Source organism: Telopea speciosissima, chromosome 3 (genome assembly GCF_018873765.1).
Source record: "Telopea speciosissima isolate NSW1024214 ecotype Mountain lineage chromosome 3, Tspe_v1, whole genome shotgun sequence".
In the NCBI taxonomy this organism is placed as follows: domain Eukaryota; kingdom Viridiplantae; phylum Streptophyta; class Magnoliopsida; order Proteales; family Proteaceae; genus Telopea; species Telopea speciosissima.
Window position 1 is genome coordinate 4,544,014 of NC_057918.1, and position 113,966 is coordinate 4,657,979.

Consider the following 113,966-nt stretch of genomic DNA (forward strand, 5'->3'; position numbering starts at 1 on the left):
TCCAAGTAGTTGGAATCCATTATAGCCACTATGATAAGGGTGGTGCCTTCCACGAGTGAAAGTTGTTCCATTGATGAAGATGCCAACACTTAATACAAACTAAGTTTAATAAATAAAATATTGAGAGAGAGAGATGAGGATTATTTATGTTTTCAATAATTCAGATTATAATTTTGCCCCGAAAACCAATTTGAATGGATATCGTGAAATAGCTACCCAGATTTTTATTCAGATTGATTTCAGTTTATAGTTGAAATTGGATGCAAAAATCATATACCGAAGTACTGAGCACTCTAGGAAATTAAAATACCTCACCTAAAATTGAATTTGAAATCAATACCAAAGAGAGCCTCAGTTCCAGGTGTGACTATTTAAAACATCTGAAAAATTCATAGGACAATGATTCATGCTTAATAGATACCCCCATCCATGACAAGTTAAACCATTTGCCAGAGCTATAGGAAGTTGGGGCTAAAGGATGCAACATCAATGTCATGAATCCAATCCCACCATACATTTTATAACTGAGAGAGAGCTGTAGAAATCCTGTTCCATTAATTTCTCTGAGCAATCAATGGATTGAACCTCGCCAGAACCTGGGGAAGCACTCAATGATGAAGAACAAGGGACCTCCATATTCATTGCAGAGCAATCAACGGATTGAAGATCGCTAGAACTCGGAGAAGCACTCAACAACGAAGAAGAAGGGACCTCTATCTCCATTGCTTTCATTGAGGATGAGCCTAGAGCACGCCGAGATCCTAGTCTTAGCTTCTCAAGCGTCGCCTCTGCAGTAAACGATGCTCAATAGTGTCAAATTAACATATAAAACTTGGTAAAGAGAAGGCAATATATATCAATACAGAATGAGCAAAGTAGGTTCACATCACTAGCTGAATTCACTGCAATTAACTAGAAATAAACCATACCATGAATAATCTAGACAAAGAGATTAACCAAATACTTCCAGATCAATTACATTTACCAATGTTTTTGGTTCTTTCTTTTGAATTATTATAATTTAAAGATAAAAAACCATTTCTGAAATTGCAATTAGATATCCTGTCTCTTCCTACAGAGAAATGATAGGTAGGAAACGAAGAAGTTGGTTTTGGGCAGACTAGGAGAGAGTTTCCTGTGAGTTAAATCTAAATGTGGAAGCTACTTTACCTAGCCATAATCTCTTGGGTAACAAATTAGTCGCCAATCTTTGTTAAACTATATCAAATTTCTATCCAACCTTATAGTTTGTCTGCAGTTTAGTTGTTTATCAGCTAAGATCATTTACGAATTGTGTCTGATTCATCACCGCACCATGTTGTCTGGACATTATCAAGCATTTCTGCTATAATTTAACTGTAGACAAACCGAACTATTCTCAGAATAAAGGGTATACAAGGGTTCGCAAAGCCAAAAAAAAATTGCCCAAGGATGAGGAAACGCTACTACTTCAAATCCAAAAGATAAGAAAATTTCTTTTATTAGGGTTTCCATCCGGCAACAATAATTTCAGCAGGACCGACAATATCTTTACACAGTCTAGTCAAATAACCATAGTAAAATCAAAATACCCAGCGACCACTCATATAATTTTGGTTTTGGGATGGAGGTTGCCGTTTATCCAAAAAAAAACCTATATTTACATAAACTTTTAGACTTGGAAATGAAAAGATTTCAAAGGAAACCATATCGCATTCAACATCTAATTAAACGGAACAAATCAAACAAAACAAAACCAGAAATATATACGGAGATAGAGAGGAAAAGAAGTCGGGGATTACACCGTAAATGGAGAGAGCGTCGTTCTTGGTAATCTTGGGAGAAGGCCTTTCCAAGTCCGAGCAGTCTACAGGAGAGGCTCTTACCCTTCCCAACATCTCCGATCTCTGATCTCTGATCTCTCTCTCGCTAGGTCACTCTTGATTCTTCTTGTTTGACGATTCCACAGAAAAACTAAGAGTTTAAAAGGGGCAAAAGTTTGAACAGTAGGAGTGCTCTTATGCCTCCATTTGCCAAAATCCAAAGGAGGCGCCTGCAGTCCGCGCGGCAACGAAAATACCCAAAATAGGAGAGAGAGCGGGAACCCAAAAAAAGAAGAAAGACTGGTTCAGTTCAAAGCGGTTAGACCGGTCTCATTGGTCTGACCGATTCCATATTAGTTCCAAACATTTGATCCTTCATATATAAGGTACATTCATTGGCCCAATATATGGGAAGATATATGATTGAACTTTGTTCCCAATTGCTGTGCCCATCAAAAGAACCTTTCACCAAAACAGGTTTGTATCTTTCTTTTTTTCTGATGAAAAAATCATGTTTGTATCTTATTGAAGTTGCAAGTAATGGTTGGCAATGGGCATTTGTTTACTAGTTTACCCACCTTAGCTGGCCCTAGTTTGGAGGGTAAGAGTAATGAACCAACAACCCACAGCCCCTAGCTTGAACACTTTCCAATCCACATGCCTATTAACTCACATTTATCAAGCCAATGCCAAGTTTATCATTGATGAAGCTTGGAAATTTTTAGGGTAAAGGCCTAGGGACCCCCTTCATCTCTTAGAGGGTTAGGGTAAGGCCAATACTTGACCCTACCCCACCCATTGCCACCACCCTTAATTTGGTTACATTTTTAGAAACTTCATGGATGCAATTTACGATTGTAATTTTAGGGCTGATTTTGGTATAATATCTATTTCAATTTTGGATTGATTTCATGAAATAGTCAAAAAAATTGAAATTGTTTTGATTTTATATTTCATATAACTAGAAATGCATTTGGTAAAAACCCATTTATATTATATGATGAAGTGGGTGAAGAGATACATGTTGCACCCACCTCTTCCTCCTTCAAAACTAACACGGAACAGAAGCATGTTACATCCTTTTTTTTTTTTTTTGTGTTTATTGCAGGTCCAAGAGGACCCACTGGAGAGGGCAGGACGGGGCAGTAATTCCACGTGCTACTGTGTTCCAAGGAACCACACAACCAGGCATTGTTCTTTTCTCCTTTTTTATAATATCAGCCAATTATCGTTTGCAAGAATTGAAACTTAGATTCTAATACAACAGTAAGATTGCTCCATTGTGATCAAGTGAACAAGGGTTTGAGTCTCGTGAAACAGCCTCTCCGCGACCCCGCAATAGTGAGAACCTCGTGCACTGGGTACACCCTTTCTTTACAACTGAGATTCTAGTCCAACATAATGTGTTCTCTCATATATATCAGATCTTCGCAATAGAAGCAATAATGAAAAATTAATCAATACTCTCATATATGTCAGATTTTCTCAATAGAAGCAATAATGAAAAATTAATCAATTTGGTTATCATTTCATGAACACAGCAGCAATTACAGTTTTTATTTGAGTCCACACAATCTTTTGGATCAGAAATGGAAAAAACGAACAAGCCAGATGCTCAATGAATGGAATTTGGGGAGAAAAGAGTGGGGTGGGGGGGAGGACTTTCTGGCTGCATAATGCAGGATTTAATACTGGCTACATGCCTGAAAGTACTGTTCCTCTGATATAGTTGATATTTGTAAAATAAATACATCAAATTACATGCACAGAAAAGACCTTTGTTTTTCTTTGCGCTGGAAAGGAGGTGGTTGGAAAAAGAAAGAAAATCAGAAAGCTTGATCAGTATATCTAGTCACCCTCTCCGAAATATTCTTTCAAAGAATCCACGCTTTTGTACTTTTCTCTCTAGATCTTCGTCTGAAATGTCAAAAGCAACTGTAATATATAACATCCACAGTTGGGGAGGGATATTGATGAACTAGAAAAGAAGAACAAACCTTTTAGTCTTCCAGCAGCATATAGTGCTTCTTCTGCAATAGGTCTCCATTGTTCTGCACAGGAGTAATTGATGCCAAGACCAGCACTGAGTCCTCTCAACAAATGCACTGTGCGGAGAACAGAAAATAGTTCCTCTGGAAAAGTCTAGCCAAAAATGGGGAAAAAAAAAAGAGAGAGCGAGAGAAAGAGTTCAGTTTCAACCACAACTAAGGAGGAAATGGCCTTCAGTTTGACTAGAATGAAGTGGTTTCCCAAGCTGCCACGTATTTGGATGTAGGCAAATTACTGTATACCTGAACAGCAATTTTTTTGATTGAAGATTCTTCTGAAAAGGGTTGCAACATTGTAACGCCAGGAGGCAGTTTTGTGTCAAACATTGTTTGAGCTAACTTCAGCATTTCTCTTTGCTCATCCTTACATGAGCTTAAGGTAATTATGCCAAGCTTCCTGCAGAGTGCCAAGATAAAATAATAAAAAAACATAAAGGGACGTGATAAATATTGAAGAATTAAGTAAACCTGATCTATCAGCAGAATATGGGTCGTGAATGTGGACTAGCAAAGGACAAAAAAGCAATCTGTCAGTCCTAATTAGAAAAATAAACACAGGCCTGATTGGATCATCCATATCATCTGATCTGTCAAACTCATGGATGCTCATAACAGATATAGTGTATTCCTTGGGGGGGGGGGGGGGTAAGAAGATTTAGCTATGGGTTTCTAGGAAAGGGAGACCAGAATATCCAATAGGACCAATCATTTAGGTCGCTTACTTCTCTTTCATCCCCAACATGGGATTCATTAACTCATGCAATGTTGATTAAATAAGCCCTGCATGTGCACCATGTCAATGCCGGCATACTGTCTCTTTTCACAACATTTTCTTTTATTGTTAATTTTTTTTGCAGCATAAAGATCCTGCTGTTTAATTGCAAGATTTAATACCTGTAACTTTGGGAGACCCTTAAAAGGTCGCTATCAGCAATTGCAAGAATGAGATTAGCATATCCAAGCCTCAAGTTTTCTGGGAGATCCTTCACTTGACCATAGTCTAGCAAAGCAACCTGAAAATGTTGGGAAAAATAATGAACTGGATGGACATAGATTTCCAGGGCAAATATTTACCATCAAAAGCTAGTTGCCAGAGAAATAAGGTGATTGTGTACCAGCACTAAATGTGGGTAGACAAGCCCCCCGCCCCCCCTCACACACACAACAGCCTACAGATTTTCTTGGGATGAATAATACACTGCATTAGCTTAGTAACGTAAACAATTAGTTCTGTTAGGGCTAAAATGGCCCTCTTACTCTTCATTACCTGAAAATATCTATGCCAATCGATCTGGATTTTCTTTTTCCTTTTAAATACTCAAGCAATCTGGATTTGAATTGGTATCATCCAGAACTAAGTGTGGAGAACAAGTGATCTTGCCAGCGGATCTGATGCTCCCTTGTATATTTTTACCTGGTAATCGGTCCTGGCTATCCAAGTCTGAAATGCAATGTCTGGCCTATAGTAAAAAACAGGGAAAATGAGAATTCAAGAGATCAAAGCACCTGTCTGGCTGTCCCACATACTTCCCCATCCCATGACCACTGTACCTTCCCTCCATCACCAGTGTATCAAGTATCAATACGTATCGTCTGTATCGAAAAATGTCCCTCCGATACGATACCAAACAAAACGGTATGGGTTGATACGACCAGAGACGAGCCAAGACGGTCAGCTGCAGCAGCGGCGATGGCAGTGGGCAACGACGACGGTGAGAGCAAACTAGGGCAGCAGCAGTGTCACAGTAACAGCGGAGGGATTCTCCACAGACTTTACTTCTCTCCCCACCCCTCTCTTTCCCCTTTTATAGCTAGGTAATCTTTACTGTAGTTTGCCACCCACAGAAGCTTCCATGCACTACCACCTAATGTGCCACATGGAAGGATGATTTGGCAAATCCAACTATTGAATAGGAAAGGCTTGGTCTAGATTGGTAACACAAATTTTCACAGCAAAACTCAATCATTTTATCACCATTGTATTGGCATCTTACCCTTGTGTTTTAAACATCCATTTGTTTTTTCTAAATGTAATGAATCTTCAAAGCTTTATAGTGCCACATGGACAATTCTGATTGAGTTCAAAATTGATAGTATCATGGGGCACACTTGTACATAAAATTTGGGCTTTCACTGATCTGCCACATGGTGGTCGGACCTAATCACTGCTTATTTGAGGTGTATCATGCTTGAAAACAGTATTTTGGATGTATCCTAAACATAACCATGCATTTCTTATGCATTTCTATGTGTATCTTTTGTCTCTTAACATCTCTTAAAATCAACCTCCAGATACTGATACTGTTACATCTTGTCCACTAACCCTCATCCTGCTCAATCTAAGTGATGCAGGGAGAAATTGGCTCCCAAGGTTCTTTTCTAGAACCTGGGCCAAATGCTGGTCAAAATGCCAGCACCAGCCCAAGCCGCAGGCAGGTCCTTGCTGAGTTTATTTTATTTGGTTCTTTTTTGGTCCACTTAGGTCCATTATTTTGGAACATTTGCTGGAGAAGACGTTTTGTATTTTTAATTTGTCTTTTCATGTTCCTAGGTAGTCTTAATTAGTCTTTTAGTTTTCTCAGCTTAGTAGTTATTATATTTTGTTTGTAGTTCTTATGTCTTGGGAACAGCTTTCTAGGTTTTGGGGGTAGTTTTCTATGTCTAAGATTTGTTATCTATGTATGGGGAATTCCAAAAGGGCTTTAGAATTCTAAGAGTCTACTTTAATGCTACTTGATGTACTCCAGGCTTTTAAAGCCTCCCCACCCCACCCACCCCCAAAATCTATTGCAAACCATGGGCTGCTCTGAAAGGCACCCAATGAATTTTTACAGCAAACAATGTGAATATTTTCTCTTAGGTGAGATTCCTACAACGGGCCTAGGTGGGACTCCTATGGCTAGGCAACTAGTGGGACTCTAGCTTGCCATAGTTATCCTACTATCTTCAACATTCATCATTTATCATCCATCACCATTTCCACCTTCACCATTCAAACACCAACACAGCAGGATCAGAACTAACCAAGTCTGACTTAGCAAACCAAAATCGCCGAGATATTGCACTTTTGAGACTCGCAGGCAGTCTCGTCTCGGCTTTTCCAAAAACCAAGAAACTCGGCGAGATCTCGCCGCGAGTTCTCGAACTATGCCTACCCCTACTCTCTTCCAGATTCGATCTTGGTTTGCTTACCCTCTCGGATTTGCTTCACTAAGTGATCCAAATAGCAATCAATTTCAAACTTTAGATTACATCTCATCAGTGAAGGGGGAACTCCCTTCTTTGTTTTGACTTTTTGGTAGTAGCTTAGTACACATGCACCTCTGAATGAAGTTTGTAAACGGAAAACCGAAGATTGCACTAAAAATTACACAGGAATTATTCTTTAGCAATCACTTACAAGTAATATTCTCTGACAAATAATAAAACCTCTTTCCACCTTCCTTACATCATAAAATAATATAGATTAGGAAGAGAAGGAGAGGATTTTATAATAGAAAAAGTTAATAGCCCACTTGCCTCTGAACCCTTACAGATGAGGATATTTCCAGGATGAGGGTCTGCATGGAAGAAACCACTCTTCAAGATCATTTGACCATATGCTAACGTCAAACTTCTAAGAATGTTCCTGTATTCATAGAAGTTTTGATAAAGGTGTTAATATCATTTTGACATTTGCAAAGAAGCTCAAGTGGGAAACATGAATTTTGACTTCCAAATCTCAAGCCCAATTTAAATTGATAAAAAGTAAGCATTCATCCACATATCAAAGAAACACTGAAACAGAGCAGAAAAGAGGCTATCACTGAGAAGTTATAACAAGATGAGAGCACATGTGGAAACAACTAAAGACATGGGGGTTTAGAGCATGGAGGATTTGATTGTTAAATATGGAAATCCATCGGACTTTCAAAGATCAATCAAACCACCAACTACACAGAAGACAAGATTAACAAAGAAAGCCATTTATTTTTAGGGTTTTTTACAATTACCACCCCAAAAACTTTGATTTCTACTATTACCCCCCTAAAAACTTTCAAACAACTATTACCCTCCCCTATTGCATACTAATAACTAACTGGCCCCCACCTTTACATACCCGTAACGGAGAGGGTTAGTCGTGAGAGTGTGCCGTTGTCACGAATTTTCTAGGACCAAAATGCCCTTTTGGGGTGGTAATTGTAAAAAAAAAACCCACCCCATCACCGTCCCTTCTCCTTCTTCTTCTCCTTCTTCTTCTTCCTCCTCTGCAACCCCAACCACCCCAATCTCTCTCTAGCTCTCTTTCCAAGACCTCCTTCTCTATACCCAAAAAACGAAAGAGAGGTTTCTGCTTTTCCCTGCGTCTTTACCTTTTAAAGTGACACCTAACGCGTATAGTCTTTAACCCACCCAATGCCCACCATCTCCACCTCTTTCACTCCTACACTCTCTTCTCCCCTGCTTCCATCATTCTCATTTTCCCTCCATTCTCTCTTTCTTGCTCTCTCTGCAACTGAAGAAAACGACTACTGAAGAGAGAACTAAACAGGAAAAGTGAAAAGCGAGGGAAAATATAGAAAGAAAACAAATACCTTAATTGCTCTGCTCCATTGATGGTTGAGTATCCGAGAGCTTTTCTTCCAATGCAAGCCTGAAATTCCACTTCTTTTGCTCTCCAGAACCACTCTGTTACTTTCCTGGTCTCTTTTAGCTTTAAGGTATGATCAATTCTTTACTCTTTACTTCTCCTTGAATTGCGTTTCCCTAATTTATTTCTCTGCATTTTCTTTTCATTTAAAAATTTCCTGGCTCGTCAATGGTGTCCGCCGTCCGGTGATTTTTGGTTTGGAAAGGGAGGTTAAAAAAAAGGAGGAAACCTTTTGTTCTTCGATTGCATGTTTGGTGATTTTTTTTCTCTTGAACTTCTCCGTTCCTCGTATTGGATACCTTTTTAAGCATTTCCGGTGGACTGGATTATGTTTTGGATTGCTCTAATTTTGTTCCGGTGAATGGAGGAGAAGGTTCAAGGTAAAGAACAGGCATGGAGTCATTTCTTTTCTAATCGGTTGCTGCTCACTGGATTAATGCAGAAACCTCTCTTTCGTTTTTTGGGTATAGAGAAGGAGGTCTTGGAAAGAGAGATAGAGAGAGATTGGGGCAGTTGGGGTTGTAGAGGAGGAAGAAAAAGAAGGAGAAGAAGAAGCAGGAGGAGGAGGAGGAGGGGGAGGGACGGTGATGGGGTGGGGTTTTTTTTTACAATTACCACCCCAAAAGGGCATTTTGGTCCTAGAAAATTCATGACAACGGCACACTCTCACGACTAACCCTCTCCGTTATGGGTATGTAACGGTGGGGGCCAGTTAGTTATTAGTATGCAACAGGGGAGGGTAATAGTTGTTTGAAAGTTTTTAGGGGGGTAATAGTACATATCAAAGTTTTTGGGGTGGTAATTGTAAAAATCCCTTTTTTTTATTGCTGGTACTAAATTGTCCAGTGAATGCACGACTCAGCCCCCTCTGCCGGTGGAAATAAAATAAAATAAAAATCTCAATGCAGTCACTGGATTGATCAGATAATGCACTTCTTCAAATAACTGGTTGAGATAAGACTTAGTTGAGTTGATTATGCACTTTTTCAACATCTACAGCTAAAATTTTTCACAACTTGGATTCGATCAACAGAAAATAAACATATGTTCCCCTGCAAGTATCTGTGGAGCCACAACATCAAAACAGTCATACCTAAGGAAATGAGACAAGTTCTGTAAACCACATTATGAAATCAACATTTGAAAATAAAAAAGGAAAATAACTCATTTCCATAAAACGGGATATATATGATCGAAACAAAGAACAGTCTTTTACAAATAAGGGGCCCTAATGAAATGCAAAATTCAAGATCATTATAGTAGAAGAGGCATGTAATAATAATTTGGAAATAGACAAATAAGAGCAAAGGAGATTTCATACTCTCTAGGATAATCTAAGGGGCTTACTGCTTTGCTACTGCTGCCATCTTACCACCAGGGTTGATTCCTCTTTTAGCCATTTCATCTCCAAGATTCAGGATTGGGATTCCATCTACAAACTCCATCACCAAAGCTCTCCTAACCAAGAAGAGAACACTTGATCAGATAAAAGTAAATAAAATAATATCCAAATTCAGTAAGCATCATAGATGTTTCTTCAATGGGCAATATAATTAAGCTTATGCCTTATGGGTTCACTTCAATCTATAGCATCACAAAACCATAAAATATGTACTAATAGAAATGGGTTGGTGGAAGGCACTAAGACTCGGAAGTGCCACCAAAGAAGAAGATGTAAATAATTTAGGTTCCTCATATTAATGAAACAAAAACCAGTAATCATCCATATTCCTAAAGAAAGGTAAACTGGCCAAAACTTAACCAGATAAACGACAGGCTAGGGGTGGCAAGACCTGATCTGATCCCCAACCACCCCACTGATTCTGGTTTTGTTGGTAGCAATTTTGTTAAAACACCTAGGGAGCCCCAAGCAATTGCCTATCTGCCTAGATTGTCACATGGTGTGGGCTCATTGTTTTCCCACAATCCCTAATACATGCATTTAAAGGGGGTGGGGGGGGGGGGGGAGAACATAATCATACATGTGGTAATGGTTCTAAAACAATTTATCAGGCTAATTGCCTAACCATAAACCATCCATCAGCTATTGCCTGGTTGCCTAGGTGATTGATGCCTTATCATACCTCACCTAGCTGGTATTGCCTAGACACCCTTACACTAACTGAACACCTAGGAGTGACTTGGACAATCTCTCCATATATGCGGTCTCTGATATTCAACATGAATAATAAGTGGGTTAATTTAGGCCCTTTTTGTTGGAAACAGCAAAAAATATTGTGCAATCCCGTTCCTACCTCTTTCCACTCACTGCCAAGTAAAACCGTTAAGGAAAGAGCTATTAGAGGAAATTACCATAGCAAATCAATAGGAATGGAACTCCAAAGTTCACTTTGAGGCTAATCAGTTTAAGCTCATGATAACAATGCATTGCTTCCTTGTTTTTGTAGATAGTCCATAGTCACCACAATGCTTTTCCTCCATTCATCTATCATTTTCTCAGGTTTAATAATTTTCTTAACCAAAAATCAACCTTTACGATATGATCTCATATTTATATTCTTTCTATATTTTATGTTCTTCTATAAATATAACGAATTCTAATTCTATATTCTATATAGAAACAATCCTCAATTCAGACACCATCATGTCCTAAAGATTTCCTATTTCATTTTTATCAAAGTTTCTTTATTTGATGCAATTTAATTCTACGGAAGCAACCTACAGCTTACAGTTTCTCTCTACTATTATGGTATTACCTTCTAAATTGTCTTTCTTTATGTAATTTTCATTTAATAATGGCTGATCATAACTCTTCATGACCAAGAATCATGGTTCTAGTTCGGTTTTCGACATTTTTCGAAATGAAAGCAATATTGAAGGAATACAAGATTTCAGTCGAAAGATTGGTGTTTCACCCAAAATTTCTACGATATGTACAGTTTTGGCCAAAATTTTGACCAAAACGACATTATATCTTATAATAAATACCATATTTGGTTTCGCTAGTTTCGACAGGAAACCTTGGGAAAAACTGTGATATTTGTGATTTTTGGCCAATAGTTTCGATCCATTTCGCTAGTTTCTATAGGAAACCTCGGGGAAACTGTGATATTAGTGAATTTTTCCAAATCACTCCCATAAAAACATGGAACATATTGTTGGAAGGTAAAGGAACGCATTGGAAGCAACAATTTGCTATGTTGTTGGAAGATGAATGCAAGATTCAAAGTTGAAGGTATATCACTTTTCCCAAAAATAAATTTTTGCAAAAAATAGGATAAATACTTGGTGGTTGGAAACAGTAACAACATTCTAGTGGTTTCGATCCTGCCTAGAACTCGATGTGGTACTAGGACTCTAGGATGGGCATAAGGGTCACTTGCTTGTATTCTTGACTCCCATATCTTTTTTTTTTTTAATTGTACGATGAATAATATTTTATAATTATGAAATGGCTTATAATTTTTTCTTTTCATTCGTAATGCATATTTAAGTTGTTTTAATTGAATTACATGAGTTCTAGTTGATGCAGATCCATGGCTGAACCGGCTTGACCCTTCTAACCATCAAGACCAAGATGAACTGGGTCCAATTGGTTTTTTGTGTCCAGTAGGATTTTAGGAATTTATTTTATTTAGGAGGTTAATATATTTTACTTTATTCTGCTTATTATAGAAAGTTGAATATGTAGGAAGAATTTAGCAAGTTTTAGAGTTGTTTTTGGTTAGGAATCTTAGTAGAGTTGTTTCCTTATTGGAGTCTTTTTTCCTTTTTCTTATTTATATGATTGTAATCCAAGGATTTAGACAGATTTAGAATATTGAATGAAATTTTGGTTTGGTACTGCTTCCAAGAGATGTGAGTGTGTGCTCTCTCCCTCCCCTCTCTCTCTTTTACTCTCTCCCTATTCCCTGCGATCTGGTTCCTTTCTCTTCTTGTGTATTTTCTTCTTCTTCTTTTCTTTCTTTCCTGTTCTATTTTATGCTCTGTTCTGGGCGTATCTAACAGCCTCACTCAGTTTGATCAAACTCCTTGAAAGTCATCTATTTGTTCTGAAATTTAGGGCGAAGGGTATACTCCCCTGGGCGATCAGAACCCCTAGGACTTTAGTTGCTGAATCGATCCTACTGAGAACACAACCTTTGACTCATGACATGGCTGGACCTGCAACTACCACGTCTTTCAATTTCAGAGATTTATTCTTAAGCTAATGTTTGCTGGTCAGTGTTTCCATGGTTTGGATTCGATAAAGTGAAAGAATTCAAACCTGTTTCTGAAGTTTCATACTATTTGGAGCCATGCTTGAATGGTTGGGTCGATTTTACGGAACTTCATTCCTGATGGTTCTGTTTTGATCCAAGGTTGAAGACAACCTCGTCTTCTTCCCTCCCTCACAATTTATCCCCATTTTAACCCCTATTTTCAATCATGCACCCACCTTTACCTTTTATTCCCCTTTAAGTTTTATTTCTTCTTTCAAGAATACCCCTCCCCCATCATACATGCTATTCTATTCACTTGTTTTTCCTATTGTCAGGTTGACTTCCATCAATTACAGATTTTCCATCCACTTTGATTATTTGAGTTGTGTAGTATCCGGGTGGGCCCATAGCAAACCCGAATCGGGTCTTCTGATCCAGGTTTGCATCACTAGTAATAAATTTTGTGTGGAATAGGCTACATATTAGAGAATGTATACAGCAGCGTACAGCGTATACTACCAAACTAGGGTCCGAAGTCAACCTAGTATTTTAAGTATTTTTTTTTTAAATCGAAGGGTTCCAATATGTTCAAAGGGCCTAAAATAGGGTTTCCTAAAAGTTTTGGGACCTAATTTGTCCATTTAGGCCTCAAAACCCTCCATCAAAACTTGCAGCCGAAACCTGGAAACCTTCCAGGTTTTGACCAAACTTTTGGTGGTTCACCAAATATCTAGGCTCGAAACTGAAATCTTGAACTATGCCAAGGATGCACCATTACTTTTGAAATGGTTAAAATTTTATGCATACATAAAATATATTATTATCCATAACTTTTTTAATTAAGTAATGAAATTGGGCGGCAAATGTTGCAGGCAGATAAAGACTTTTGGCCTACATAAAATCTGTTTAAAACACCAGTGAACACAGTAGCAATAGTCAATCACATGAGGGTTAAAGATCTTGGAGAAGCATGTGTAGAAGGGAAAATTTTTAACATGTAGATGGATCCTACACTATGTTACACCAGAGAGGGCTAAATTACATGAGGGGAGAGGAGGAGGGCACCTTTTGCACAAACTGCACACAGGAGAGATGATCCCTTGAGTTGACCTCCTGGGACCCTGCACCTACCTTCAAGAGTACCAACTGCACTAGCAGTGGTCTTCAAGAACTGACCATTGAAACATTTCATGCTCTACTATCTAGCATCTAAATAATACATTACACTGAAAAATTGATATCATGTACTCTCCTAAGACCAGAGAACTAGTTGCAAAAAAATTAACCTTAAGAAAGACTGAGTGTTGCTTGAATGAATGTCTCCTTTTTTATATTTTGTGTTCAAATGAATGTCTTTAATAACATACCTTGTCACCATGTCCCGCATCACCCGTGGCACCAAAACAGGAGCCTTTTTGTTGTTAACAGAAAGAAAACTTCGTATTTTCTCCATAGCTTGCGATTCCCTCAGAAAGTCAAATTCAAATCCGATCTTGAATGTTATGCAACCAACAGAGAAAAGGAACAGGATTGATAAGTAGCTTTACATGATCATAATAAGAACTACTAAAAAATAAAAAAGGAACATTCTAAAGAAAATACACATGAATATAGACTTCACTGATGGAAGAAACCAAACGTGAACTCATACAACATGAAGAAGCTTCCACAAAATTATTTGGATAAACATAGGGGACAAAATGCTCAAAGCAAATAATAAAACCAAAAAGACTGGAGCTTACCTAGAAACCACAAGACAGAAATCTGGTGGGATCCAAATATATTAATTGAATACATTAATCAACCTAAATATTGGACACCGCTTTTCCGTGAAAGGATTATAATCTATGAAATATTGGTCAAGTAATTAACAACCTCACTACATCCGTGCATTTCCAATCCAATCTAATATTTCAGTGCTACAGCAGCATTTAGGAATTCAACTAATACAATTAGTAGATAACTAAAACAAAATGAATGCAGAGAAAAGGAATGTTGAACTGCTTGAAAAAATAAATAAATAAGGGCTGAGGATTGCTGCAGCCAGCGCCAGAGCCCCAGCCAATGGGACAGCGTGCAGGGGCATCCAACAGGGGGGCCGCTTTGTCAAATTACAGCCCCTTGTGAGAGGGGTAGGGGGGGCAATGCCGGGAAGGGATCTTTGTCCCAATAAATAAAGCAAAAAGATTGCTGGTTGGACCAACCATGATTCCTTCTTGGTTGGCACACCTATTTGTGCCAAGTGGAAGGATAATGTGACAATTCCTTCCATTGGATGTCTACAGAATGGTCTGGATTAGCCATGGTTCAAATGTCAGCACTGAATTCAACCATTTACCCTTCCATGTAAGTCCATGCATCAAATTGGTAATCCATGCACCCTCTTGGTAGTCCAGAATTTTTTGGTGCTTCATATTGTTATATGGCAAACTCCGTTTGGGCTGAAACTTGGCATGTGAACAGGGAACCTTGGGATCTACTTGTCCACCAAATTTCAGCTCCATACAACTTGCCACCTAGCAGAAATAGACCTGCCAACCAGGAATTCCTTCCTGGTTGGGCCAATCAGAAATCCTACTCCCAAAAAAATAAAATAAGTCGAAATCATAAACTTATGGTTTATGATAGGGTTTAGATGTCATGATATCTATGTCACAGATTCAACCTGACCTACCCAACGAAAGGACATCAGAAACTTATGGTTCTCAATAAGCTGCATTTGCAGAAGTGTAGAGCTACTGCAGTTTATTACATAAACTAGAGTTTGACCCAGCCTCTATAAACATGAATCAGACTGACTCAGCAGATATTGGTAATTTTGTCAGGAGCAAGGTAATTTCTTTGAAGTTTGAAGTGTGTAACTCTTCAATTTTCAGGGCATTAACAATTTCTGAAGTAAACCTCTGACAAAGCTAAGCTCATGTACCATAAACATAGACGTCCAGCTAATCACACAATAGGCTACCCTGTGATTGGCATGGTGCAGAAACTAAGTGCTTATGCCTGGGGGTGTGGGAGGCTAGGTTTTCCCGATCATTAAGTTTGAATTGGAAGGTAAGATCACTATTCCAGTTCTTTACTATCCACTTGTAACATGTGGTTAAACAATTGAAACATTCAGAACATTTGTTTGGCACAGCATACTCAACCGTGTGGAGTTCCTTAATAATAGTGTACCATAAGATGATCGCACACATTTCCTGTCAAACCACTGATTTTGGCATGTGATTAGACTAGGGTAGTAAAAAGTGAACCAACATACAAGCCCATTTTCTAAATACATATACTCAGGGCAGTCATATCAACCAGGACAGTTTACCTGTCTCTCCATTTCCTTGGTCACAGAGAAAAGATCAAAATCAATATCCATCTTCTGCAAATAAAGAGCAAAAGCTTGCAGATTACGGATATCTGTCATCATCAGATCCTGAACTCCAGGATGTTGGACCTATCAATGTATAGAGAAGTTAAAAGCACCATAACTGTATTCAGGTTGTAAAGATTACATGCTTACTTTTTTAATTTAGGTTATATGTTTCCAATCCCCTCACCTTGACAGCAACATCACTTTTAGTACCCCTTAGTCTTGCTCTATGAACCTAAATCAAGCATAAAAGTCCAGGATTAAAGAGCCATAATAGTATCAATCCCCTTAGAAAACAGTGCACCAAACCAGGCTATGAAAAACACCTTTGAACCCCCACCCCCCAAAAGAAAAATTCTAAGAAAAAAGTAGACCCCTCCACCAGAAGCATTGTCAAGGGAGATCTATTCCCTATCCCGAAAGAGGCAGCACACATAAGAGTACTTGATGATGTAGTAATACCATCTCTTTCATTATATTCTTGAACATTGCTGCTAAAAGCAAAACTCCCCTGGATTCAGCAATTGCTTTTACAAGGAATTTATTGTTCTGCTAGCATCTACCTGATTCATTTGTGCAAAGTTTTGTTTTATCATTGGTGAACTAGTTTTCCATGTCTCCACATATGCATAAGGATCCAGAAGTGTGTAAACAATTAGAGTGTCTACATGTAAGGCATATGATTGATCTTCAAGATTCCCCACACATCTGCTTTACCAACTTCGCTGAGCAATAAACTCAGACTCTCAATGTCTCCTCATCAGAGACTTGTTCATAAAATTTTTAAGCTTCAAAGTTCTATCATTGATTCTAAAACTGTAGTTTGGAATAATTTGTTTCAAACATTCCCAAGCCTAATAAATAAAGTTGGCTGAGGGGTGAGCAAACCTGCGCAATCGAAGCAGAACCAAGAGGTTCTATGTCAAACCTTTCAAACATTTCAGCAACTGTTTGACCGAATTCCTTCTCTAGCACAATCTGGACCGTATCAAAAGGGGTAGCAGGGGCTCTATCACACAATGTAACAAGCCTTCTCACCCAAGCAGCGGGTGCCAAATCAGGCTTCCCTATAATCTGAGCAGCCTGATTCAAAATCTCATCAAGCAAACAATGAGAAAACAAGACAATGAAGAAATAAGAAATAACACCACAAGCTAAGAACTAAAATGCATAAAAAGTTTTCCTTTAGCTTCAAATAAGAGGTTGCAGACAACCCACAGTGCCTCCGCAGACCTCTACTTTAAAGAGAATAAAAATCAAAAAATTATTCTAAACTACGAATCAGCCCAAAACCCTGGTTTAACCCATTAACACGCTTGCCTCGAGAATGAGGTAAAAAGACCACAAAAGCAAAACCCATGACCTTAAATCCTTCTTCTCCTTAACAGTTTCAAAACAGAGAGCAAACCCAAAAAAAAAAAAAAAAACAAAGAAGAAGAAGAAAGGGGTAAAATTTCAACCGGAGCATCTAGCCACCCAAAACATGTAAACAAAAACACAATACGTAGATGGCAGAAATTGAATACCTTAAGGAAAAAACCACCGAGTTCAGAACACATGGAATATATCTTTTCGGCTGCAAGTTCATGTTGTGATTCCCACATTGCCTCCGTCTTCTTGACATCCTTCACTAAATTAACTCGAAATTGGAAGACCTGACAAAACCCAACACAAATAGTTCAAAAAATAGCAACTTTTTAAATCCAAACAACGTTCCGCGATCCAGAGAGAGAGAAAGAGAGAGACCTTGTAACCGGCATAGATATCTGCCGCCCGTATCCAAAACTGAAAGGAGCGGTTCCAAGGTCTAAGGTGGGCAGATAACTTGTCACGTAGATCTTCTAGTTGGAGAGAGGGCATTTTGATCTCCATAATAAGGATTCTCTAAGATAAAGAAAAATTTTAAAACAGTGACACAGTTGAGACCAGAACAAGAGATGTTTAAAAATTGATTCTGTACGTCAAACTGTTCAGGGACTTTACCTCTGAGTAGCTCTTGAATTCGATTTTTCATTCCTCAGAAGTCTTGGAAGTTAGAACTTCGAGGCAGAAGGATTGAGGCCTTATAGCAAAGAATGAGATTAATAAAGAGGAGAGCTTTTTTTTGTGGCCGTTTGGGAATTGTGACCCACCGGATGCGTGACCAACTTCCAAGTTCAGAAGCATCTTCAGTGTCGAGACTCTTTTTTCTCTCTTTTCCGTCTTTTGGGTATATAACTAAGATCGCACATACAGGGTGCGACTTTAACCAAAGGAAAATTTTGAAGGGAAAAAATGGTGTCGTATGATGGGAAGCTCTCAAGCTCAGTTTAGGGTGGTAAAATTTGGAAATCATACCCTTATACAATAATAATAAATTATCAAATTTGCATTGTTTGAAAAAAAAAATAAAAAATCTCCACATCACTAACAAAACGCATTCAACTCCACACTTTGGACATGAGCAAGGCCAAAACAAAATTATTTAAGTTACTCTACCAATGGAGTTGAGATCAATCACATTACTATATAAATTGCAAAGATAGGCATATGTTATATATTAATTTGCAGTGTGAGATGGATTAAGCATCTTTATTAATACAAAACACAAAACTCATTAGACATAGCATTTAATTTTAGTTGGGATCGAATTACTTTGAGCACACTACGTATGTATGGATTGCACATCCTTAGTGCATTATGTGGATAGGGAACATATTTAAGAAGGGAATCTTTTTTTTTTTTCGTGGAAGAGAAGGAATTCTTTGTGATTACAAAAGAAAATATGTTCCCTTTCTCTTGGACCACCTCTCTTCACGTACGATGAAGACATTTCTTGTATTTTATCACTATTGAATGTGACTACGAAAAATCCGTTGATTCTCTTCACCGACACTTTCTCTTTTTCTTTTTACTCGAAAAGTGGTTCTTCATGATGGGTGAAAAGAATCTAACCATTGGGGGTGTCATAATGCCCTTTGCCCCTTTCTGTACGAAAGGCCGAAATACACTTGACACTATTTAAAGAGTACCATCCAACCACCAAACCCTTGGATTCAGAGATTCTCTCTTCACTGTATATTAAGGAGAATTCAATCCTTCTTTTAATCAGAAAACAAGAGGAGAAAAACTTCCAAAAAAAATGACTACTTTTGGAGAGGAGAATAACACACTTTATAAAATGTTAAAAAAAAATAACATGTGAGGCAAATTTTATGATCAATAGAGCTCTATTTAATCAGAGATCCTATTCTAAAAGTATATTCCAAACTGCTCCATAGGAAACCTGCTTGAATCCATAATCAAAGAACAAGTTCTTCTTAGCAGCAACCTCCTTCCTCCATATTTCTTGTTGAAACTCCGTCGGTTTCTCATTCCATATAAGTCAAAATATAGCATAAGAGATCATGGAACTGAGTAATGTCGTTTTTTCATTCTTATTTCATGTGAAGTCCATCTCCACCCATCTTCCTTCGTCACATCAATGAGAACCTTACCAAAAATCTTCAAAAGACGAAATCATTTCCTCTAACTTCTGGTCCCCAAATCTTCACCTTTTATAAGTAGGATTCCTGCTCAATACCCCCATCCTTAATCGAAAAATACATTCCTCAAGAAAGAGAGTACCTTGGAAATGCAACACTTTCGAAGGTAAAGATTTTACTTCCTCAATAAGAGATGAGAGAACATTTTTTGCTTCAACAACACGAGCAGATGACATCTATAGATAGAAAGCATAATTCATTATAGCCCACACACCTATGCAGGGTCATGGTAGGGGTAAATTTTCCTAATCAAATTACAAACATAGCAGAATTACATAGGGATTAATAGATATTGAATCAAATCCAGGTGATTTGGTTCAATAGCTAACTTACAAATCATGAATTTGTTAGTTCTCCATCTTCATGACAGATCAAGCACAAGGTGAAAGAAAGAGTTCAGAGTGATACAAGGCATAAGAATTCAGTTAAACTATGGCAAAACTCAAGCCCTTGAAACTGTAGCTTGGCCTACATCGCCCGGTCTCTTATGCGAAAGTTGATGGCTGTGGTTGATGCCATGGCCCTGGAAGCCAGTGCTCTCAAATTTGCCCTTGCTGATGCTAAAGAGTTCCTTGGTTGCCCATGAGATGTATCCCTAAAGGCTTCCATGAACTCTTCCCTCTGCAACCTAAAAGCCAATGCAGCATCCTCTACCTGACTGGGCACTTCCCTTCTTCTTCTTGCAGTAACATCTACCTGACTGGGTACTTCCCTCCTTCTTCTTTCTGTAACATCTACCTGACTGGGCACTTCCCTTCTTCTTCTTGCTGTATCATCTCTGTCCCTCAACTCTCTTCTGCTAGAAACTGCGTTATACCGAGTGTCATAACTCCCTCGTTTAGGGCTTTGGCGTGCGATTTCACGGTTATTTAGGGCCCCTGCAGCCTTCCTTGCTTCAACCTCTTGTGGAAACAGAAGCTGTATTGTATTCCAAAGAACAGTGTTCACTGTGCATGATCGCCCATTGCTGCAATGATGCAGAGAATAAAATTAGATAATTATTCACCCCCCACCCAAAATTAGATTAACACTGTATTGGCTTGGCAAAGAGCCTAACGAAGAATTCCCCCCATTCTCAAGTATTTATAAACTCTAGTACCTGATTAGCTGTCTACATTTTGGGCATTTCTTCCCACATTTATCAGCAGCAGATTTCAGGCATTTCTTACAAAAGCTGCAACAGAAACACACTTCTCTCTCACAGATCATTCCAACAACCCACAAAAAACATGAAGGAGAAATAGGAGAACATTCATTTAATTCAATAGAAACCAAATGATAAACTATTCAGAATTAATTTCCATACCTGTGTCCACAAGTAGTGGTACTTGGTTCGAAGCAAATCTCAAGACAAATCTGCAGAAGGGATCAGCCCAAACTTATTAATCAAATGAGACCATATCTTTGTTTTGGCCCATTCAAAGTTAAAATCAAGATATTAACAAAGATTAAGCTCCTCACCGCGCAAGAAAGCTCCTCCCTCAGTCGGTCCATACAAGGAAGAGCCAAACCAGAACAAGAGGTATCGGAGGCCTCTACTGGCAAAACCACTTCACCTTCCTTTTCCTTCTTTTCCCCGATCACATCCTTTTTCAATACCATTGTCTTTGTTGCGGGTTCTGCAGATTAATTACGTCCAAGAAACACAAACAAAACAAAAATGAAAAGAAAAGAAAAGGAAATTGGAATGAACCAACAGCATTATTTCTGATTAGCAGGAAAAATCTAGATTGGCATTTCAATAAACCCTAAAAAAAATGGGGCAACAAGATTTACAAAGATTGAGAGAGACACCATACCTTCTCCAGCAGTCTCTTCATCATCAAGGTTAAGAACACCAATGGGAATTGAATCAGAGCTTCGTTTCTTAGATCTACGCTTTCTGAGTAGTATAACAATCAACCAACAATTTTAGAGAGAGAAGAAATTCATAGAGAAAGAAGAAACGAAAACAATGGCGAAAGGGTGGGTGTCGTTGTTTGCCTTCTTGAACTGGTTGGAGGGGTCTTGAACTGCATATGGACTCGTTTCTTCTCCTTCGATTCTCTGACGGGTGTATCTTCTACGACGAGACTGGCGAGAAGAATCGCTTCTTCGTCCCAACCGGCCATGGCGGCAACAGATCGGAATCCAGGGCTGAAAACGTTGTTAGCATCTCCCCCATTTTCCACCGTCGCCGACCGTTTTGTTGGGCCATTCCGAATTTGCGGACTATTCTTTTCTTCTCCAGCCATCTTTTTCTCTCTAGGGTTTGTCCGATGGAAGGTGGAAACGTTTCTCTTCTGCCCAGGGGACAGAGATTGGGGGAGTTTCTATGTTAACGGTCGATTTTTTGAATTTCACTTTGGTTCAAATCATTTTCAACCTCGCAACGGCTATAATCAATTCAAGGGCAATTTAACGATTCGACTTTCACGTAAATTCCGTTTTACGTTTTGTTTCTTTTTGTAATATTTTTCCAAACCATTTCATATGGAAATTTTATTGGAGGATAGTTATAGTTGTAATGTCAACAACTGGTCTGACCCTTGGTCCCTTGGATATCCCCACACATATTCAGGCTAATGGAATAAAATCCTCCATCGTGCAGGCATCCACGGGTGCATTGCAATGTGGCCCTGAGAACTCGATACATGGAAGAAGTTTTGTCTAACTGTGCAAGCTCAATGCAAGATAATTTTTTTTTCTTTCTTCTCAAGCTCGGCACCATTGAATACCGCATCTTTCACGTATCGAGCTCTCAAATTAGAATCTGAAATTCCCATTCAGAGTGTGATGATCAATGTTTTGCCCTTTTTCTAGATATGATGAGTTGAAACATCAAAACGGTTGCTTTCTATCTCAAATAGAACCTTAGATTAAAAGGGTCTTATCATTCTTGTAAAATGTAAAGTTACTCCAAAATTTCAAAAAATTTCTCTGGAAATGTATTAATACTGAATTGTTTACCAAAGACTTTGTCCAATGTTTCCTGTCAATTGACCCTTGGTGTCCATTATAGGATAGTCATAATGAGTCTTTTTGCATCTCCATTTCAGCTGTCTCGTTTCAAGAAAGATTTGAGTAACTAGTCCTTTGACATTGAGAAGATAAAGATTGATGTAATTTTATTTCGAATTAGATTATAGATTTGTTTAACCATAGCGAGTTTTCAAATCAGATTTGAGAACTATTTTAATCATGAGTTATGTAATTATATTTTTCATTTAGTTTGAAAAATAATTATGTCCTCTCTATATATAATCTCCATTTTCACATGTCAAAGTACAAAATAGTTGATTACATAGTAAAATAAAATTTAGAATACAAGAAAATGAAATAGGGTTATTTGACCAATCCTATTTATTTAAAAAAATAAAAGAGGCTTGGTTGAGTAAGGTTGTATTTGACTTTGACTGTGATTTTCTTTTCTTTTCTTGGACTAGGAAGACATTTATTTGTATATCCTCTGTAAAGATTTTTGCCTTTAACCTTTAAGATATGGGAAAGATAAATTATCCTCTTTGGCAATATGATTTTTGAGTGGCCCACCCTCATTGTGCCATGTGAACATATAATTTGACTACTTCGACTAATGGATAGAGTGGGCATGGTTTAAATTGGATCCGATTCTCCTCCAGGTGTGGTGGGAGATGGAGGATCCAGCCCAGCAAAAATATAAGGTGTTTTAATCATTTGATAGAGAGTCCTGCCTGTGAAATGACCCAAACACCCCTTGTTTTATTGGGTTGAATCCTCCAGCTCCTACCGCCACTCGAGGAGAGCCGAATTGGTTTAAATTAGGGTATAAAACTCACCACATAACTAAACCAAGCCATGTCTGTCTTCATCCATTGAAATAAAGAACGCTTCCTATGTGGTCCAAATAGGCAATCCAATAAGGTCGTCTTCCTACGTGGGCTGTGCAAGGAAACAAAGGCCTCTCTCCATGCTCCTATTGATTCATTCATTGCTAGCAGAACGTAAATACAAAAGGAAAATTGAAGCTGCTTCTTCTTCTTCTTCTTCTTCTGTGGTAATGTTTCATCTTTATCTACAAAAAAACAAATATTTGAGAAATAAATGAAATCCAAATGGAAAAAGAAAACAAAAAATGTGATTCTAATTCACGTCACTCCCTCGTCTTTGTTTCCTTCTACTATTCTTCTTTATCTTATCCTCTTCGATCAATACTAATCTATCTTCTCGCTCATCATTCTGGTGTTGCTGCCACGGAAGCAGGTGTGTATGAGGATCGGCCATCACTCCCAGAACCCAATCCCTCAGTCCCGTATCCGTGACCTCACAAAACCGGTTCGACCAATCATCCGGTTCAACTGCTCTTGTACCCAACCCAGGGGCTCGATCTTTGGACCCCACGTTCTCCTCTTCCTGCCAATCAGCCACGTACGTGGCAACCCTCCTATGAAACTTCTCCTTAAACACCTCCCATACCTGATACTTGTAGTGATTAATCACCATCACTCCTCTATCCACGTTCACGAACTCGAACCCATCCCTTAGGTGGAAATGGTGAACCACGTTGATCAGCGAAGGATTCAGTGCTTCTGGTCTCACTATACTCTTGTGCCTCTCCGGGACCATCATCCGACATGTGTACCCAACTGTGACCCCTTCTTCTGGAGCCTTTTTTAGCCCGGAGGGTCCGAAACTATGGCACCATACCCGTAATTCGGCAACCTGATGGGGTTGCTTGGTCAGCAGATCCTGGAACGACGACAAGGTTTGGTTGTTGGGGTCGGATTGTAACTGCAAGTGTACGAACTCATCCACGTCGATGAAACCAACCCACTCGCACGAGTCCCGTGCCCTCAATGCACAATGGGCGAAACCCGCTTCCTGTGTCTTGATCCACGGCCACAGATGCCGGGTGATGTTAAACCCGGATCCATCAAGTGAGTCGACCACGCGTTCGATGTCGTCGTCGCTGTTGTTGTCGTAGATGAACCAGCGGTTCACCCCAATTCGTGCGTGATACATGACCCACTCCCTTAAGAACCGGGCTTGGTTACGAATCATCGTGCACACGCACATATCGTTCTTGTTTCCGGCTTCTGCGTCATATTCCGGCGATGGAAGCGGTTTCGGCTGCGCCACCGAGTGTAGGATGATTTTCCTGCCCCTCACTGCATTCACCCTCACGGATACCTTGATGGAGTCGGAGGAACGGTCTAGATTCTTCTGAGAAAAGCTGCTTCTCAGCACAATCAAAGGAGTACTGCACCGTACGATTTCCTGGGCAACCGATATGACTTCAGACTTGAGAACCAACCTCGGATTCCTGAAATCCAAGCCGTAGACGCACTCGAATCTGGAGGGGTCGGAGAGTCTCTCGGGCCGTAGATTGAGGCCCTTCACGAAGACAACGGTGGTGTTGTCGCGGTCCACCAAGGCTTCGTACACCAGAGAATCCCAGCGGTAGGCTGGCCCCGCAGCGAGATGACCGTTGGATTTCCAGGCGAGGGAGACGGTTATGGTGGAACCGCCTTGATGGTTAGGGGGAGGGCACCGTACGATTTGGTTGTATGGATGGTCACCGTCGACCCATGCCGGCGGGAGCTTCAGTTGGGGATGTGATGAGTTCGCCGGGAAGTAGACGCAGTCAAGGAGATCCTTCGTAAATAAGGGGACGGACGGAGGGTATTTTAGGAATATCAGTACCTTGTCGGGGAAGATAACCGTTTCTCGAATCTCGATCGGCGGTGAGGCGGGATTCTCACCGGAGAGAGCTTCCATGGCCGGATTCTGCCACGCTGATAACAGAACTGGATGAAATGATTCTGTTGGAATTAAACAGAAAACGAAACAAACAGGAAAAGAAAACAATTATGCGACTATCGATCAATAGGAAGAGAAAAACTTTAATAACTGAACTGGAATTTTAGTGAAAAAAAAAATTTCAGAAAAAACATACTAGATTAGGTGATTACTTTTCGTTAAGCTATTAAAAGGGAAGAACTAATCTTTCGGATTTAAATGAAACCATTTGAATTTGAATTAAACACATCAAATACAGCACGAACCGGATATGATTGAGTGCTAAGATTTGGAGGAACATATGAAGGAAAACCAGATTCGAAGAAGTAAAATTACATTTGATCCAATCCAGAACAGTTAATTGAGTTTCAAAAAATAGGAATAGAAGAATAAGAATCAAAACAACAACTAAGAATAACAGAGAACCAAAAAGGCAATAAAGAAAACGGTGTGAAGTGTTTTAAGAAATTACCTCCGAAGAGGCGAAAGGTAGAGAACGTGAAGCCGGTGAAGAGGACGCACGCTAAGACGATGAAGACAGTGCACCAGAAAAACCTGCTCCATGACACCATCTCACGTCTCCTACGATCTTTCATTGTAGTTAGAGCAATCGAAGAGGAATAGAGATTTGCAGAAAACCGAACCTCCTCTGCAAATTCATGTGTTCTCTCTCTCTGCTACAGTTGCTACCGGTTCTGTTTGTTTTTTTCTTCTTTTTTTTTTTATTTCATTATTTCCTTTTTCTGGGGTTGAACCAATGTGTGCTTACGTCCGATCGAGATTCGAGAAAATAGAGAGAGACGAAAGCGGAGATGTTAGAGACATCATCGAAAGGGATAGAGAAAGAGGCGGCCTACCTGGTGCTTGCACCGGCATTGTCGGTTTATAAAGCGGTGTGTTAGTTAAGATTACAGTGTTCATCCATTTAAAATTTTTTTTATTTCAGGAGCCTTTTTTTTAAAATTTGCTTTATAATTATTTAATTCCAAATTAAATGAGGATTTAATACCGATACGAAGACGCTGTATCGGGACGAATCAGATGGTTTTACCCTAACTTTTGATTATTTGAATAAATTTACCCCTTATTACAACCGTTCCACCGATACAAGGTCAGATATCCGATACCGTTTTAAAAACATTTAGAAGTGCTTGTGGTTTTTGTTTTGGTTTTCAAATTTAAATAACTTAAAACCGATTAGTATTGAATTTATTGATAACGTTATTGTATTTTTTCATTTGAAAACCTTCACTCCTTTTTTTTTATTTTTAATTATTTTTTCGTGGTTTATTTAGGGGAGAGGAACCCTGGAATCTGGATGATGGATTTATTCGCTTTTCGATTTTTGAGTTCGAGGTTAGTTGACTTGGTCTTTTCTAAGAAAAAAAAACTGCTAGTTAGATCTCTGGAGCAACATCCAAGATTTCCCACGTGTTGATCTAAAAAGGGTGCATCTAGTTCAGGGTTGATCTCTACACAAGTGTCTGGGTGAGCACCCCTGGCGGTTATCTATCTAATGGGCAGAGGCGTCATCTCACGATGGTGCCCTTCAAGTGGGTATAAGAAATACCCTCTGTGTAGAGATCTTTTTCTCCTTTTTAATACGAACGTGAAAAGACAAGCTGTTACCATCATCGAAATAAGAAGATGTCTACTGCTCAAATGTTAAAGTTTTAATCAAAACACAATTTGTCATGTGTCAAAACAAATCATTGAAATCTAGGAATTTAGAAAGGAAAATTTCTTAGATCTATTAGATAAAAAAATTACTTACAAGATAAAATAGATCTAAAATTTATTTTACATCCATTAGTTTCTATTTTGAAAAGATTTACTTAATCCCCAAAGTAAGTTATTGCTTATGAAAAACAAAATTGTATTTTCTAAAATACCCCCACATCATTTCATCTTCTCTCCATGTATTTTTTTTTTTAATATTTTTATTCAATAATTTCATTTTTAATCATATTATGTGGGACCCATCACCTCCTCTCATCTTCCTCCTCAGAAGCCACATCATCCCTCGCCATAAATCCTCTTACATTGCCCTACACCGCCTCCCTTTCCCTTCCCCTGCAATCCCATCCCATCACGCTCTCATCAACTCCATCCCCATCCTTGGCTTCTTTGCCCTCCCCAACCCCACCCCATGTGTTCAATCCCTTTCCCCTCCATCCGAGTCCCGATTGCCCCCACCTCAACCACTCTTCTCTACCCTCCCCCGCTACTTGTCATCCCAACAATTGCTACAACCTTCTCATAATTTAGTTTATCTTTTTCATCTCGTTCTGGTCTATTGTACGCTCATATAACATAGAGAAGTGATAGAAACACTAAATTCTCTTTGACCTCCTCCTTCCTCTCTCTCTTTTCAGTTTTCATATTCTTTTGGTTGATGAAAATCATTTTTTGAACAAATTTCATCTTTGTTAACACTGGCAGATCACTTCCAGTAATGGGTCTCAGACGATATATAAATTTCTAAGCTCTTTCAATTTCGATACATTTAGTTGTTGTTCTTTTTCTCTTTGTCGCATTGGTTAGATAGATAGTCGCTTGTGTCTCACAGGTTTGTCTGATCAATGAAGATCCAATGAATGGCAATTCGATTCCTGTTGGTCGTCAGAGTCAAGATGAAATCCACAATGTTGAAATTGGTGTGGGTTTCAAAGTTTCAATTTTCTGTTGTTTTACTATTCTGATTCAATAAGTTGTGGTTTTAGGGTTTGATGGCACCAACTAATTAGAGATAGAGCAAATGGGAAGAACATGGATTGGTCCCTCCTTTATTTTCCTGCAGCTCAAGCTTTAGCTTGGTTCGTATTGAGCTTTTCAATTTTTTATTCTGTGTAAATTCAAGGCTTTGGAGAAATTCCCTTTCTTGCTGGGGATATGGTGATTTGCGTCCTTTTCATCTGCTGTTTGGAGGAAGAGGAGGAGGTGGTGCGTCTCATATAATGTAATAAAAAAATAAAAAAAAAGATGAGAGAAGAAGAAGTAATGTTGGGGTACTTTAGGAAATGCAATTTTATTTTGAAGGAGCAATAACTAACTTTGGGGATTATGTAAATCTTTTTAAAATGGAAACTAATGGATGTAAAATAAAATTTAAACCTACTTATCTTGTAATTAATTTTCTTATCTAGTGGATCTAGGAAATTTTCCCAATTTAAAATGGATGCATAGACATAGCCATGAATTCTTAGTCATGTCCTTTAGCTTGACAAAGCCATCCACAACCAATATTAAAAATGAGTGAAATTTGTAAGGAAGACGTTATCCATCAGCATATGGTGAAGGTTCACCGCCCACATCAATGTAGGCTTGTAAGCGGATCAGATTTGGCTCGGATACGAATAAGATGTGATCGGATCCGGATATTCCTTAATAGAATACGAATACTTCTAAATGGATGGATTCGGATGTAGATTGAATTCGGATTTTCGATCATCTATTTACATTTCTGTCTTGTGGAACCCGGACCTTCCTCCCCTTAGCCGATACAATTCGCTCTCAATTTATATCTCTTAGATCATGATTCTCTTTTCCTCATATTCTAGAACTTGTTGAATCTTCAAAAACCCTCAAGATCATTATTTGCTTAATTTTATTATTATTATTTATTCGAATTTTTTTCCAGATGGATTTTTATTGGAGTATACGGATTTTTTCCCCCAATATCTCTAAAACGAAGGATGTCTCTAAATGATTACAGATGCTGATCAAATTCGAATTTTCGATTATCCATTTACAGCCCTACATCAATGGCCATATGAAACTGCCTCTTCAATTATGAATGGTCGAACATATCCTCATGCTATGTGATCCTCCATGGACACTACTCAAAGGCCTCAGTCAATGGATTCCCCATTGATCGTGGCTAAAGGAAAACTTGGTCCAATTTTTAATGTGCAAATCATGAATTCCATGGTGGACTATACAGCTCAGACTCTAAAAAGAAACTCTGCAACCACACACAAGGTTTTAGTACATGGTATCAGTTGCCGTCAATATTGATGCTGATACAGATCAATCGTACTAATACGTATTGAGCCGATTAATAAAAAAAATATACATTTTTAACCAAAAAAAAAAACTTTTTGTATCAATTGATATATATATATCGGTATCAGTCATCACCGATACCTATACATATCGATCAATACAACCGATACGATACCGACACCTAAATCGATGACCCCACACCTGGGTTCTTTTATCAATACCTTCCTACTCCAACCGAACTGAACATGACTAGATCGGATCTCATTGGTGGATCGTGGCCCTAAAACAATTTTAAGGAAGCCGTTTCTTGCATGTGGGCTGTGAAGTCTTATAGAAAATGGTCCCACTTACAGCGTTCTTCAAAAGCTGCCAGCAGAGAATGTAGTTTGATGGCGTAATGCACTATATAGTATCATAGATTAAAAAAAAAACCATAAAAATGCAATATAGTATCAAACCATTAATTAACACTTTAACAGTCAATGGAAGTTCTACACAAGTCGTATAAGTAATCTTCTTATATAGAAAAAGATAAAGAATGTTGCTTTCTTTAAAAGAATTATTCTCTCTTTGCCCAACTTCACACTTATCTGTCTCCCATCCCTTTTGCTCATTTCTCTAAGCTTTTAATTAGGTAGAATACAAAGATAGGGACCTATAGCTTATTTTTATCCCCATCACTCTCATTGGGTGCATGAGATGATGTAACGTGGGTCCTTCCATTTCTAAGTTTGTTAATTGTTTATGGGTAAGGGTTTCCACGCTGCTGGTGTGGGGGGAATTTTTCAAGCTACACCAATCATAGTGTGGGAAATGGTTTTGTCAACAGAAGCCCCAATATTGTCTAAGGAAAAATAGTATCAGTGTAGGCTCATCAAGATCTTAGGTATCAGTATTGGTACCTGTATCAGTCTAGGCTAATATTGATATTGATACAGATCGATCGTATTGGGTTGGATCGGACTGTCTTTCCCCTCAAAATTATCGATATGTTGGTTTTTTGGATCAATTTACTCTCCCCTATATCGATACCACCAATACGGTATCGATATTGGATGCTGGCGATACCGATACGTATTTATGATGAGGTCCATATGGTTAGAATGTGAAAAAGAATACACACACCACTTGTGTGGGATCTTTGTCCTATTATTTATCATGGAAAAGATTCTCTGAGCCAACTGGGCAGGATACACTAATACGCTGCCTTCCTAAACATGAAATCGTTTTATCGCATCTCAATGGTACACTCCTCGCTCAATGCCGCTTGGTCAAAGAACCCTCTCCTTATTTATGAGATTGAGTTCTATGTCCAGCTGTGTAGCGTATGCTACTAGCGCCCCCTGTGTATATCTCTGTCCTCTAACAATAGAGGGTGGATATGTTATTTTATAGGAAAGAGGAGAGATATAGACAAAAAGACGCTAGCATACACTACGCAGCCTGCTAACGTTTTTCCACCCTTATTTATCATAGGAAAAATATCTCTAAGACATTTTGCAAGGTCTACACTATATCACCCTCTCTTTCTCTCTGCTCTTCATATGAAATATATAAAGCTAGGGATTCTTCTTCTGGTTGGATGACTTCCTGGAGGGGTTTTGGTGACTTTTGGTATGTAGTGCCAAGTGCCAACTAATGGCTCTTTCTCGTTTTCACAACCCATTTTCCTTTTTCTTTTCTTTAGATCCCATGTGTCGTGTGTTTATTTTGTCAATCTTTCTGGACTCTATCTATTTTTAATAATCTCCCTTCTTTACTATCATGTGTACAGTTAAAGGTTGAGTATTAACCAAGGCAATGAACAATTGAAATCAGAAGAGGACTAATTGGGTCATGGGACCCCCCCATCAAACGAGGTCAACCACATCAACATCATCAATGAACTGCAAGCCTTTATTGAATTTCATAGTCTATTTCAGGGGATTCTTCAATTAGTTTTGCAGAACTTCTGGGATGCTTGGAAATTGGTAGGGGTGTCAATTTCCAGGATAAACCGGTTGGACCAATCAAAAGTAATCGAAAAAACGGACCAAGTATTATTGGTTTGGTCCAATAAAAAAACCAAACCAAATCAGACCAAAATCAAAATCGACCGGGCAGTATTCTTCTTCCCAATTATTTATATTTTGGGAGCTTCTATCATTGGATACAAGTTAAACTGCAACCATGGCCTTGTTTCTGTGGCAGTTCAAATTGGGTTGAAAATCTTGTTCACATGCAAGTTTCAGCCCTAGCAAAATTTGCCATGTGGTAAAACAAAATTCAGGACTATACGAGGGTGCATGGATCTGCATTGGAATGTACAAAGGAGGGTATAAAAGATTCAGTGCATGATCAACATTTTGCATTTAGAGAAACTCTGCTTTTCCCCTTTTTACATACAGAAAAATCTACACAATTTCATTTGATCAATTCAGACGTGAACAAAACCTTGTGCTACCAAATTGTGTACAAAAGCTTGCTCCACTGCATCTAGTAATACATCAAAATAAGCTTTTCGAGCCCGAAGGAACAATGACCACTTCACCATGTTGAGAAGAATGGAGTATTCCACATTCAGCCTTTTGCCCTACAACAAGTGTATATACAAGATCTGATGTATAGTCTACATGAGAACCAAATTTCAGATAACAACTAAAACATGGACCCTAACTGAGGAGTCTAAACTAATCAGAGCTGTATTTTCTTGTTGTCATGAAAATCTATGACTGATGTAGACCTCATGAGGACAGAGGTATTTTTCCCCAGTAAGAGATAACAGGTACTTCTCGGTGTACAGTTGCATGCCGAAAGTGAATCTTGCATTCTCAAGACCAAAGAAACAGAAATTTTATTTCCCAAAAAAGAAATAAAAATTTGACTAGAACTGTGTTATGTAACTTGGAAGGGTTAGGATGACCTATGCAAGGGGTTTCGGACAGATACTTGTGAGGGGGAATTTTTTGTCAGTTCAACAGGTTGAACAGAGGTTGACGGTGTGTTGGAGGTTTTATCATCTCTGGATGAAGGCCTTGGCTTCTCCTATGAACATCTCAAACATCTCATCCCGATAGAAAACTAGGTCAAGAAATGATATAGTGAATGAGTTCACACAATCCAGAGAGGGGCCCCAAAGGTGTAGATGTGTACCACCAGTATTTGTTTTTTTTTTTTGGGGGGGGGGGGGGGGAGGAGGGGGACTGCACCACTCTCTTTAGTTTACTAAATGGAAGCATCAAGTTTATAATAAAGGCCTAGGTAAACAAAATGATATGGTAAATGAATTTACCAATCGCATAAAGCACTCCCCTTCTCATGGGGAAGGAGAAAAGGTGTAAGACCTGTATCTGTTGGGGTATTTGCACTCCTCTTTAGTTTCTTTATTTGATACATTTGCTCACTTTGACCCCCTTTTAGCAGAATTTCTTGTGCACTTTCCTTCAATTAATTATCTGAAAAAAAGAATGTAACATTTATGCTTGTAAATTCAACTTGGGTTTTTCTTTTGAATTTTCTTCGGACTCCTCAGATGTGGTTGAGTTCAGACCTGTTAGCTTCCCAAATGATTCTATGGCCTCCCCAAAAAGGACCCTCACTGTGTCAAGTACAGTTTGAGCTCCCCTTGTGTTGGCAGCTGAAAATTAGACAACAAGGTAGGATGACTTGAAGAGAACATGCTCCGATAGTTGAACATTGAAAGACAATTTATGCACATGTAAAAATGATAAGCTCAGGCAGCTTCAAACCCATATCAGTTATGTGAGTGATAAATGATAGGGGAAACATTAGTCATGGAACTGATACTTGTTTTTCATAGCTTTCTTCTATCTTCAAGCTCATATTTCTCCTTTTCCATTAAAGACGTAAAGTTTACTGAATTAATGGAAGCACAACATATATGTACCCTAGAAATTCTCCATGTCAGAGGCCATTATAAACTTTTGAAGAAAAGTAGAGCCCAAATCGTTAAAGATATAAACATATACTTCCATAATCAGATGCCCTTGAATTCAGGTAACTAACAGAAGCACTACTTCTCAATTTTCATGGGCCAGCACACAATGCAGTTCGAGCCCAAGTTCAAAATACATCAGGTAAGGTATTTGGGAGGACATATTCAAAATTTACCAAATGCCAGGCCCAAGCCCAATGCATCTGGACCCTCACAGAATACATACTGCCCTGTATATTTCAAGTTTTCAGATTAGGAAGAGGTGGAAAGAACAAAAAAGATCCTAGATAAGCTCACCTCAATACCATCTATGGTAGAAAGTGCAGATCTTAAGTTATTATTTCCCTGCATATTCAATACAAAGCAATTTAGACAAACCTTTCTTCTCGTAGTTTGCATGTACAAGTTTTCACAGTCAGTATCTGGGAGACCGTAAGCAATAAATGCAATATAGCATAAGTTAGTGACACATTACAACAATTTTGTACTTTATAACCATATATGAACTCTGTAGCCAACCGCAATACACGATATTGCTTAAATGCAGTCGTCTGTATCTCCTTCTCATCCTGTTTAGATTATAGATACCTGATAAAGTCAGTAACAAATGATAATTAGGAAAACAATGATTAAAAGAGTCACATAGAAATAATAGAAGCCGCAATCACAATTGTCACTAACAGAAATATTCATGCACTCAACCATGGTAATTATTTTCAGATGCACAAATATGAAATGTTCATTTAGACATTGTCACGTCTAGTCCACTGAAAACAACATTTTTAGTTTGAAATTGACAAGAATATGACAATTTTATTTCCATGATAATTATTTTCAGATGCACAAATGATTTTGAAATTAGATTCCAGACAGAAATTCAATAGGAAAACAAGCCCAAAGCATAAAATATGAACCATTTCAAGGAATTAGAGAAAAATGATAAGTACATAAATTAGCCTTAAAAAGAAGTGTCACTAGTATACATGGGGGTGATCATTAAGTCCTAGTAAATTGAAAATACATAGTTGCAAGAGCAATTCAATAGGAAATATCAAACAAGGTCTTAGAATACAGACCAACACTCTTACACAATTTTGGTTACCCAATATTTTCTTTTTCAAACTTATATTTTTTCTGGAAAATCTCAGGCTTTTCTGCCACATGAATGGATGATGGGATCAGCATCCAGATTACAGGTCACCCTATTGGTAGGCCACATGTACAGTGTCCACAGAAATTTCATTCTACTAATTGATCTCACAATGATTTCTGCCCATTTTTTGGTTCTAATGTTATTCATAGGCAAGCCAATCATGTCATTGAGTGTTTTGACCACACTGAAACAATATCAGAAACAGGTGAACCAGATCTGTGGAGCCTATAGACAAAACTGGCACTGTCTCGCGGTTAGACAAAATAATCTGACTGAGAGCAATAAGATATATTCACAACAAAGAGATGCAACCCAATAACAAGTATGCCCCCTGGCTGTCTATAAGATATTACACATAATAAAGAAATACGCCCCTGCAGTAGTACTAAACATAAGAATCTTAACACACACCAAAGACCTAAGCAACCAAGGAGCAGAATCTCAGATCTTTGGCAACTCTGGATACTTAGTCAACCATTCACAAGATATTTTAGACAGAATTAAGGGTTGGCATGCACAGGGGTTTTCCAATGCCATATGATACTAGTTACTAAATTATGCAAGGGAATTAAAAGCTATAAAAGGGAAAAGGTTGAAATTGCTTATAGTGATTGATTACATATCCAGATAACTGACAGCAGTAACTTGACTGATCGGCCAAAAAATACTACATTAAGAAAAAAAAAAAAAAAAAAAAAAAAGAGTTCCCATTAAAAAATGTAAAAATCCTAAAGAAACTGATAACTCAGAAGCATCGTAGGGAAAAAAATGTGTCTAAAATGCCACATTTTACTATGGTCATGTCTCTGAACATGGTAAACACAAAGTATAGAGAGCATCATACACAGAGAGCAGTTTTGATAGAATATGAATGCATTACTGTGATATTTGAAATATTTGAGTTAAATGAAGCCCATGGCATCCCAAATGGCTGTCCCTTTAAAGATGGAGACAAGGGTAGTAAATTTTTTAACCAACTTGGTTCACTAACAAAAAAATTGCAAAAGGGAAGAGAAAATATTAACGGGTATTAGTCCCTCCGGATTAATTGCAAGCCAAGGGCTCCCAGATAAATTTTCCGGGAGAAGGGGTGGGGGATAAAGGGAAGAAATTATGAAAATCAAAGGAATACAGAAATAGTAATTTTGAGAGAGAGAAGTTACGGTTGCCTATCATCTTCGATTTGGGGCAAGGAAGGAGGGGGGAGGGCGTTGGAACTGGCGAGCTGCCATTCCTCTCTTCCCTTTGGCTTGAACCATCATATCATGCTGCCTTTGCCTCCTTGGCTGCTGATGAGGTCTTCTACTCGTCTCAGAAGAAGAAGAAGAAGAAGACCAAAGAGAGTGTCCGGAGAGCACATTTTCAAGGCTCCTTGCCGAATTCGACAAGGGAAGCCGAACCAATGCGTTCAAAGACATGCTCATACCACACGAAGTAGAAACATCAAACACACATACACACACACACTTTTTCTCTTCTCGTTTCTGATCCCTCAATTCATGGTTTGAGGTATCCGATCGGATCGGTCGATTTTTTGTCGGATCGGATCGGAATCGGCTGAGATCGATATCGATCCAATCCAAGTGTACAGGCAGGGATAAAAATGTAAAAAAATTTAATTTTTTTTATAAGAAAACATGGATAAAAGTGTCATATATGCCCAAGTTTGAACAATCCTGATCTGTGTCGATCAATCCGATCCGATCCAACCGATACCAAGATCATGAACCATGCCTCAACTGCTACCAGTGCTACCTCACCAAGTTGATTCAACCAATTAAATGGGGTCCATTCATTGGAATCTTTGAGACGCCCGTAACATCAAGTCTGTTGATTGGTTGGTACTGGCCCAACCTAAACCGTCCATCGGACGGCAGTAAAATCACTTATCAGAGTTGGGCTTGGCCCATGGGTTCCTCCTAGTTGGGCCTAGACATGTAAAAAGTTACATGGGTTTCTCACCCATCATGCATATAGAGCCAATAAATGTAATTTTTATCTGCTACTGTGCCATCGTGCGGTGCAGCAGCGAACATGTGTGCACAGTGGGCCCCACTGTCCACACATGGCCTCTGTTGCGCCGCACGATGTGCACAGCAACGCCTCCAGTATTGGAGCGGTTAAAAATCCCAATAAATGGCATTAGAACAGCCTTTGCAGTGTGCAAGAATTCCATACCTACCAAGTTATGAAGATTTCTGTTGTTGGGGATTTCACTCCCAAGCCCATTGCTTTTGCTTAAGAAGAGGGATTTCAAAAGATATGAGATTTGATGAGATAGTATCACTCCATGTGCCAGAAGTAAATCTTTTAATAACTTTTAGGGTAAAAGATTGCTAAACTGCCCTTTTACAGATTCCTTATAACCTCCTCCTTACATAATAAATAATGGGAGCCACATTGATATTTCTCTCTCTTGTTATGACTACGTAGTCAAGTACCCAATTTTATCCTACAAAATATTTTCTCCTTCTTAGGTAGAGAAAGTTTTTCTTCACCCATGGTGAAAGAAACACCCACAAGTCTACCATTCCTTTGACACCTTTTCAAGCACAATGATGACCATCGATGAAGGAAGAATTCCATTCCTTCTCTGTGGCTTTAGGAAACTCAGTCCCTAGTAGATTTATTAACTATAATGACCTGGGGAAACTTGTCTTAGAACCCTTAGAATTGTCCATGAGATCAAAGAAAGATCTATGTTTCGACCGGCTAGGCCAAGATCAGCCCAGCCTAGACGTACAGTAATTTTCAGTCAAGCCAAACCTGATTGGTTGGACCCTCTTGGTCATTGTCACCGACGTAAATTCCTCTCCTAATAAGAAAAGATGGTAGAATCACAGTTTCAATGGTCTACCTCTATCACTCTAATTTAGTCGGAATCAACCTGAACCCTAGAAATCCAATACGAATCAATCGGTTTGAACTTGACAAAATAGAAAACCACAAATCGTTGGCATGGGAGAAGGTTGTTATGAATTGTTCAAGTTTCATAATGTCTCAATTAGGGATGTAAACGGATCGAATTCGGATAGTGCTAAACGGATACGGACATGGATTCGGAAACAAATTTCGGCTATTCAGTTACACCCCTAGTCTCAACACTAAGAAATATAAATCCATATAATCTAAAACATGCTTTGCAAAGTTCTTTACAAATTAACAAATTTTGATTGCAAGCTCCATTTGTTTCCATATAAAATAACAAATTACCTTTTACTGTTTGTTAATTTTAAACTAAGATACAAACAAATGTATTGAAAAAAAATAGAAAAATTTTACATGAATAAAAATACATGTAAAATATCATTTACATGAAAAATTTTATAACAAAACAAATAGAAAGGGGACATTGCAAGAAGTTTAGTGCATCATCATCCTCATGTTTCCTCACCAATCATTATATACAAATTTTATGTTCATCTCTCATAAATTATTCCACCCCATGTACATAATCTATTTTTCTTTTGTGAATAAAATAAAATTATATTTTCAATATACATAATCTGTTGGTTCTATCATCTTTGTCGTATGCAAAGATTGTGTTCATGGAGAGAGGGAATGTTGTGAAAAGGATAGGAGATAGAGGTATCAATTGTGATATTGATAATCTTAAAGTTTAATCCCCACTTAATTAGAATTTGGATTTATTAATCCGATTGTGAAGCTCATTTATAGAGATGGTTTATATAATAATTAATTAATTAATCTATCTTTATTAGCTAACTAAACCATCATGAGGATGAGATATATATATATACATCCTTATGTGCTTATCATGGTGGTCGGCCTGTAAATGCCCTTAACTCCACATTCCTCCCCTAAGGGTCCAATGCTGTCCCCTTTATTCGTATCTTCCATTGATACATTCACTTTGGGTTTGCAATAATATATAGTGACCCTAATCCTAAAATAACAATAAACAACACAAAGTTGCTAACAACAAAGCACCTCAATTGCATTCATTTCATATTGAGAATGCATCTTATATGATTCATGAGCTCTTTCTCTCTTTCTCAATGTTTTAAAAATTGGAATCGGATCGAATGAATCGGCTGAGCCCAATCTTGATTTCTGTTAATTTGGAGCAACTAATCCACACTGGGTTTTGTAGAAAACGAGAACTTAAAACGATGTAGAAAACGAATGGAAATCGTAAACAACAATCACATTGTCTCACACAAAGATTTACATGGTTTGGCAAGATTGTTTACATGAGATGAGATCTACTTCACCATCATATCAATGGAGAATAGATTACAATCGCTCATCCTCACACCCCTCTCAGATTGATCAGAGAGAAGGAATCCTTGCTACAAATTCATAGCAAACCCTATACAAGAAATTTTCTGAAACACCCATGTAGCCCTCAAAAAATATTTCTTAGGGCTTTCCACCCCCGAACACTGCTGTAAGGATCTGCTAGCTCACAGAGGCTTTAGTAATGAAGATTACTCGCAAGGTAAGCCGATTCCTCCAATCCACGAGGCCAACGGCCCTTGGCCATTTAATGGGCCTTCAGAATCAGCCCACTTATGCAAGCAATGAAATATAAGACATCATGCCCCCAACAGGTCTAGGTTCAAGTGGAATTTGGTTGATTTTGATCGATTTCCAATCGTTTCCTGCCGATCCAGAATGGAATCCAATCGAAATCAACTGGACCTGATTCTGATAACGATTCCTCTCTCCCTCTCTCTCTCTCAAAAGGAAAAGAGTTGCCTACAAGGACGAGCTGGCCAGATTTTAAGGAGACTAAGCAAATTCTTAAAATTTTATTTTTTTTTCCTTTGTTAATGGGATGTTGTTTAGAAAGAAGAAAACCCAATAAGAAGACTTTGGGCAGCAAAAATAGAATTTGTCTATGAGAACGACCCACGTCTATTTCTTGCTCTTTTTGTTTATAACTTTCTTAATTAAGTTTGTAATAATGATCAGGAGTGTGCTCATTTATGATCACAAATCAATATTTTTGTGGATTAAAGATCACAAAACATTCATGCTTATAGTTAATGAACTTTGATGCCTTCTCATTCAATATCATTTGTCCCTTATAAATACCACTACTTATTAGTCTTCTTTGTGGATTATGAACTGGCAGATCATCATTGATTCAATTATAAAACCTTCTTTGGCTTCAAACAACTCCATTCTCCACTCTCCATTTCTCTCTGTTTCTCTCTGCCATTAACTTCTGCCAATTGGATTGTGGAATGGGGAGAAAACCTTGTTGTGAGAAGGTTGGGCTGAGGAGAGGCCCCTGGACTGCTGATGAAGATCATAAGCTAATGACCTTCATCCTCAACAATGGCATTCTTTGTTGGAGACTCATTCCCAAGCTTGCAGGTATTTGTTGATAAAGATCTAGTTTTCTCTCTGTTTGAACACTTTGGATGTGATTTTGTTAATTTGATGGTGAAGGTTTAATGAGATGTGGGAAGAGTTGCAGACTAAGATGGATCAACTATCTAAGGCCAGATCTTAAGAGAGGAGCATTCACAGAGATTGAAGAGGATCAAATTATCCAACTCCATGCACTTCTGGGTAACAGGTACTTACATGCAACATATATATTAAAAAGCTCATAAGTTACATATATATATATATTTAAGCTAAATTAGCTTAAAATGTACTTAATTAACTATAATTATGTTCTATACTTAAGCAGGTGGTCAAAAATTGCAGCACATCTCCCTGGCCGAACAGATAATGAAATCAAGAACCACTGGAATACTCGAATCAAGAAGAAGATGAATCTCCTTGGTTTAGATCCTTCAACACACAAGCCAATAACCCAATTAAACCCCGAAAAATATGATATAGGACATGAATCAGTTTCACAAGTGTCCAGCAGTTCATCTACAGAGAAACAGAGTAACTTTGATTTTGTATCACCAAAACAACAACAACAACAACAACAAGAAGAAGAAGAAGAAGAAGAAGAAGACATTAATCTGGGGCTTCAGAAGAAACAAGAAGATCTTCAACTGGGCAGTCCAATGGATCTTTTAAATGGTTATGAAATGTTGTGGGAGACCTTGGATAATGGATCAAAGATTGACCACCCAAAAACCAATCCCTCTAATTCATTTTCTTTGGACGACTCACTTAATCATTCTATGAGTGAATCCTCATTCCAGCAAGAAAATTCTCTGCAATGTTGGGTTGATAATGTGGAGTCTGTCCTCTCATGGGATGAATTCCTTCCCATAGAAGACATATTTTCTTTTGGGATATTACCAGTTAATTAAGCTATTAATGATCTCATCTAGCATTAACGTTCCGGAGGAGTGCAAGGAAATGAAGAATTGTATACTTGATCACAATAAAATTTGAATTTTTACTGGTGTGAGTTATTTGGTCCTTAAATTAATTTTGGTTTATTCTTTCTTCCTTTCTCTACCCCACATCACCTTTTCCTTTATATATACTGTAAATTCAGTTTATTCCAAGTGTTTAAATGCTCAAGCTTGTGTCATTTTCTAATTTGTAAGCTTTTCTTAGTTTAATCTCATCCATTTTAACTTTTGTTTAGTTCTGGTTCTATCACAGAAGTGAAATCTTTAAGGGTTTTGATAACTTTAATTGATTGTTATATATCTTCTTGGGTTGAATATGATAGAGATATTGCACTATATCTTAGGTTAAAAAACGTAGTAGGGTTTTCTTCCCCATCACTATGCCTAGTGAAGTATTAATGTTTTACTATTTGTCACATGGTAGTATATGGGTTAGTCCATGTGATAGAGAACCAGACAAACATCTCATTGGTACAATTTCAACTTAAAATGAATAGAGGAAGTAGTTAATATTACAAAAGATGTCATTTTATATTTTTTTATTTTCATCTATGATGACATTTTGATAATTTTACCAAAACTTTGAATCAGAGTTTGAGCAACTTTCAATTCCTTACTTTAGATTAAAATTTGGCTATGGAGATGTATGTGGGTCCTTTATCACATGGACTAACTCATGTACTGCCAAGTGGCAAATAGTGAGGCGTATACTTCATTAGGCATAGTGACGCCTAGAAGGATCCTATTATTATATACGATATATATCATTTCATCTAACATAAGTTAAGCAATGCCAAATGACAAGGCTTTGGCCGATTTTAATTTTTAGGGTCATGGCTGATTCTGAGTCAATTTTGAAGAATTCTAATATGATTTAAATCGGAATCAATAGAGGCTATTTCTATGACCGATTCTGGGTTTTTAAACCTTGTTTTTGGAGCAACCTGGACCTTACTACGTCTGGAAAGAAGGGAAGGTGTTTGGTTGACATTAGGAGGGTTTATTAAGGGTGTCAATTGGGATGTTCCTCGTATTTGGGACGGGACGGTCGTGCACCGTACCAAAAGTACCAATCCCATGACCGCTCCATTTAGTTAACGAGACCAAACCTAGATCCCAGTCCCGATAACTAGCGGGATGGGACGGTACCGGTTCTTAACCGGTTCTAAACATTGTAGAAAAAGGGAGCAGAAGTTTAATTGTTTCTAACGAGATGGGTTTATTAGTGTTGTGGAATTTTTCACTATCATGAAATCTAAGTTATCTACGCTTTTTATAAAGCAACTTAAATTATGAAATCATAGTTTTACTTCTTCAAACTCCCTAAGATCACATGTAGTAAGTTTCTCATTTTTAAAATCTAGAGAAGTCCTACAAAATGGAAGAATCCCGTTGTGCAAAAGGAAGAACCTGTAGATGTAGTTGGTCGAGGGAGTAGCAGCTGAGCAGGTTCCGTGAGGAGAGACTTCAGCTACTCTGCTGACTGTTGTTCCTCCATATTCAAAAGGCAATTAGTGAAACCCTAATAAGTCGTAATTCTTATATCCTTTTTTTTTACAAAAAAAGATCTTATATACTCTTTTTTTTTAAACGGTACTAGTAGTTTCATTACCATCCGGTACCTAATTGGTATTTGATGCGGTACCATTGGGAATCCGTCCCAATCGTCCCGCCCATTTATCATTCGATACCAAAATCGAGATACAGCACCGTCCCATTTACTAATGGGACGGTCCAAGACCGGTTTTAGCGAGACGGTTCCCGATTCCGATCCCAAATTGACACCCTTAGGGTTTATAACCGTAGGGTTTGAATTTCTTGTTACATAAATGGACATTGGCACACAAAGAATTCAATGAGTTACCCTTCTCCCTCTAAAACAAAAAAGAAAAAAAGATTTCTTGATAGGATGTAATTTTTCAAGGCTTCGAGTCCGAGACCTCATGTGTCTCATCTAGTCTAGGATTCCCTTACCTCACACACCGCCCCACCCAGAAAAGGTATACAGTTATATTTTGTAGAGAATATGATTCTGGCATCTCCTCAAATACAAGAAGTAGAGAGAGATCCTTATATAGCTGTAAATTTTGTTTTTCATTTATGAAGTATTGGTGAAATTTTTTTTAGTTATAATGCTTTTGAGCAAGTTGTTAACCTAATAGAAAATCTTTGGTTGACTTATTTTGAAAACAAAAATGTTGTCATATACCTTTTCTTCCAATGAGATTTGGGGATTTGCCTCCTAATTTTTTGGATTAAAAAATTTCTTATGTTTTTTTAATCTGGCTTTGAGATAGATTGCCTTGGGAAACAAATGAAACAAGACTGATTTGTGATTTGTAGAAAATTAGGAAACAAAACAAGAAGCTAGCAAAGACGTGTAGATCTTGCTATAAGAGGACAATTTTACTGATTTTCTATTATTTTATTGACTAAAAAAATGAAACATCGGTCAAAATAAAGATCAATAGTATTCCAGATCGAATCAAATGGAGCATACAAAAATCAAGATTTTGGAATCAAGATCGACCAATTCCAATTTCTGAAACCATGTTCAAACAATATCATTTGTCACAATTTTTGATCTTTCAATATAAAAAAAAAGTTTCCCACATCACACAATACACCCTTTACTCTACAAAATAATATATGAATGCTAAAACCATGAAGTACAGATGGAGTTACAAACCCTCCCACTCGTTTACATGTGCATGGGTATTAAAAAGGTTTAGTACATTTTTTATTTTTATTTTAAAGTAGAAATAGGTTCTATTGGCCAATTTAAATATAGGAACCAGTCCCGTATAAGTACCGTCCAAGGCCCTCTAAGGCCACCCACATGGAATCCACTCCTCCAATGGGTCCCAGAATGGATTCCATGTGAGTGGTCCTAAAGGGCCTTGAACTGTACTTGTACAAGGACGCGATCCGTGTTTGTACTATAGTAAGTTGTGTTTAGGATTAACTCTTGTTTATATATCATTATGTCATTATCAAAAGGTGTTATTATTAGTAGGAGAATGTATTCGTACATGGGAGATCAAGTCCATCAACTAAAGGGTGCAGGGGCTTTTATGTCTTTTTAAATTGACCTTTATATCAATTTGACTGCATTAATGCAGATTGCACATGCATGCGTGGCCGTAGATGAAATTTTTTTTCCTTGTTATTATAAAAAAAAAGTGTTATTATCATGCAAATTTTTTGAGTACACATATGAAACTTTGTAATCCTTTTCCAGATGCTCTACACGTTTGAATGAATAAATCTCTCATTACAAAAAAGAAAAACTTTTATTTTTTCCTTTTCCTTTCAAGAGTGATTGACCTGGCACCTTTTCCTGGTCTTAAGCACGCGGAAAATGGTGTGGCAACTTAAAAGATTCCAAGTGTTTTACCATTGCATTCTTAAAATTTTTTCTCTCTAGAAATTAACTCACTGTAATCTTGTAATAGTGTGAAATAATCCTTTTTTTCTTATAATTAGTTTTGCAATAAACTCATGTAGAAGAAAGTAAGGACTAAGGAGGTAAAATTACATTGAAATTTTCATTTTACATGATTGTTATCTAAAACTATATGGCCTCTGAAGTTTTTTTTTTATGCTTTTAAACTCGAATATTACCTGGGTCTCAGGCTAGCCGCTAGAATTTTATTAAAAAACCAACTGAAAAGGAAAATACAAGGAGGGGGGGGGGGAACATAACCCGCCTTACCCCAACCCAAAGAGTCTCGCTCTCTCACACATCACAAGATCAAAAAACCGCTCGACAAAATAATTACATTCTGAAGATCAGTGAACTTGCTTTGCCCTCATTAATAATTCGACGTAAACCTTGTGGGATATCTTGAGAATCGTGGAAAGAAGAATCAACCAAAAAGTCACAAGTTAAATTTGTCAAAAAATCCGCAGCTTGATTGCTTTCACGATAAGCGAAGTGAATGCAAACACCAAGAGAGTCACAAAGAGAGAGGACCTTCTGGAACCAAAACCAACAGCTCCACAGAGTACATTTCCTTTGTGTGACGAAACGCACAGTCGAAGCTGAATCCGAACTAATGAAAAAACCGTGTAAACCCAAATTGGCGTAAAGTAGGGGTGTCAATGGGTCGGGTTGGGCCTAGCCTGCCCTAAACCCTAACCCAACCCTAGAGGCCTTAACCTAAACCCTGACCCGACCCGACCCGACCCTGCCAGGGCCAAGAAACCCTCAACCCAGTCCCGACCTGGCCCTGATTGACCCTGACCCTGACCCTGATTTTGTCTGTAATCCCATGTTCCTTTAGGGTTTTTTTCGTCTTTTGCTTTTTAATTTTTTTGTTAGGCTATATATAAAAATAAATATTAGACAAAAAAAAAAGATATATATATACAATATTATATACTTATAATGAATACAAGGTCGGGTTGGGCCGGGCCGGGCTAAGCCCGGGATCTAAACCCTGACCCGACCAGACCCTGCCAGGGCCAGACTATAACTAAACCCAAACCCGTCCTTAGGGTTGAAAAATCAGGGTCGGGTTCGGGCCGGGCTCAAGGCGGGTTCAAGCGGGTTTGGGCTAGCCGGGCTTTATTGACACCCCTAGCGCAAAGTCGCAACAAAGTGGGGGCATTAGTTAATATCATAAATCTCAACCGACCATCTAATAGAGTCCTTGAGATTTGGAGTGCTTTCATGAAACATGTAATTTTTGTGTGGCAACCCCCATTTTTTATGTAGGAAATCTCTTAGTTGATAACTTGAAAGTATGTCCCAAATAAAATTCTTTTAGGGACAATTTCTTAGATCCACTAGATAAGAACGGAAATTACAAAATAAGCAGATTTTAAATTTATTTTGAATGTTTGGTATGTATTCTTGGAATGCATTTTAGATCGATTTCGCATTCTTGGCCGATAAAAACAGTTAACAAAATCGACTTGAAATGCATTCCAAGAATACATACAAAACGCTGCTTTAGTGTCTCTTTCACCTAATGATTTTTGTAAAGATATTTAAAAAATATAACAATATAAGAATTGACTATAAGGTTTTAATTTAACCCTCCACCCATAGACTACATTACCCACCATCCAAAGGTTTTTCAAATCCCTTCTAGGGTTTTAGTATGTTCTAAAATACCACACTGCACGCCCTTTGGACTCTCACGCTACAGTTTTGGAATCAATAGAAATTGAAAAAAAAAAAGGATCGACTAAATGCACAGACAGAAAACCGGAAAGACGACCAAACCTGATAAAAAACTGAGACTTACTGATAGTAACTCAATAAGAAACCGAAAACAAATAAAAGAAAAAAAACCCAGATTTTTTCCATTGATTTTGTTATGTATACATGAAAAATTGAAATCGGACCAGACCAAATCATATAATAGCCTAATTGCAAACCTATAAGAAATCGGATCAAACATTACCGAAACCGAAATTCCTTAACTATTTAGTTTCGAATTGGCTTAGTAACCGACCGAACCTGGACCGAACCGAGTGGAGCTTATGGTCTCCCTCTCTCGTATGTTTGGTTGCCAAAGGCGGACATCCAGCGGGGTAGCCGAGTGATTCGGAAAGATTGTATTTTCTTTTCTTTTTTCTCACAAACGAAGCGGCAATATGTGAAATGTGGTCGAATGAAAACTGCAAAGCAGGTGTTCGATGTTATGACCGAGAGAAGGTGTGGTTTCTTCCGTTGCTTCGAAACTAAGATCGATGTGGGTCTTAGCTGCTTCAAATTTGATGCTTAAGCTACGCTACGGTGTTCCTACAGTGGAGCACCATTGATTGCTGAAGCCCATCCCTCTGAACATTTAACCAGTTCCATTGTTTACTAGTTACCGTTCACTACCTTTATCTTGTGTTCTGTTTGTAAACAGAGGGAGAAGGGGATGCAAAGAGATCAATCCAACGTGACTCTGCTCTATATAAGAAAAAAATAGGTGAAGACCGTATACAGACTCCTTTTGATTTTGTTAATAGAAACGTCGTTTGAAACTTCCTTGGTTCCTGTACCTCTTCTCGCTTTGATTGGTGGGTTACCATTGCAATCTCTCTGCCTCTCTTTCTGTCACCATCTCCACGAACCAATTTGATACACACTTGACATATTTCATGGACTCGTAATTCAGTGAAGTTATCCCCTGAGTTTGAGGTGTTACCCAGTTGAATTTCAAGTCATACCTGCTAATATTATTGTTGGCCAGCTGTCTGTTTGGGATCCGTGGCAATTGCGTCACAAACGATGCTAGCAGCACTCCAGAGGACGCTTCAAAGCATTTATACTTCCACACAACCTCCACGGCTAACCAAATTTATGCTTCTTCCCCCTAAGAATGTAAGTTCCTCTTAACCACTTATTCTCTAAGGGTTTCTACTTTGTCACTTAAGAAACATGAATCATTTGTTGATTTTTCCCCCTTGTCCTAATAGATGACATCTTCTTATTATGTTTTGGTTCTAATCATAAGATGAGTCTGGTGGCATCCTTTCAGGAAAATCTAGGAAACTAAGTGCAACAACAACAACTCAGCCTTATCTCAAATAAATGTGGTAGGCTACATTGAACCTTGCAACAAAAAAAGATAAATAAAAGTAGAAAGAAAAGAACAAAACAACAATATCGAGTTCTAACTAAATGGGATCAGCTACATGGATCTTTGCCCTCCAATCAACCCTATTCGAGGTCACACTTGAAACAAGACCTAAGCTATGCATGTCTTTCCTCACCACTTCTCCCAGGGTCATTTTAGGCCTGCCCCTAGTTTTTTTAGTACCTTCAATCTGAATCAAGCCACTCCTCCAAACTGTAGCATCCGAAGTCCTCCATTGAATATGACCATGCCACCTCAGACGACTCTCTCAAAGTTTATCTTAAATCGGGGCAACTCCCAAATCAGCTCTAATATGATCATTCCTTATTTTATCCTTCCTAGTTTTGCCACACATCCATCTCAACATCCTCATCTCTGCAAAATATAGCTTATCTATACTGCACTTTTTAACTGTCCAACATTTTGCACCATACATCATAGCCGGTTGTATGACAGTCATATAAAATTTTCTTTAAGCTTTAAAGGAATAAGCCGATCACGTAGTTGATCTCCATGACTCATGCTCATGTGGCCTTTGCGTTTCGCGAAAGCAACAGAGCAACAGACTGGCTGGCTAAGCACGCTTGTGATGTGGGTATCTCTGTCACGTACCACCAGGGCAGTTTGCCGGGTGGGGGCTTCACAGGTATTATTAGAGAGGACAAGGCAGGAATGCCAGTCTTTAGATTTTAATGTGCAGTTTTTTTCTCTTGTATAGGGAGTGGGATTTCCCCTTCTGAGGGCAGTGAGTGCTGTTAGCTATGGGCTGAGGTAAGGCGGTATGTCCCCCTCTTGTATTCGTTGATTAATTTTTGGATCTGAATAAAAGCTAGGGGCTGGCCCGGGTCCCAGATAAGTTCGGGTTAAAAAAAAAAAAAAAGAAGCCGATCACGTAGCACTCTAGACGCATCTCTCCACTTCATACATCCTATTTTAATCCTTTGGGCAGCATCATCCTCTATATCACCTTCTTTATGTATAATTGAGCCCAAATATCTAAAATAGTCACTTCGTGTGATCTCCTTCTCAACAATATTCTCCCATTAACCGTTCTAGTGTGGCTAAAGTTACACACTATATACTCTGTGTTTGTTCTACTTATCTTAAGACCTTTTGATTCCAAGGTAGATCTCCATAACTCCAACTTGGCATTAATCCCTGTCTTTGTCTCATCCATTAGAACAATATCAACAAAAAGCATACACTAAAGAACTTCATCTTGTATGTCTCTAGTTAAATCATCTATGATAAGCACAACCAAATAAGGGCTTAATGCTGACCCTTGGTGATGTAAATTGGCTGTCTAAAACCAGCCAGAGGTGTAGGGATTCTTCCCAACACCAGCAGTAGTGTAGGTGTACAGCACTAAATCGTGGGATTAGGTTTGGAGTTTATTTAATTTCTATTCAGTCTTTTATTGAGTTCTATTGGGTGTTGTAATCCTAATTGGGATTTAGCTTTGAATCCTAGTTGGGAATCCTAGTTTTAGTTTGAATCCTAGTTCTACTATGAGTCCTAGTTTGAGTTTGATTTTTAGTTTCTATATTCAGCCATTATGTCTATAAATATAGTTGTAATTGCTCAGTTGAGCCCACGATTGAATGAATACAAAGTTTGCTTGTAGCATTGTTGAATCCTGAGATATCTATTCTATTCCCCATCCCTTTCTATCAAATTCTTCAACAACCTCAGTTCTGCCCTATTCGATCTCTTGAACCATCAATCTTATTACTGGAATTTCTCTGCTGGTTCAAGAGTATTAATAACAAATCTGAAGACTAACTTCAGCTATTCAAGGAGGCCAATCGATCACTGCTTGAAAAAATCAAACCACAGCTCTGTTGGGATTTGGGTTTTCTCCATTGAAGCTCGATCTGCCTGCTCTTCAAGTTCCTACTGCTGCAACTTCTGAATTCTATTTCAAGTTATTGAATCTGGGTTTGGAGCACAGCCTGCAAGCATTTTCTTCTCTTCTCATTCCAGATCTGATATTCAATTGGTGACTGGTTTGTCTGAATCCCTAAGTTTCTATATTTCATTCTTCTACCTTCTAATTCTGTGATTCCACCATAACTAATTTGGATCAAATATTCCTCACTCCCATTGGGAAACTCGATTCTGGTTGTAGCCCTAGCAGACCACCTTAAACCCTAGATTCTCTCACTTCCCTCTTTTCAAAAACCCGAAACCCTGACTCTAACTTGCTGCCAATTCAATTCAGCACACTTCCCCCATTAAAACTTAACGTAACATTCACTGATAGACTCCCCTACATCAACTTAGCCTAACCCTACCATCAAACCCCAACCCTAATTTGACCAAAAATCTCAATTTTGGCCTACCCGATTTACCAGTTCATAGCAAATCCTGGTTATTGACTCCTAGTTGGATTATCTACCAATCTAGGACTACATTACTTGGTGTAACCCAACTGTAATGGGGGATTTACTTGCTTGACCCCCCCCCCACAGTTCTTACGCTAGTTAATACACCATCATATCTTTAATAATGTCCACATATCTACATGATACTGTTCTCTTTTCCAGTATTTGCCAAATTAACTCTCTAGTAACTCTGTCGTAGGCTTTTTCTAAGTCTATAAAAACCACATGGAGATCCTTCCTGCCCTCTTTATATCTTTCCATGAGACTCCTAAGTAGGAAAATAGCTTCCATCATGGATCTTCCTGGCATAAAACCAAATTGGTTTTCCAAGATGTTAGTTTCCTTTCTTAGGTGATTTTCAATAACCCTCTCCAATAACTTCGTCGTAAGACTCATTAGCTTTATGCCTCTATAGCTATTGCAGCTTTGAATATCATCTTTATTTTGTAGATCGGAACCACAATGCTCCCCCCCCCCCCCCCCCATTCGTTTGGCATTTTCTTTGAGCTCATAATCTTGTTTATCAGCCTGGTTAGCCAAGATAAACCACAAATCCCTATGCTCTTCCACACTTCTATTGGGACCTCTTCTGGGCCTCCTTACCTACTTTCATCTTTCTTAAAGTTTCTCTGACCTCAAACACCCTAATTTTGCGTATATATCTACGTAATGTGATGTTGGGATAAGACTGAGTTGTTGTCGTCGTTGTTGTATCTATGTAATATGGTGTAAGGATGAGTAATACAGCCTTCCGGAGCCCTATTACCAAAAAGTCTTCATTAAGTAGGCTGTAAAAATATGCCGTCCATCTCTCTTTAATGTCCTCATCCCTTACTGGTACTCTACCATCATCACTTTTAATACATCTAACGTGGTTGAAATCTCTGCTCTTCCTTTCTCTCATTTTAGCTATCTTATAAATAGCTTTTTCTCCTTCCTTAGTGTTCAGATTAAAATCTTCATATTTCTTCGCTCTTGCTTTCCCCACAATCTTCTTAGCTTCGTTTCTGGCAATTTATACCTTTTTAGATCCTCTACCTCTTTAGTCCTTTGCCATGTCTTAAAACTGCTTTCTTAGCCTTAATGATTGTTTGGACCTCATCATCCCACCACCAAGTCTCCCTAGGGGCATGACGTTTACCTTTTGACTCCCCTAGGGCCTCTTTAGCAACCTTCTAAAGGCAAGTTCTCATCTTGTTCCACATCGTATTAGTGTCTCCCTCAAAATCCCACTTCCCTTGTTTAATCACATTGTTTATAAATGCATTCAAAGAATCCCATTTTAATTAAGTTCAACGAGCTAAATTAATAATTCAAGACACAAAGGTGTTCTTTTCTTTTCTATTCTCTGTGTTCTCTAAGCAATGCTCACAGAACTGTAAATTGATAATTATTGATAATTAGTTGCCAAAAACTACCAAGTTCTGGTGGTTGGGGGTGGGAAGGGGGAAGACTGTAAAATAATTACGAGTGAATAATCTGATTTTCAACTAACAATAGCAACTGCTGCTTACCATCTCTAACTCCAGTGCTTTGGTGAGGATACTAATTATCTCATGGAAATACACTGGATTACTCGCCAAGGCCCACAAAGTGATATTTAGATGTTGGCAGCAGTATTCTAGACTTACAGGAAGATGGAGCAATTTGAATTAGTGACATAGTTTCAAAGAAATCTTGGAAACTAGATTATGGAAAGAAGGATTGAAGGATTAGGGAATAATTTGGACCCCTCCCTCCACTTGAATGGAGATACAAGAATTTTATTTTCTTCCTCTTTCTTTCTTTCTTCTTCTCCCCCACCCGGTGCTGGACTGGTGGTAGCGCCAGTTACTTGTGTATTTGAACAGCTCATAAGTTTCTTCTTGCTCAAATTTTGATTTTACTTTTCCGTCTTCCATATTGCTTGAGGTAGATATTAGTATTAGAAGGAAAAGAGGAGATCAAATCTAGTCTTGGAAGCACTCCCCTTATTGTGGTCAGGATGTATGATTAATTTCTCACATCTGTCTTGCACCAACCCTTAATTTTAGGTGAAGGTGGAATTTGCTGATACGAGTGCATTCAATCTGTCGGCTGAGTTTCTTAGAACACATAGCCCTGCTGCTGACAGCAAAATTAGGTCTGTGGGAGGTGAAAAGGTAACCATTTGAACAACCTCCAATTTTAACTGTGCAGTCTATTTTATGCTTATTCTTTGGGGATTTCCTTTCTTATTATTTGTATGGAGAGGGTACCAAGAGAAATGCTAACATCAAGGCAGCAAAAAAATGAGGCATATCAGGTCATCCCAACTCTCTCTCTCTCTCTCCATTTACTGAGGTTCTAAGTCTCAGGATCGGATCGGGCGAAACTGACCAATCCAGCCCATACTGGTCAATATCACTGATATTCCCTCAAACATTGGCTAGTATCATTGGGCCAGCCTGCAATACCGAGATTTAAATCCTCACCTTAACTGATTTCTTTGACCACTGAGATCAGAGTAATAGATCAGGTAGTTTGAATCATCCAATGGGTCAAACGTATCTTACTTTCAAGGGTCATTCCTCAACTTCTTTTTTTGTGCTTTTTGTTTTTAGTTATGTCGTTTCAACATTTCTGTTGCATTGAATGAATATCAACTTTTTTACATTGGGCCTAGCCTCTTTTAAGAAGTACCATGGACACTTTTTCTTTTTAAAGTTCATCTATTTCAATGTAGTATATCACTGTTTCCATTTTGTATTTTAGCTAGCCAAGCTTGAGATCAAAAGCTTCAAGACTTGGTTATGGTGCAAGGCACATAAAATGTGCAGTTCTTTCTTAGGAGCTCAACCGTCAATGCCTCATAAATGATGTTTGATAATTGCCTCATAACCACTAATGCCTTTTTACATTAAAGCCAATACTATTTATTAGTGCTGACCCCACACCCCCTTTTCTCCTTCTTTAAATTTGTATCACATAAAAATTGACCCTTTACACAGATACACCTCCACAATGACTGAAAGTGATTTTATAATCCTCGACGTATTGTTTAGATGCCAATCATGGTCTATTTCTTGAATCAGGTAATATTTGGGCGACGTCATGTGGGGATCATGTCTGCAGAAGCTGTAGGAAACTATGGAGTGAGGTACTCCAAAACCTGCTTAGTGTTATTGTTCTTTACCTCTAATTCACATGTTCTAACAATCGTTTTTGTCTTGTAATTGTGATGGTGTTGGGTTCAAGCAGAATAGTTTTCGATGACTTGCATAAAACAGGTATCTATACATGGGATTATTTGTACCATCTTGGAAGCAATAAGTTTACCCTAATGAGGAATTACATTAAGACCCTGAAGAAGCATGGCCTTAGCCGGGATCCGTCAAGGAGAAAATGATTGAGGAATTTTCACTAGCTTTCGATGATGGGCAGCAGATTAGTTTTTACTTGGCAGGTTGTAACGATGGGTTGATGTGGAATTATGGCAAAGGTGTCATCTCTTAACTTGGGGAAAGGGATGTTGAAGTTTTGGGAACTCTTTCTTTTTTTTCATCTAAGGGCAAAGGTTGGCTGGCTGGCCCACCCACCTAAGCTTGGTTATGTGGCTCTCTAAATTCTGCCATGTGGCATGTCAAAGTGTGTTAAAATTTGGTGGACATGTAGACCCTAAGACCCTTTGCCTAGATGCCGAAATAGAGTTTGTCAAGTGGCAAAACAAAGCATTGGAAAATCTATGAACTACCAAATGGGTGTATGGATCGCAGAGGGGGTGTATGAACACACATTAGAGGGTATGTCATTATATGGGAGGGAAAATGGTTGAATATGAGACTAAAATTTGACATGTGGCCAATACACGATATTCCTAAGGTATCAAACAGTGGGAATTGCTACATCATCCTTCCACATGGCAGAATTAGTTGAGTTATCCAGCCAGAGCCACTCAGCCAATCTCATACCTTCTTTTAAATGTGACAATTTCATAAAAATGCAAGTCTCATGGCAAGCAAAGCAATGAACTAATAGGTGTAACTGTGCCCCCAACCCCTTTCTTTTCTATCATAATGCCTGCATAAAGTCTTCTATTATCATTGCAAAAGGTAGTTTGAAACACTTATCTCCTGTGTTTGTGTCTGTTAAAATGATTGAATGTTTAAAGTGGCTTCCAAACCATTTTCCTTATAGTAATTGCTAAAAGTTTCATACAAAAAAAAGTAATTATCGAAGGTTTACAATCATAACAAAAGTATATGGCCAATCATTAGGAATGGTGATTGAGAAAGTCTGAATGCTTCAGTGATTTATGATGGTTTTGAAAAATAATCGGAACGATCCTAGAGCAGGCGATTCATGGAGGTTTTCTGGGGTTCAGGAGGAATCTGATTGCTTCTGGAATTGGACCAGACGACTCCGTATTTTAAAACCCTGGATTGAGTTGATCGACTCTTGAGAAGGATGGATCATATGACATTATGACCTTGGGTTTGTGGTTGAGGTACTTGGTGTAAACTCACTCGACTAAGAGATTTAAGAGTGGACAATATGACCTTGGGTATGGGATTTGAGGTCATTGAACTAGAATCAGATTGGCATTCATGTCATGTGCTTTCTCTAAAAGGATTTGGACTGCAAGACCTCTGGACCGAAAACTTTAAGGGTTCGAAACATCACCTGTCTTCTTCATTGTATACTCACTAATCCTTCCATCCCTAGGAGAGACTTTTTGATATTCTATTAGTACTTATTTCTTGTGGCCTTTTAGGAAGATTGTGTTATATTTAGCATGGGAAACCAGACCTCATTGCTCTTACGATAACATTACTACATGGATGAATGATCTAAAATTACTTTCCATGCCTTTACTTGAACCTGTTGTTTACTCGTCTCACCCTCTGCTAATGGATGTACTAGCTTTATCTTCTATGGATCATTCAATTATTATCTCTGATGGGAGTTTCAACATTCAAATTAAAGAAGCAGGTTGGGCGTATGTGATGAGTTTTGGGGAAAAAAAGGTTGTCAAGGCACGTGCAATCATTAAGCCCCCATGAAGCAGAGCCGAGGCTTGCAACAAGGACTATAGGGAACACTGTCAATGGTATGCAACAGAATAGAAGACTAGAGAGGTTCATTGGAGCTTTCACAGTAGTAATCGGAGGGCAGTATGCATTACTGACATTAGGAATGCTTTCTCTTCACTCTAGATATGCATCACTGCAACTTAGCACAAGCACTCACTTATGCTTGCACCTTGGGTTCCCTGTCAAAGCATATTCGAACAGGCCATGGAGCACCCTTGCTCCACACAAAACATACCAAAGATTGGCTACTCCTATGGTACTTTAGCCCATGTAATGCCACCATTGTCGCCTCACGTATGCTAGTGGTTAGCACCGTATAGACACATCCAAGGCAGATCGAACCCAAGTCTTTCGAAGAATAGACACACCTGCATGCAAAACACGGGATAGCTCACTCGTTCAAGATTGTGTGCACTAATGTATAATTGGTGCTAGTAACATACACAACCTTAAACCTCTGTCTCACCAACAATGCATCATGCTAGTGTCTTCCGCTGAACATGGCCCTATCAGTAACCAAACATTCAAGAGAAACATTCTTATACTGCTTCAACTAGTGAGTGTCCACCCATGGTATACCTGTGCTTTAATGTATGCACAGCTAGGCCATAGTCCCAAACACAATGCCTTGCCTGTGGTAGCCACCATGCCCACCAAGCCTTGCGTGTGACTTGCCACATGTCATGCCAAGGGGCCATGGCACACCACTCTTACTCAAAGTATCACCCACCAGGCCCTCAAGCCCTCACACAAGCTTGCCTCCACAGCACCAAAGTCATAACCAGAATCCGTACTGATTCTAATTCTGGCCTATCCAGCTAAGTCGATCCCCTTCCAAAAACTAGGGGGGAAAAAAAACATTTGGGCTGACTACCGATTTCTCACATCCTGACTGATTCTGATCCGTTCTGGATTGAAATTGGCCAGGACGACTCTGGATCTTGATTCCAGGCTAATTTAACCTTGAGCTAAAAAAAAAATCGGGGCAGATGTGTTTTAACATGAGAATCTACTTGTAATGCACCACCCACTTAGTGATCTTTAATTTTCCAATTTTTTATTTTTTCACTGGACAAACTCTCTATGAGTTATAGCGTGATACTGTCCGAAAGGATCCTGTAAACAAAATTTCAGTGCCATCCACATCTTTACACAGTAAAACGTAAGTGCTTGTCCCCCAAAAAAAAACTTTAAAACTGGCAATCAAAATTCAAAACAAAACGTAAAAACAGGAGCAAAATCTAAGTGGAATGAATCAAATCGTTGGCTAATTGCACAATAAATTCAAGAAAATACACTTTGCCCAAGTATAACCTAGCATTCATGACTCTTAACAATGTTTAGGAAAAGATCAAATCAGCCAGCTTGTTCCTTACAGGGCTTTCAAAGTTGATCTTGTCTCACAAATCTATAACCCGAGACAGCTTCTGGATTCTATTCAATAAAAAGTCACCTTGCTTGATAGTCGACTGATATAGAGCATTCTTGGCATCTGGCCTGTTTGTTTCTAGTACACCAGCGACTTTATCAATCTTGCAATGAAGTTTCCCCGCGGCGATGAAACGTGACAATTCCCTATAACAAATAGGCAGGCAATTAGATGAAGCAAATCCCTCCGACCAACTATCACCTTACAAATGGAGCAGTCTACAACCAATCTCTAGAGCTCTTACAAACCCCATACATAAAAACATCTCCCAGATATACAACTGGAAAAAATTATTGATAAAACAAGATTTAAAAAGACAAGCAAAAGGATACTTACATATCAATAAAATCCACAGTAACTCCAAAAGCAGTTGCCATGGCTTCCATGGTAACACTCTTATAAGATTCCAAAAACTGTGAATAAACTACAGTCCGAATCTCCCTCATATAAAACCGGAAATGGGGATGCAAATAACGATCCAATTTAATTTGCTCCGTCAACCCAGCTGATAGTCATACATTAGAAACAACAGAAACAGGGATCAAACAGCTAGAGAGAAACAAATATGCAACAACAGTCCTCTCACTGTAGGAGTACATGCACTCTATAAGTATGTAACAATTAGTATCAGAAGAGAACAAAGAATATAATAGCAAAATCCTGAACGGAGGAGAATCATCGACTCCCAAAACTAAATAGAAAGGAGAAAATGAAAACCATGACAATTATATCAAAAACAAATCAAAGACGACTTTGTTTTTCTAGATCATCCAGTCTCATCAGTAGCCCTTCACTTCCAATGGTATAAGCATATCATACAGGCATAACATCCCCTATATATTACATTTAGATTAGGGGGAAAAGACAAACATGATTCAAGACTGCAGCCCCAGAGGAGCCAATATAGCTCCTAGATGAGAGGTCTATCACCAAGAAGATTTATGAGGACAATTCTGATACATGAAAAGAGACAAAGTGATAACAAATCGCAAAGCCAAGAAGCCCACTGCAAGATATTAAAGCACACTTACCAAATGCTGAGTAGAAAGATTTGTATTGGCATTCATATAAAGAGTTCAGAAACTCAGATAGATGGGGGACTTTCTTTATAACTGTCAATATCTCAGGCGCATCCACCACCTTCGACAGATAAAAGTAACATCCTTTTTATCAGTAAGAACTTTCATTAAATGAAATTGATCTATACATTTATTATTAGGAATATAAATAGGTCTACAAATGCCTTCAAAATATTGCTTTAAGCTAGCACCAAGGAAAAGTAGCCAGTACTATGTGAGTATGTGTGATAGCAAAATCAAATATACCTTTTGCTTCAAAGAAACTCTGTCCAGTGTTATGATGCTCGTAAGGACAGTGTAGAATATGAAGGTGTCATAAGGAAAAATCTCATAAGTCGTGAATGTTGATATGGAATCTAGGAACAAGTCAGCAGCTTTCTTGAAGTTTCTTGTGGACATACAGTACAAACCTTCATATACTTTCAAACGGTTTTTCCTTTCCCAGTCACCACCTTCCTCAAACAATCTGCCACCAAAAAAGTGAGAAATTTTTTATTTTTCCTTTCCTTTTTTTCTAGCAAATAAAGACGACAGCAATATAGATTGAAAAGTACTAAGATACTACACTTACTTCTTCGCCTTATCCAAACTTTTGGCTATGAGATCAAAGTCCATGTAGAAAAAACCAAGCAGAAGTGTATAAAAAACCAAGTCCATCTTTTGGCCAATGGCCACTGTCTTGCTTTCAGTGACCTTAAGTTGCTCCAAGGCCTTTTCCTGTGGTTCATATAGGGGAAAATGACACTGAGCAAAAGATCTTTGAAACAATCAGGAAAACATCACTGAAACATAACAAGAAAACATGTAAGGTACCTTGTCACTGATTCGAATATATAGCAATGATTTTGCAAGATGGGCTTCTCGGACTTCACTTTCACCGAGGTTCTCTTCAGCATCTGCAATTCTGCATAAAAGGAACAAGAAGATTCATGTAAGTACATGAGATAACAGTATTCCAATAATCATGGCTTAGAGAGACAATACGAATTTTAATAGAGATTGCTACTAACTGAGATAGAACAAGGGACAGGCCTAAAAATACGTCAGAGAATTGGGGAAAAAAAGGCATGTACTTTCAGGATTAACGACCAATATAGCTAAGATTCGAGTAAAATGATTAATGTTACAGTTGATCTGTTGGTGAAGAATTTTCAAACATTCAGGGGATACTTGTTGTGCAATCATACGAAAAAATAAGGATTGATCATGTCAAAATCTCCATAGCCCCTTTATATAAAAATTAAGTTCCTATTGTGAAGGATTTACCCAAACTTGCAGTTTTCATCCTAATTTCATTTCCGAATTTGGCTTTAGATAGCTATGGGAATAAAACATCCAAAGTCCAAACACGACTAGTTTGGTAAGGTAGCATTTTATAGCTTACATAGATAAACAATTTAATCAGAGATCAGAAACTCACTTCTCATCAAGCTTCTTGAGCTCCTCGTCGATCTTCGAACGCATTGATTGTAGAACAGCCTGATCCATCTCCAATACATTATCGGCTGCTAGGGTTTCAAAGAGTAGAGCCATATCTGAAGAAGAAGAAAAGAGAGAGAGAGACACAGAGAGGTAGAGTAATGTAAACAAATTGAATGAAACAAAACGGAAGAATCGGAAAAAAGAGAAGTGCAGATATCTGGAAGAATTGGTTACCGTCGGCTTTAACAGAAGCAAGAACCTCCTCCCTCAGCCTGACCTTCTCAATGTCCGGCACATCCGGTTGCCTCAAAAGGAAGAGTTTATGAGCTAGAACCAATTGTGGCTGCTGCTTTCCTTCCTGCGCTTCCATCTCTCTCTCTCACTCTCGATCGATCGACTCAGTCGTCCTCAGGGTTTCGGTTCCTTGAGGAAGAGTAAAAGGTCTTCAGCAGGCCTGTCTCGACTGTTATAAACGTGATACTGTGTTTGGCAGAGTAGATAGTTTAAGTAAAGAAGCCAAAACTAGGAACTAATTACAATCGAGATCCTCTAATTAGGCCTGATTTGGTATAATTTCTATTTCAATTTTGGATTGATTTCTTGATATAGTAAACAAATAGATTTTTGGTCAAAAAATTAAAATTGTTTTGATTATATCAATATGAAATATTTCAAGAATAAAAAAATCCATTTGATAGTTCAAATTCTAAGAATAGATTCTCTATATTTCTTTGGGAAGGATGGTGGCGGTGGTGGCAACGGGGTAGTGGTGGTGGTGATGATGGTGACGTGGAAGTAGTCGGGGTGATGGTGGTGGCGGTGATGGCAATGATGGTGGTGGCGGCGATAGTGGTGATAACGGCAGTGGTGGCGGTGGTGATGATGGCAGGTAGTAGTGGTGGTGGTGGTAGCGGGGTAGTAGTGATGGTGGTGGTAGCGGGGTAGTGGTGGTGGTGGTAACAGGGTGGTAGTGGTGGTGGTGGTGGCGGTGGCAATAGTGGGAGTGGGATGATGGTGGTGGCGGCAATGCTGGGAGTGGGGTGGTGATGGTGAGACCATTAGGAGAAAAAGGGTGGTGTTTTATTTTTAGTATGAAATTACTACTTTGCCCGTGAAATTAACCATGTGTTCAATCAAAAGCAAGAGTGCTAAATCAAATGAAATAGATTTGAAACAACTCCTCGACTATTTCAGAATTTCTATTTCACTAAAATAAGGTGTAAAAATCAAACCAAACAATTTTAGAAATAGAAATCACCCCCTGAAATTAAAATAGAAATCATACCAAATCAGGCCTTAACTATGTACGACGGTCCTCATCTCAGTTTACAGCGGGACCACACCAGCCAACCCATGTTCTGATATGGGATTGGTCATTGGTCCCCCACTGTATGGTTCTGATCTTGCTTTACCAATTATTAGGCATTTACGTATCAGTATCAGTGGAGACCCAGTATCAATTCTTGGTTGATCCCATATCAGTGGATCAGGACGAACAAGGGTAAAAATATAAAAAATTAAGTTTTTGTTTGAAGAAAACATGATCAATCGAGACTGATACCAATGCAGATTACTAATACCCTCCTTGACACTAGAGCATTCAAAAGCTTTTGTTGCATTTGTTCATACAAACCTCAAACGACTTTCTAGCAGCTTATTATGTATTATAGCTAATCTTAATTTAGTTATAATTTGTTCTTATTTTTCTTAATTGTCATTCATCTATCTTAACATTCTCATTTCTATTACATTTAGTTATTAATTATATTATTTTTTTATTGCTCAACATTCAACTCTATGCATTTTTGTTGGTTGTTTAACTCTTCAATAAAATTTTCCTTTGAGTTTTAAAGTAATACATTGATCACTTAATGCTCTGAATGCACCACACCATTGCATCCTCCTAATTTTAATTGGTTGTGCAACATCATCGTATACTTCTTTTCTTTTTTTTATTTAGGGCAAATTTCACGGACACCCCCTATAACTATTCGAAATGACAAGTACATCCTAAATTTTGTCAAAATGGCAACCTTCCCCTTGACGTTAAGCAAGGTTACCCCCAAAATTAAAATGTCGATTTTACCCTCTTAGTAATTTAAATAAAAATTACTAAGATTCTATCATCTTCCCAAATCGAACTTCCTCATCATCGGCCACCACTGTCTCTCCGACCGCCACTAATTTCACCCAGAAGCCCATAAACAGGAAAGTACAACATGGTGAGCAGTAGCATCGCCGGCGACGCTCACTGCGACCGGAGAGAATAAATTCCGGTCACAAAAAACTCTCATTTCATTTCTTTCCATCTTCTCAACCGACATAGCAAATCAACGAGCTTACGCACATCGTTTTGAAACTCAGATTTGGAATCAAAGTTTGGAGCAATATGACCAACAGTAAGAATCATCCGAACCAATCGCATTCTCCGACAACAGCCATGGAAATTAAACCAGAAAAAAAAAATTACAAAAACCCAACAAAAATAAATTCAATTTTCTCTGTCAAAGTCTCTACCTAACCCCTCACAACCCTTTGTGTTTGTAGACAAAATTAGGGTTTATCTCTTCAAAAAAAATTCCTAACAAAGAGACTACTTTTTCTAGACTGAGATTTATAAATAGCATTCCATCGAAGAGTGCCAAGATATGAAGAGATAAGCAAAGAAAGAACAAATTAAACTTTAAGTGCTTCTTTTAGATAAGGAATGAGAAAGCGAACCTCCACTCCCCCCACCTTCCCTTTCCTTCTCAGTTCTTCTTCTTCTCTATAACACACTGGCTGAGGCAGAACCGAAACATGCCCAAACCAACACCCTATTGCATCTCTAGAGGCCATATAGGGTGTGTCAACTTTCACAATGTGTTCTGGTGGATTGCATCTAAATTTTCTTCTGGTGTTTTATAAGCTTTTGCTGTGTGTTGTTCCAAGTCAAAATAAGAATTCTTCCATGTAATTGCTAGCCTGGATAATGATTTTATCTTTTAGCTAATAAAAAAAAATATTGGAGCACTTCTTTTTCGTATATTGGTTTCTAGAACTCTGATTGTTCAATTCAGGAGTGCCGCACATCTTCGAGGAATATGATATCATTCTTGCTCAAAAAAAAAATAAAAAAATCTCTCCTGTTCATGTTTTGATTGATTAATATCATCATGGCAGTTTCCAGTTGCGCTAGGGTTCTTCCTTGTTCTTTTGATTGCCGCCCAGATCCCTATTTCACCGACAACCTTCGCCCTGAGATACCCTCGTTATCTTCTAGCAAAGCCCGTTCGCTTCCTTTCCACAGAGGATCATCACCTTCCTATCCCTTCTTTGGCTTAGGTTTGTCTTCTCTTATCCTCAAGTTCCCTCCCAATTTCGTCCGTCAGCTCAGCAACAAAGCTAGGGGGAATTGTAGCAACATCGGCGTGGCCCAAGTCGTGGCGGCTGCTTGGTCGAACAATCCTTCTTCTGCTGTACCTGCTTCTGCTACATCACAACCACCACCTCCTCTGCTTCTCCCAATTTCTAGACCGAGCATGAAAATCGGTCAATAATGGCATCTATTGCAGGTGGAGGAATTCTCTGTTCTTGCTTCTTCCACCTTCAGCCAAGCGAAAACGATGAAGAAAATCTGGTTTGTATTTGGGTTATTGGGGATTTAACCTTAAGGGTATAACAGGAAGTTCACCCTATGGTAAGGGTAATTTTGCCATTATAAAAGAGTTAACAGCCACTTAACTGCACAAACCTAACGAAGTGGACTAAGTTGAAATAAAAATATAAAATAAGGGTAGTCTGTGCCATTTTGACAAAATTTAGGGTGTCCTTATCATTTTGAATAGTTATAGGGGGTGTCCGTGAAATTTGCCCTTTTATTTATGATTGAACTTATAGGTACCTAAATTTTCACTTTGCAATATCTCTGTATCATCGATTTTTCATCACCTCATTTTTAGTCCTATTGTTACTAAAGTTACATACCATATATTATGTTTTGGACAAAGTTTTCCTCCACTAAGTTCAACCACCATCTTAGGATTCACAAAACCCCTTATAGGGGTTTAGTATTTTTCCCAAAACACCTTCACAATGCCCTCTCCCACTCATGCGACACCCATGGTGAATGGACTCCATTCATTACAGGTGGAGGAAAACTCGGTCCTTGTGTTTTTGTTCTACCTATCCTAAAATATTTTGAGTTTGATACACATAAATATCGTCCACCAATGGGTGGACTACACGTGGTAGAGGAGATCGAACCTGGATCGCAGGTCAGGCCAAAGCCACCGTGATTCACTGAGATCCAAACTTCCTATGACCGGAGCATTCCTATTGGGACTCAACTCTCCGCAAGGTAAGGAAACTCTCTACGTGAAAACCTTTCCTAACAAGACTCTCTGCGCATTTCTCCTACCATTCAAGACTCCTATCGAAAGTCACCTTCATACCCATAATCTCCTACTAGGAATTGGACTACTCCACAAACTATTTTATAAATAGGAAGGTAAAACCCAAGGTACATTACATTCAATCTTACGCATAAATCATTATCAAAAAAAAATAAAAATCTAAAGCATAAATTATCTCTTACGCATAAGTCATTATCAAAAAAAAATAAAAATCTAAAGCATGAATTCTCTCAAGTTATTGGTCTTTCAGCATCCCTACTGTTGTCTTTGTTGTTCTTGTTCTGGTCTATTATGTACATAGCTTCCCGTCGATACAGATTTCAATAGCAACAAATTACTATGTGCAAGTCTCCCCGTCGATACAAATTTCAACGACAACAAATTCCACAGATTCCAAGGTTGATCTGCATAATTCCAATTTTGCATTTATCAATTTTTTTGTTTCATTCACCACAATATTATCATTTAAAAAAAAAAAAAAAAAAAAAAGCACACAAAGGGATCTAATATTGAATATCTTTAATTAATTCGTTTATGATTACCACAAACAAATATGAGTTTAAAATTGAACCTAACGTAATTCAGTTATAATTAAGAATTCACCACCCTATTGCAAATAGTCTTTAAGTTTTAAACTAAAAGCGTATAACACATTAACACCACAAGCGATTTGAAATCCTCAACTGAAATTGTTTAAAACATTAATGATATATTACGTTCCTATAATACCACTTCGTTTCATATTCAAAATGTAAAAAGAAATAAAATTGCGAAGGTGTCATTTTCAATTATAATTTATTTTTTCCCAAAAAAAAAAAAAAATATATATTTTTTATTCTAATGACCAAGATAACCTTTGGTCTTTTTTGACCCTTAAAAGTTGAAACCCGGGCCCTTCAAAGTTCAAAGGAAATGGGGAAAGCCAGTATCCGACCCAAACCCAATCGGCTAATCATGAGTCCGACCCGGGTCATAACGGTTACAAAGTTTTTGACCCTGTTACTTTTTATTTTTCTTTTCCTGCAGATTTTACCCTGTTTCGTACTTTCGTTACCCCAAAGTAGGACAGTCAAAGGAGACTTCTGAGTAAAAGGCAGATCGTCGTTATGGTTTGTCGTTGCTTCTTCGTCTGTTGTGTATTATGATAAGCAGAATTATGCAGAGTGAGTCAGAGAGAGAACCATAACTGCAATGATACGTCGGAATTGCATAGAATTTGCAAAAGAAAGATTAAATATGAAGAGGAGAAACCCTAATACAGAGGAGGAAGAGGAGGTAAGGACGGAGATGGGGAGGAAGAAAGAAGGGAGGAGCTCTGTGACGAAGTGTGATTACAGAGACGAGCAGATCATTCCCCAGTGCCAGAATGGTTTGCATTACAGATGCGAATCTTGCCATGAACAGTTCTCCTCTTGGGGTGAACGGGCCCTCCATATTTTCCGGTTTCACCACCCGGTACTTACATCAACGCGTATGCTTCGAAACCCTAAACCTCTCTCTCTCTCCCTCAAAAACGTTTCATCAAATTGATTTCTTGTTGGTGGTTTAAAATTTTTATTTTTTTGGTTAATCGGTTTCCTATTCGTTAATGTGTTTGGACTCTGAACTCAAGAAGTTGTTGAAAATGTCAGTAAATTACCTGGAAAGAAGTCCCAATAAACATTTAATTGATGCCTTACTAAAAAAAGGAAAAATTTCTGCTTTACAAATGCAAGAATCTGGGCTTGCCGCTTGCCGGCTTGGGACGAGTCGGGTTGCAGATTGTACGGCAAAGAAATTTGGTCCTCGTTTGCCCTCGAAAGTTTTACGGAAAAGGGTCCCCTTCATTGTCTTAATTAATTGGGGGCAGTGAGATTTGACTCTCGACTCCTGACGTGTGTGTCTATGGCAATTCCGCGAAACTGCTCTTACTCGGCGACTTGGCTTGTGCTAATAGAACAACAATGCAGGAGCTGTGAGAGCCGAGGGGAGTATACGATAAGTGGAAAGGCATGCTCCTCGCTGTACACTCGCATTCGACAAGATCAAGAACAGCAGAGAGGTTCAGAGACAATCAACCAGCTTTTACTGTTCAAAGAAAGTCGCTTTCCTAAACTGCGTTTTCACTGAACTACGAGTTTCCGAGAGAAGAAGAGTTTGTTTCTTTCCGCTTCTGTGGGGTTGGGAGGGGGGGAGGGGAGAGAGAGAGAGAGAGTGGCGTTTGTTTTGTTGTGGTGACGTCGCAGTTTCTCGTATCGAATTCTGCTATGAAGCTACAGATGGCCAAGAGGAAGCTTGAAGCAGGTGGGATTGTTGAAATAGATGTCTCCTCTTCCGATTCAGGTGAGCTCCTCGGCGTTTGGTGTTCTTCACTGGTTTAGCATTTAATTTATAGGGTTAGGGTTTTTTGACTTTGCTACGAAATGAGTGGTATGCTGAGAGGCCTTTAGTTTCTCTTTGAATAAACATGATTAAGACATGGGGTCTTGAGGAATTTGCATGAGAAAAGTCGGTGAGGAATGATTTAGAGCTAGTTCAATGCGCTTTATAATGTTTGTTTCTGATCGGGCTTATTTTGTAGATTTTGGGCTTCATAGCTCAAGCTAAGAATAAAGCAAGGAAGAGTTTGTGTAGAATTATTCTTTACTATTCCATTGGGGATGGGAGCCCAAAAATTGAACATGCTGAACGGCTAGTATCAGTTAGGATGGAAAATATACGGAGGAATGTTTCTGATGTCAATTCTCTTTATACCCTTTTGAATTGTTTGAGATTACTCCTATGGAATTGAGTTGCCTTTCCTGGTTCCATCATCCTTAGGGAACTTGATAACTGGATGTAGAATTTACACACATGCCTGTTTCTGGCGCTCAACATTTCGTAATTCTCAAGTTCAAATAATGTTGATACAGTACATTTTTTTTTTAAGTTCAGAATATGGTCACACAGATTGAATATGGTGGAGGGTTGAAGAATAACCTTCCAGACAAGATTCCAAGAAAACCCAACTCAGACAGATAACCCAAAATTTGACTGAAAACTCAAACTCCTCAGAATAACACCCAACTCTAGGAAACAGTAGTTAATAAGAAGGATAAGAATCCCTCAAAAGTTGGGAATGATCCGATGAGTGGTTTGAGAGTAATTTGGGGGCAGAGATCCCTGAGATGGAGAACTGAAATTAAATTCAATCCAGCCAATGGATTGGTCTGAAATTTGGATCAGACCTCTGATTTAATAGTCTCAATCAAACACCCAAAACATTAGATTGAACCAATGGCTGATTTAAAACTAATTTTGGAATCAGTCTGAAATAGAAAGTTTCTGCAAACATGAGATTTTAAATACCAGAAACTACAGACCTCAGATGTGTCCCCCAAACCTGATCAAGTGCAAGCCTTACAGTGCCCTTGAAAACCCAAAGTTTGGGCTGGTTCTGATTAACAGATCAGTGTGGTTGCAAGACAACAGGAAAACAGGGGAGCTGCAAATTTTGAAGTCAAATAATAGGAGAAGGAATAATCGGTAATAATATAATTCCTTTATTAGCAAAGTAATCAGAAATTAATGCTTGATAAAATCAGATTTCAAAAGTCCCAGAAAACTGTAATCGAGTAACAGTTAATAGTACCTTATCTGTACGGAAAACAGAGCATGAACAAACAAGAAAACCCAGGTTTCCCTTGATGCAGATGCACAACCTTGGACAGACCCAAACCCACTTGGGTATTCAGACGGAGATGAACCCGGGTCCAGTTTGAGTCTTGGTTCTAGGAGGGTATTAGGAATGTATTTTATTTAGGAAGATAATATTTTATGCAGTTAATTTTAGAAAGTGGGATACATTTGCAAGTTTAGTGGGCGCGCCTTGGGCGTAACGATTAAGTTGCACTCTTGGAACAATAAGGTTGCGGGTTCAAAACTTGGAAACAGCCTCTCCAAGAAGCGGGGGTAAGGCTGCGTACATTTGCCCCTCCTAGACCCTGCAGTAGCGGGAGCGTCGTGCACTGGGTTGGTCTTTTTTTTTTAGGAATCTTAGGATTTTGTTTCCTTTTTAAAGTTTATTTCCAAATTTACTAGGTTTCCTTTGTTAGTTGGGTTTCCTTCTTTTAAATAGCTTGTATTAGGATGAAATCACAGATTGAATAGAATGGAATAGTGAAGTGTTATGAGTGCCTGCGTGGCCAAAGTGATTGTGCAATATTCTTCTCCCCTCCCTCCTACAAATATTCCCTTCTTCCCTACCGGCCCTCCACCTATTTCGTATCAGAGCCGAAGGATCCATCATCCTTCCGTTGCCATTATCTCTACTTTATCGAGACCTGAACCCATCCCCTTCCTCTATATGATCCCTTTCCTTTCCCCTATAATCCTCTCTCTCCATCGATTTCCACCGCAACAGCACCCCACCCCTTTTTGTTTTTCCCTGCTGTGACTGGCTGACAGCGAACGAAAAAAAAAGAAGGAAACTTCGAACCACTGAAACCCCATCCCCTTCCCGCGGCAATCCTCTCCCTCTCCCATCTCTCGCTGAAACCCTACCCTGCCCATCGATTTGATTACCATCGCCTTCCTTCCCCCCTCTGTGAACTGATCGAACAATCCCCCATCCCCTTTAGGGTTCCGCCATCAGCAATAGAAAGTTTCTGCAAACAGGAGAGAGTGGAATTTGTTTTGTCGTGGTGACGTCGCAGTTTCTCGTGTTCGAGTCCTTCTATGAAGCTACAGATGGCCAAGAGGAACCTTGAAGCATGTGGGGTTATAGAAATAGATGACTCCTGTTCCGATTCAGGTAAGCTCCTAGGTGCTTGGTGTTCTTCACTGGTTCAGCATTTAATTTATAGGGTTAGGGTTTTTGACTTTGCTACAAGACAAGTGATATGCTGAGAGTCCTTAGTTTCTCTTTGAATAAACATGACTAAGATTTGGGGGTCTTGTGGAATTTGCTTGAGAAAAACCAGTGATGAATGATTTAGGGCTAGTTCAATGCGCTTTATAATGTTGGTTTCTGGTCGAGCTTCTTTTGTAGCTTTTGGGATTCATAGCTCAACCTAAGAATAAAGCAAAGAAGAGTTTGTGTAGAATTATTCTTTACTGTTCCATTGGTGATTGGAGCCCAAAAATTGAACATGCTGAACGGCTAGTATCAGTTAGGATAGAAAATATACGGTGGAATGTTTCTGTTGTCAATTCTCTTCATACCCTTTTGATTTGTTTGAGATTAAGATTGTGGGGTTGAGTTGCCTTTCCTGGTTCCATCATCCCAAGGGAACTTTATAACTGGATATAGAATTTACACACATGCCTGTTTCTGGGGCTCAACATTTCATAATCGGGCCAAAGTCATGTTTGAGAAATAATTCTCAAGTTCAAATATTGTTGATACAGTACAAATATTTTTTTTTTGAAATTCAGAATATAGTCACAGAGAATGAATGTGGTGGAGGATTGAAGAATAACCTTCTGGACAAGATTCCAAGAAAACCCAACTCAGACTGATAACCCAAAATTTGACTGAAAACTCAAACTCCTCAGAATAACACCCAACTCTAGGAAACATTAGTTAATAAAAAGGAAAAGAACCCCTCAAAAGATGGGAATGATCCGATGAATGGTTTGGGAGTAATTTGGGAAATAGTGATCTCACAGGCTGAGATCCCTGAGATGGAGAACAGAAATTAAATTCAATCCAGCCAATGGATTGGTCTGAAATTTGGATCAGACCTCTGATTCAAATTCAATAGTCTAAATCAAACCCCCCAAAACAGGAGATTTTAAATACCAGAAACTTTTTTTTTAAGTTCTGAATATAGTCACACAGAATGAATGTGGTGGAGGATTGAAGAACAACCTTCTGGACAAGATTCCAAGACAACCCAACTCATACGGATACCCCAAAATTTGACTGAAAATTCAAACTCCTTAGAATAACACCCAACTCTAGGAAACAGTGGTTAATAAGAAGGATAAGAATCCCTCAAAAGATGGGAATGATCTGATGAGTGGTTTGGGAGTAATTTGGGAAACAGTGATCTCACGGGCAGAGATCCTTGAGATGGAGAACTGAATTTAAATTCAATCCATCCAATGGATTGGTCTGAAATTTGGATCAGACCTCTGATTCAATAGTCTTAATCAAACCCCCAAAATATTAGATTGAACCAATGGCTTTTTAAACTAATTTTGGAAATCAGAATTCTGAAATAGAAAGTTTCTGCAAACAGGAGATTTTAAATACCAGAAACTACAGACCTCAGATGTGGACCCAAACCTGATCGAGTGCAAGCCCTACAGTGCCCTTGAAAACCCCAAAGTTTGGGCTGGATGAGCCTGGATCTGATTAACAGATCAGCCAGAAACTAGTCAAACTGCAGATCAGTGTGGTTGCAAGACAACAGGAAAACAGGGGAACCGCAAGGTTTGAAGTCAAATAATAGCAGAAGAAATAAACAGTAAGAATATAATTTCTTTCTTGGAAAAGTAATCAGAGATTAATGCTTGATCAAATCAGGTTTCAAAAGTCCCAGAAAACTGTAATCAAGTAACAGATAACAGTACCTTACATGTACAGAAAATAGAGCATGAACAAACAAGAAACCCAGGTTTCCCATGATGCAGATGCACTACCTTGGACCAACCCAAACCCATTTGGGCATCCAGACGGAGATGAACTGGGTCCAGTTTGAGTCTTGGGCCTAGTAGGATATTAGGAATTTATTTTAAATAGGTAGATAATATTTTATTCTGGGGGTATCAAGATACCACTGTGCTGAGATATCTTATCTGTTTCTCTAGGAAAATGGATATCTCCAGAAAATATTTTCAGTTCAATCCTTTTTTTTCCCTGTCCACTCGGACCAATCTGCCTACTCGGCTTCTTGTATTTAAAGTGATTTGTGTATCTACTCCAATAATACTATTATTCCGTTCCATTATGGAAGAAGATCCGGGTAAGATATGCACTTCCTCGGGAATGAAAAAAAATCGGCCTAATTTCGTTTGCATTAGTCAATTTTAGAAAGTGAGAGACGTTTGCTAGTTTTAGAGTTGGTTAGGAATCTTAGGATTTTGTTTCCTTGTTAAAATTCATTTCCAAGTTTACTAGGTTTCCTTTGTTAGTTGGGTTTCCTTCTTTTAAATAGCTTGTATTAGGATGAAATCACAGATTGAATAGAATGGAATAGTGAAGTGTTGTGAGTGCCTGCATGGCCAAAGTGATTGTGCAATATTCTTCCCCTCCCCTCTAATGCGATTTCCCTCTCCTGCAAATATTCCCTTCTTCCCTACCAGTCCTCTACCATCCCACCCTTCAATCCAGACCAGAATCCCTCTGTCTGTAATGGTTTTTCACCCCTGAATCTGATGTAGATAAGTCACTTTGAGGGCTTATTTTATTGAAAATAAGTCTTGGGTTGAGTTATATATATGTGTTGGGCTTTCAATCCCATGGGTTTACTTTGTAATTGGCTAATTTAATAAGCCAAAAATATAGGTAGAAAGTAGGAAAACGGGATTTACTTCATTAGTTTAGTTAGATTCCAGTTGTGAGTCAGTTTCTTTCATTATTTTAGTTTCCTAGTCAATTTAGGATAACCTTATTAGTTAAGGTTTGGGTTAGGCCTTTCCTTTTTAATGTGTAAGTCTATTTTTGAGTCTTTGATATAAGTTTGTAAGCCAGCATTGGACACGAATTTGATTAATGAAATATTGGCTTGAGCCTTTGTGAAAATCCTGAGGGAGGATGGATGAGATGCCCAGGCTGAGATAGTTAACCCTCCCTTTCCCCATTCCCTTCCACTAGTTCTTGATTCCAAACCCTAGTTTCAGTCAAATCGAGTGCAAGAGTGCTACAAGCTTTGGGATTTCTTTCAACTGATTGTTACATCAATTTCTTGAAGATTACCACATCAATATCATTGCTGCTTCAACAGGTTATTAATCTGGTGGGATTATTTCTTTTGGTTATCTTTTGAGATCTCATCATTCTTATCCTACCAATTTTGAGATCCTATTGTTCTCTTGGGAATCCCATTGCTCTCTTTCTTGTTCTTTGGAGATTTTTTATTTGATCCTGCCTGGGATTAGACCTATTCTAGTTCTAGTCTTACATTAGAATCCCTCAGCTATGTTGCAGAGCAAACAAATTCTCAATTTCATCAATCTTAAGTCTGAGCCTTGGTTCTTACATTGTTTAAATAGAAACAAAACACTACGAATCCATTTCTGAATAGGAACTTCAAATCCTAATCAAGCAATTATTTAAACATAGTTTTTAAAAAAAAAACATTCTTAAACTCGGAAATAAACAGCAACTAACTAATAACTTAATTAAGCCCCAGGTGGGCTGAAATAGGCCCATGATTTGGCCTGGATAGAACCTAGCCGAGCTAGGTAGGAGCTATGATGTAGCCTAGGTGAAATAAATCTCACTTAGGACCAGGTTCTGTTTTAGGGTTGGCCGAATGGGCAGTTTAGGGTAACTAGGGCAAAATTAGGGTTAGGAATGGGAGATTGAGTTAGGGTTTTATTGGGTAATGGTCTGCAGGTTCTTAGGAGTCTATTAGGATAGGTCTTAACTAGGTTTGAATAAGAAATAAGAATTCAGAAATATTAGGGTTAGGGTTTTGGGTTTTCAGTTTTAGAAACTAGGCTGAAACTAGGGTTAAGGATGAGATTTAAGGGCTGAAAGTCAGGTCGAGTTTTACTGGCTGTGAGGGGCAGGTTCGGCTGTAATATGGTTGGGTTTTGATGGCTGGTTAAGTCTAGGCAGGTTTAGGGTTGTTGGGGTGTAATGGAGAAGAGAGGAAATTAGGGTTTAGTTGTTGAGATGAAGGCTGCAGGTTAGGTCGAGTGGAAGGTCTGCTGTGAGGGATCTGTGGTTAGAAGTTTAATGAAAACTGATGGTCAGATCTGTAGTTACGAAGAAATCCTAGTTAAAATAGGAGTTGCAGATTTAATGGAGATTAGGGTTATGGAAATTGATAGAGGATGTAGGGCTGGGTTAGGGAATAAGAAGGAAACTAATTAATTGCAGAATTCTGTAACAGCTTACTTGTAATAGAAGAACGTCAATGGCAGCAACTCGAAGAGTTTGATTGAAGAAGAAGAAGAACCTCCCGATCTGCGAGATGCAAGGAGTCGCTGGATTTCTCCAACCCTAGCCCTTGATATAATTCACTAGGGGTTTTGATATGACACACAAGACAGAGAAGCAGCAGCAGTCATGGCGGCAGCAGCAATAAGAAACAAAATTTCAAACATAATAGGTGGGGGAGCCTCCCACGAAATATCTATTTATAATAAAAGGGGGGGGGGGCAAAAGGCCTTACAAATAATCAATCTCAAAGCAAATCCTAGTCAGATTAGGAGTGGGAATTCCTAATCTGAATCCTAATCACAAACATAAAACAGAATAGACTTATACTCTAAATAGGAGTATAAGCTTAAACAAATAAAATAAAATAAAACACCTATCCCTCTAAAATCGTGGAGGGAGAACTTAAGAAAATAAATATAAAAAGACTGTTTTAACCCTATCATAAGAAAAGTAAAAAGGCTCCAACGAAAATCACAGCCAATTAAATCATGGTTTCGGCTTCTGCATCAAGCTGGACTCCCTCTTCTTCCTTCGGTCATAAGTCCTTAAGGGGTCTCCTCTGCATCAGAATGCTGGTAGCAAATATAGCGTTTGATGTTGTAGAATTAACTCAACTTGCAAATGGTTTACATATGCTATTTTTAGTCATATATGATGGGGTATTCTAATCACCAAAGGGGCTTAAAAAATCTCATTGACCTCCAGAATCGTAGGGAGTATATGAACCAAAACCAGGGACTGAGATTTAATTAAACAGAGAAAAAGGCAAGTCTGGTGTGGCCAGAATTCTGGTCAAGTGGCCTAGGAGAAGTGATGAATGTTTCAGCACAATCTGGTGTCCATCCAACGGTCCGATTTGAGTATATCAAGAGATTACCAAATTAGTAACTCGCTAAAAAATGGATTTTAGAATTAGTAACCACAGGGAAAACAGCAACTAATGTGTCGAATAATAAGTGAAATCAAAAGAGAAACCTCACAAAATAATAACTACTCAAATTTAGCAGTTAATAAAAATAAAAACCAGGTTCTGAAACCGAAACTGATGGAAAATAGAAATATAGGCTAAATAGAAAGTAACCAGATTTAGAAAGCAGTGCTAGACACAATTAGAAACTGATAAAAATAGTAACCAGCTGTAGAACTCAGCAGAACTAGTGGCTGCAGGTCAAGACAAGATGCATAGACAGGTTAGCAAGTAATTGCTAAAATTGATGACTTGATTCTGGAACTGAAATAGAGTAGAAGAGTTGGCAACCGGATATCAGAATTTGCAACTGATAGAAGACAGAACTGAGTTGCCATTATTTGTATATTTGATGCCTCAACAGGACAGAACAACACTAGTATGTACAGAAATCAAAGTATGCAGAAACTGACCTGAGAAGATGGAACAGTAATAGAAAAGAGAAAGAAGCAGAAGAATGATATGTTAGGGCTCTCACCTAACTGCGGAGAAGGAATCCCACCAATGCCAGCCCTGGCATCCCACCAAGGTTTCCCTACTGTATCCCACAATAGAGCAGTTTTGATCCCACAAAACCATGCTCTGTCTCTCATAGAACTCACAAGCTTAACGCTAAATTATTTCTGAAATCAATGGTAGTGGGTATGATCCCCTACTCTTCCCTACTCTTTGTTTATAACTTCACTGAAATAAGCAAAATACAAAACCCCTATGTATTGTAGGGAGTATCCCTTACAACTTAAGTCTCTCTTCAGAATAGAAGCTATTCTAGAACATTACAAAATAGAAACTAACTACTTAATCCTGTATAGGACTTAAATCCCTAATATTTGGCTTATCATTGGCCCATTACAACAGTAAACCCAAAAATTTAAAGCCCATGGTCCATACAACCTATTGGGCGCTCAAATTAAGCCTATTAATCCATTCTTGGTCCAATTTAATGGCCTGGTTTGCAAATGGCCTTCTTGTTCTTTTAAACTACATCAAGTTCAGAACCCAATCAAACATTTGGGTATCGTCATCTTAGATGTTTGCTCATTACTTGATCATAACACATCTGTTGTGCTGACTCCTCCATAATCCATATTGTTAATTCTGAAGAGGTTTGACCCTTCAAGTTGCTAATCTATATAAAGCCTACATCTTGTGAATACTTGAGACTTTGGAGTTTCTCATGTTTATGTTAATTAGTATATCTGGCATAATGTACTTGAGGATTATGCAATTTTAATTAGGGTTTTAGGTATCCAATGTTGGAGTGAAGATTAACAAGTGTTTTGGTTATGTTGTTCTAACAGAAGTTTATGAAGATCAAAACTCAAACAGTTTCTCATGCTCGCAGCAACCTGCAGCATGTAGTCCCGCACTTCCAGAGATCACCACCAGGCAAGCAGCGAAAGAGAGACGGAAATCTGAACTTACCTCCCTTGGCTTTTTAAATGCCTTTCCTCGTCGTGGGCGGTCTCAAAGAGGTGCTAGCTATGAGAATAGAGTTGGCAAGCAAAAACAGAGGCTAGATACTCATGTGTTTGAGTTCTACTTGGAGTGGGTTCTTTATTCCATGAATATGCAATGTTTAAAGCAACTTCTGCCTTGTGCATTCTGAAAATCAGTGTTTGGTTTGTGTAGGAACTTATGGAAGAGCTTTTCAGAAGATAAGAAGACCTCCTTCACATATCTTGACTGCTTATGGTTTTCATTGTACAAGGAAGAATCCACCAAAACAAAGGTGTTGACGTGGATCAAGAAGAAAAACGTTTTCTCGAGAAAATATGTTTTTGTTCCCATTGTTTGTTGGTAATTTTTCCCAACCTTTCTATTGAACATATTCTGCTTTGTATGGGTAGTGAGATTTTTAAACTATTTTTATTGCTGAGCTGAATTGTGGTCTTTAGGCACCATTGGAGCCTTCTGATCTTATGCCATTTGGGAGAAAGTCTGGAATCAAAGACCAGAACACCATGTATGCTGCTTCTTGATTCCCTGGAAATGACAAATCCAAAGCGGCTTGAACCTGATATACGGAAGTATGTAGCTTTCATCTGCTTTGATTTTTCTTTTTGGTCCCATTGTAAGTTCAAATAACTAAAAAATTCTTCACCTCCGCTGGGTTAGGTTTTTGCTGGACATTTATAGAGCAGAGGAAAGGCCAGAGAGAGAAGATTTAATTTTGAAAATACCCCTTTTGGTGCCTAAGGTATGGAAGCTACAATCTCTTGAAGGATTTTTTGATTCATCTCCCTGGATATTCATTTATTCAGATAAAACATATTGTTTTCAGGTGCCGCAGCAGAGAAATGGCGACGATTGTGGGATTTTTGTTCTTTATTTTATAAATTTATTTATAGAGGATGCTCCAGAAAATTTTAGCATTTTTGAGGGTTACCCTTACTTTGTAAGCTCTTAATTTCCTGATGTTTAATTGTATCAGTTATATTCTTTTTTAATTTAAATATTTCAAATGAATCAGAGCTATATCTCTTAAGTGAAATTTCCTTTGTGCTGCAGATGAGGGATAATTGGTTTAGTACTACTGAACACTTCGAGAATTTTTGCAAGGATGTCCGATCATCTTGCTGGTAAAGTATTGGTCTTTATTTCATTAATACTTTATTATCATTGCATACTTCAGCTCAGTAAATCATACTCATATTTAGGTGGATTTAGCCGAGTATATCAAACAACATAACTTAAACAACGTTCTCTTTCAAAAAAAAAAGGAAAAAAAAGTGAGGTACGTTTCTGTTGATTTTAGTTGTGGACATGTAATATTCGATATTGTGATTCGAGGGCATGTATTGTGATGTGTTTGTGTCATTTTGCGATAATGTTTGTATCTTGTTTATCATGAGGCAATGGCATTTGTAATATTGCCTTTCTTATTTTTTGGTGAGAGGGTACTGAGTAGTAAATGAAGGTCCTTCAAATCTGTCCATTGAGTTGCTTCTTCTCTGTGAGGCAATCCAAGAATTTTTACATGGATTTCAGGTTCCAGAGTATGGTATTGGTAATCCAGACCTCCCATGTCCTTCCACCCCCCCTCCCCCCCCAAGTTCACTGCAAAGTATTCATAAAAGCATAAGATGGAGGAAGCACCTATGGATGGAAGCGAGGAACATGCAAAAGGTGCATATGAAGGGCCAAAGGCCCTACAAATACAATGAAGTATGAAACAGTCTGGTGTAAGATCTTTTAGGTCAGGAGCTCTGCTGTGTCTTAACCCACATCCCCATCTGTATGCCTTTGTGAAATTTATTGAAATTCTGAGCATCCGCCTTGCAATGATTTGCCATGCAGCCTAGTATTTAAAATTCAGTTATTGGTTTGCATGGACATTTAAGAAAATGTTGTTTAACATCCATGTAACAATTGAAATTTTTTTATTCAAGTTCGGAGTGAGACACCTTGCCATGTATCTGTATGATGTGATTTTGCCTATTTTTTTAATCATTTTAGCTTCCACACCTTGCCATGTATATGTATGATGTGATTTTGCCTATTTTTTTAAATCATTTTAGCTTCCATTCCCCATCTCATTTCTTGATTGGATATTGCAGGAAAAAGAAACGGACATGAGTGGAACCTGTCATTCAGTTCATTCTTTAAGGGAGGTATACCATTGTTGTTAGGTTCATCATGTCCTAACCTTCTTTGCTTGTTCTTTGGTTTACTTCATGTCATACTATGTTCCCCACGAAGAAAAAGAGTGGGGGAAAGAATGAGTAACATGAGAAAAAAAAAACCCCTCAACAAGAAGAAAAAAAAAGGGGGTTTCTGTCTAACTAGAGTCTGAACCAAAACCTGTTACATATTTTGGGATATGGTGGAATGAAAATGTGGGAACAACTTGAGAGTATTAGAGAGATGAAGGGCCTACATGTGTGCAGCTTTCATCAGATCCAAAGTCACTTATTGCCTCTTGCACCGATGTGGCTATTCAGTTATCTTTAAATTGAGAAGCCCTCACAGATCATATGATGATCGTCTTCCATTGAAAAGAAGGGGGATGGTGAGCGTTTAAGAAAATTGTTAGAGTGAAATGGTAAGGTATTTTGAGCATGGTGGCTGTTTCTATCATGTATTGGATGGGTTGGTCATTATAATTGTTTGATTGATTGTATTGTTTCTGCTATGTTGCCCACTATTGATTGTTCAACGGTGCAAATTCTTCAAATGGAATTGATTCTTCAATAAAATTCCATAGTATTTATTGAGCATGGGAGAGGGTTCCTTGAAAGGCAGTGTGGTCCCTGCGTCTACATGTGGCTAATGTGACTGTGCACAGAAGCATCAACAGGGGTGGGATTTCTGTTTTTCATGGGGGTGGAGCGGGTATTTATTGCCCCTCTATGTCTGAGCGCAAGGACCCTTCTGCCTTTTAGGGTTCTTTTTCCCTTTTAGTATTTATTAACATGTGAGTTAATCAAACTGAACTATAATTAAGAAATTAACATATGATTTATATGATGATATGGATAAGTTGATTTAGTTTGAAGTTTGAACGCTTCGAGTGCGAAGGTGCGAGGGTAAAAACTATACGATGCACATAGAGTGTAGATGGATTACTAAGTTTGGTTTATATGATTAGATTATCTCTATTGGCAGCATTTATCTCCCTCTAATAAGGAAAAATGTGTGAAGAGTGAAATGCATGGTGACACACATAGCTGAAACAGATTACTAAAGTCTACATGTGGCTTATTTTAGATAAAATTATTATTGTATAACCACCTCTATTAGATAAACTTATCATGGATTAAGTTTTCCTTCATCCTTAGAGAAGTAAAAACCACTTGTGATAATCAATCAAAAAACAAAAAAAAGAATCACTTGTGATAATCAATCAAAAAACAAAAAAAAGAACCACTTGTGATATGATCCATAATTGGAGTCCTTTGTCATATCATTGTACTTTCAACTTACCCCTCCTAATGCAATCCTTCATCATGGTTGAAGGGAAACTCAATCCTGCTATCAGGGGCATAGGGATAATCTTGTTGTGACCAGTTGCAGTCCTACGGTACCGAAAGCCATGGTGAAAAAATTATCAGATAAGTTGTACAAGTTGATTTGTGTTGGTATCTGTAATGGCTGTTATCAGTTAGTACAGTATGGATGTGGTATTTTTTAATAAAAAAATGTTGTTTTGATTTGAATTTGGTATCTATATGGCTTGATATGATTGATACGTATCAGTATCGGTGATGACAATATCGTTCACTAAATCCATGAATGAATGTGAATCAACCGAGTCTGTTTCAGCTACATGTCATGTAAAATGTCGCATGTTTACCATGGCCAGTGGAAATCTTCCTGATCAAAGATGAGCAGCTTATGGATGTTGCGCCTGATCAATACTCTTTCTGGTCCTCTCCCAATCATAGTTTTAGTGCATGGTATCGGATCTGTTATCAGCCAGTTTTGAATCGATATTTATCAGATCGTAATGGATGTTTTTGCCCTCAAAGATATTGATATTATATTATTTTTTGATTATTTTACCATCTGTTCGTATCGTATCACTGATCCGATAGCAACCTGGTATAAGTTGATTCCTAAATCTTTGCTCTCAATACTTGCTTTATGGAGCCCTTATTGGATAGCTCTTGCCTCGGCTTCTTGGGCTGTTCCTGTTGGATGTGTATTGTAGCTATATTTTTTTAAGAGGGGGACGGGGTTGCAAGGAAGTCTTTTTATTAAGGTGTGACTAGCACAACCAAGGAATAGAAATGTGGCATGATGTCCTGCGCACCAAGGACAAAGCATTCCAAACTAGGGAGTCAGCCACGTTGTTAATCTCCCTTGATATATGATGGAAGGAAACAGAGTACAAGTGGGAAGTAAGTCGTTGGTAAGGAGAGAAACCAACTTGAGGTTGTCTGATTTCACATTTTCACCACCACTTTGTCCCCAGCAATCCAACTCTTATAGCCATTACTTTCCCTGAAGAATGGACGAGAAAGAACAAGGTTCGGAGATGACTGCTATTTGGACCTCTTGAGAGTTGGGATATTATATTCCATGCGTCCCTTTTGTCATTCCAGAGCTACGCATCAGAATTAAGTTTAAAAACCGTGGGAAGAGGAGCCTAAATAGGAGATGGCCCTGTCAAGATGGTTGGGGGCAATGGGCAGCTGCATATTTCCAGTGTTGGTGGAGGAGTTGCAGAATTCCTCAAACTCCAATCATGCTTTCTAATAACCTCCTCAGGAATTCATACCACAAATTTCAACAAACGAAGGAGGCACGTCTGGATCCCCAATTCTGAATAAAGTTAGGCAGTTGGAGGTCAAGATTAGGAGAGATGAATGAAAGCCGTGATCCGAACCAGACTGCCCGAGCGAAGGGATAGTCAAGAAGCTAGAATGTGGCCTACAGATTCATGGTCTCCAACACATCGAGGGCAGCAGGGATCGATTGGAGCACGACATCTTGCGAGACCATCTGAACACGCTCTGCTATTTGATTACATATGAAGTGGTAAGCTGAGTTCATCGAATATAATACATTTTTTTAATGCACCCAAAGGGTGAAAAAGCTCGGCCAACGTCCCTTCTTTCTATATTCTGTTTTGTTGATCAATGAGATCAGATACAAGGATCCATCTTTTCTCCCTAAGGTATGGATGGTTGAACTTTAAAGGATGAAGAGTAGGGGATCTAATAGTGTTCCCATACGTGAATACTCTCTCTGATACCAACAACCCAAAGTAAGCCCAAGTGAAGAATTTTTCTGCCTTCAATGATGCTTCGCCACACCCATGTGGGTGTGGGTCTCGAACCTAAGGCGGCTTGGAGGAACTCAGTATTTGGATAGTAGATTTGCTTAATAAATTTCGTCCAATTTGATGATGGATCGATCCTCCAATCCTCCCTTCACCTTAGAGAGACAAAGCCTACTCCAATAGATCAAACAAAAGGATCTTTTATCCTCTTTACCTCCCCGAAAAAAATTGAGTGGCGGTTTTTTGAAGCTTAAAGTGATGGGAGACGGGTAATTTGAAGTGAGAAGCGGTGAAATTGTTCATGGACATGGCCACTGATTTAAGCATTACTTATTTGCCAATGTGTGAATGCAATTTTTGTTTCCATCCTTGTAGTTTACTCCTCGCTTTCTCATTACAAAAGGGCATACCCAATGCACCCAAAGGGTGAAAAAAAAGGATCGATCTAATTCGAATTGGCTGGAATCGGTGGAAATTAGTTTTAAGAAAAAAAAAACACGCTAACTTAGTTCCATATAGGATCTGTCCGATCTGGATCACCCGGAATCGAAGGAAATTGGCTAGAAACATCTACGTTCCTAACCCTAGCTTCTGAACAACATGGTCGGATCTGAATAGGCCGAAATCTGGATTGGCCTTAGCCGATTTTCATTTGGATCACCCTTAATTAGCTAACCCCACTCTATTTTTCAAATCCTGAGTAAGATCCAATCCGATTTTTGAAACCCTCAGCAAATTTGCTTGACCTATGGTGGAGGAGAGAGTGCAAGCCTGCAAGCATCATCATCTGAAGTCTTCCTTCCATCAACATAGATCGAGAGAGAGAGATGTGATGTGGATCAACATTGTCTTGATATGTAGACAGCTATGATGCCGAATCGTGGAGTCTGTGTTTCCAATGTGGAGGAATTTGGAGGCACATGACGGTATTGCCTTCCCTCTGACAACTCCATTAGAACACCTGGAGCGGTGCAGCAATCGAATAAAGAATGTCAGAGTGAAATGAGTTGGAAATCCAATCCCATCACTTGTATAATCAGTTGTTTTGTTCGTACCTTATAGAGTTTGTTAGTTCTGAGATTCTGATTTCGTTCACCAGAAATCCAAATTCCAACAATCCTCAGCGTTTCCCTTCCATTTGCATAGGCTGAAGTGAAAGATGGTATGCTCTACTAAGAAGACTTGATGAGATTTCGTTTGCTTGATGTATAATTTTTTTTTAAAATACCTTCTCAAAATTCCAAACCACGAAAAACTATGCATCAAGCAAATGGTAACTCATTAAATTTGTTCTCTGATACAACTTCAGAACTCCATGCCCGTTCAGTGCTCACTTAAGAGCTGCTCGACTTACTATTTACTTGGGCTGTTAAATAGTCATTGGAGCGTTTGAGTTGCTTCTCGTTTTCGATGTGGGATTATTTCCTTCTTCTATTCTTTTCTCTCTCCTTACTTATCTTTACTTCTCTCCAAAGTATCCAACACAGACAGGAGAGTTATGATGTATTTTATTTGTCCTATTTCCTTAATTATAATTTTCTCTTGGATTATAAAAAATAAAATGATAAGTGTGTTAATTTAGAACGTGAAAATATTGATTCACTTTTAGTTTTGAAAATTGAAATTTTATTTATTTCGTTTTCGGTTTTAAGCTAAAAATTGTCTATTTGAATCGAACTGAACTGATTGAAGTGTAAGCCATACAAGTCAAATTCAAACCAAGTCTAACTATGTTAAACTCTAGAAAGCTATACCATGAGATAGTTCTAAGACTGCATTTTTTTTAAAAAAAATTTGTCTATTCCGCCTCCGTCGTTGATTACCAATTCTCCTGTTTCTTCTTTTGCAATTCTACTTGTTTCTTCTTTCATGTCTTGCTTTGTAAAGTCAGTACGAGACATTCTTAAGTATTGTATGAATTGATAAAACGAATCGATTGAAAATAATTAAGTTAAATTGGATTACTAGGACAATATACAAATATGAAATCAAATAGGAACCGATAAGATTCTTTCAATTTGAGATTATGAAAAAGTATTTTCTTTGGATTCGATTTTGATTTGTATTTATTGTATCTTGAATTGAATCGAAATCAAGAAAATATGATTGAATTGTGAGTTAAACCGGTGGATGAGAGTATAACGTGTAATAGATGATTAGATGATGATATAGATAAGTTGAGTTTATTTGAAGGTTATCATGGATTTATTTTTCTTTCACCCTTAGAGAAGTAAAAATCACTTATGATATCTATTAAAAAAAAAAAATCACTTGTGATATGATCCATAATTGGAGTCTTGTATCATCATTATACTTTCACCTTACTCCTCCTAATGCAATCCTTCATCATGTTTGAAGGGAAACTCAATCCAGCTATCAAGGGCATAGGGATAATCTTGTTGTGACCGGTTGAAATTCTATGGCACCAAAAGTCACGGTGAAAGAATTTCTTCTTTACCATGGTTGAAGGGGAATTCAATCCAACTATCAAGGGCGTTGGAGGAACTTAACCAAGGTTGGTTACAACAAGTGTATAACCTTATTTTTTTACCCCTTGTTTGATTCTAATAAGTTATTTTAGTTAAGGATAAAAAAGGGAATTCCATTAGAAGTTGAAAGTGTCTTATCATTATTTCATTTTCAAAAACTGTCATTGTCCATGTAAAATGACAATCTTACTCATGTATTAAATATTTTTTTTAAATAAGTCAAGAGACAAAAAATAAAAATTATAAATATATTTATATTATTTTATTTTTTTTACGATCAATCAAGTAACTAATATGATTTTTTCTTTTGTCTATTTTATCTAATGAGACTTTAATTACATCTGCATGAGAGCGGGAATGAGGGTGTTTTATGGCACAAGATGAAGGCAGGAGAGTAGAGAACCTGCAATCTACTGGCAAGGCACCAACCAACTGAACAAGTAGTTGTATTTATGTTGTCACCTCGATTAAGGGGCAAGGCAGATAAGGTGATTTCATCTTTGGCTTTTACTGTGGTAGGTATCAATTTTCTAAAAGGGAGGCTCCTCTCTTTGTCCATCATCACTCTTTCTTGAAGCTGGCTCTCCGATGGCACTGAATGCATATGGTTTTAGGAATCGTTCGAATAAGTCGTATAGGTCGATCTATGTTGGTATCGGTTATGGCCAAATGTTGTTTTGATCTGAATTTGATGCCTATATGGCTTGATACGATTGATATGTATCAGTATCGGTGACGATGATTTCGTTAACTAAATTCATGAATGAATGTGAATCAACTACATGTCATGTAAAATGTCACAGGTTTCCCATTGCCAGCGGAAATCTTCCTGGATGTTGTGTCTGATCAAATCACTTGTTGGTTCTCTCCCAATCATAGTTTTAGTGTATGGTATTGGATCAGGTATTGGCCAGTTTCAAAATCAAAAGTCATATCAGACGTTTTGCCTTCAAAGATATTGATATCATATTGGAACCAGAGCTTGCCAAACATCTTCTGACGCAGTTTCTATTTGGACGAATCTTTATCCCATCCAATTCCCTACCGACCAGTTTCCCAATAACCCTAACAAAGGGAGGTGCAATGACCATCCTACCCTTGCCGGGGTGAGGTCTACCTGCCCTTTATTAGAGGCACTACAGAACTGACTTAGTAGGGAACGAAGGAGACAATTTTCCCAATTGGACGGCACCCCTTAACTAGTTGTTTTGTTCATTACCTTATAAAGGTGGAAGTGAGAGATTGTTTGCTCTATGGATAATACCATCACAAATATTCTTAGTGAAAGTGAAAAATGGTGTGCTCTTATAGGAGCACCATCACAAAATGTGTTTTTGGAGTAAAAGATCTCATTGAACTCAATCAGACAACATTTACTGGAAGCATAGTTATTTAAAAAAAATAGGTATTCTTGAAGAACTACGCTTCAAGCAAATGATGACTCATTAAGCTCGTTCAAATACAAAATCAGAAATCTGTACTATCTACTTGCTTTAAAACTGCTAGGCTATTAAATAGTCATTGGAGTGTTTTGAGTTGCTTGGGTTTCCGATGTGGGATTATTTCCTTCTTCTATTATTTCTCCACCGAATCAATAGACAAACTACCAACTCATCTTTGATTCCAGGTGTAGCACATGGCAGGATTGTCTCCGCACTGACAGACTCCATTAGAACACTTGGAGCGGTGCAGCAATAGGACACAGATGTTCAAAAGTGAAAATGATCTTATCTTCAGCTTACCTCACTCTAATCTGGAATTCTGGAGGACTCTAGAAACCCAAAGCCTTCACTTGTATAACCGAGTTGTGGAGGATTCATTCCTTTTAGTCGTTGCTGGTTCTTCTGAGATTCTGATTTCGATTTCGTTTCTTAGAAATCCATATTCCAAATCCAAAAAAAGGGTAGAAAAATAACTACTTATTATGTCTTTGTCATCTTTCTCAAATTTTAGCGTTTCCCTTCCATTTGCACCAGAGATAAACACTGGTTCTAAGCTTCCCTGTACCACCGGAACTCCATCTCTTCTCATATCGAACCATAGAAGTTATGGGAACGGTAACAAGGCCATGGAAGCAGGAGAAAGAAGAAACAACCTCGATCAGATGCAGAGAGCAAGCAAGCATCAAAGCACACAACACGATCAACAGCAAAAGAAGAGATTCGCCCCTGTAGCAGGAGCGCCCATTAGTAAGTAATAGTATACCTGAAAAGATTTACGAGAAGTGAAAGAAGAGAATGGCCATAATTGTTCTGAATTTGATTGTTGAACAGTACAACAGACGATGGAAAGGATTATGGAGGAGAAGGAAGAGTGGTCTGCAAAGAGCTACGGGAGCTTCCTCAGACGAATTGCTTTGCCGGATCATATCGAAATCGAGAAGATAAAGGCAGAAATGAAAGATGGTGCGCTCTACATGACCATTTCCAAGGGCTCATTTTCCACTTACCGCCATTACACATCATCTCTCTGCAAGCAAATTTCCTGTATCTGTTTACTAGAACTCTGCGTCTTATAATATATAAGAAAAAAAAGTTAGGGCTTTGACTGCATATGATTTTATATTTTGTGTAGAACTTAGAAAGCTTGGAAGCCCATAAAGATGAAAATCTTTAGACATTTATATTGTAGGATTCTCCATACGAAAACCCTCGCAAAAATTAGCGTATGCCGCTTTGTACGGCGAGCACACGGTATTCTTTAGTAAAAGGCGAAAGAATAGTTCGCTCTGTGCTCACCGCGCGGCTGCGTAATTTGTAAGAACTTAGGAGTGGCTATTAAATAGTGTCATCTGAGGGGTCAGCTGCTTCTCGTTTACGATGTGGGACTATTTCCTTCTTCTATTATCTCTCTTCAGATTAGTACTCTCTACCAACTCATCTTTACTCCCATCACTTGAGCGGCCACTCACCACTGACACACTTGCTTGGATCGAAGTTGGTTTCAATTCTGATGCTGAAATACGACCTATCTGATACCAATTCCTTTTGCAGCAATGTCTTCGTAAAGCGGCTTTAATTGCGGAAACAACCAGAATTTAACCTATTTTGCAACCCAGATCTTCTATGATGCACCTATTCGTAGCGGTCAGAGCGTGCACTGATGAGGTATGGTGCAATGATCGATTTATCCCTGCCCGAGCGGGGGCTAAGGCTATGACCGCTACAAACGGGTAGCAGACTGTAGAGGATCACAATCCCCTACTTTGTGCAAGAAAGCTAAAAAGAGTATAATAAGGATAGTATCAATAGCTTAGCTTTCAAGAGTGCAAAGCATTCCACTTCAGTGTAAAAAGCTTCAGATGGGAATGGGCTAAAAAAATAGAAGCTATAGGACAACGATAAAACCAAGATGTTTTGTAGCACTTGAAAGGAATGAATTATTTAAGAACCTGGACTTAAAATAATGCAAGCTTAACAAAATATGAATCAGATCACTCCTCTGTATTAAAGCATCTAAAGGCCTTCATTACATATGTCCATGTCACCTCAAATCATTTTTTCGTAATTTATCATGTATCGGAGTTACTCTAGATTAAGTTTTAAGTTGTTCATTTTTTAATTTATCTTTTTTAGTTTTATCACTCATCTATCTTAATATTTTCATTTCAACTACAGAGTTAATTTATCAATATTTGTTTTTTTATTACGCAACATTCAGTTCTATATATTATTGTCGGTCGTATGATTGTCTTATAACATATTTCTTTTAGTTTTAAAGGAATTGTCAATCACGCAACACTTAAGATGCATCTCTCCACTTATCTATCCTATTTTAAATCTCTGTGCAATATCATCCTCTAAATCTTATTTTTTATTTATGATTAAGTCCAATACCTAAAATATCTCTTCAGTATCTATGATCATCAATTTTCACCACCACAATATGTCCTATTGTTATTAAAGTTATACACTGTAGCTTCTATTTTTTGTTCTATTTATTTTAAAACTTTCTAATTCAAAGATCGATATCCACAATTCCAAGGTGGTATTTATCCATCTTTTTTATTTATCCACTAACACAATATCATCAATAAAAATATAACGAAGGGATTTGATCTTGAATGTATCTAGGCAATTCATGTATGATTAGAGCATAACAATCCTTGTATGGTGTGTGTTGTGTATATCCACCATTCCACGGTTCTAAAAATCGATTAATTTTTTGGGATTGGTGTGTGGTTTGTATGACTATACTTTCATTAAAAAAAAAAAAAAAAACCTTATGTTACCATGAAAGCCAATGGGAGAATATGCAAAAACATCAATATGGTTGAAATTTTTACATTTCATGGGGTCAGGGTGATCATTTCCGATCCCTCGTGTCTGGGTGAATGTAGGGCCACATTATTTTTCAAATTTTTTTTTTCTTCCGTTATATGTTTATGGACCGAGTTTCCTCCACAATCTCATTCCCTGCCAGACGGAAGAGGGCGAGAATGGGTATCACGACTCATGAGAGTATTTTGAAATATACAGAGGGGTTTGTGATCCCTAGGATTAAAGCCGTGGCGTTATGAGTTTCCAAAGGTTGGAGGGGTTTGGGGGCATGGCGGTATCGTCTCGTCCATTTTGACGAGTGACAGACTCCATTGGACACTTGGAGCGGGGCACTAATCAGATAAAAATGTTCAGAGAAATTGATCTTGTCATGTTTTACCTTTACATACTCACTCTATCTGGAATTTTGGAAGACTCTCTAGAAACCTAAGGATTCGAAATCGAACCCCCTTTCACTTGTATAACCAGTTGTTCTGTTCAGATTGTTCGTTAAAAACCCAAATTCTAAATCCAAAAAGGAAGAAAAAATGTATTATATCTTCGTCATCTTTATCCAACCTCAGCGTCCCCCTTCCGTTTCCACCAGAGAAAAGCACAGGTTTTAAGCCTGGAGTTCCGTCCCTTCTCAGACTGACCGGGGGAAGTGGTGAGAACAATGTCAAGGCCATGGCAGCAGGAGAAGGAAGAGACAACCTCGATCACTTGCGGAGAGCAAGCAAGCATCAAAACACACAACGACAACAACAGAGACACCCAAAGAGGAGAATCGCCCCTGTAGCACCCATGGGTAAGTAATAATTTAGTTGAGAAATTTTTTAAAAAGAAAAGAATGCCCAAAAATTAAATTAAAGTAATTCTAAATGTGATTGTTGAACAGGGCTACGGAATGGGTTCCCGTCAGCTAGTACAGTGCAACAGATAATGGAAACGATGATCGGGGAAGACCCTTCCATTTACAGCAGCACTTGGCCATCGCCGAGCTTGAAAGAGGAAGGGGATTACAGAGGAGGAAGAACGCCTTGGGAGATCAAAGAAGGGGAGCACGACTACAAGATTAGATTCGACATACCTGGCATGACCAAGAACGACGTCAAGGTGTGGTCAGAGGAGAAGATGGACAAGGCTGATAAGGTTCCCAATAAGAAGAAAAAAGAATCTACTGCTGATGGTTCCCAAGTAGAAGCCGATGTGGAAGAAGAAGAAGAAGAGCGGTCTGCAAAGAGCTACGGGAGCTACAGCAGTCAAATTGCTTTGCCGGACAATATAAATATCGAAATCGATAAGATAAAGGCGGAAGTGAAAGATGGTGTGCTCTACATAACCATTCCCAAGGTCTCATCTTCCATTAATGTCTGGGATATCAATGTCCAATAGTTAATAACCATTAAAATCATCTGCGAGAAAAATTTCCCCTTTTCCTTTGATAGACTCTGGAGGAGTCTGGACTCTGCTTTTGAAATAGACAAGCAAGTAAGTTAGTGTTTTTGATATGTTGAATTAGAAATTTGTTGGTTAATCTCACTAATTCGATTGTGGGTCTTAAAATGCCTTCATCAAATAGCAGTAACCCTAATAATACCCTCCTGTCACATTAATCGCTCTCGCTCAATTTTGGTGACCTAGCAACTGCAGATAACTTCCTTCCTTTGCTGAATTTCAATAATTGCAGAGTTGACGGTAGAACAACTACAAAAGAAAGATTTAAACATAAGAGATTTGTGGTTTTCTCTCGTCTCAAAAGGATACAGCCATGAGGACAAATCTAGCTTTACAAAGTAAGACCTCACCTCTTGCAACTATACGGCTTGATACGATTGGTGACTATGATTTCGTTAACTAAATTCATGAATGAATGTGAATAAGCTATATATGGTTGTTGTGTCTGATCAAATCACTTTTTGGTTCTCTCCCAATCATAGTTTTAGTGTATGGTATTGGGTCAAGTATTGGCCAATTTTAAAATCGAAGGTCGTATCAGACGTTTTGCCTTCAAAATTATTGATATCATATTTAAGGGTGTCAATTGGGATGGTTCCCGATATTTGGGACGAGACGGTACTGGTACCGATACTAAAAGTGTCAATCCCAGTACCGTCCCATTTAGTTAACGGGATCAAGCCTAGATCCCAGTCCCGATTACTAGCGGGACTGGATGATACCGGTTCTTAAACGGTTCTAGGCAATGTAGAAAAAGGAGAAAAAGTTTAAACTTTTCTAACAAGATGGGTTTATTAGTATTGTGGAATTTTTTCACTATCATGAAATCTAAGTTGTCTACTGCCATTTGTAAAGCAATTTAATATGAAACCATAGTTTTACTTATTCAAACTCCCTAAGATCACATGTAATAAGCTTCTCATATTTTTTAAATCTAGAGACGTCCTACAAAATGGAAGAATCCCATTGTGTTTCCTCTTTGATTTTTCCAAACAAAACTCTATTTATCACACATGTCACATGGTAGTATGGTACGAAGTGCAAAAAGAGAGAACCTGGTAGATGTAGTTGGTTGAGGGAGGAGGGAGTAGGGAGGAGGGAGGAAGGAGTAGAACTATAGCAGATTCTATGAGGAGAGACTTCAAGCTACGACTATTGACTTGTTATTTTTCTTCGTATTCAAAAGATAATTAGTGAAATTTTAATAATTCTTATACCCCTTTTTTTTTTTTTTTTTAAGATCTTATATACTCTTTCTTTTTAAACGGTACTAGTAGTTTCGGTAACATCCGGTACCTAATTGGTATTTCGGTACTGGTACCGTTGGGAATCTCGTCCCAGAACCGTCCCGTCCCGTTTATCATTCGGTACCAAAATCAGATACCAGTATCGTCCCATTTACTAATGGGATGGTCCAATACCGGGTTTTAGCGGGACGGTATTGGAACGGTTCCCGATTCTAGTCCCAAATTGACACCCTTAATCATATTGGAACTAGAGCTTGCCAAACACCTTCTAACGCTACTTCCATTTGGACGGATCTTTATCCGCTGCCCAGTCAGTTTCCCAATGCCCCTAACAAAAAAAAATGTAATGACCACCCTACCCCCACCCGGCTGAGGTCCACCTCTCCTTTATTAAAGGCATTGCGGAACTGGGCTGAACAGGGAACAAAGTAGACATTTTTCCCAATTGGACGGCACCCCTTAATTAGTTGTTTTCTTCATTACCTTATAAAGGCGGAAGTGAACGATGGTTTGCTCTACTAATAACACCATCACAAAAATTCTTAGCCAAAGTGAAAGATGGTGTGCTCTCTTCTAAGAGCACCATCACAAAATTTGTGTTTTTGCAGTAAATGATGTTATTGAGCTAAATATGACAACATTTACTCGAAACACAGTTCTTCCAAAATATGGTTATTCTCACATTCTCAGATCGATAAATTATTAATACAAAGAATTATGCTTCTAGAAAATGATGACTCATTAAGCTCGTTCTCATGTACAAATTCGGCTCTTTGTGCTAAATGATTGTTTCGGGATTGCTAGGCTATTAAATAGTCATTGGAGTGTTTTCAGTTGCTTCATGTTTCCGATGTGGGATTATTTTCTTTTTCTATTATTTCTCGACCAAATCAATAGACAAACTATCAACTCATCTTTACTTTTCGTTCTCTCAAAAATATCCCAACACAAAAGGGTTCGGATGTGAATTTGTACTGGTTCAACCGATTTCTAATTGGTAAATTCGAAAGCGAACCAATAACTTACTGATAAATCTGAAATTGAACCAATAATCTATTGGATGGGTGGGTTGATTACGATCCAATTCTGATCCATAATTGATACCCTTAATCAAGAGAGAGAGACACAGACTGTCCCAGACTCCCAGTCCAGCCGATTCCAGGTGTGGCACATGGCGGTATTGTGAGCGATGCAGCAATAGGACACAGATGTTCAAAAGTGAAAATGATCTTATCTTCAGCTTACCTCACTCTAATTTGGAATTCTGGAGGAATCTAGAAACCCAAAGCCTTCACTTGTATAACCCAGTTGTGGAGGATTCATACCCTTTTCGTTGCTGGTTCTTCTGAGATTCTGATTTCGTTTCTTAGAAATCCAAATCCCAAATCCACAAAAAAAAGGTAGAAAAAAGAAATACTTATTATGTCTTCGTCATCTTTCTCAAATCTTAGCGTTTCGCTTCCATTTGCACCAGAGATAAACACTGGTTCTAAGCTTCCCTGTACCACCGGAAGTCCATCTCTTCTCAGATCGAACCATAGAAGTTATGGGAACGGTAACAAGGCCATGGAAGCAGGAGAAAGAAGAGACAACCTCGATCAGATACGGAGAACAAGCAAACATCAAAGCACACAACACCGTCAACAGCAAAAGAAGAGTCACCCCTGTAGGAGGAGGGCCCATTGGTAAGTAATAATATAACCGAAAAGATTTACGAGAAGTGAGAAGAGAATGACCATAATTGTCCTGAATTTGATTGTTGAACAGTGCAATAGACGATGGAAAGGATTATGGAGGAGAAGGAAGAGTGGTCTGCAAAGAGCTACGGGAGCTTCCTCAGACGAATTGCTTTGCCGGATAATATCGAAATCGAGAAGATAAAGGCAGAAATGAAAGATGGTGCGCTCTACATAACCATTTTCAAGGGTTCATCTTCCACTTAGCGCCATTACACATCATCTCTCTGCAACAAATTTTCCTTCTCTTTACTAGAACTCTGCATCTGTAATACATTAGCAAAATAAATTTTTTTGAGGTGTTAATTGAATTTCCTTTTCTATTTTGGGTCAAACCGACAATGGAAGGACGCCGCTTAGAAGCCTTTAAAGATGAAAAACTTTGGGAATTAATTTTGTAGGGTTCTCTGTACGAAAACCCTCGCAAAAATTGGCGTATGCCGCTTTGTACGGCGAGCACACGGTATTCTTTAGTAAAAGGCGAAAGAATAGTTCGCTCTGTGCTCACCGCGCGGCTGCGTGGATTGTGAAGCATAGGAGTGGCTAATAAATAGTGTCATCTGAGGGGTGAGCTGCTTCTCATTTACGATGTGGGACTATTTCCTTCTTCCATTTTCTCTCTTCACCGTAGTCTTCTCTACCAACTCATCTTTACGCCCATCACTTGAGCGGCCACTCACCACTGACACCCTTGCTAGGATCGAAGTTTGGTTTCAATTCTGATGCTGAAACACGACCTATCTGATTCCAATTCCATTTGTAGCAATGTCTCCGTAAGATGCCATGCTTTTTGACAAATTGAAGTGGTTTTAATTGCGGAAACAACTAGAATTTAACTTACTTTGCAATCCAGATCTTCTACGGCGTGTCTGTCCGTAGCGGTTAGAGCCGCGCACTGATGAAGTGTGGCGTAATAACTGCCTTACCCCTATCCGAGCGTCTTGTCCGAGCAGGGTTAAGGCTTTGGCCGCTACAAGCAACGCACTGTAGAGGATCACAATCCCCTTCTTTGTGTAAGAAAGCAAAAAAGAGTACAATAAGGATAGTATCAGTAGCTTAGCTTTCAAGAGTGCCAAGCGTTCAAGAGGTTTCAAAAGGGAATGGACTAAAAAAATAGAAGCTATAGGACAACGATAGAACCATGATGTTTTGTAGCACCCGAAAGGAATAAATTATTTAACAACCTAGACTTAAAATTATGCAAGCTTGACAAAATATGAGTCAGATTGCTCCTCTGTATTAGAGCATTTAGAGACCTTCAGTACATATGTCTATATCACCTTAAATAATATTTTCGTAATTTATCATGTATCGGAGTTATTCTAAATTAAGCTTTAAGTTATTTATTTTTTAATTTAGTTTTTTTAGTTTTACCACTCATCTATCTTAATATCTTCATCTCAACTACACAGTTAATTTATCAATATTTGTTTTTTTACTACACAACATTCAGTTCCATATATTATTGTCGGTCATATGATTGTCTTTTATATATTTTTTAGTTTTAAAGAAATTTGTTGATGACGCAATACTTAGGAAGTTAAGATGCATCTCTCCACTTATCTATTAAAGTTATACACTGTAGTTTCTATTTTTGTTCTATTTATTTTAAAACTTTCTAATTCAAAGATCGATCTCTACAATTCCAAGTTGGCATTTATCCATCCTTTTGATTCATCTACTAACACAATATCATCAATAAAAATATCACCAAGGGATTTGATCTTGAATGTCTAGTCAATTCATGTATGATTAGAGCATAACAACCCTTGTGTGGTGTGTGTGTTGTGTATATCTACCCATTCCATGGTCCTAAAAGTCTGTTAACCTTATGGGGTTGATGTGTGGTTTGTATGATTATACTTTCATGAAGGAAAAAAAAACACCTTGTGTCATCATGAAAGCCAATGGGAGCATGTGTAAAAACATCGACTTGATTAAAATTTTTACATTTTATGGGGGTAGAGTGATCATTTCTCGTCTCACCTGTCTGGGTGTAGGGCCACACTATGTTTTAGTGTTTTTTTTTTTCCCTTCTGTTATATGTTTATGGATTGAATTTCCTCCTATCCATGGCCCATGGGGAATGGAATCTCATTCACTGTGAGACAGGAGAGGACAAGAATTGGTATCAAGAGGGTATTTTGGAATATACAAAAATCCTAAGAAAGGTTTGTGAACCTAAGATTAAAGCCGTGGAAGTAACAGATTCCATTAGACACTTGGAGCGGTGCACTAATCAGATAAAAATGTTCAGAGAAATTGATCTTATCGTGTCATGTTTTACCTTTACATACTCTATCTGGAATTTTGGAAGACTCTCTAGAAACCTGAGGATTCGAAATCGAACCCCCTTTCACTTGTATAACCAGTTGTTCTGTTCAGATTGTAATTGATATCTTTCGTTAAAAACCCAAATCCCAAATCCAAAAAAAGGAAGAAAAAATTTATTATGTCTTCATCATCTTTATCCAACCTCAGCGTCTCCCTTCCGTTTGCACCAGAGAAAAGCATAGGTTTTAAGCCTGGATTTCCATCCCTTCTCAGACTGACCGGTAGAAGTGGTGGGAACAATGTCAAGGCAATGGCAGCAGGAGAAGGGAGAGACAACCTCGATCACTTGCGGAGAGCAAGCAAGCATCAAAACACACAACGACAACAACAGCGACACCCAAAGAGGAGAATCGTCCCTGTAGCACCCATGGGTAAGTAATCATTTAGCTGAGAAAACTTTTAAAAAGAAAAGAATGCCCAAAAATTAAATTAAAGTAATTCTGAATGTGATTGTTGAACAGGGCTATGGAATGGATTCCCATCAGCGAGTACAGTGCAACAGATAAGGGAAACGATGGAAAGGATGATGGAGGAGGACCCTTCCATTTACAGCAGCACTTGGCCATCGCCGAGCTTGAAGAAGGAAGGGGATTACAGAGGAGGAAGAACGCCTTGGGAGATCAAAGAAGGGGAGCATGACTACAAGATTAGATTCGACATACCTGGCATGACCAAGAACGAGGTCAAAGGTGTGGGTAGAGGAGAAGATGCTTGTGGTCAAGGCTGATAAGGTTCCCAAGAAGAAGAAAGAATCTACTGCTGATGGTCCCCAAGTAGAAGCCGATGTGGTAGAAGAAGAAGAAGAGTGGTCTGCAAAGAGCTACGGGAGCTACAGTAGTCGATTTGCTTTGCCGGACAATATAAATATCGAAATCGAGAAGATAAAGGCGGAAGTGAAAGATGGTGTGCTCTACATAACCATCCCAAGGTCTCATCTTCCATTAATGTCTGGGATATCAATGTCCAATAGTTAATAACCATTAAAATCATCTGCGAGAAAATTTTCCCCTTTTCCTTTGATAGACTCTGGAGGAGTCTGGACTCTGATTTTGAAATAGACAAGCAAGCAAGTTAGTGTTTTTGATATGTTGAATTAGAAATTTGTTGGTTAATCTCACTAATTCGATTGTGGGTCTTAAAATGCCTTTATTAAATAGCAGTAACCCTAATTATACCCTCCTGTCACATTAATCGCTCTCGCTCAATTTTGGTGACCTAGCAACTGCAGATAATTTCCTTCCTTTGCTGAATTCTAATAATTGCAGAGTTGACGGTAGAACAACTACAAAAGAAAGATTTAAACATTAAGAGATTTGTGGTTTTCTCTTGTCTCAAAAGGATACAGCTATGAGGACAAATCTAGCTTTACAAAGTAAGACCTCACCTCTTGCAGCACAGAACACCATTCTTATAAACAAAAGTAGTGCTAGGGGTGCAAGTTTGGCCCTGTTGGCCAAGCTGGTCTTAGCCTGCCCTAAGGCTAAGCCTGAACAGGGCCTTGGGTTGAGTTTCCCTGGCCTTGAGGACAGGTAAAGATTGGACCGAGTCAGGGTTGAGGTCTTGGGTTGAGCGTGGTCCAGTCCTCTTCTTCTTCTTCTTCTAGATTTGGTCCAGTTCTTCCCTACATCTCCCTCCCCCTCTCCCCATGGTTAGGGCTACTCAAGGTTAGCCTTGCCCTGCTCTGCGGGTCAAGATTGAATTTTTCAAGCTCAGAGCTAGAGTCGGGATGGGTTTGGACCCAGCTAAGTGGACTCAAGGGTGTTGAGGTTTTTAAAAGCTAGTTCAACCCGACCCTGTTGCAATCTAAACAAAACAATATCACTGATCATTCCCTACGTTGGAGTTAAAATGAACTTGTAAAATTTTATTATTATTATTATTATTTTTGGGTAAAAACTTGTAAAATTTGGTTCACCAGTGAGGAAGAGAATATATTGGCAATGAGGGAAACACTCCAAGCACCATTAACAATAAGTTCCCTCTGACCGTAGTAAAAGGTGGGTTTAGTGGACAAGTGGGAAGCATATAGCAATATGCTTCCGTGGCATGTATAGGCCACATTAGCTCTCATTCTCCCACTTAGTTATGGTGTCACCCAAAAGTTCAAATTGAATGTATGGTCATAAAAATGTATGGATGGAGCATCAAAATGTTTGAAGTGACTTCAACCCATACAATGGATTGTTCTTCTCAAAACGAACAATCCATAATGTGGTAGATTTAGACTTTATTGAATAAGCCCAATAGTCAATTCAAGGTCCAACTAAAATTGCCCTACAACTTTATAGGCGGCATTAGTCATTACACATTTTAATGTGATCATTAAATACTTATAAGTAATAACAACAAAAACTAAACGGTAGAAGGCAGGCTTTTTCATAATCATAAAACTGTATATATATATTGCAATGTCTTAAGTATGATCTCAAGTATCACTAATTGTAGATTGCACAATCTCTTAAATGTGACTTTGAGGAGACAAAGGTCCTCATATCATGCTTTGCTTGCATTTATGTTGTTACACATGACTTAGAATCCGCCATGTGAATCGGTCCCAATTTTGATATATAATGCGTTTGGGACATTTCCTAAGCTCTTATTCCACCTGTCCTAGTGAATCTTTATGTCTATATATATAGAAGACTTCACAAATATATCAAAATTACAGCTATCTCACCAAACTAAACCAAAGAAATAGAATAATTCAATTCCTCTTTGGTATTTTCAAAAATACCCTTGAGATTCTATTTCTTCGGCTGTGAACTTGGGTAGCAGCAAAATTCCATTGATTTCCATTGGGAATATCCTATTGGTTTTTAATTGATTTATTTTTTCTCTGCATTCTTCCTCATCAATTCAGCAACAATGTTAGTTGTATCAGGCTTTAGCCCATTATACTTCTTGTTGTTGGCTTGGTCTGATCATTGGTGTTCTTGGATCTGAGTCGCCATTCTCAACCTCCTACTTACTGCATGAACAGACTAATATTGTTACCTGTTCATGGAATTGGAGCTCTAGCTAAGCTTGCAAATGTTTGAAAATAGGCCTACGTACCAAGCCAAGTTTGGTTGCTGCAATATCCTCCTATGTATTGCATTGTGAAAGAGAAGCTTTATGTAGTTCATGGATGGCTTTCCTTTCAAGAGTTTTGTTAAGGTGATGAGAACTTCACGGTTGCAGCATCATCACTCCAATACCAACATGTTTTGGGGGTATCATAACTTCCATTAATAAGGGGGGTGGGGAAATAAAGTTAGGGAGGGGGATTGCTGCCATGCTGCGTGGCCCCTTACCAGTGTGGGGCCAATGAGAGGTGTTAGGGTGTCCAAAAGAGATGAAAATTTTCATTTCATGGGAATTAGGTGACCATTTTGTCTATCTTGTGTTTGAACGCAGATTGCACGTGGTCTGACAGCTTTCTTTTTCCCTTTAAATTATTAGACAAAATTCATGACATCATGAATTTGAGACGTTAGGGTTTTCGTTCCAAATACACACCAAAGCAGTGGATTACGACTTTAGATTTATAATTTGGGGGAAGTGTTTTCTATCCAAGAGCATGGCCTATGCTAGCTCTCCCACGTGTTTATCTCTCTTCTCCATTCCTATGAAATGACATTTCTACCCTTTATTGGGAGAGGAGACAATAGAAACCCTCCGAGATAGAAAACATTTTCTTGTGACAGTTTTCCTTTAGACACGGTGAAAGGGAATCCTTTGATTACAGCTTTCAGATGGGCGAAAGAGGGTATCGCGCAACAGTGGGCATTCATAATTATGGAAATGTTTTAAAACCCTAGGATAGTGACTGAACCCTTCTCCTATAACTTGTGTTGTCTTCATTCTCTTTTCATTTTAATGGATTAAGTTTTCTTCTTCATAGGAGAAAAAATCACCGATGCGATGCTATTATTTATTTATTTATTTATTTTTTGGTCGAATGGGAATTTATTGAAGAGAACGGGAACCACTCCTGGATTCTGAGACAAAGCCCTCAGATAAACAAGTATCGGAAACAGGTCAAACCATCCTTCCCGAAACAGATAGGACTCTCCTGACAAGGCAATCTGCAATGGAATTAGCAGTCCTTGGAACAAAAGCAAAACAACAACTGTCCAAATAAGAGATAATGTGCCTAATATCCTCTAGGATAGGTAACAATTTTAGGTCCGCAAGCTTCGAAGGGTACTTGAGGTGAGAAATGACCACCCTATTGTCACTCTCAACCAAAATGGAGAGAGTTCCTTCTGAAATTGCCTCCAAAATACCTTCTTGGATTGTTTGAGTTTGGATTCATCATTAATATCCACCTCTTATTGTTCTAGGTTTGAAATACCTTTCTCCAATTTTAAAAATAAATAGAGATTCTCTCCTCACTGGGGAAGAGAAACTCGGTCAATAGCACTTTTGGAGTCAAAACTCCAGCCCCTGACAAAATGGATTGTTTGACTGCTAAATGGTTCAATCTTGGTCTGAAGTTATGCAAATAACCGGTGAATCTTGGGCCAATTCCAATACACTCGGAATACGGACTGATGGATTAAACGAAGACCAGACAAACCAAGGTTTCAAATATGTGGAATCAGCAATGGGATCGGCCAATTGTTTTCAATTAAGCTGGAATCGATTTGCAACTGGCCAGAATCGACATGAACCTTAGAAATCCAGTGTAGATTGGATTTGTCCATTTACGCTGATTTGATTCTGATTATTAGAATGGGGGACAACCCGACTCCGCTGTTTAATAAATGTTTTTGTGCATGGTATCGAAACGAGTGGAGACCGAATCGTTATTCTCTCCTGTCCGCTGCCTGAATAGAACCGTATTGTCCTCTCATATGGGGGTGCAAAATGACGACCTAACCCTCTGCCGAACACACTGTTCAAGGGAGGTTAAGTCGTTATTTCACCCCCCATATGAAGGGACAACACGGTCGGACAGAAGCCGATAAAAATTCGTAGAGACCTCCACTTCCCTCTTTTAATTTCAAATTCTTTGGTTGTCAAACGTGTATAGTTTGTTTCGTGCCACTCAAGTATGTTCTATTTATATATCGGTCCTTTTACTTAATACGTAGGGAAAATATCACGGACACCCCCTGTAAGTATATGAAATGTCTCGGACTTACCAAACTTTTGGAAAAATATCATAGACTATTCTTATTTTATGATTTTATTTCAACTTAGTGTACTCCGTTATAGGTCTGTACAGTTAAGTCTCTGTTAAGTCTTTTATAATGATGAAATTACCCTTGCCACATTCTGAACTTCCCATAATACCCTTAAAGGGTAAAAAACCAAATTACAAACCATTCTCCATATTCTTCGTTGGTCTGAAGGCGTAAGAATCAAGAACAGGGAAGGAGACTGAAGTGCAGATGAAAACCAGCAATCCACAGATTTTGGCTTCGATTTCAGACTAAGGTGCATCGTCGAAGCATTACGGTATATTTTCCCACTTCTATCGGCCCTATTCCTCTCATCTACATCACAGATTCAAAGTTCTAGGGCTTCGGATTAGATGCCGTATTGCTTTTCGCTTTCACAGGTTCCGACTGAGGCGGCTCCAATGAAGACACAGCTGCAGCTGGTTGAGAACCCAAATCAACAGAGGCCCCAGCAGATCCATACCCACCTATAAATTACAGAGTCCGATGATCTGATTTCAACAAATGTAAATAGAAAAACAGTAAAATTTATATATTTCCATGGGGAGGTAGATTAACACCACATCCATCGTGTAAACAAAAACATAGTACGATGATCATCTAATACCTCTTTCTATTATGAACTTATATTACTTGTGCAACAGAATATCTAATTTGTCAAAGAAAAGCAGATCCATACTCACCCACAAATTACATCATCGAACAAGGGTTGCAATTTCTAATCATAAACTTCTGTGGATACTAGATTCAATAGGTTCGATGACAAAAACAGATATATCAAATAAAATCAAAGACTAGATTTAGTGAAAATGCAGATTTCATGCTATCACCGTGAAGGGAAATTTGATCGATTATGCTCATAAATATTAGCCAACAGTAGCAACACTTGAGTCTCGCCGTAGATGAAGGTTGATATTTTAAGGTTAAAATAGACATTTCAATTTTGGGGTTAAGATGGACATTTCGTCTGGTTTTTTAAATAACTTATGGGGATAAAATGGACATTTCAGTTTTGGTTGCTAACTGTGCTTTAATGTCAAGGGGAAGGTTGCTATTTTAACCAAGTTTGGTAAGTCCGTTCCATTTTGAATACTTAAAGGGGGTGTCTATGAAATTTTCCTTAATACTTTGTTCCTTGTTGTTAGGGATGTAATCATATTGGATTCGGCTTAGATAGTGCTATATCCGCATCCACATCCACATCCACATCCACATCCGATTAGCTTTCGGACGGATTCAGATAGTGCTAAACGGATACGAACACGGATACATATCGGATATTTTGTCTGTTTACATGTAAATATAGCTTTTCGGATAGCTATAGCCTATAAGAGTTCGCATCTGTTTAGCTGTTGAACGGATTCGGATAGTGCTAAACGGATACGAACACGGATATGGAAATGAATTTCGGCTATTCATTTACACCACTACTGCTGTTGTGGGTCATGTTATGATTTGGTGTTTCTCTAAGGGCCTATACGAAACGAAATTTGAAAACTTTTTTTGTAGAAAAAATTGGGATCCAGCTCCTCTCCAGCGCACATCGTGTGGCTGGGGGGCTTCGATCCACACCATTGCACACATCCCGGTGCAATAGCATGTGGATCGAGGCCTCCCCAATCGGCCGATGTGCGCTGGACATCGTCCCTCGTGGGAGCTTAGTTAGTAAGTTTGGGAACGGCAATTGAACAGGAACGGATACGTACGGCAATTAAACGGACTAGGCGATAATAATATTTTTAAAAAATCCAGCTTAATAAAACGCATACGATAATAATACGATACGCGTTTAATACGGCCTAGACGACAATAATACTTTTTAAAAAAGGGCATATATTCATTATGTAACATACATTCACCACCTAATAAACAAAATAGTTTGATAGGGGTTAGTCACATCAAGTTTTCTAGTATGTCTCTCTTCCCCATCTGTCCTAGTTTGTTCTCCCTAATAAAGGACTTGACCACCACCCTTCCCTGGTTTGTTCCCATTAAACTTCCAATGGAGAAGATGGTCCATGATCTTTAGTGGGGTTTGTAATCAGAATCTTTTCGTCATCTTACTTTGCAACAGTTTGGTAGAGTTTAATTTACCAAATGGGTTCTGCGATAATAGTTTCACGAACCCAACAGATTAGTTCTAGTACATACTTCACGCTACCCATCTGCTCATCATTTAAGTCATACAAAAGCTTTAATCAAAATTCATGAAATAGCAGCAACAATGGTCACTGTCAATTTCAACATGAATCACACACATACATTAACATGATTCAAATATGTGAATATCAAAGTAGGAAGAACAACAAACTGCAGATAGGACCGTGAATCTGCCCATCTTCTCTCCCCCTTTTTTTTAAGGTTAAATCGATTCACAGAGAAGAAAAAAAAAATGAAATTAGGAAGAACAAATTTATTTACAAGATGGGTAATAGGAATCCTGAGATCAAACAAGGGAAAAATACAAACCTGTTGTGTATCTCTTTTGTTTTTGAAGATTAAGAAGGGAAGAGAATCGTGAGGCCTTCAAGATTGAGAAGAAAAGCCGTTGCCGTCGAGGATTTGATGATCACCGATGGCTGTTGAACGGAGATGGTGAGGATGATTGGAGATTGGGGGGGCAGCTACTAGGGTTCGATAGTTCATTCAATGTTAGAAATGCACAGAGAATGGAGAAAGGGAAAGTGAAACGATAGATATTTTTGACTCTTTTTTTTAAAAAAAATTAAGTTTAAAAAGTATTAAAACCATATGATAGGCTAATTATACGCATTTAATACTCGAACGTTTAAAAAAACCAATTTTTTTTGTAAAGATACGAAAATATGGGAGGACAGAAGTTTTTTTGATTTAAACTAACTACGGGACAGGAGCTCTTTTTGGGAGAGGAGCTCAATCCAAAAATTAGGAACCCCTGAACCAAGTATAAAATGGCATAAACAACTAGCAGCGACTGTAACCAGGAAAGATAAGAAAGTACGAAAAAAATAAACAGCGTTCACATATTCTCCACACCCGGTGAGAGAAGAGAAGAAGAAGCAGAGGGAGGGAGGGGGAGACTTGAGAGAGAGAGATGACGATAGACAGAGAGAAGGAGACAGAGTTTGAGCTAGAGAGAACAATGTACATAAACTGCTTGTTACTAGGGCTCGATCGATCGGTTATTGGCGTCGGAGGCAACAACGGTACTCCTCGAGTCGGGCTTTTTCGCCATTCGAATCCGAAGTTAGGCGAACAGCTTCTTTACTTCATCTTATCTTCCCTTAGAGGCCCAATTCAATCTGCAAAGGTCACATTCATGTTCCTGCGGATCACATATTATCCATCCCCCTCTTCTTTGTTCATTTTTTCTTGGATTCATCTGTTCTGAAATGACCAAGATCTCGCAGGATTTTGATAAGGTTTGGCCAATCTTCGATTCTGCACAGTCCCGCGACTTCCGGAAGGTAAATTCATAAATATTATTGTTGTAAGATGAGTCTTGCAAATTTTTATCTGTCTCTTGATTTGAATGATGTCCAATTTCATCCCCTCCCTCTTCGATTAGGTGGTTTTCGCATTTATTTTCCCCCTCCCCTCTCTATGCTTTTCTAGGTTGTCCAGGGAATCATAAATGAGCTCGAATTGCAAGGGGCACTCCCGAAAAGCCATTCAAGGGTTTCTTCCCTTGCGACTTGTTGCGCGCCGAGGTTGGTGCTATCTTCAATTTCATTTCAATTGTGTTTCAGTTTCTGTTATCTCTTTCTCTTTCTTCCCCAATCGTTTAAATAGCTTTGGTGCAGTTTTTGAAAAATTTTGATATTGTATACTATATAGTTCATCATCATAGACCTTCCTCGAGTTATGTAAGAGACATTTGTAATACTCTGGAAACCAGTAAAATCTTGTTGGTTCAGAATGAGAGTTGAGGCCTGTTTCAGGATCATTAGGTGTTGTTTGAAAGTATCTGTTTATAGTTATGGAGCTGGACCTTTGCCATATGCTATATGAAAGTTCATCTTGCATTTGTCCTTTGGAACCCCAGAGTAACCCTTTACTAGTTGAGTCTCATCTTTCAAGTATCCTGGTATTTATGTTACTAGAAATAACTGCATGCTAGGAAACTGCCTTAAGGTTTCTGTTGCTTTGTGAGTAGTCATGTGAGGATGTCATAAGGTTCTCAACTGATCATTGAGCTTAGGGCTGCTTACATTTGTTGCTTTCTATCTTGTACTTTGAATGACAGGAATGCTTCTCTTGCACCATGCAAATAAGATGTGATTACAGTACTTGCAGCAATGGAAACCCCAGCTGTGTAACAAATAACGTCTAAATTTTTCTTCGTTCAGTTGATTCACTGGGTTCAAGAGTGGATGTGGATTTCAGTGTCACACATTTAAGTGCACACCACAATGTCATTGATAACTCATTTTTATTCTTTTATTCGTCAGGGCTTTCAGTGACTCTGAAACTTTTCATGATTTCCATCTGTTCAGTGAAAATAATTGAGATGCCTACTCCAAGAGAATATATTTAATGATATTGAATAAACAAGTCCTTAACATTTCCAGGGTGTGCTAAAGGCTCTGATTTTTTTTTTATCTTTTAGAGTGCATGAATATTTCCTTCCCCCCACCTTTTTCCCTCCCTATGCCAACGGTTTGTTGCGAGTATTCACAATATATAAATTAAACAAAAATTCCATGATAAAGTTTCTCTTACAGGCTGTGATCACTTGTAAAAAATAAAAATTATTATTATTAGTTTTTAACACTTGTTTTCTTACACACCTTTGGCTCATGTGTGTTTTTTTTTTTAAAGTTTTGTGCTGTAAGATTACATTATTACTAATACATGAAAATGTTTCCCTTGGATATTTGGTGAATATTTCTGTTTAATAACACAGACAATCCAAATTCTAATTATTGTATGAGGAATAGTGATTAGCGAGGAACTGAAGCACAATTTTTATACCGTTATTTTTGCAGATTTGTTGAACTTCTATGGCAACTTTCTTTGCATGCTTTACAAGAGGTTCTCAGAAGAACTTTTACTGCTGATGTAGCTTTAACCCTCTGCCTGCTTCGTTGACAGATGTAGCATTTGCACATGCAGCTACATTACTTCCTGTGATGAAGGTACTTTTAGTGTTATTTTTAAAAAAAAATTTCTTTTTACAGTGGTTATGGAGCTATTGCTTCATTGGTTTTGCTGGAACTTTTGAGCTATTCTTCTCCAAAACTTTTCCTTTTAAGTTCATAGTTGAGTGCCTTCCAAGATAATGTACAAATGACTGATTGTTTCAGATTTGTATTTTCATGCATTTTTTTTGGATAAATAGGTTGTATTTTCATTCCAATTGTATGGTTTCCCTGCTTGCATACTGTTGTAGTGATCAGAGCATGATTCAGAAGAAAGAGTGGTGGGGAGAGGGAAGACTGTTGTGCTGCATATTCTGCTGTTTCCTTCAATGGTGCCTTATATTTATTTAATATGCTCATGTGCTTATTGTTAACGAACCTCTGTGAACACGCATTAGTTTGCATTTGACTCTCTTATGTCAAACAGGCTAGGATAGCGCTTGAACGAAGGAAGTTTCTTAAGAGTGCAGAAACAGGTGTCCATAGCCAAAACAAGTGGTCAAACTTGGCCCATGAAATGACTGCTGAGTATCACAGTCTTTGTGCTGAAGAGGTTAGAGGGTAACTTTTTCATATTCCTTCGAGGGACTAAAGTTTTAGAGGTACAAGCTTTTCAACGTGTTTCTGGATATGTCAGTTCTTACATTTTCCTGCAATCCTGCAAGTCAGGCTTATTTGCAGCAAGAGCAGGAAAAAGTACAGGATTTGATAAATAAAGTAATGTCGGACGGGGAACTATGGGATGACTGTGTCTCTAGCCCATTGGGTCAGATCTCACATTTTGTTTCCAAGGCAACTCACCTATGGGAGTCCTTATTAGCTCGTGAGAGTAAGTGTGCAAATCCATTGCTCTTTCTAAGTCCACTGTTTGTTTTCATATCCTTGATTCCTTAAGCTTGTTATTTGAACATCACTATATCAATGTGGATTTAGTCTACCTTGCAGATCCTAGATTAAATAATCTCTTTGATATGATATTGATCATCTGCTTGTGTGATGGGTGGTTTGTGAAATTGATCACTTTGGTGAGGCCTGGTGAATGGGTTAATTTGTATAGATTTGCATATGTTCCATGTGGTTGCATGAATGATGATTGAAGAAAGCATTGTTTTGAAAACTATCCATATAGACGTTAAAGCAACGGTCTTTCAATCTAGGTTGATATGTTAGTATTTTGTATCTGCAAGGAAACATTGGCTAGGGACTGTGTCTCCTAGACAATCATCTCCTTTGGCTAGGGATGTGATTTAGGATATTTAGCATTCAAAGTAATTAGGGATTTATGATGTAATTTTGTTTGAGGGACAGGGTTCAGATGTTGGTTGTTTTATGAATTCAGATGTTTATGGTTGTTAGATCGAAAATCAATATGGTAGGTTAAGTCATTAGGGTATCAAGAAAATGTCTAAAAGGCCAGAATCTGATTAAGAGTCGAAATAGGTGGTTGTTATTACAGAGATCGATTTATCTTGGGTTCTTGTAGGTTGATTGATTTTGTTTTCCCAGTGATTGGTTAGTAATGGATGATGGTTGCAGTTTTGAAGGGTTTTATAAATGGGTCTTAGAAGAATTTGATAGAGAAAACACCTATCAATCCCGATTTTACACCTATCCTTCCACTTTGCAAGCATTCATGATGCATTTATTTAGGCCAGCCATTATGGCCATTTTATTGTTGGATAGCTATGTTATTCTCTGAAATAGCCATGTGACAATTTTTGAGTCCCATCTCAGCTGCATGGTCCACCACGTGTTAACTCCTTCCTTTTTATGCACTCGTCAAACCTTTCTCTCTGAAATTGTCTTTTCAACTATTTTGAGAATAAATTGCCACATGGCAGAATGCTGTAGAACTGAGATGATGATGTGGAGGAGTCTAGCTTCTGTTTGCTGTGGAGGAATAGTTTGCCTTTGTTAAGGCTGGAGAAATTGAATTGAAAAGTTTCTGTTATCATCGTAAAAAGAGAAGGGCTGTATCCAACAGCCTGGGTTGGTTTTTAATGTATTTAATTTATATTTTGGAATTTCTAATTTTAAATATATAATTTATTTGAGGATTTCCAATGAAAATTTACTACGGATGGCTCTGTCAAATGATTAGAATTTGTTTGAAACATTGCCTGTCAGATTTAAGCAATCTTGGACTTGTTGGAAAGCTTTCAAAACAAAGGTTTGTCCTGATTTCTTTAGTAAATGAAATACAAATACAAAAACATTTACTTAAATGATATTGGGCATAAATAAGTGTCTGTCTTGGTTTCTGGCATAACTAAGTGTCTATATACCAAGTTTTGCATAAATAGGTGTCTGTATACCAAGATTTCCCACCGAGATGACCAAAACCATTGAGATCTCGACCGAGACATTGTAACTTTCCATTTCGACCTTCATCTCATCTTGACATTTTGAAATGGCAAGATCTTGACGAGATCTCGCGAGTTCTGGTACCATGCAATCAATGCCCAACATATTAGGAAGAAATAGGAGGAGATGAGATACAACAACCCACAAATGTGAGGGGGCTGTTTGTACACGCCAGAACTCGGGGTTGGGGAAAATAAAACCAGAGATAAAAGGAGAAGAATGGAGAAAAGTGGGGTCACAATGATCGACCAACTCGACCAGCAAAGCACACAAACACTCAACACCGTGAGCAAACTCGATTTAATCTCATTTTCATTCAATATTCAAGTCTGTGTTCTCCTACGTATTACAGTGAATATAAAGAAGACTCTTGCATAAAAATAGAAATCTAAATAAATTGGAAACCAACTAAAAGAAGAAACTAACTGAAATAGAAACTTAATAACCCCAAGCAAAAATCCCCTACCCATCCAAATAAAATAAAATAAATGAGTGCGTCCTAATTAAACTACCAGCCCTTGCCAGACCAGAAAACTGGTTTAGGACCAATCCTTGGTTTGGGCTTCCAAAGTGGTTCATGTTTGTCCAACCAAGCTTGAGCAACTGCATCATCCATTCATTTCATTTGCCTTCTCATTATCTATGTTTGCTACTCTGAATTTCTGCATCTTCCAAGATGGAAGTTAATTACGCATTTATTATTATTGTCATTTTTGCTTTTGGGTGATGCAGGTGTACTCCCATTGATCGACCCGAACCCGTTTGAGAACCCAAACCAAGATGAACTGGTTCCAGTTTGAGTCTTGGGTTTGATAGGATATTAGGAATTTTATTTAGGTAGATAATATTTTATACAATCAATTTTAGAAAGTGGGATACGTTTGCAAGTGTTAAAGAGTTAGTTAGGAATCTTAGGATTTTGTGTCCTTGTTAAAGTTTGTTTCCAAGTTTACTAGGTTTCCTTTGCTAGTTGGGTTTTCTTCTTTTAAATAGCTTGTATTAGGATGAAATCACCGATTCGAAGAATGGAATAATAAAGTGTTTGTGAAGAGCTTACGTGGCTGTGTGCGTGTGCGATCTTGTTCCCCCTCCCCCCCTCTTCCTATTGCAATCTCCTCTCTACCCTGCAACTCTGATTTCTTCTCAGGGTTTTCCCTTCTTCCTACTGGCCCTCCACCAACTTGGTATCAGAGCCGAAGGATCCATCTCCTTCCCTTCCCATTAATTTTGTTTCTCTTCCCTCTCTACGACCCCTTTCCTTTCCCCTGTAAACCTCTTCCCATAAACTCCCACGGCAACCTAAGCTTCTCTCCTGACTGCCCCACCTCCTTTTGTTTTCCCGCTGTGACAGTGAACACACAATCCAACTATCAAAAAACCTTTCCCAACCCACTGCTACCGCTGAAACCCCAAACCCATCCCAAACATGTACTCTTCGACCCCTTCCACGATTCCCAGAGACAACCCCATCGCCTCCTTTCTTTTCCCAACAACTACAATTGACTTCCCCCTTCGCCCCAGTGTTCTGCCAGCAATAAAAAAAGGGAGAGAGGAAAGAAGAGAGTACGTGAGACATCGAGCAACAAAGAGAGAGAAATCATACCTGGGTTGCACTAGAACTCCATTTCAATCTGTTGGTTCCTTATTGAACTCGAACTTGGTCTCTGCTGGTCGGCTTCAACATATCTTCCTCTCAGGGTTTTCCTTTGCTGGTTTCCTTGTTGGTTTCATATCCAAGTGGAAGTCGAACTCCCCAACCTGGTCCGACTCGAATTCCTTGCTCTGAGGCTTCCTCCATATTCTCCATAGAAGTTGCGTGAAAAAAAAACTCTGCGAACTTAAAACCCTGTTGGTTATCAAGTCGACTACGGTACCCACCCACCCCATGAATTTTTATCACCTCCAATTCCCTCCAATTCCTCACATAGGAGCAGAAATGACCACCCTACCCCACCTTGGGCAGTGTGTTCGAGCAGAGGGTAAGGTGGTCATTTCTGCCCCTATGTGAGGAATTGGAGGGAATTGGAGCGGGCAGGAATTGGAGGTGATAACGATTCCCCAGCCCACTCAGGACTTCAGTTTATTTCTTGTTTTGCTTTCTTTAATTTCCCAAAACACATCTGACTTCCTCTCTTATCTCATTTTCTGCTTTATTTTTGTATTGTTCCAAGTTTGTCCCTCCTCCCTCCCTTACGTCATAGTTACCTTGTGTCGTATTTCTTTCCAGATTTAGCCCCTCTTTTCCCCCTTATTCTAATATAACCTATTTTCTCTATTTCCAGAATTAAGCCCCCTCTCCCACTTATTCATTAGGTACTTCTCATTCTATTTTTTTTTTCTTTCCAGAATTGCCTCCTCCCTTCAATTCTTATTCTATTTTGTCTTTCTTTTTATTTTCTTCCAAGTTTACCCCTCCCCACCAATACGTTACACTAGCCTTTTTTTCCTCTTTAGTTTGCAGTTCAATAAATTACAATTCTGCCATTGTTATCATAAACCCACTACATCATGGAGGTTGATCGATACGATTCTCCTTTCAATTAGTGATGGGTTTCGTAAATTGCAGAGAAAACTTTCTAATTTGAAGACAGGTTTTCGGGAGCTTGCCACTATTAACAACAACTTCTGTGATAAGATGCCCAGCATGATACAATCGTTAGAAGTCGGATCAGAAGAAGAAAATGTGGACAACGAAAGCGACGAACGAACTAAAGTACATGGTTTGATCAGGATTAAAGTTGAAGAATTGATCGACGGTCCGATTTCAGTTGTGAAACCCCACGATTAGATTCCAATCGAAGAGATGTCGTTTGTTAACGACCTTCAGAAGATCGTGACGGTTGATCATGAGATGCGTTGGATCATTGTCCCATCAAAGCCAATGTTTGTGGATGCTGATCGAGTGGTGCTGATTCTCTCGTTTTACAAAGCTTGTGGGCAAGTTTTTCTCAACACCAGGGGAATTGATGCAGGTGCACTCTCGAACCTGTTTGAGAACCCAGACCAAGATGAACCGGGTCCAATTTGAGTCTTGGGTCTAGTAGGATATTAGGAATTTATTTTATTTAGGTAGATAATATTTTATTAAGTCAATTTTAGAAAGTTGGATACGTTTGCAAGTGTTAGGTGGTTAGGAATCTTAGGATGATGTTTTCTTGTTAAAGTTTGTTTCCAAGTTTTCTAGGTTCTAGGTTTCCTTTGCTAGTTGGGTTTACTTCTTTTAAATAGTTTGTATTAGGATGAAATCACAGATTTGAAGAATGGAATAATAAAGTGTTTGTGAAGAGCCTGCATGGCTGTGTGGGTGTGCGATCTTCCTCCCCCCCCTCTCTCTTTCTATTGCGATCCCCTCCCTACCCTGCAACTCTGATTTCTTCTCAGGGTTTTCTCTTCTTCCTACCGGCCTTCCACCATTGGGTCCAATCTGTCCGTCTTACTCTCCAATCGATTTAGATTACTCTAATATATTTGGGCACTTGAAAGACTATTTTTCTCTATTACTATAGTTGTTTCGTGTTTTTTTATTATCTTTGAAGAAGAAACCAATAATCATTCACCAGCTATGTTGTTTTTGTAGGCAAACGCTAATGATGGGGAGGGTCCAGAGCTTTTACGAAGTGCGCATGATGGTGGTACTGGTGGCCATGCAGAATCCATGGCAGCGACCATTGCTGAACATTGGCAGCTTGCTGCTTGCATACAGGTAATGAATAGCATTATAATCATGGGTGCATGAGACTTCTAACTTGGGTGTTTTTAGCCGGTTTTGGTCCTGGCCGTAAACGCTGAACCTTTTTTAGTTCTCCATTTTAGTTCTTTTTTTTCTGTTTCTTTATTAATTATTCATGTACTTTTTTATATGTGGTCTATATTTCTTTCATTTAAGAGGTTTAGGGTATACCTTGCATGGTTTTCATCCTAATTATAATCTGTCTTTCTTATCTCCTGAAATTTGGTAATCTACTATCTTCTGAATGGAGCAATAGCTGACAGAAGAGTACTGGCACTTTGCCCCACCCACAAGGAAAGGGCCATTATTGCATTGCATTTTCTATGCCTTGAAGAACCTTACTCCAGGGTTCTGATGGTTTAATTCTATCAATTTTGTGCTAAATCTATTTATGTAATGGCTGGCAATTGGTGAGGCAGAGTTTCCATATTTAGGTTGTGTTATAAGTTAAAAGTTCTGATTTTATAATCAGAAAGTAGCCCTGCTTCTGCAGTCATTATCTAGGGAAAATGGCTTTGCAGTACTCATACATCCTTTTTATCAGAGCAGGTGTATATATTTTCTTAATAATGAGTTAGAACTTGAAAGGTACAATACCTGTTCAATTGCAAAGTTCGCTAGCAAATTTAATTCTGCAATTTCCTTTCATGATGTTGGTATCAGTAGTGTATCGAATAACAAGCTCATAATCATTATTTTCATACAATCAAGCAGGAAATAATACGTGGATCAGTTTGCATGGTTATGGCCTATAATGGTGAAAGTCTCATATTGCTTGCCATCATGTTGAAGTAGTGAAGAATGTTGTTGCTCTTTCTGGACAATTCCTTTTATTGAATTGACCTTCTAATCATTTTTGTTGTTGCTCTTTCTAGCAATTTCCTTTATTGAATTGGTCTATTTCCTTTTTTGATTTGGTCTGGTCTCCTAATCCGTTTCTGCTTGAGATTGACAAGACATACTGTAATTATCTGTCATAATGGAGACACATTCCAAACTGATACTTTGGTGCACAGGTGCTCATTAATAAACAGAAGGAAGTTGCTCCATCAATAAAGAAATCAATTTCAGAGCTAACTGAAGAAGTAAACAGTATTTCATCTACTCTTCCTCCGATGACCAAAAATCATGGCCAATCTACCTCACCTATCCAAGCTCTAAGTTGTGGAAGATCTGTTGTAAGTTCTTTGGAGAAGACAGGTCTAGATGGAACAATATTATGACATTTGAATATTTGGTGATTTATAGTGTTTTGAAATAGTTACATTTGTAGAACTAATAGCAGTTCTTCTAATGAGGCAGGAAAATGGCATTGATGAGGTTGCAGAAATGACTACAAAATTGGCAAGTGTTCATCTTGATAAGGTTTCGCCAAGCTCTCCAGCTTTGAAACTCTCACATTTGTTTAGTTTGACCCCAAATTCTTCTATGAAAGGGGGAAATATCCAAAAGAGGCAAACTTTGGTTTCTCAAGCCAGCCAGGTGGAAAATTTGTCCGAAGGGAAGTCTCTGGATCAGCCTCCATCAAACAATCATGTGGATAATTTGTCCCAAGGTTTTTTCATGTTCTAACTATAGTACTATATTTTCTACTGTACACCCATACCTTTGTTATAAGCTTATTGCCAAGGCCCAGAGATAAACTTGAGTGGTCCTTAGATAACTTGTGGTTTTGTCTGAAGAATTGTCATGTTCTTGGTTTGCAGATGGTGACGGTTCTTATGTCCAACACTTGAGGAGATCTGTTCGGGAGGCTGCTCTTTCAGCGCAATCCTCCAATATGGACTCCACTCAAGATAATCAATCTGATGGTAGCTCAGAACATTTCTTTGTACCTCTTTCAGGGACTGGATTTTCTCGTGTAGGCCCAGAAACCAAATCTGTTGCAGTTAGGAGCAAAAGACTGTTTGTGTCTCCATCAGACACTGCCAGCTTACACAGGAATTCGGTATCTGAGAGCCCTGCTAGGATCAATCACAATGATATACAAAATATGTTGAATGATACAGATTCACCGCATCAGTATGGCAGTGAAACTAATGGGTTCCTCTCAGTTATTGGTTCCAAATATGTCACTTCTGATGGAGAGAGGGCATTGTTTGACATGGAGGATACTCGGGATCAGGTCTTCTCACCTCCATTGCTAATGGAGACATCACTCTTTTCAGATTCATATGAGGACTTGCTTGGTATGTGGATTTTCACCAAATAATTCCTAAATTGCTTCAATTTCATTTTTGTTTCTTTCGTTATTAATGCTTTGCATGTTTTTTTCCCCCTTGTAATTTTTTATAAATGTTTTGCAAAGTATGGTTAGTTCTATTAGGCACAACATCTTTAAAAGGAATGATGACTGTGTATTAGTTATGTTTTTGCTAATGGGTTGGGATGTCAAAGCTTTGGGTCAATCCTTGCCCTCTGACAGAAGGGACCTTGTTTATTCTACCAAAGGAATCCATCTGTCGGTTGGTTCGGATAATACTTGGTTGATCTTTGGGTATGCATGTTTGAGGGGGGGACTTGCGCCGAAGATTAACATTTCTGAGTTGTCCTATCTCTGTTTTTTCTTAACAATATTTTGCTTTCCATTAACACGTTGGTTGAGATTGCTTGTGTTACTGAATGTTACTTGTTAATTTTTTCCACAGCACCATTATCTGAAACTGACAAAGCTTTAATGTGGAGTGCTGAGACAAAGTTGATTTGTGCGGCAGTCATGCGGAGTGGCTAAAATCCAATTATGATACGCTTCAGTTTGTGAATGGATTGCCCTACAACTTTATAGGCGGCATTAGTCATTACACATTTTAATGTGAAATGGTAGAAGGCAGGCTTTTTCATAATCATAAAACTGTATATATATATTGCAATGTCTTAAGTATGATCTCAAGTATCACTAATTGTAGATTGCACAATCTCTTAAATGTGACTTTGAGGAGACAAAGGTCCTCATATCATGCTTTGCTTGCATTTATGTTGTTACACATGACTTAGAATCCGCCATGTGAATCGGTCCCAATTTTGATATATAATGCGTTTGGGACATTTCCTAAGCTCTTATTCCACCTGTCCTAGTGAATCTTTATACCTATATATATATATATATATATATAAGACTTCACAAATATATCAAAATTACATTCAGAAATTTTTTGCTGCTACTTGGGTTACAAGAGCTTTCCTCCTGCTATCTCACCAAACTAAACCAAAGAAATAGAATAATTCAATTCCTCTTTGGTATTTTCAAAAATACCCTTGAGATTTCGTTTCTTCGGCTGTGAACGTGAGTAGCAGTAAAATTTCATACCATAATACAAGCCATACAATTTCAATACGAAGGTTGTTTTTTTTTTTTTTTTTTTTTTGGGTACAGCAATACGAAGGTTAATATAACAGAAAGAAGATACACTAGTAGTCGATGGGAATACGGAATTAAGGTCTAAATCTACGGAATGAAACTGCCTGAATCTTGCTATAAGTGAAGCTCTCAAATTTCATGTCAAAAACCTGAAAATAAAAAATAAAAAATAAAAAGCGTAGCCCAGTCTCGTCTAGCTAGCAATGTATATCTTTTTTTCTGCTAGTACTAGTGGTAGTGGGAGAGGAGAGGTTGGCCATAGTGGGAGCAAGTATGGTTGTAGACCAATATCGTAGCCGGCGCGGGCACGGATCTGATGTACTAGTGCTTGTTTCTGTTGGTCCTTATCTTTGCCGTAGATGGGAGTCCACTTTATTCTCGTTGCACTTGGGCGAGATTGTGGTAGAGATAAGGGCAAGCGGTTAAGTTGGGGCCCACCATGGCGGAAGCAGGGGAGCGTGCGTTCCAGGATTGTGCCCTATTGGCATACCAGGACAGGACATGCGGCGGTAGTGGAAGCAGGAGAGGATGACGGTTATAGCCATAACCGTTTGAGAGTCCTTGTTGGACTCAGCTTATAAAAGCCAGCGAGGCTATCAGAGAAAGACACACAACTCAACGCACATATCTTTGTTTTCTTCTGCACTTACTTTTTTTTTTTTTGATATATCTGCATTTACTTTTTCGTCTTTGTCTAAGTTTAGCTTTGGGAGATGTACCCAACAGTCATTGGATCGACCATTGTGAGGAGTCCAGAATTTGTAAATATTTGTACGGGCGGTATGATTTGATGTGCATTTCCTTTTTTGTGCGAATTGTTAATTTCAATTAAGAAAAAAAGTTTCCTATCCGAAAATGTGGCCTAGGTCGACACTACATTTGTCTTTCTATTGATTGTTTGCATCCTTTGTCTT

The 113,966-nt window shown here is 38.4% G+C and overlaps 9 protein-coding genes, 1 long non-coding RNA gene, 2 other non-coding genes and 2 pseudogenes across 24 annotated transcripts; 6 read left to right on the top strand and 8 right to left on the bottom strand.

The window, feature by feature from the left end:
* Positions 1 to 438: 438 nt before the first annotated feature.
* LOC122656262 lies at positions 439 to 1,959 on the bottom strand. The gene is made up of 2 exons (XM_043850744.1): positions 1,784 to 1,959; positions 439 to 788 (listed from the first exon to the last, which is right to left on the bottom strand). Exons 1-2 carry the CDS (start codon positions 1,875 to 1,877, stop codon positions 493 to 495), a joined length of 390 nt encoding a protein of 129 aa, XP_043706679.1. The 5' UTR covers positions 1,878 to 1,959; the 3' UTR covers positions 439 to 492.
* A 1,558-nt stretch (positions 1,960 to 3,517) lies between these two features.
* On the bottom strand, positions 3,518 to 18,006 carry LOC122655863 (uncharacterized protein slr0889-like). Its single transcript, XM_043850236.1, has 13 exons — positions 17,992 to 18,006; positions 17,754 to 17,882; positions 17,534 to 17,662; positions 16,896 to 17,090; positions 16,195 to 16,242; positions 15,963 to 16,091; positions 14,011 to 14,135; positions 9,828 to 9,938; positions 7,370 to 7,478; positions 4,745 to 4,863; positions 4,094 to 4,247; positions 3,800 to 3,944; positions 3,518 to 3,719 (listed from the first exon to the last, which is right to left on the bottom strand). Exons 2-13 carry the CDS (start codon positions 17,877 to 17,879, stop codon positions 3,655 to 3,657), a joined length of 1,455 nt encoding a protein of 484 aa, XP_043706171.1. The 5' UTR covers positions 17,880 to 17,882; positions 17,992 to 18,006; the 3' UTR covers positions 3,518 to 3,654.
* Positions 18,007 to 19,902: 1,896 nt separating this feature from the next.
* On the bottom strand, positions 19,903 to 21,850 carry LOC122656968 (tripartite motif-containing protein 65-like). 2 transcript variants are annotated; one of them, XM_043851686.1, is made up of 7 exons: positions 21,515 to 21,850; positions 21,331 to 21,404; positions 20,993 to 21,150; positions 20,838 to 20,887; positions 20,631 to 20,705; positions 20,308 to 20,498; positions 19,903 to 20,223 (listed from the first exon to the last, which is right to left on the bottom strand). In XM_043851686.1, exons 1-7 carry the CDS (start codon positions 21,763 to 21,765, stop codon positions 20,000 to 20,002), a joined length of 1,023 nt encoding a protein of 340 aa, XP_043707621.1. In that variant the 5' UTR covers positions 21,766 to 21,850; the 3' UTR covers positions 19,903 to 19,999. The 2 variants fall into 2 exon arrangements, with proteins under 2 accessions (XP_043707621.1, XP_043707620.1); XM_043851685.1 differs by having other exon boundaries at positions 21,331 to 21,413.
* Positions 21,851 to 23,558: 1,708 nt separating this feature from the next.
* On the bottom strand, positions 23,559 to 26,171 carry LOC122656966 (glycosyltransferase family 92 protein RCOM_0530710-like). Of its 3 annotated transcripts, none has more exons than XM_043851684.1 (2): positions 25,761 to 26,171; positions 23,559 to 25,284 (listed from the first exon to the last, which is right to left on the bottom strand). In XM_043851684.1, the coding sequence occupies exons 1-2, from the start codon at positions 25,882 to 25,884 to the stop codon at positions 23,633 to 23,635; spliced, it is 1,776 nt and encodes a 591-aa protein (XP_043707619.1). In that variant the 5' UTR covers positions 25,885 to 26,171; the 3' UTR covers positions 23,559 to 23,632. The 3 variants fall into 3 exon arrangements, with proteins under 3 accessions (XP_043707619.1, XP_043707618.1, XP_043707617.1); XM_043851683.1 differs by having other exon boundaries at positions 23,559 to 25,296; XM_043851682.1 differs by having other exon boundaries at positions 23,559 to 25,311.
* Positions 26,172 to 32,783: 6,612 nt separating this feature from the next.
* LOC122655580 lies at positions 32,784 to 33,795 on the bottom strand. 2 transcript variants are annotated; one of them, XR_006331981.1, is made up of 3 exons: positions 33,747 to 33,795; positions 33,525 to 33,572; positions 32,784 to 32,909 (listed from the first exon to the last, which is right to left on the bottom strand). It is a non-coding gene; the product is annotated as an uncharacterized LOC122655580 (long non-coding RNA). The 2 variants fall into 2 exon arrangements; XR_006331980.1 differs by lacking the exon at positions 33,747 to 33,795 and adding an exon at positions 33,703 to 33,732.
* A 5,798-nt stretch (positions 33,796 to 39,593) lies between these two features.
* On the top strand, positions 39,594 to 40,631 carry LOC122653981 (myb-related protein 315-like). Its single transcript, XM_043847953.1, has 4 exons — positions 39,594 to 39,726; positions 39,802 to 39,931; positions 40,049 to 40,174; positions 40,268 to 40,631. Exons 1-4 carry the CDS (start codon positions 39,594 to 39,596, stop codon positions 40,629 to 40,631), a joined length of 753 nt encoding a protein of 250 aa, XP_043703888.1.
* A 6,141-nt stretch (positions 40,632 to 46,772) lies between these two features.
* LOC122655579 lies at positions 46,773 to 53,023 on the top strand. Its single transcript, XM_043849805.1, has 4 exons — positions 46,773 to 47,004; positions 51,678 to 51,785; positions 52,698 to 52,762; positions 52,864 to 53,023. The coding sequence occupies exons 1-4, from the start codon at positions 46,912 to 46,914 to the stop codon at positions 53,009 to 53,011; spliced, it is 414 nt and encodes a 137-aa protein (XP_043705740.1). The 5' UTR covers positions 46,773 to 46,911; the 3' UTR covers positions 53,012 to 53,023.
* Positions 53,024 to 55,980: 2,957 nt separating this feature from the next.
* LOC122655575 (26S proteasome non-ATPase regulatory subunit 6-like) lies at positions 55,981 to 76,859 on the bottom strand. 5 transcript variants are annotated; one of them, XM_043849793.1, is made up of 11 exons: positions 76,849 to 76,859; positions 70,249 to 70,260; positions 69,368 to 69,373; positions 58,860 to 59,009; positions 58,624 to 58,738; positions 58,017 to 58,107; positions 57,775 to 57,920; positions 57,450 to 57,669; positions 57,156 to 57,264; positions 56,461 to 56,629; positions 55,981 to 56,270 (listed from the first exon to the last, which is right to left on the bottom strand). In XM_043849793.1, the coding sequence occupies exons 4-11, from the start codon at positions 58,993 to 58,995 to the stop codon at positions 56,096 to 56,098; spliced, it is 1,161 nt and encodes a 386-aa protein (XP_043705728.1). In that variant the 5' UTR covers positions 58,996 to 59,009; positions 69,368 to 69,373; positions 70,249 to 70,260; positions 76,849 to 76,859; the 3' UTR covers positions 55,981 to 56,095. The 5 variants fall into 5 exon arrangements, with proteins under 5 accessions (XP_043705728.1, XP_043705731.1, XP_043705730.1 ...); XM_043849796.1 differs by lacking the exon at positions 76,849 to 76,859 and adding an exon at positions 64,512 to 64,521; XM_043849795.1 differs by lacking the exons at positions 69,368 to 69,373; positions 70,249 to 70,260; positions 76,849 to 76,859 and adding an exon at positions 64,513 to 64,529 and having other exon boundaries at positions 58,860 to 59,012.
* On the top strand, positions 64,304 to 76,720 carry LOC122655577 (probable ubiquitin-like-specific protease 2A). 5 transcript variants are annotated; one of them, XM_043849801.1, is made up of 9 exons: positions 64,304 to 64,490; positions 74,364 to 74,491; positions 74,527 to 74,610; positions 74,695 to 74,862; positions 74,961 to 75,092; positions 75,181 to 75,262; positions 75,347 to 75,460; positions 75,574 to 75,644; positions 76,623 to 76,720. In XM_043849801.1, the coding sequence occupies exons 1-9, from the start codon at positions 64,386 to 64,388 to the stop codon at positions 76,639 to 76,641; spliced, it is 903 nt and encodes a 300-aa protein (XP_043705736.1). In that variant the 5' UTR covers positions 64,304 to 64,385; the 3' UTR covers positions 76,642 to 76,720. The 5 variants fall into 5 exon arrangements, with proteins under 5 accessions (XP_043705736.1, XP_043705734.1, XP_043705732.1 ...); XM_043849802.1 differs by lacking the exon at positions 64,304 to 64,490 and adding an exon at positions 65,201 to 65,341; XM_043849799.1 differs by having other exon boundaries at positions 74,364 to 74,610; positions 75,574 to 75,649.
* Positions 76,860 to 84,202: 7,343 nt separating the features above from the next.
* LOC122653983 (small heat shock protein, chloroplastic-like) lies at positions 84,203 to 87,932 on the top strand. The gene is made up of 4 exons (XM_043847956.1): positions 84,203 to 84,467; positions 84,552 to 84,683; positions 87,145 to 87,345; positions 87,436 to 87,932. The coding sequence occupies exons 1-4, from the start codon at positions 84,203 to 84,205 to the stop codon at positions 87,930 to 87,932; spliced, it is 1,095 nt and encodes a 364-aa protein (XP_043703891.1).
* LOC122657148 lies at positions 84,910 to 85,025 on the bottom strand. Its single transcript, XR_006332224.1, has one exon. It is a non-coding gene; the product is annotated as a U5 spliceosomal RNA (small nuclear RNA).
* Positions 87,933 to 91,378: 3,446 nt separating the features above from the next.
* LOC122657213 lies at positions 91,379 to 91,495 on the bottom strand. The gene has a single exon (XR_006332281.1). It is a non-coding gene; the product is annotated as a U5 spliceosomal RNA (small nuclear RNA).
* A 1,935-nt stretch (positions 91,496 to 93,430) lies between these two features.
* LOC122653986 lies at positions 93,431 to 94,298 on the top strand (annotated as a pseudogene).
* Positions 94,299 to 101,510: 7,212 nt separating this feature from the next.
* Positions 101,511 to 112,459, top strand: LOC122653990 (annotated as a pseudogene).
* Positions 112,460 to 113,966: the final 1,507 nt, after the last annotated feature.

Bases quoted from the DNA above. Each gene is read 5' to 3' on its own strand.
- LOC122655863 (XM_043850236.1), bottom strand. From the start codon at position 17,879: ATGGAGATCAAAATGCCCTCTCTCCAACTAGAAGATCTACGTGACAAG. The intron at 16,092-16,194 runs GTGAGGGGATTG...ATACATTGATAG, and splicing joins AAAGTGATGTTGCTGTCAAG to GTCCAACATCCTGGAGTTCA. The intron at 7,479-9,827 runs GTAAGCCCCTTA...CTATGAATACAG, and splicing joins ATGGCAGCAGTAGCAAAGCA to GAACATTCTTAGAAGTTTGA.
- LOC122655579 (XM_043849805.1), top strand. From the start codon at position 46,912: ATGCTAGCAGCACTCCAGAGGACGCTTCAAAGCATTTATACTTCCACA. The intron at 47,005-51,677 runs GTAAGTTCCTCT...CCTTAATTTTAG, and splicing joins TGCTTCTTCCCCCTAAGAAT to GTGAAGGTGGAATTTGCTGA. The intron at 52,763-52,863 runs GTACTCCAAAAC...GGGTTCAAGCAG, and splicing joins GTAGGAAACTATGGAGTGAG to AATAGTTTTCGATGACTTGC.
- LOC122656966 (XM_043851682.1), bottom strand. From the start codon at position 25,884: ATGAAAGATCGTAGGAGACGTGAGATGGTGTCATGGAGCAGGTTTTTC. The intron at 25,312-25,760 runs GTAATTTCTTAA...TAATTCCAACAG, and splicing joins TACCTTTCGCCTCTTCGGAG to AATCATTTCATCCAGTTCTG.
- LOC122656262 (XM_043850744.1), bottom strand. From the start codon at position 1,877: ATGTTGGGAAGGGTAAGAGCCTCTCCTGTAGACTGCTCGGACTTGGAA. The intron at 789-1,783 runs GTGTAATCCCCG...CGTTTACTGCAG, and splicing joins CGACGCTCTCTCCATTTACG to AGGCGACGCTTGAGAAGCTA.
- LOC122656968 (XM_043851685.1), bottom strand. From the start codon at position 21,765: ATGGCTGGAGAAGAAAAGAATAGTCCGCAAATTCGGAATGGCCCAACA. The intron at 21,151-21,330 runs GTATGGTGTCTC...ATTAATCTGCAG, and splicing joins TGAAGAGACTGCTGGAGAAG to AACCCGCAACAAAGACAATG. The intron at 20,706-20,837 runs GTATGGAAATTA...TTTCTGTTGCAG, and splicing joins ACCACTACTTGTGGACACAG to CTTTTGTAAGAAATGCCTGA.
- LOC122655577 (XM_043849797.1), top strand. From the start codon at position 64,307: ATGGGGAGGAAGAAAGAAGGGAGGAGCTCTGTGACGAAGTGTGATTAC. The intron at 64,491-74,363 runs GTATGCTTCGAA...TTGTTCTAACAG, and splicing joins CCCGGTACTTACATCAACGC to AAGTTTATGAAGATCAAAAC. The intron at 75,093-75,180 runs GTATGTAGCTTT...CCGCTGGGTTAG, and splicing joins CTTGAACCTGATATACGGAA to GTTTTTGCTGGACATTTATA.
- LOC122655575 (XM_043849793.1), bottom strand. From the start codon at position 58,995: ATGGAAGCGCAGGAAGGAAAGCAGCAGCCACAATTGGTTCTAGCTCAT. The intron at 58,739-58,859 runs GTAACCAATTCT...CTTCTTCTTCAG, and splicing joins TGCTTCTGTTAAAGCCGACG to ATATGGCTCTACTCTTTGAA. The intron at 58,108-58,623 runs GTGAGTTTCTGA...CCTTTTATGCAG, and splicing joins CTCAAGAAGCTTGATGAGAA to AATTGCAGATGCTGAAGAGA.
- LOC122653983 (XM_043847956.1), top strand. From the start codon at position 84,203: ATGTCTTTGTCATCTTTCTCAAATTTTAGCGTTTCCCTTCCATTTGCA. The intron at 84,468-84,551 runs GTAAGTAATAGT...ATTGTTGAACAG, and splicing joins TGTAGCAGGAGCGCCCATTA to TACAACAGACGATGGAAAGG. The intron at 84,684-87,144 runs GTGCGCTCTACA...CGTTTCCACCAG, and splicing joins AAAGGCAGAAATGAAAGATG to AGAAAAGCACAGGTTTTAAG.
- LOC122653981 (XM_043847953.1), top strand. From the start codon at position 39,594: ATGGGGAGAAAACCTTGTTGTGAGAAGGTTGGGCTGAGGAGAGGCCCC. The intron at 39,727-39,801 runs GTATTTGTTGAT...TTGATGGTGAAG, and splicing joins ACTCATTCCCAAGCTTGCAG to GTTTAATGAGATGTGGGAAG. The intron at 39,932-40,048 runs GTACTTACATGC...ATACTTAAGCAG, and splicing joins CATGCACTTCTGGGTAACAG to GTGGTCAAAAATTGCAGCAC.